The sequence below is a fragment of the Armigeres subalbatus genome, chromosome 1 (genome assembly GCF_024139115.2).
Source record: "Armigeres subalbatus isolate Guangzhou_Male chromosome 1, GZ_Asu_2, whole genome shotgun sequence".
Classification (NCBI taxonomy): domain Eukaryota; kingdom Metazoa; phylum Arthropoda; class Insecta; order Diptera; family Culicidae; genus Armigeres; species Armigeres subalbatus.
The window spans coordinates 62,519,607-62,663,785 of NC_085139.1; the positions used below are offsets into that span (position 1 = coordinate 62,519,607).

The 144,179-nt window shown below is 40.8% G+C and overlaps 2 protein-coding genes across 2 annotated transcripts; one reads left to right on the forward strand and one right to left on the reverse strand.

The window, feature by feature from the left end:
- The first annotated feature begins 11,590 nt into the window (after positions 1 to 11,590).
- On the forward strand, positions 11,591 to 81,096 carry LOC134226191 (alkyldihydroxyacetonephosphate synthase). The gene is made up of 5 exons (XM_062706805.1): positions 11,591 to 12,253; positions 55,743 to 55,835; positions 55,900 to 57,088; positions 57,411 to 57,515; positions 80,520 to 81,096. The coding sequence occupies exons 1-5, from the start codon at positions 12,174 to 12,176 to the stop codon at positions 80,916 to 80,918; spliced, it is 1,866 nt and encodes a 621-aa protein (XP_062562789.1). The 5' UTR covers positions 11,591 to 12,173; the 3' UTR covers positions 80,919 to 81,096.
- Positions 81,097 to 90,772: 9,676 nt separating this feature from the next.
- LOC134206200 (odorant receptor 94b-like) lies at positions 90,773 to 92,300 on the reverse strand. The gene is made up of 5 exons (XM_062681890.1): positions 91,721 to 92,300; positions 91,305 to 91,656; positions 91,139 to 91,243; positions 90,895 to 91,050; positions 90,773 to 90,832 (listed from the first exon to the last, which is right to left on the reverse strand). Exons 1-5 carry the CDS (start codon positions 92,203 to 92,205, stop codon positions 90,773 to 90,775), a joined length of 1,158 nt encoding a protein of 385 aa, XP_062537874.1. The 5' UTR covers positions 92,206 to 92,300.
- Positions 92,301 to 144,179: the final 51,879 nt, after the last annotated feature.

Below are 144,179 nucleotides of genomic sequence, written 5' to 3' on the forward strand. Positions count from 1 at the left end.
GCATTACATCATAGTCGAACAGAGAATTTTGAAAACCATTAGTTCAGCACATTGATAAACTTTCCTAATGTGCTGAAATGTGATAAAACTAAAACGTTAGTTCGACCTCAAATAAAGATGGTAAACAAATAAATAGGCCAAGCCTAATATTAGTTGTATCAAATGCTGAGATGAACTCTGTCTAGCAAATTATTCAGCATCCATTTTATTCAGCTATGAAGATTACAAATAAACAATAATTCAACTTAGATGCTGATTTGTAGCTTGTCGTTGTTTGTTGGGTAGACCGTTCCTATTGATACCCGGTTTTGACAAAACTCTATCCAGGGTCTCACATCCCTAAACTTAATTTAATATTCGCACTTCATCAAATGAAAATAAGATGGGTAAACAGCTTGCCAGTTCAATTTTAAAGAAACTGTTTTTGGCCATCGCCTTGTGTAAGTTGTTTGCATGGTGCAATGGCTCAGCTGTTATTGTTTTATTATATTGACATTTCTTCAGAAGATGATCGATTAAAATTAACAGTGTATTAGTTCGGTTTTTGTTCACTTGCGGCGCTGATCGTGTCTCCGTAAAATCATAGAAGTCGGGTATCTTGTTGCTTCTTGTCATCTTTGGTGCAATCAAAATTTAGAGAATATTTGTTCAAAACTTGGGCTTGAGTAGATGTAATTCTTCTTCTTTTTAGTTGGTATGATATCGCTCACTGAAATATTGCCGGTTCGTATGTCTTCTGACACGTAAGAAGAATAAGAAGAAGTCGAGAAGAAAAGGAGAAGAAGAGACGATCAGAATAACGCGATGATACTCTCATGCCTAGGGATGTGGGGAAAATTTCCAATTAAAAATTTCATATTCCGAATCGAGAACCAAACCCAGTCACCTTCAAAATATGACGAAATAAATATAAATAATATTACATAATATATTATTTATATTAAAATATATATATAAAATATAAAATAATAAATATGAAGCATTAAAGGACGTTAATGGTTTGATAAAACAATGTGGTGCTCGATTTTGAATACTTATGGTCGGGTGTTCCAAATAATGCTTAATTATAAATAATTTATGTTAAAAAAATACGTTAACGTCAAAATATCCTCAAACTACTGAATCAGTTTTGGGTAGACGTAAGTTTTAGGTGGCTGATGTACAAGAATTTTAAAGAAACTCTGAAAATAACCTGGAGCAAATCAAAAGATTTCTATTTCTATTTTATTTCTATTCTATTTCAAATGATGATGAGCGTAGAACCTTAAAATGGCATTGAAAATATAATTATTATGTCATCTTCAAAAATGTTATTCACATGATTTATATTTGGGTTTATTCTACGAGTAGAGTGACATAAGGTGAGTCAATTTTGGCAATTCTTACGTGAGTCGACCATGTATTCAAATGTGAGCAGCGTCACTTCGTTCGAAAGATGTGACGTCAATCTACTCGTAGAAGAAGACCAATTGCATGTTTTATTCCAGATACCCCGCCCTCAACTTCCCATATTCCTCCCTCTCCAGCAGAGAATGACACAGAAGGAATGCACAAGTCAATTGTCAATCATGCTCAACTATCACTTTTTAACATATATGCCGCAATCTCTTAAGGAAATAGCAGACGCTGTGAGTATTCCTAGCTTCTTGAAGCTCTCTAGACCTCCAAATTCTGGCAGTATGGCCTGCCCTAAGGCTGCTTTTCAGGCATCCTGGGGACACAAACTAGGGCAATAAGACCCGGCAGTTTCAGCGTTCAGAGTACCTCGCGAAATAAGTCCCATAAGTCTACCTACCAGCTTATCCCCCTCGGATATTTAGAATTCATTCCCTGGAGCTCAAAGATAGTCTACGACAGTGGGTTCTTCCTCTTATCCTACAGCGGCCTCACTGATTCATTCTCCGAGTTGTCCTCCCTCAAGCTCGAGAATCAGCAGAGCAGCCTCCCAGCCACTCATCCAACCCCAACCCTTCTCGCTTTGCCACCAGTTATCAGCGATACTGGGCACAACCTATCGGTTTTACAAAGCCCCCCAGCCTAGTGCAACATTTTTTCCGAGGCAGCAACTGTGGTGTTTAAAGCCACCCTATTCTTATCAGAAAACTGCTCGCAATAAAAGCAAAATCGTCGATTGACGTGACGATCATCACAGACTGGGGATACTTGCTACCATTTCAGGCTTCCGATTTGCAAGTCTTGCTCAACCGACCAAGGGAGGAAGCTTGACCGTTGCTCTTCAAAGAACGCCGTTCGTTTAACGCTCTAAATAAACTACGCCAAACTTAGTGGCTTATGCGCCACTCTCAACATTGAGAGACCACTGTTCGTGTTACAATAAGTCGCACGACTTAGCTTTGGGAAGCATGAACGCAATTTACTAGGGGATTTAGAACGGTTCTAAAGCTAGACAACAAAAATTAGAGGTAAACGCACCAAAGCTGTAAATAATGTCCCAAAGAACAGCCTATGACCTAAAGAAGGCAGAATTATGCCAAACGTCCATTATGCCTAACGTACTTATGCCTAACGTCTTCATGCCTAACGTCGCGGACCCGGTGAAAACGTACTATCACTGTAGCACATGAAAATGAACTCTACACATTCCCGGGCAGACAAACTAACCACAGTGCTTAGCGAGAAAAATTTATGAACACAAGAGAATTTAGATTGAATTCATTCATGTTTTATGTTTTCTTTTCCAAGATTCATTTTTAGTGAGTAGTGAGAGTTTAAGTGTTGTTGTTACATGGCCACGACATTATTTGATCAGGGTTTATGCTGGCGGCTGGGTAAACGGACAGGGCTGTGCCATCATCGAGCGATGATAACGACGGAGTCAGCTACAGGGGGAGTCCGATCAATGGTGCGACAAAACACTCGAGCTCTTCGACAGATGCATCGCATGGTCCGATACTCTGCCGTCTCCTCTCCTCAGGAAGCGTCATGGGTCTTCAACTGGCCTTCGTCTGTGGGACTACACTACCACCGGGACTGAGGGAAACTTTCTTTTGGAGATTCTCGGTAGGTCGGAACGCCTCACTCCTCGTATGACTACTTTAATGGCGGGCCCGCACGGCCGGGTTTTCACCGCTGGGACGAGACATATCCAGCGGGAACGGGAGAAAAAAAAACCTGTAGAAAAAGCGTCGTTCGACCTATTCCGGGTTCTCTACTAAATATTATCTTCGCTTGACGTTCTTCCGGCATACGAACAACGTGTCCAGCCCACCGTAGTCTGCCGTGTTGTATAAGCTTAATAATTTCCAGCCCTTTATATACCTGGTACAACTTGTGATTCATGCGACGTCGCCAGAGACCATTCTCCTGTTTACCGCCGAGTATTGTCCGCAGCACCTTATGCTCAAACACTCCGAAAGCTCTCCGATCAGCCTCCTTTAACGTCCAATGTTTCATGACCGTATAAAGCCACCGGGAGAATCAGAGTAGTATACAGCTCGAATTTTGTTTTCGTTTGGAAACTACGAGACTCAAGCTGGTTACGAAATCCGTAATAAGCCCTATTTGCAGCTGCAATACGCCTTTTCACCTCCCGGGCAACATCATTATCGCACGTCACTAATGTTCAAAGATACACAAATTATTCTACCACTTCAAATTTTTCATCATCCAGCACCATTTCATTACCACCTCCACTAATAAACCCACGTTAATTGCCAGCGACCATGTACTTAATTTTGCTGGTCTTGATCGTGAGTCCAATCCTCGCTGTCTCCCTATTAAAAGGCACAAAAACCTCTTCCACGGCACGGCGATCAATCCCAATAATATCTATATCGTCCGCAAATCCCAGTAGCATATGCGATCTTGTGATAATGCTGCCGCTTCTTTGCACACCAGCTCTTCTAATCGCTCCCTCGAGCGCTATATTGAACAGTAGATTCGAGAGTGCATCACCCTTCTTCAATCCATATAAGGCAACAAATGATGTTGATATTTCCTCCGCAACCCTTATACTTGTGACACATATATGATACCAATATCACTGTACAGCATCAAATCATATGTCTGTCACCCAGAATCACGCTGGTATCGCGATAGCACGATGATTTCCGTACCCTGCCCTGCGACCGTTGTATTGTACGAAACAGAACATAATTTGTTGTTTTGAAATGTCAAATACGCCGTTTGACATATGAAATAAAAACAAACATTTGCAAGCTGATTGAGTAAAATTCGTTTTTCTGCAATTCCGGATGATATTTTTCACAACATCGGCAAAATAATTATTCGTAAGCCCATTAGGCCGTTTTAAATATTTTATTGAAATTATGTCCTACTGGTCTCCGAATAGTCAAGAGGGGGATAATAAAAAATAAATATTAAAATGCAAAAAAAATCAAAAAACTCCTTGGATTTGTTAAAGAATGTTTTGAAAATCCTCAAAATTTATGGAATTTTAATTTGTTGCCCCCTCAAAATACGATTTTTGGTCAAAAAAAAACCGAGGGGGGGAGACATAATTGTTTTTAAATATTTGTATCGGCCGCTACAATTACGCGCTGAAGATGTCTTCCTATTGATTTTGGCAGTTCTTGGGTTGTTTCCGGGAAAGATCTACCGTCACTTTTGCATGATATTCAATGGTTTGAGTTCTGTATCGTGTGATTTCGGACATTTTGTTCAAGGATCCCATGGGTTTTAATTGGAATGATGTCTAAGGATTGGGAAGGATGCGGGCTCTTTGATTTGCCATTAGTCAGAATCTACTTTTTTAGATGGAAAGAATGTTTTTAACCGTCGTTTTGGACAAATTCAAAATTGGATCTGTAGTGTTTGGAGAGGGAGAGAGGAGAGGAGAGGAGGATCTCGTGGTGGTAAAAGTGGAGTGCAGAAATAAACGGTAGTCAGCGCGAAGTAAATAAGTGTTTGAAAAACCCGGAATTCCGTGTCCGAATAAACCTGTTAGGGGTCGTATACTAATTACGTAAGCACTTTGGGGGGGAGGGGGGTCTACCATTTTCTTACGTTCCACATAAATAAAAAGTTATTTGTATGGGAAAAATCTTACATGGGGGTAGGGAGGTTGTAAAACCCAGAAAAAATGCTTACGTGATTATTATACGGTCCCTTACAGGATCTATGACACAATTGAACAATGCTGACTTTATCCTTCAAAATGCTCAAAAGAATTAAACGATCAGTGCCATAGAATAGAATGAATAACGTCCGCAGAAATAATTGCCTTGTGGAATATTTGCAAGAACTCGCATATTTCTGCTAAAATACCTATACAAAGAATTGGAAAATAATGACGTGTTCATATCGATGAATGAACTGCTGACTTGAATTCACAATTTATTCAAAAAATATGGATAAATATTGTGCAATACTCATAAAAACTATAGTAACAGTTTATGATTTCTATATAGGGGGAATGACGGCTTTGGCTTTGTTCTACCGTGCACGCACCATACTTTGCGCAGTCAAGAAAATTCAATTTTTAATCAACTCGCACAACTTACAAAAAGTAGCTACCCGCCTGAAATAGTTTCCATGTTGTTGTATTATTATCATATTAATGTTCGAGAACTAAATTTGGTACAAAAGTTTGTAATAAATAGTACATTGAACTTCAAAGCAGACCCCTTATTATATGCCTAACTTTGCGCACATAGCTTGGAAAATTTCTAACACGAAGCAAGCGTCTATCATAGAATATTTCAACCAAATTTTATTTTTTCAACTAATACTACTATTACAAATCATGTTCATACCATTTGTAGGCATATATGATCATATTTAAGAAAATGAGGATGCCCGGCATCATTTTCTCATGATACGACATATTTAGTATGTTTTCACGTCTGTTGGTGTATGTACAGCCTCATTTATGTACATTGACCACAGCTAACAAAAGTACTTTTCTGTTCAAACCCTTTTCCGACGAGGTATATCATAAATGTTGAAAACATCGAAGAAATACGAGTTGTGCGCAAAATTAGGTACACTGTATTAAAAAACGGTTCCTAACATTGCGCATAACATATTTTAACGAAAAATATAAATAACAAACCAAATTCTCATTAGATGGCTTCAACAATATTATAATTATTCGATCCATGTGTAATAAGATGTCACCGAATGTAAAAATTTACAAAAAATACAATTTTTCGGGTAGACCGTCACTTGTCCAATTGTGCTAAGAACACGCCATTTTGATCATTTTCAATGTTTTCAGTGCAAATTTCAACTATTAAAATAAAAAATCTGTCTTTTAACAGCGGCAAAATGCATGCGCTGTTATAATACCATGTATATTGTGCTGACTAGTTGTAATTATATTTCGAAATTCAATTTAAACGCATTCTACACACTTAATTTTTTTCGCCGAGGCCGGCAAAATAAATTGCCGAGAATCCAACAGCTGATATCTCGGTAAAAATCTCGGTGAAAGTTTGAATTACCGATTGGTCGTAAAATGTTCGACACTACCCAGCTGTCAAAATTTACCGTGCTGTTCGGTAGTGCGTTGCCGATCAATTCGGTAAAGGAATTTGCCGAAACTCAGTGATAAATTATTTTTATTTATTTTCAGATGAATCAAAATAGAAATAAAAAGCGTTAATCAATACGAAAGTAGATTTTATTTTTGGTCATTTTTAAATGAAAAACGATACGAAAATGCTAAATGAAACCTATACTTTTTGGCAGCCATTTAAAGTTATTGTTCCACGATTCCATAAAGAACAGAACAAGTCAGTAGGTTCCTGATAATTCCAACGGTATTTAATGTGTTTATTTGTTGACTCCTTCATGTGGGGTAAGTAATTTCCATTCATCCATCCAGATACAGCAAGTATCTCTGTTTTTTTTGTTGGAATTACAACTGGAGCTGAAATAAATATGGACATGACTTTTATTATTTCCAATGTTAAAATCGACGTAAAATGTTGTGTGAATTTTTAACAGATTATAGTGCCCTGCCCGTACAGGAAAAATTGAAATCAGAATGAGCACTTACCAAAAACTCAAAGATGAAATTTCTATTTTTCCATTGCGTTTGCTTCTTCACGTGATTTTACAGAGCACGCTAGAGCTTAAATGTTTGACAGATGGGTTTGCTGAAACTCAGTCAAACTCTGAACTACCGAGACGATGGCAAACTTGACTGCCGAGTTACAGTAACGTCATATGTATTGACGAGATATCAGTTAAAATAAACTTTTACGATCATGTTCGTCAATTTATTTTACCGAGAAGAAAATAGTCTTTTAAGTGTGTATAACAAAAATAACCGCAAAATGCGCAAAGTTAGAGCTGCGCAAAGTTAGGTGCGTGCACGGTATTATTGTCAGGGGGTTTTTATGACTGCTCAAATTTGGCCTAAATATTCTTTGCATATCAAAGAATATTGTGGCCAAACTTCATAAAATTTGGTCATCAAAAACCCCCCTGCCAATAATAGAAGAAAACCTGCCAAAGCCGTCTTTACCCCTATTTTGATGAAAAATATAGTTTTGAAAAGCTGTAGAATCAGTTTCAAAACAAGCTGACAAATAGATACAACGGTGGAAAGAAAAGATGTGTGTCATCTTGCCACTGTACGCGTACAGCGTGAAACGAAAATCATTGTGCGGAAATCATATGTCTGTCGATAGTATTACACTTGATTTCGATCCGTCCAACGTTATACGAATCAACCGTATCAGTTTCGCCGGAAATCCATGTTCTAACATAATTTGCCATAATTCATTCCGCTTCACTGAATCGTACGCCGCCTTGAAATCAATAAACAGATGATGTGTCTGCAAGTTGTACTCCCGGAATTTATCAAGGATTTGTCTCAGGAAAAACATTTGACCCGTCGTTGATCGGCCCTCACGAAAACCAGCTTGATATTCGCCGACGAAAGACTCTACAAGCGGTCTCAATATGTTGAACAGAATACGGAACATAGCTTGTACGCTGATTTAAGGAGGGTTATTCCTCGGTAATTGGCGCACTCCAGCCTGTGCCATTCCTTAAGAGCGGGCAAATGAGGCCGTCCAACCAGCTAGCAGGCATTTCCTCGTCTTCCCATATTTTCGACATAACATGATGCAGAACTTCATAAAACTGTTCACTACCATGTTTAAGAAGTTCAGTCGGGAGCTGGTCCTTCCCCGCAGCCTTATTGTTTTTCAGCTCTTTAACAGCTTTTTTAACCTCATCTATTGTAGGCGACTCCACAGCTTGTCCATCTTCGCCAATATTTATTCTGCTCACCGATGCACCGTCACTTCCACTATTCAACAAAGTCTCGTAGTATTGGTTCCAACTGGCAGCCACTTCGGTTTTATCTGTCAGCAAATTCTCTTGTTGGTCGTTGCACATGACGATCTCCGCACGCCATTGACAGACTCATAGAACCTCCGCTGCTTCGTTCTGCTTGATTTTTACCTGCGCCTCGCTAATCACATGTTCCTCACATTCTTTTTTCTTCCTGTGGTGGGTTCGTTTTCGGCTGCTCTTGCTTCCTTGTACCGATCTCTATTCGATCGGGTACCTGACAGCAACATCCGACTTCTTGCAACGTTCTTCTCGTCTGACACTCTCTGGCACTCCACATCGAACCAACCCGTCCTGGGTCGCCTCTGTGCAGTGCCTACCACTTCTCGTGCTGTTGTGCTCACTGCTCCATGGGTCGACTCCCATAGATCGTTGATGTTGTCGCTAGTGTTGATTGCATTTATTCGTTCGTCTTGCTTCTGGCGGTACTCAGTCGATACTCTTTCCGACGACAATCGCTGGATATTGTAACGCATCGTTCGCTGTGGTCTTTCGTTAGATACAGTTAACAACCGTGGTCGAATTTTAATGACAACGAGGTAGAGTCAATGTTCAGACCTCTGAATGTCCGCACATCCATAACATCCGAGAAATGGTGCCCATCCACTAGAACATGGAAAAAATCCTCTTTGCCCAGGTCGGTAACGTCACCGATAACAATTTTCATGACATGCTTTGGGCACTCTCCATTGGTTTTATAAAGACATTCATAAAGCGTCTCCTTCACGTCGTCGGATTTATCGTTTGTCGGTGCGTAAACGTTCAAGATTTTGCCCCGTATCCTCAAAGCACAGATTCGTTCACTAATGGGTTTCCACCTCATTACTCGCTTCATCTGCTTGCCCATCACTACGAAACCAACTCCATGCTCATGCTTCACCGCCACTGTGATAGATGTTATACATGTGGGGTAGTGGGGTCCACGGTTCGGAATTCACGTTCTCCAGATCTAAGCCATCGGACTTCTTGAATAGCGGTCACGTTCACTCCAACCTTCTGCAGTTCACGAGCCAGAAGACTCACTCGTCCAGGTTCATTTAGGGTCCTGACATTACAGGTATCGAGTTTCCAATCATAGTCCTTATTTCGTTTCCGTGTCGGTTGCCAAAAATAACGTTCTCTTTTTCGATTTGAGAGGCTTCAGTATGCTACCTTACCGGGGTCGCGTTACCTACATCGCGTTATTGGGGCTGCCACTCTAGGTATAGCCGACGCGATACAGCATTTTGTTAATCAGCCGCTGGGTACTAGGCAGACGCTGTTTGAGCCGCACCTCTTGGTGAACAGACCCTCGAGGCGTATTTTCTCACTCTAGCTGATGTCAGAAGGACAACTGTGCCCAGGATGCACTACCAGCTAAGTACATAACCCTTAGCTGGCGGTATTTTGTCATCGGACGGCCCGTGGAAGCGTGAGATAGGAACTTGTGGGACCAGAGCAATGTTGGGCGCTCCTTCCTTTATGTCAACCCACTATTTTGCAGCCCTCTCACACTGTTCACTGCATTTTAAACTAACGTTTTTAGCATTTAATCATCTGACATTCAAAAATGGCCATATCCGGTACCATTCCCACCTTTTGGCATTTTATTTGCATTTGTTTTTGTCAAACATCATTCCATGTTGGAGATTTGGTAGCAGCATACACTTGCAGCGGCACAAACTCTTGCCCTTCTGCAGGGATTTTGCAGGAAGAAGGCCCCGGGCCGACATTTTTCGGGGCCCCTATATGTACGAAAAATGTTGATTTTGGTACATAAGGTTTTTGGGGGTCTGAGGCCACGGTCTCCCTGTACTCCCCAAAATCAGGCTCTGCGCTTCTGTGATAACAATCTACAATTATTGCACAAAAAACACAAAGTTTTCGGAAAAAAATTGATATGACCAAAATTGTCAATTTGTAACTAGGCAAATGCAACCTAATGAACCCTGGATTTGGTCAAGCTTATGACACAACATGAAACCAGCCATAATTTAGCAAAATATCTTGGACTGGACCCACTAAGGAACTTATCGTCTCAGGATTTGAAATCCGACTGCTTTGTAGTCGATGCAAAAGCTCAATGACCTTTTCGTGGAGAATTTATTTGTTTTTGTTATTATTAAATGTTTGTTATTATTTTGCTGAAAATCATCATTTTGACTAAATCACAGTATTCGATTTAGATGAGCGTGATTTTATAAAAGCATTAGTTTTGTGGGGAATACTGATTTTCAGAAGAACATTATCAAAATCTCTAACTGATCTTTCGTTTTCAAAGTTAAATCTTAATTTTGGTATCCTAGAGAAAACTTTTAATGCTTCAAAGAACGATACAACTTCGAGCATCACAAAAAAAAGTTTTATGAAGATTGACTTAGGATTTAAAAAAATATATACCTACCTATTCTAGAAATGCTGGAAACATTAAGACTGGAAAAATTATCTGGTAATATCAAAATATATTGAATTATAGTGAATTTAATGCTAATGCTATTCCAAAAATACTTCAAACATTCCAAGGAGAATTCTGGAAATCCGATATGTATCAGCTTCCTTGGAACTTTCATATATTTTGGATCCTGCATCCCCAAATGTTTTTTTTTTTTTTTTTTATTTTTTTTTTAATTCAACAACTTAATTCTGATCATGATTAAATCATAATGTGCACATGCTTTTGCGCTTTTATTTCAGTAATCCGTTCAATCTTTCCACCAATTAGCGAAGGGCCACGGCCCTGCCTTACCTCCTCTGGCTACCCTTTGGGAGGAAGGTCACGTCACGGCCATGAAACCGGACAAGTTGAACATTTGTTTTACAATTCATTTAGCACCATTTCTAATCATATCTTTATCTCATCGTGAAAAGAAATTCAACCCCAATTTCATCGCTTCTTTTCACTAACATGCGTGCTCACTGCTGAAAAAATCACAAAAATAAGAAACAAATCAAATTCGTTTTCATTGCTTTGTTTCTAATGCATGAACATAGAAACTATGAGATGAAGTCTGAGAGCAGTAACCTTAGTTATGCATTCCATTTTGGAAGAAAAAACTCATTTTAGGACATTGTATTCGCGATGAAAGAAAAACAAAACATCTACTTTAAAAAATATTGATGATTGAAACTTTTATTCAACCACAGTACGAGCAACTCTGAAAATAATCGTAAACTTCACACCGTGGGGTAAACTGGTACAATCTCGTCCTCTACATTTGTGAATTCGCGCCAGCTACATTGTCAAAGCACCCCACGGTGCAGCGCGAATTAGCCACCCTCTTTTTCCGCCAGAACAGTCTGTCGTTGGCTTCAGTCTGTCGCTTATAGGGATATCGTTCGGTTGGGATTGATTCGACTCCTGTCTTATCACCGGGTGGTTTGCACACGGACTCTGGAGTGTGCCGCAAGTTTGAAACGCGATTTTGTAGTGAAGTTTTGAAAGTCTAGTTCTGATATTAAATGTAGAACTTTGTAATATTCAGTTCGCAATCGATTGCATGAGAAAGTAGAGCGACAGTCGACTCCAGACAGAAATGTGCGATGTTCTTAATTATTTAATTAGATCACTGTCGTGTCGCCGGACATCTGTATAATCGAGCTGAACGGATAGTGAACCGAGCCCCAACCAAACAGTGCCATCCAACTTACATTTTAACAATAAGACCATTCAAGAAAGTGGCTTTGAACCGAGCCTGCAATCGAAAAAATCGGAATTTTCAATTTTCGGCGAAAGCGAAAGAAAAATCGGAAAGGCGGAAAAATCAATACTCTTTCTCGCATACAATCTAACCCAGTAGTGTGCTACGGCGGCCCGTGACGAGTTTTCGTGAGAGAGGGCCCACTTGTCGTCACTATAGAAGGGTGTCGTGCCGCCGAGAGGGTGAGGATACCAACAGCAGCGCACCATGACGAATCACGGGAAGAGGTCGGTCAAGATAGATCCGAAAGCGGGAAAGAAGATCGTTAGTGCCATTCCCAAGCAGCGGTAAGTGAAGAAGTTGCACGCACGAGAATTTAAATATCGCCACTAATTGCATGCTATTCGATAATACTGGAGGTGCGTGACGGAGAGTATAAAGTTTGGTCAGTGGTTCCCAATATGTGGTAGATTTGGGGTTGATGTGCGAACTGCAGAGTGAAATTGAAGTGTTCTACGCAACATCGCAAAAAATGGGTTATTGGTTTAAGTTACTCGCACACGATTAGAGTTTAGTGTTTGTTATATTATAGTTGCAGCGTTGCGTGAAATTTATGCCGCCAAGACGTCTCCGACCGTCATGCGTTTTTGTTTTTTTGTTCACCTTCATATTTCGTATTGGATCATTTTAAAAACGATTGTTTGGTACTAGATTTGCTGTGATTTACTGTTTGTCGCGCGTTTTGAAATTTGTAACCGAAAGCAAGTATTTCCTAAGACTATTTCTACGCGTTGAAAAATGGATGGGTGCTGTCATCCTGGAGGAGAAATAAATAAAGATTGTAAATGTTATTAATGAAGAAGATTCAAAAGCTACAGCGCCATTTAGTCTATTTTTTCCGTAGAAACTTCTAACACCTTAGAATTGGCGGATTTCGTCATATTTTCATAATAGAATCAGCGAGTTTTAATGTTATCAATACAGAATTAAAATAGAAAATATGTTTTTATAAGTGTGATCCACAATAATGATTATTTTCTGAAATTGTATTGCTCACGTGATCAATTTTTAGTACTGCAAATGTGAAATTTTAAAATTCAATGTGTTAACAAAACTATTAGAATTATTTTATTCCAACTTATATTATTTTAATTTTGCTTATGCAATTGATCAACCCAACATTTTTTAACAAACTTGATGTACGGGTCCTCCTTAGCCGTGCGGTAAGACGCGCGGCTACAAAGCAAGATCATGCTGAGATCAAGATCATGGGTTCGATTCCCGGTGCCGGTCTAGGCAATTTTCGGATTGGAAATTGTCTCGACTTCCCTGGGCATAAAAGTATCATCGTGTTAGCCTCATGATATACGAATGCAAAAATGGTAACCTGGCTTAGAAACCTCGCAGTTAATAACTGTGGAAGTGCTTAATGAACACTAAGCTGCGAGGCGGCTCTGTCCCAGTGGTGGGGATGTAATTTCAATAAGAAGAAGAAGAAGATGATGTACTATTTGATGGATATTATACGTACATTCAAATCTTCTCATTCAACTACAATACCTAAACTATACTTTCTCTGGCAGCTGCAACAGTCATAAAATTTTATCAGAACGAAAAAAAAATTGAACCACTTTACTCCATTCCAGCTAGTAGCATTAAATCAGAGCATAAAAATAATTTACGCTTGAAAGGTTTTTTTACCCAGCTAGGTGTTACCCCAAGTAGAAAATAACAAAAACAATCTTGTTTTTGTCGGGTATTAGGCTAGTACACCCGATTCTGTTTTTACACGGCCGTGTAAAAAAATCTTATACAAAATTTTCGCAATGTACTCCATTTTGCATGATTCGTCGAGAAATCATAAAACTTTTTTTTTACGGATTTTCAAATTTTGAACTGAAAACTTTTTTTTTACATGGAACGCAACCACCGTGTAAAAAAAAAGAATCGGGTGTAGTACCTATGGCAGATTTATCAGACATATTTGAACTAGCGGTCTAATGCGCATCCACTTTAATCAAGTTTTGCTCGACTCATCCAAGTACCCACATAGGATATGACAACCTGGTCGACCGAAAGTGGGACACGAGTGGAGAAATTTAGATTACATGTGTAATCTGCAAAGCTACAAGTCACTTTGATAAATCGAACGATAGATAAGAAGCTAAAAAATGTGCGTGTCGATGAAGTGCACACATATTACATCACCTCTAATCAAGAAACAAGTTTTGACCAATTTTTTTCTGCTGATACAACGATATGTGCTGGGGTACTCATCACAATCTAGTCAATCCATTTTTTTTTTCAAGAATATCATATAGAAGCAATAATTTTCATTAGCCACACAAGGTCATTTATTCTAAATCTCACTTCTAAGGCATGGAGACCAGTTATTTTATGACATTCATCAAATTCAATGTCTCAGTTTTTTGCCTGTTTTTTGTTTATAAATATTATATTTTTTTTTATTAATTACATATCATTCAGCAACTCGGCTGTACGAAAATATTTTTTAGATACCTGTCAGCGATCTAGGATTCCTCTCAAAGAATCAAAAAAAAATTAGGAAGAACATCGTAAAAGTATATTAGTTGTAATCCTAAAATGATGATTTATTATTAAAAATTCACAAAATCCTACCGAAATCCTCGAAGACATCCCAGCGGGATTGTAGACAAAATAGCAGTTGGTTCATTATGACACTGGACGGCAACCAATCAAGACCACCAGCAGGAAGGAAGCAAGCCTATTATAATCATATTATAACTATAATCAATTATTAAATAAATATAATACAAGTTTGAAACCCTGCCTTCTTCTGCTGGATTCGTTGTCCTGCCGTACCAATCCTCGGTCCAATACTCCGCCATCTTATTTTGGATTCACGGCCGAATACAAAACATTGGTCCTTCGAACCGGATCCTGGACTGGCGAGCTGTTGTTAAACGGATATTTCGCGCGTGTTTTCCACCGATTTAACTGCAGTTCGGCCGTATAACTTGTGAAGCGATTCTTGTGAAACGCCAAATGTTCCATTGAATAATTCCACCCAAGATGATGTTGTCCCGTACTACACCCCGTAGAAACCCGGAAAATCCGGAAGATGTGAAACTGTTAATCCAGAAACGTGGTCAAGTGAAAGCAAAGGTCACGCGAATTTTCAATTTCTTGGTCACAGCAGAAAATGAAGACAGAAGGCTGTCACTTCCTCTTCTGCGGGTTCATTCCAAGAGCCTGCAGGTGATTTATCAAGAATATAACGATATCCATGATGCCATTGTTGCCGTCGTTGAAGAAGAAAATGTTACTAGTCAGGAAGAGAAGTACATTGAATTTGAAACTCTTTACAACGAAACCCTTATCAAAATAGAAACGATGATCGAAGCATTCGAGAAAGAAACCCGAGCAACATTGCCCGTACCTATGCCTGCGACTTCAGCTTCAGTAAATCAATCCTCAAATCAACCTGTTATCATTCAAGCTCAATCGTTCCGTACGCCCTTGCCAACCTTTGATGGTCGTTACGAATCATGGCCACGTTTCAAGTCAATGTTTCAAGACATAATGCAACGATCAAACGATTCTGATGCAGTCAAGTTGTATCATTTGGAGAATTCATTGAAGTGTGATGCAGAAGGTGTAATAGATTTAGAAACAATTCAAAACAATAATTACGCTCGAGCTTGGGACATTTTGGAAGAACGTTTTGGAAACCAAAGGCTGATAATTGAATCACATATTCTTGCTCTACTGAATATGAAGAAGGTTTCAAGAAAGTCGTCGAAAGATCTCCGAAATCTCATCGATGAATGCACCCGTCATGTGGACAATCTTCAAAACTAAATCAACGTTTGACAGGAGTATCTCAACTGTTTGTGGTGACCCTACTAACACGTGCCTTGGACGACCAAACCCACGAACTTTGGGAAGCATCTATCAACCAAACCGAACTTCCAGAATATGAGCAGATGGTCGAATTCCTGAAGCAGCGGTGCGTGATTTTGGAACGTTGCGAACCCACGATTCTTGCTACAAAGACGTCAAATTTCAAAGCTTCGAACTTCAAATCTGGACCTTCTAGATCGTCACATGCTGCGACAGCAACATCCGAATATGCGTGCGATTTTGTTCCGGTAAACATCAGAATTTCAAATGTCCGACATTCCAGAAGATGACTGTAGAGCAGCGTCAAGATAAGCTGAAGGAGATACATCTTTGCTTCAACTGTTTAAGAAAGGGCCATCGTAGTGCAACATGTCCTAGTGACAAATCATGTGGAAAGTGTTCCAAGAAGCATCACACTTTAGTTCATTTCGAGCGACGCGACAAGCCGGAAGTAAGAACTAATATACCAGCAGCATCAACCGAAACAGATCTAGTGCAACCAGCACGGAGAGGCCTGTAACTGCATCTTGTTCCAGTATGTTCCGTCCACCAGTCAAGCAAGTTTTTCTGATGACAGCTATGGTGAATATTATGTCCAAGAGTGGCGAAGCATATCAAGTTCGAGCATTGTTAGATTCAGGATCTCAAATTAATCTGTTATCGGAATCTTTGATGAAGAAATTGAATATTCCGAAACAACCGGCTAACGTTCCCGTTATTGGTGTAGGAGGTGCGAAATCCCATATACGCCATCGAGTGGTGGTGAGAATGACGTCCAGCTATAACAATTTCTCTGCCTACGTTGATTGCCTCGTCACGCCAAAGGTAACTGGTTCCGTTCCATCAGCAAATGTTCAAGTAGATGCATGGAACATTCCCCCTGGTGTTATATTAGCTGATACATCATTCAATAAATCCCGTGAAGTTGAAATGCTGATTGGAGCCGAACATTTCTTCAATATTCTGAAACAAGGCCAGATCAAGCTTGCAGATAATCTACCTACCTTGTACGAAACAAAGTTCGGATGGGTTGTAGCTGGTTCACTCGAAGAAACAGAGGAAGATTTTCCAGTATGTGCAAATTTGGCTGTGACCGACGGACTAGAAGCGTGTTTACAGCGATTCTTTCATCAAGAAGATAGCACTGAACCAGACAATAATACTAATGAACAAGAACAATTTGAAGAACATTTCCAACGAACCTATCGTCGAAACAAAGATGGACGATTCGTAGTCCAGCTACCCTTTCGTGAAACAGTTCAACAATTAGGAAGTTCCAGATCGCTAGCATTGAAACGATTTCTGTTATTGGAGAAACGACTGGCGCGCAATCCAGATTTGATGACTCAATATGCTGAATTTATCAATGAATATCGACTATTAAACCATTGCCGAGAAGTGAGAGAAGAAGAAGATTCCCCTGGTCTTCAAACATATTATCTTCCACATCATTGTGTCCTCAAACCATCCAGTAGCAGCACCAAGTTGCGAGTAGTGTTTGACGCGACAGCAAAAACAAGTGAATTTTCTTTGAATGACGTATTGATGACAGGAACTAGCAGCCAAAGTGACCTGTTCAGCATCGTACTACGATTTAGGACTCATGTTTATGCCTTTTCTGTGGACGTTACAAAATGTACCGACAAATTCTCATCGATCCTTCCCAAACACGTTACCAGAGAATATTTTGGAGATGTTCCCCATCGGAAGAGTTAAAGGTATTGGAGCTTTCAACCGTTACTTATGGAACATCAGCAGCTTCGTTTCTAGCTGTAAGGGCACTTTTTCAGTTAGCCCACGACGAGAGAGAGAATTATCCGGAAACAGCAGAAGTGATCTTGACCGATTCTTATATGGATGATTTTTTAACCGGCTCAAATTCAATTGAAGCAACCAAAAAATTACGTTGTGACCTAGAAGCGCTAATGCTGAAGGGTGGATTTCCGATTCGAAAATGGTGTTCCAACTCCGGTGCTGTGCTTGAAGGAGTACCTGACGAAGATCGAGAATCTCTGGTTACTATACAAGACTTGAGCGCAAATGAAGTAATCAAGACTTTGGGACTGCTATGGGACCCGAAGAAAGATCTGTTTCTATTTAATAAGTCATTTGAGCCAACAGACGATAAAGACAACGTGACAAAGCGACGGGTACTGTCTCAAATAGCGAAGATATTCGATCCTTTGGGCCTAGTATCACCTGTGATCGTAGAAGCAAAAATAATCATGCAGAAAGTTTGGGCTACACAAATTGATTGGGATGATACTGTGGAAGGCGATTTATTGAAGCATTGGATGGAGTTCAAAGCAGCATTAAGTCAACTCAATAATTTCAAGATTCCAAGATGTGTCGTTTTTCTTGAAACAGAAACAATGGAGATTCACGGTTTTGCAGATGCCTCCAAATCTGCATATGGCGTCTGTATCTACCTTCGTTGCATTCGAAAGAACGGATCTGCAGAGTCTCATCTTTATGCAGTAAATCAAAAGTAGCTCCTCTTCATGAAATAACTATTCCAAGATTAGAACTGTGTGCCAATTTATTGCTAGCCAAGTTAGTAGACAAGGTAGTTCCTATTTTGAAATTAAATATCCATGAAATCAAGTTATGGTCCGACAGTCAAATAGCCCTGGCTTGGATGAAGAAACCTTTGGATCGACTGCAGGTATTCGTTCGAAATCGTGCAGGTATTAGCTGAAATCAATAAGTTGACCAAGCATTACCATTGGAACTATATTAAAACGGATCAAAACCCAGCGGACGTCGTATCCCGTGGAATGAGGCCAGCCTTATTAAGCAAAAACCAGCTGTGGTGGAACGGTCCAAACTTCCTTCGTGAAGCTAATTACAAAACAGAACCTATAGAAGATATACCCGAAAACATAATTCCTGAGCTGAAGGATGTTGTCATCGCAAATCCAATAATGAAGCTGCCTGAAACCAATTTCGACCGCTATGATTCATTTCATAAGTTGCAGCGTGTATATGCTCATATCGCACGTTTTGTTCGTCGAGTTAGAAAAACCAAAGAAGAGAGGAGCTCCTGTTTAAAGCTGACCGTACAAGATATGCGTGTGTCAATGAAGTACATCATCTATGTTCTTCAACAAAACGATTTTCATGAAGAACTTCAGTGCATCAAACGTGGTGACATTCCAAAGCGTCTGGCTGCACTACAGCCGTTCATCGATGAAAATGGTCTTCTACGAGTGGGTGGGCGTCTTCAAAACTCGAAATTGCCTTATGATGCCAAACACCAGCTGTTGCTTCCTCAGAAGCACCGAGTAACAGAATTACTGATCAAGAAAATCCACGAGGAACGTCTCCATGAAGGTCAATCCGGTGTATTAGCAGCCATTCGTCAACAATTCTGGATTCTAAATGCTCGTTCAATCATTCGCAAAATAATTCACAAGTGCATGAAATGTTTTCGTACCAAACCAAGAATGTATCAACCATTGATGGGAAATCTACCTGAGTTCCGAGTAAACATTGCTGCACCGTTCGAGCTAACCGGAGTAGATTATGCTGGACCAGTTTCAGTAAAAGAAGCTGTCCATTTGGAACTTGTGTCGGACCTGACATCAGAGGCATTCCTGGCCGCATTGGATCGGTTCGTCAATCGGAGAGGTGCAGTTCGAAAAATATTTTCAGACAACGGAACTAATTTCGTTGGTGCATTTAAGGAGTTGCGTCAGTTGCGTACTTTATTTACTGACAAGCTTGTGAAAAATCAAATTGACAATTTCCTGCTACCACGAGAAGTCGAATGGGAATTTATTCCTCCAAGATCACCAAACTTTGTAGGTTTGTGGGAAGCTGGAGTAAAGGTAGTGAAATTACATCTTGCAAGAACCTTGGGAACCGCAACATTAACTTTTGAAGAATTATTTACTGTGTTAACTCATATTGAGTCCATTGTCAATTCTCGGCCGTTATATTGCTCATCGGATGACCCAAATGACCTACAACCGATATCTCCTTCGCATCTTCTTCTTGGTAAACCAATGGAATCATTAACTAAGCCATCATATGAAGATGTTCCTGCTAATCGTTTGACCAGGTGGCAATATCTAAATCATCTGCGAGATCATTTTTGGAAAAGATGGTCAAAAGAGTATTTATCAACACTTCAATCAAGAGCAAAATGGACGAAGAAACAGCCAAATATTGAAGTCAACACAGTGGTTTTATTAGCAGAAGACAACCAACCAGCGCAAGTATGGAAATTGGGAAGAATCACTGCTGTTCATCCATGAAAGGATGGTATTGTTCGAGTTGTTGAGGTGCGAACTACAACCGGCGTTTATCGACGAGCAGTAAGCAAGTTAGCTCCTTTACCTTTGCAGAACAGCATCAAAAATTAAAACCAAATTTAAATGGGGGAGAATGTATGCGACACACGATCCCAAAATACTATTTTTTTGATCATAGTAGCTGTGTGGTCAAGAGCTCCAGTGACAACGGTCAAACAAATCGTCACGCGTCAGAAGCTTGCCGGTCGACTATAAATAGCAGGCGCATCAGCTGATTGGTTCATTATGACACTGGACGGCAACCAATCAAGACCACCAGCAGGAAGGAAGCAAGCCTATTATAATCATATTATAACTATAATCAATTATTAAATAAATATAATACAAGTTTGAAACCCTGCCTTCTTCTGCTGGATTCGTTGTCCTGCCGTACCAATCCCCGGTCCAATACTCCGCCATCTTATTTTGGATTCACGGCCGAATACAAAACAAACGGTATCTGCCCAAAGATCTCAGAACAGTCGATGTTCCCTTCGATGACGTCGAAGATGAATGAGCGTTGCAATTTTGTCCGTCTGGTGGATAGTGGTTCTAAGCCTATAAATTGGCACCGTTCAGAATACGCAAGAAGATTGTTTCGATCATTCCAGGGAAGCAGCCGCTGTGGAAATCTTACAAAAAAATTTTCTGGACGCATTCTATAGAAAGCATGTATGAGATATGGTGCGTATACCGAATCGATATGCTTTCTTCTTTCCATTTCTCTTGAAAGTGTTGACACATATCACATCAGGTTAGTTGTGTTGTGGTCTGCCCCAAGGCTGCCCCATGAATCCGTGTTGATTGCTCGAGATAATTGATGAGCCAATGGCATAAATGATGTTTTGCATCAACTTCTTAATACTTTACTCAAACAGCATAGTATGGAAATGCCCCGATAGTTCGCCACATTCCTGATGCTGCCAGTATTATGGAGTGGAATGATGTAAGCTTTTTTCCAAAGTACTGGGAATGTGGCCATGGGTGGTTGGAAGACCTCTTCACCGAAATCGTACACAAGACCGGGATGGCTGCTGGACGTTGACAGGAGGGGCTCGATATACGAATGCAGAAATGATTATTTGGCTTTGAAATTTCGCAGTTAGTGGAAGTGCTTAATGAACAGTACGTTGTGAGGCGACAATGCCAATGGTTTGTGGTCTGGAGTAGAGGTGTGCGCCGGTCCGAAAATCGGCGGCAGCGGCGTTTTCGGCGTCACGCCGAAAGCCATTTTAGCCGGCGGCGGCGTGAATCAGCGTGGAGTTTTTTTACGTCCGTTTCTTGAAGATTTTTTCTGCATTTTTTCAGGATGTTTTCAAGACTTCAACGCAAGAATCTTCTGAATTTCGACGGAAAAATCTGATGAACTTCTCCCGGAAATTCTTTGAGCTTCTCCAAAATATTCATTTGAAAATTATTTTCCATGGGTACTGCTTTGAAGTTTTGAGAATTTTTTGGAATTTCCAAGGAAGCACTTTGATATTTCTAAGGAAAATTGTTTCAAGTTTACACAGGGAAATGATCGGAAAATCATCGGAAAGTTTCTGTTAAGTGTTCTTCGAAATTTACACAGAAAATTCCTCAAATTTTCCATGGGAGATTGGTCAAAATGTGAACATTAACATAAAAATTGGATTTCAACTGCCGTTGAAATTGTTCAAAATTTTCAAAGGAAATTCATTGGAATTTACATGAGATTTTTTAAATTTTCTTTGAAAAAATATTCGGAAACGGTTATACAACGGATAACAGTGAGGCCAAAAATTTATTTTGACCAAAGCGACATACTGGCGAATTGGTAATTTGGCCGAAAAACACTCTTCTCTATCATGTCGTTTGGCTGAAACGGTCGTTTGGCCGAATAGGTTATAAGGCCGAAAATGTCGTTCGGTCGAAATGATTGTTTGACAGAAAGGGCCATTTGGTCGAAAATGTTATTTGGTCATTTGTTGATTACTGAACGGGTAATATGGTGAAAAATATCCACCGGTTTGGCCAAATAACATTTTTGGCTAAATGGCCTTTTTGACAAAGGACAATTTCAGCAAAACAACTTTTTGACCAAAAGACTTTTGGGGCCAAATGGCCAGTCGGCCGAACGATATTTTCGGCCGTATGTCAATTCAGCTAAATAAAATTGTTGGCCGAATGAGTGTTGGCCTAATGGTTTGTTCGGCCAAATGACATATTCGGCCAAACACCTTTCGGCCTTGTGTCTATCGGCCAAATGGCCCTACCTGTCGTTTGGCCGAAAGTCAAGAATAACAGGTTAGGCCAAAAGTCATCTAGCCAAATTCCATTAGGCCGAATTAAACGTTTGTCCGAAACGGTATTAGGTCGAAATAGTTTGATCGAAAATAACAATTGGCGGAGAGCGACAAACAGCCGAAAGGCTTATTCGGCCGAATTGGTAATTTGACCGAAAAAGTTGTTCGCCCTAACAGTTTATTTGGCTGCAATTGTAAATTGCCCGAAAATTCCGTTTGGTAGAAATGGTCCTTTGGCAAAAAAAAGTCATTTGGTTCTGCAAAACAAACATTGCAGCCAAACGGCTTTTTCTGCCAAATAGCCTATTCAGCTAAACGGCTTTTTTTTGGTAAAGTAACCAATTCAGCCGAGCGACACTTGCCAGATGACCAAATTGCCAAAAGGGGTGGGGGGCTGAAAAAAAATTAGCCCCCCCTAGGGTTTGAAAAGTAATTAGCAGTGATATAAATTTTCAACATATAGCATAATGAATTACTGAAAAAGTTTGAAGACATATTCAGCCTATCATAATGAAATGAGTGGAAGACAAATGATCTTTTTTTGCATTTCTGAGAAAGATCTCTGTGTGGCAGTGAAATTGCACTTGTTGATAATTATGAAAAGACAATATCTAATTGATTTGAAAGCATCAAAGTAAGCTTGATATGAACAACAACGGAGAGCTACTAAAATATCAATCAAAGCAATCGTGATACTAGGCCAGTAGTCAAAGACATGTGGTCAACCATCATGGACTGGAGTGACAGTTTTCCACTTGCCTAACAGCATGATAATTTCCACAGATCCAATCAGCATCCGAGAAAAATTCTCATAGCAATCTCTAAAGAATTCTAGATTCGAAATTAGATTAGATTCTAGATAGAAATTAGATTCATCGGAGTTTTCTAACCGGAATCCAGAAGAATTCAAACTGGATTCCGTTTAGAGATACTCTTGGGAATCTGTGGGAGATACCCTTCATAATCCATGGAAGATTTGTTTCATAATCTCTCGTTAATTTGCTTCGGAATTCCTCCGGAGTCGTTCGAAGATCTGTTTCGAAGTTGTTCAGAGATTTGCTTCGAAATTCCTTGACTATTTGCTTCAGAATTCCTTGAATATTTATTTTGGAGTCTCTCGACGTTTTGGCTAGTGATCTCTGAATGATTTGCTTCGACATCCCTCGACGATCGGAATTCCTCTGACGATTTGCTTCGATATCCCTCGACGGATTGCTTCGGAATCATTCGACAATTCGCTTCGGAATACTTCGACGGTTTGCATCGGAATTCCTAGAAGATTAATTTCGGACTCCCTCGACGATTTACTTCGGAATCCCTCGAAGATTTGCTTCGGAATCCCCCGAATATGGAGGATTCCCTTCGGAATCGCTGGAGAATTCTTTACGGAATCTCTGGAGGATTGATTCGATTATCTTCGGGATCCCTCTACAGATTGCTTCAGAATCATTGGCCGATTTGCTTCTACATCCCTGGAACATTGCCTACGGAATCCCTGAATATACTCGTCGGAATTCCTGGAGGATTCTGTTCAGAATCTCTGGAAGATTCATATTGGAATCCTTGAAACATTTCCGTCGGATTCACTAGAACATTCCCGTTCAAATTCCTAGAATATTCCTGGAAGTCGAAATTCCTAGATGTTGGAGGATGTTCATAAGATGCTCATTGGAAGCCCTGGAACATTCCTGTCGGAATCCCTGGTGAATTGCCTTCAGAATCCCTGAAGGAATGTCGCCTTTTTTCTTCATTTGAGATAGATAGTATATTTATGAAATATGTAATAATTTCCACTGCCTACCGGTGTGACATATTGTCCTTTCAGTGTGCGGGACAAACCGAGCGCTACTACACTTAGATGCATAGCAGTGCGCTATCAACTTGAGTCGTTGTAGCAATCATCGGCTGGTAAACAAACATACTTCGATACTATGGGCTACAGAAGAAAGCACCATCAAACTGGATGTCAAGGAAAACGAAAAGTGCTACGCCTGCAGCGGCATCGTTAATACCCGGATGGATGTCAGGGCCGCAACGGTAGCTAAATGGTAGGGGTAGTGGGACAGGTCGACCATGTGCAGGTGAATCCACCGCCTAGTCCCCAGTGTGGCCTGGATTGGCAGACTTAGTGGAGAGCTAAACTTTGGCTTGACTCAGTTATGCTCTTAACAGGGCACGAATGATTTAGGTGGGACCTGCACAGGTTTGGATATGCAGCTTCCTCTGTCTGTACTAGATGTTCAGTCGTGGCAGAAACTGCTGAGCACATTTGGTTCGAAGCGGAGGGGATTGCGATGTTGGGGATGTGCGGAATGGACACTAACACCCATGGTCGAAAGAATGTGCCGGTGCGCAGAGCAGTGGAGTGGAGTATGTCGAGAGGGCTAGCCGACAACCTACAACTGGATTGGAGTACGGATCAACAGCAGGCCACCATTGACACAGAGCGTGATACCAGCGTGGTCCGTTGTGGGAGAGCTACCGCTGTCGGGGTACTTCTCGTCGGAGTATAAAAGATCTGCCCTCTGGGACTATCCAATTTATTCGCGATTGTGAGAACAGGGGCCTCATTGCGCATCTCCTTTCGACAGCTCTTTCGTTTGACAGTTTGCATTGTTTGCTCGTTTCGAGTCGAGGTGCGCATTGCCACCTCAGAATAGCTCTACGACTAAGCTCATAGTTGAATGGATCAAGATCGCTTGAAATCAGTTATCGGAGTGCGTTAGATCCATCGCCAGGGACGTCCGAGTATGTCATCTCGCGGCGTCCCTGTGCTAGAGACGAAAGTTTTGAGTGCAGTGAACAGTGTAAGATCATCTCCCTCTTTTTCTCTCCTAGCAGTAGCTAGATCGAACCAAGCGAGTAATTTAACCCGAAGCACTGCGATACCCAATATGAACAACGGTCTGTCTTTTAGAATCTTTTTTTTTATCTATTAACTAAACTGTAAGGAATTCCGTTGTCTATCATCTTACAAATCCTCAGGCCGACGGCTTCAATCGTCCAGGTAGATTTCCCCTCGGTCATCCAAGAACACTGTACCTTCTTCGAGAAGGGACTGTCCGCTGAATTTCTGTACAAACTCCCATACACCGTGACCAACAACTTCAGATACACTTTCATAATGCAATGAAATAACGCAACAAAAATACCACAAGGTGGCTGATGCGTAACATTATCAACTGTTTTGAAAGTATACCTTCAAAGCACTGTTTTTGTAAAATAACTCCATCAAATATTTGAAGATCTTAAGCCATCGAGAAAGTAAGTACAGTGCGTGTTATACAACAAATGTGATATACAACAAATGTTTCATCAGTTCCTGATAAGACCAGAAGACCGGAAAGCTCAACGGTTCTTGTTCCGGAGCGACCCCTCCAAACACCGGATACGTACGTCATGGATGTCACAAAACGGCAATTACTGAGGGTGGTCATGAGCATTTTTGATCCCCTTGGACTGATGTCGCTTGTTGTGGTGCACGGGAAAATTCTCATACAAAACGTGTGGCGTGCAAAAATTGATTGGGACGGAGAAATATTAAGCGAAATGTTCCAGGAATGGCATCGGTGGATCCGTCTGTTAGGACAACTGGACGCAATTCGCATACCAAGATGCTACTTCCCTGGATATCTTCCAGAAAGCTTCAATACTCTGTTACTACATGTCTTTGTCGACGCTAGCGAGGAAGCATATGTGGCTGCGGCATACTTCCGGATCATAGATCAAAGCCAAGTGCGCTGTGCTCTGGTGTCTTCTAAAAAACCCCGTCTCGAGCTACAAGCGGCATTGCTAGGATCCAGATTGGCGAAGTCTGTGGCAGAGAACCATACTCTTTGCATTCATCAACGATTCTTCTGGAGTGATTCTTCCACAGTTCTATCCTGGCTGGATTCAGATCAACGCAAATACCGACAATTCGTAGCGTGTCGGGTGTCGGAAATTTTGGGCTCATCCAAAGGTAGAAGAATGGCATCACGTTCCCTCTCGCTTGAATGTCGCCGATGATGATACCAAGTAGAAAGAAGGCCTACAAATCAACATCCATCACCGTTGGTTTCGGGGTCCAAGCTTCTTGTACGAAACTTCAGATTCCTGGCCCCAATCTACAACATTTCCTTGTCATGCCACAGAGGAACTTCGCCCGGTTCACCTAACAAGCGTAAAAGAACAAATAGTGCAGTTCTCCAGATTTTATAGGTGGGAACGCTGCTTGCGAACGGTTGCATACGTTCACCGATTTGCCGAACAACTGAAGCGGAAGAGGCGCAATGAGATTACTAATACATCGCCAATACTTTCTCGAGACGAGCTTCAATATGCAGAGCGCACAATTTGCCGATTAGCCCAGGTCGAAACCTTTGGAGAAGATGATGATTGAAAATCAACAGCTACCTCCGCAGTAAACTGTAGTATAGTAGTAAAATTCTTCTTTATTTAATCATTTTCTGTTCTACAATTATTATTTTTCTACATGTACAGTGCTCGGCCGGCTTGGCCCTCCAACTTCAATTTTAAATTTTCATGCTTATATTGTTATTTAAGTGTTAATATGATATATCATGACGGCCTTTAGGAGGCGCTGGTGTGTTTTTTTAAATTTGATAACCTAACTACTATGTACACTAATGTTTACAATAAAAAATTTGATAACCTAGATTGGAACTAGCGCCCTAATTGGAGCCTGATCCGAATGCAAGCAACTTTACTAAACTTTTCTTTACACTCACCAAAGCGTTCATGTAAGGTCTTTATTCCGGCCAGACGGTGGACCTCGGATGTTCTTGTCCTGGGAGGGGTGTTGAGGATCATCCTCAGGAATTTGTTTTGGACCCGTTGAAGTTTGAGGTGGTGGGTTTTAGCGCAGCTCTCCCAGACCGGCATGCCATATTCGATCACAGAGAGGATGATTTGCTTGTAGACAGCAAGCTTATTTTTCAGGGACAATGACGACCGGCGGTTGATCAAAGGGTACAGTAGTTTCAACAAGACGTTACACTTTGTCACCGTTTTGTCAACCTGTTGCCTGAAAATAAGCTTGCTGTCGAGGGTCAAGCCAAGGTAGCCGGCCTCATTGGCCCATTCCACAGTCGTGCCATTGAGGATGATTTTACAGTCCCATGGCGGAACAAGTTTAGGGGATTTGGAGTGGGGGAAAATGATGACCTGGGTCTTCGCCGCGTTGATACAGATCTTCCAGCTGGTGAGGTACTCTGTCAGGGCATCCAGGCCTCGTTGGAGTTTTGCCACTAGCGCTCTGATCACTCTACCGTTGTAGACGATGGATGTGTCATCTGCGAACAGAGACAGAATGCCGCCTTCTGGAGGTTCTGGCATGTCGGAGGTGAACAGATTGAAAAGCAGGGGCCCGAGGATACTGCCCTGGGGGACGCCTGCGACGATGCTGTGCGCATTGGAACTCGCTCCGCTGATTGAGACCCGGAATGTCCTTGCCGACAGGTAATTGTTGATGATTTTCACCAGGTAGCTGGGAAGATTGTAGCGTTGTAGTTTGTACATCAGGCCATCATGCCATACATTGTCAAATGCCTTCTCGACATCGAGTTAGGCCATGGCGGATGTTTTCGAGACAAACTTGTTCCGTCTGAGGACGTTGGTAACTCGGGTCAGTTGGTGTACAGTTGACCGACCGCGTCGGAAACCAAACTGTTCCTCGAGCAAGATGTTGAGATTTTCGGCAGACTCAAGTAACCGATGATGAATAGCTTTTTCGAATAGCTTGGATAACCCTGAGAGTAGGCTGATGGGTCGATAACTTTTGGGGGAGGAAGGATCCTTCCCAGGCTTCCGGATGGGGATGACTTTCGCTGACTTCCAGGACGATGGGAAGTAGCTAAGCCGGAGACACTGATTAAAGATCAGCGAGAGGTGCTCAAAGAACGGAGCACTCATGTGTTTGAGCTCGAGATTCAGGATGCTGTCGAAGCCTGGGGCCTTCATGTTCTTCGACGATTTGATATAGGCCGTCAATTCGTCAGCTGAGATCTCCAACTCCTCCGAGAAGTCGTTGGGAATCAAATAAATGTTGTTAGCATGCTCGTTGACGGCAGCTTCGTGTGGACTGACGATGTTCTGCCCAAGATTGTGTGAGCTGACGAAGTGACGACCTATTTCAGCGACCTTCTCTGCAGGAGTTATCAAGCGATCCTTAGAGCCATTATTGTGTAGTGGGATCAAAGGTGGAATGGGCCGAGGCTTGGATTTTAGAATTTTGGTCATTTTCCAGAACGGCTTAGCATAATCTGGGAGAGTGCGGATCTTATTCGAGAAGTCGTTATTTCTGAGGTCCACCATTCTGGCCTTGATAATTTTGTGATTCGATTGCAGCGTGCCTTAAGCTCAGGCAGTCCAGTACGCTGAAACTGCCTGCGAGTGACATTCCGCAATCGAATCAAATCTTTGGTGAGTGTATCGATGTTTAAGGAGTTGCTTACCTGCCGAGCCGTCGGTACGTGTTGCTCTCGGGCCGCCGTGATCGCCTCCTCGATAGCGCACAGCTGGCGGTCGATACTTTCCGGCGTCTCCGGACGCACCTCGTAGTCGACGGTGTTATCGACGCACTGCTGGAAACGCTGCCAGTTCACTCGGTGGTAGTTCCGCCGTAACTGCTGGTGCCGATTGACCGAGGAGCCCAGTTCCGCCACCACCGGATAGTGATCCGAACTGAGCTCCTGGTATACAACCGGCTGCGAGACGTGGTCACTCAGGTTTGTTACGTAGAGGTCGAGCGTTGCGTGGGCACCGGACCGACTCAGCCGAGTGGGGGAATCCGGGCTCAGGCGCAGTAAACTGTACAAGTTATCGCCTTTTCTAGACGACCGCGGAGTTATTCGAATGGAGGGTCGGATTGCCGGCTATCCTGAAGCATCTTTCGAGTACAAGTATCCCGTAGTGCTGCCAAAGGACCATATTGTAACTTCATTGATTGTTGATTGGTACCATAGGCGGTTCAACCATATCAACTCAGAGACAGCGGTTAATGAAATGCGACAGAAATTCCACGTGTCGGAAATGAGGGCGGCATTTCGAAAGACTCGGAAGCGCTGTTATTGGTGCAGGGTGTACAAGGCGACTCCAGCAGCTCCAAGGATGGCACCTTTACCAGCTGCCCAAACTACTCCCTACGTGAGACCGTTCAGTTTCGTTGGAATTGACTACTTCGGTTCGCTGTTAATCGTACAAGGCAGACAGGAGGTCAAGTGGTGGGTCGCGCTTCACTTGCTTGGCGATCAGAGCAATACATCTCGAGCTTGTTACAAGCTTGACAACAGAATGTTGCAAAATGGCGATTCGGAGATACGTAGCACGGAGAGGGGCACCTTCGGAGATATTAGTGATCGGAGAACCAACTTTGTCGGAGTCAGCGGCGAATTAAGGGAGTAAATAAAAGGTATTAACAACGATTTGCCCTCAACGATCACCAATACTACGACTCAATAGCGGTTCAACCCACCAGCTCCACTGCATATGGGGGGGGTCTTGGGAACGTATGGTTCGGTCCGTAAAATGTGATTTAGCTACGCTGTCTGTTGAGCGTAAGCCAAACGAAGAAACTTTGGTTACATTGCTGGTCGAAGCAGAATCAGTGGTGAACTCGAGGCCATTGACCTACATGCCCCTCGAAACTGAGGAACACGAGTCGCTAACGCCAAACTGTTTCCTCTTGTTAAGCACTAGCGGAGTGAATCAACCTTCATCCGAACTAATCAACGATAAGCTATTATTGCGTTCCAGCTGGTTCTTATATCAGCGGCTCTTGGACCAGTTCTGGACGCGCTGGATAAGGGAATATCTCCCCACCATTACCAAACGAACCAAATGGTTCGCAGACACCAAACCGGTGGAGGCCGGAGATTTGGTGATGATCGTAGATGACCGACTTTGGAATGGGTGGATCAGAGGTCGAATTCTGCGAGTGTTCCCTGGCAGGGATGGCAGATGTCGAAGTGCCAACGTCAAAACATCTACAGGCATTCTACGGCGTCCAGTAGTGAAATTGTCCGTCCGGGAATAGGCGGATACTGCTCGTGAGGACACGGAGCAATACGGGTCGGGGAATGTTCAGGACGGTACCCTATCACCCAAAAATTTCTCTGTGGGGCCAGAAGTACCAATGATGAGTGTCGACAACCGTCGCCGCAGATATGAAGAATAGTAGAAACACGTAAACAGTATAGAATTCAGCATTGTTAGACAGCAGACGTAGAAAGACAAAACGGTGAAATTACTTTGTTGGACACAATTTGTGACAAAAATACACGGAAAACACTTGTTGGACAGGAATTGTGACGCAAAAAGACTAAAAACGTAAGACATAGATTTATACGCTAATTACTAATGTTTACGGCTAGTTGAATTTATTGAGCCTATGAACTATATGTTATACGCTAAACCTATGCAAAATGTAACCTAAAACTAATTAAAATAAATGAATTTACAGATAAAAGCAAACTCAACTCTACAAAAGAAGAGTTTTGCTAAACGGATGGTCCGAAATCTCATCACCTGTCGCAACAGCTGTAGTTGATCTGCCCAAACCAGTGTTGTAAAATGTCATTTGCATTCGTTTGTATAATTTTTCCAGAACTTTTTTCAGTAGTTAGCTATCAACTATCAAGTATGTCGAACTTATAGCGCTTAAATGTGGCTACAACTTTGTCTAACAAGACATTGCTGTAAATATGTAATCTGGGGCGTGGGAGGCAAAATGTCATTCAAATGACATTATGTCAAATGACACGTGACATTTTGGAGAGATTTCACTCTTTAGCCTTCTCAAGCGTTAGGCGTACATCTTAAATTTTGAAGTAAATTGAGATTCTGAGGAAAGTTATGAACAAATCAGTCAAATGACACGCAGATGACATTTTACAAGCCTGGCCCAAACAGTACTTCCAAAAATATCAGGCAGTTCAATTAATTGCATATTATTCGCCAACTCAGCCGTACGAAAATCATGTTTTTGCTAAACATCTTGGCTGCGCATATGCACAGCATATGTTTCGAAATGAACAAATTGATATGAAATTTACAAAAAAAGAATCCACGTGTCTTGGAGGGACTCGATCCCTCAAACGCCCACTCATTTTAATTTGCCCATTTCGAAACATGTACTGTGCATATGCGCGTCCCAGATATTTAATCAATGTCCCCAGTGTCATATTCGGATGTCATAATTGCACTTGTCTTGCAAAATGCTGAAGTTTGATTTCCATATTGTTAATATGGAACAAAATATTGAACAGGCCATTTTGGGGCCGGTTCCCAAAGGATCACTTCAAAGAAACCTGTTGATGGCCATTTCTGGAACAGGTGTCACCATGATTTTTGGTTCTGATATAATCCCTTTATACAAATCTACCGGAATGGTATAAATCGGTACGAAATAAACGTCATTTTATTAGACTTGTATCGGCAAAAAAAGAAGTTGTGGTCAAATTTACTGCATCTGACCCAGTGGCCCACCACAATAACTCTGGATAGGAGGATCACATCACAAGTCTCAATATGTATTCCTAATTCTGGGATCCGTACGAGCAGAACAGTGATTAAATCAGGCCAATACGACATAAAATGACGAAATGGAAGCAATTTGAAGTTTTTCCTTCACTCAGGCCGATATTTAATTGTTATTTAAGTGAAATTTATAGCTTCCATACCTTAGGCAACAGATAAACACATAAATTTGACAATTTGGTTGTAGCTATTTAACATAAGAAACTACCAAAAACTGCTTGCGCCACTAATGGGTATGCTGTTCGTTTAGAAGTTGCCTTAAAAAACTTATGTTTTGAAAACCAGAGGTCAAATATGAAAATAAAATAACAGATGGATCTTGCGGAGGTCACATATTCATATAACCTATTTCGTTCGATTTGTCATACTTATTTTAAATTTAAAATATCTTCCTAAAATTTGTATGCTTGCCACAAGCTATTTGCATATATTTTAAGAACATCTAATTATGCAAAGATGCTGAATTATACAATGTTTTATTGTGATCGCAGAGGTTGGATCAAACTTTTAATTTGTAATTTACGGCGAAAAGCTGATCGACACTACTTTAACGCTTGGTCTATATGCCCTATGACATAATACTTCTAATGACCGCAAAACTTGTATCCACGTGCAGCTTCTTCTACCAGTTGAGTGGGTTTTGTATACATTTAGGATTACACGTGTGCTGACCATCAAAATTTTACGATTTGTTTCGAACCCAAGGTCAACCGGGTGTCATTAATTAGGGTAGTTCTGGCGCGACCTGTTCCAACGAATCAGATACTACGAAAAACGTGATTTTGAACGGCTGATGGTGCCAAAAAAAAGCGAAATCTCGTTTCTATTTAATGGCAACAATCGAGAGGGGAAAAACAAACTGTCCATTAGCCGCTACTGCCGCCTCAATGAGTGAGCGGTGGTGCTTTCGAGCTTGTGTTTTAGTTTTTTTCTTCTTATAAACGATACCATCCAGTTCGCATTCGGATTGCGGTGTGGTATCACGCAGATTCGAAGTGTGTTTCAATTAACACCTGACCTACATTGTTTCCAGGTATGTTTGATTCGCAAATTACGTAACGCTAATTTGGCCCACCACTTGGTTGATATGTTTTATGGAAACGCTTGAGTGAACCCTTTGCCATTTTATTGAACGTTACGCTATTCGAAAACGTTCATATTAAACATAAAAAACAACAAAATTCTAACGTGTTTTGATTCAAAACGTGTTTAACGCGCTGAATTGTGCGAAATATCATGTTCTAACCAAATGCTGATGCAAAACAAAATGATCACACAGTCGCCTCTCCACATCTCGATATTGAAGGGATCATCGAGATAAGGAGAGCTCTAGGAATGAAAGGAAAATTGAAATGCGTACTAGACAGAAAAAAAAAACAAACCCGTTGCTATGGTTGCTATGAAAAACGACAACAGAACAAATGCCATCTCTTGTTTTTGAAGTATTTGTTATTGTCCAAAAATGGTCTAGTAGCCTAGAGAGAATTCTGAACAAAATATGACCAGAACACATCGAGATAGAGAGATATCGAGATAGGGAGGTTTTCGAGATGCAGAAAGCCCAAATGTATGTAGATTGAAGGGACCGAGAAAACCATCAGCATAGGCAGAGATATCGAGATATAGAACATCGAGATATAGAGAGCCAACTGTATCACTATAAATGGTTTAGCGATTGCTAACAAGTTACATATTGCGTATCTCAAATAGTGGAATCGAATCAATGAATCGCCTGCCTTGAGCGTGCTTACAGCAGCACACTTAGGAGTTAACTTTCTGAAATCAGTATGGCTAATGGCATCTAATGTTCGATTTTTCATAATCAAAAGGTCACTCCTGACGGAATCCAAGTTTCAAAGTGCTCGCGTTTTCGGGGGCACACCACTCGATACAGAGGTGGCGCACAACTGTCATTTTTGTTGATTTAGTTTTGCTGCGTCGCAGCATGCGTGAAACAATAAAAATGACAGTTGTGCGTTGCTTCCGTATCGAGTGGTGTGCACCTTAATTCAAAAAATATTTTGTAGGCGTAGTAGCGGACACCATCCTTCATAACCGGTACCAAATAGTTTTTCATGAAAAGTTCTTAATTTTGAGGAAACCCGCGTTAGATGTCTTTCGCCATACACATTTCTGGTGGTTTACTCATGCTGGCTATTTGCACATATACAATAGCACATGGATGTGGAAGCGACAAGTAAAAAATCAGCCACTGCCAATAATTCATTGGTCTACTCAGTTTACCTCATTGAAGAAAAAGTATTGAAGATAAATATTAAAAAAACCTTAATTAAAATTTGAATATGTTTCCTACAGCTGACACATAAGTAGTACGACATCAGATCAGTTGAAACAAACAGCATGCTTTACTCAATAAGTTATAGGTACACACGGTATAAAGGTAACTGAGATTTATTTGGGAAAGCTCAGTATTCAGGTTGGGAACCCCTTCTCCAGATACATAATCTATTCAGGGAGGAAAACGCTGGGAAGCAGGAAAAGCGTAGCAAAGAAAAATGAAACACCGGAGAATGTGAGAGCATAATCCTCTTCAAATTCTTCACGAGAATGAGAGTGAGTGCCATATTACGAGCGCAACCGCGCACATGGCGCACCGAGGGACATGGACGAAATCTCCTTCTGGTAGTTGTAAAGGAAATTGCGAAAGAGATCTGATGGTTTTTTTCGCATCAATGTATTTATTCACATACGTTGTTTACGCGTGAATCCACATGGCATTCGAGGTACGCTGATTGCGAGCGAGTTTCCGTGGTTCACAACCCATTCATTCATCGTTTCTAAATAGGTAGGTCAACTATCTTTAGACGTGCGCAATGATGGGCGTTGGTTTTATTTTATTTTGTTTACATGGATTATGAATAGAAATAGAACCTTGCTTATGGTTTGATAGCATTTGTTGCTAATTTATTCTAATGGCTATCTTTCTGCATCGGCCAACAGTAATTTTATGATAAATTTGAATTATTTTCATTAGATAATAACATAAAATAACTGTAACTGTATTTCCTCACAAAAATGAGAATCATGAAACGGAAGTCTTCCTCCTATCTAACAGTTGGTCAAACTGGTGACCTTATCTCAACAGAGCCAGTGGCAGCATTTGGTGATAAATCTTATTTGCATTGATATCGCACCGTGAACTACCGTCCTTATCTATGGGCATAGGATTCGCAGTGACAAGTCACAACAATGATTAGCGTCATCAAGCAGTGGCACATTTCGTTGCGGCTCTCCATTCAACCGGTTCCCACCGGCACTGACTAAATTTTGTCATCTCGTGTGAATGTGGGCGAACATAGTTAGACCTGTGCACCGAAGCGCTTTGCTGCTCACGATGATCTCCGGCCGCCACGCCACCCATTGATTGGAATGAATTGGCGCGCCGGCGTTATAAAATCATTCGCGCTGATGTGATTAAGGTTGGTTGCATTTAACAATGTTTGAATGAAATCCTAATAAGCGGGTAGGGGCGATATTTTATTAAATATGTGTCGGAATTTTTCGAACGTTTTTTTTTTAATTTAGGAGTGATCGTCATAAGAGTGTGAAGCGACTTTAACACTAACGAAAAAACATCGCTAGACGTGCACAGCACGAACGAACCTGCATGAGCGTTCCAGGTCCGTGCGCGGGCTTAACGTTTAATTAATGGCCCAACTATTCGTGTGTTTTTTTAAGTGTTTCACTGTTTTATTTTTATAGGGAAGTGGTAAATTATAAAAAAAAACTACTCAATCAACTTTAAACTGTTTCGATCCAGTATAGCACAAGATATGAATCTCCAAGTTCCACAGCGTTCATCAATTAGTAATAAGATCTCTGAATAAACACGATTTAAGACTCATGAAAAGAAACATGAATGAGTTGTGTATAATATCGATGCGATGTACGGTATTCATCACCTGTAGAACAAAACTGAAACTGTATAAGTGGCGCGCGTTTGAAAACCGGTGTGTTTCTTCCTGATGTGAGGCCACCACTATTTGAAATACCTTTCAAAAATACATATTTTCAAAATACACTAAAAGAAAGTAAAATAGAGAGATTGTTTCTTGAATTGTATAAATAGTGACTTGAATTGTATAAATAGTGACATCAGGTTCAAAAACTATTTGAATAAAAAACTACTGCTTCATTTCCTCGCAACACGTACCAGCAGTTGAATTTTATAAACGCAGTGGTGCATTCCATTCAAGAAAAAAATGCCACCTTTGAAACCAGTGGAAATGATACATTTTTAAGCAGCAGACATTTTCAATGGTTAAAATGAGTGCATCAAATGTTTTACAACATCAATTTCATCCGTTTCAAGTCGAACATGCAAGTACTGCAGGTGGTCAGTTCCGCTAAAGCAAAGCATTATCATATGATTGACACGCTTCAGTAAAAAGATTCCTTCGTTTTAAATTCATGAATGCATAACTCAAATGTGCATTTTTGGTGTACATACGTTCTTCGATTTTAGTGAGGGATACTTTGAAGCGCAACGCAGTGTAACGCTTACCTGTGCTGTATCAACCGGTGTTGCCTGATTTTATTGAAATTTCAGCTCGAATATTTTATTTTGCAAAAAGGAAACCAGTCACAAGGAAAAATTTACACTGAAAAGTATTTGTTTGTTTCAGTTTGGAAATAAAACAAATGTTTATGAGTAGAAAATAATAATATTCGCATCCAATAGAACTTAATCCAATGTAAAACACATCATTTTATAACTTGGTCAAACTCAAAACTGTTGTATTGAATTTTTTTTACGTTTCCCTCTTAACCGTCCGCAGGAGATAACTTGGCTTGCATACAAGTTTTTAAATGCGCCTTGCATAAAATATATTTTTATATAATATTAAATTTTATTTGACCATTATCGGCTCTTTCAGTCTTATAAAGCATCTAAAACGTTATTGCGTCTATTATCCGACGTTTCGGTGTATATTTGACCTTCTTCAGGGACTTAGAGGCTACGTTTTGTTGTGTATGTTTGTGTCCTGTCTGACATAACGTTGTCAATTAACAATGGCGTCTCACTATGGTTCATACGTCTCATTATTTTTGCACTGCACTGTGGTTTTCAAAATATTTCCTGTGGTATTTGAGCTTTATCCCACCTACACTCTCGATAAAAGCTTCTCTAGATTTATTGCCCGCACACTAGTGATGGCGTATGTATCTGTTTTACCAAGTATAATATTAAAAATAAAATTAAATTAAATAAAAAAATGTAGGCAAATCATTCTTGTCACGAATAAATCACCAAAAAATCGTCACATTTCGAAGGATAAGATGTGTGTGGGCCATTTTGGACATTGATTGACTATAAGCTCTTTGTATAGGGTTAATGGAGACCGTTCTAAATGGTCAAAATCATTGACTTTTGGACATTCATTAAAGGTGTTTTTCAAAATCTCGAAGTGTAAGAGCAAACCTGAAGACAGATTCAGATTCAGCTAGCCAGAATCTACAAGGGACACATTATTTGGTCTTGAGGACAAAACATTCGGAATTTTGGCGGAATTTCATTTGAAATCCTGGCGCGATTCCATTTGAAATCCTGGCGTGATTGCATTTGGGATGCTGGAGGGAGTCCATTTGGCGGGATTTCATTTGGAATCCTGGCGGGATTCCACTCGGAATCCTAGCGGGATTCCATTCGAAATCCTGGCAGGATTTCATTCTGTATCCTGGCAGGATTTCTTTCGGAATGCTGGCGGAATTCCATTCGAAATCCTGGCGGGATTCTATTCGGAATCCTGGCGGGATTCCGTTCGGAATTCTAGCGGTATTCCATTTGAAATCCTGGCGGGATTCCATTCTGAATCCTGGCGGGCTTCCATTTGGAATCCTAGCGGATTCTATTTGGAGCTATGGTGAGATTCTATTCGGAATCCTGACGAGATTCCATTCGGAGTCCTGACAAGATTCCATTCGGAATCCTGGTGGTATTTCATTTGGAATCCTATCGAGAATCCATTTGAAATCCTGGATGTATTCCATTCGGAATCCTGGCGGAATTCCATTCGGAAGTCTGGCGGGATTTCATTCAGAAGTCTGGCGGGATTTCATTCAGAATTTTGGTGGGATTTTATTTGGAATCCTGACGGGATTCCATTCGTAATCCTGACGGGATTCCATTCGTAATCCTGACGGGATTCCATTCGTAATCCTGACGGGATTCCATTCGTAATCCTGACGGGATTCCATTCGTAATCCTGACGGGATTCCATTCGTAATCCTGGCGGGATTCCATTCGGAATCTTGGCGGGATTCCATTCGTAATCCTGGCGGGATTCCATTCGGAATCCTGGCGGGATTCCATTCGGAATCCTGGCGGGATTCCATTCGGAATCCTGGCGGGATTCCATTCGGAATCCTGGCGGGATTCCATTCGGAATCCTGGCAGGATTCCATTCGAAATCCTGGCGGGATTCCATTCGGAATCCTGGCGAGATTCCATTCGGAGTCCTGGCGGGATTCCATTCGGATTCCTGGCGGGATTCCATTAGGAATCCTGATGGAATTCCATTAGGAATCCTAGTGGGATTCCATTCGAAATCATGGCGGGATTCCATTCGGAACCTTACAGGATTTCATCTGGAATCCTGGCATGAATCCATTTGAAATCTTGGCTGGATTCCATTCGGAATCCTGGTGGGATTCCATTCGGAATCCTGGTGGGATTCCATTCGGAATCCTGGTGGGATTCCATTCGGAATCCTGGTGGGATTCCATTCGAAATCCTGGTGGGATTCCATTCGAAATCCTGGTGGGATTCCATTCGAAATCCTGGTGGGATTCCATTCGGAATCCTGGTGGGATTCCATTCGGAATCCTGGTGGGATTCCATTCGGAATCCTGGTGGGATTCCATTCGGAATCCTGGTGGGATTCCGTTCGGAATCATGGCGGGATTCCATTCGGAACCCTGCGGGATTTCATCTAGAATCCTGGCGTGAATCCATTTCAAATGGCTGGTGGGACTTCATTCAGAATCCTGGTGGGATTCCATTCGAAATCCTGGCGGGATTCCATTCGGAATCATGGCGGGATTCCATTCGGAACCTTGCGGGATTTCATCTGGAATCCTAGCGTGAATCCTGGCGGGAATCCTGGTGGGATTCCATTCGGAATCCTGGTGGGATTCCATTCGGAATCCTGGTGGGATTCCATTCGGAATCCTAGTGAGATTCCATTCGGAATCCTAGTGGGATTCCATTCGGAATCATGGCGGGATTCCATTCGGAACCTTACAGGATTTCATCTGGAATCCTGGCATGAATCCATTTGAAATCTTGGCTGGATTCCATTCGGAATCCTGGTGGGATTCCATTCGGAACCCTGGCGGGATTCCATTCGAAATCCTGGTGGGGTTCCATTCGAAATCCTGGTGGGATTCCATTCGGAATCCTGGTGAGTTTCCATTCGGAATCCTGATGGGATTCCATTCGGAATTCTGGTGGGATTCCATTCGGAATCCTGGTGGGACTCCATTCGGAATCCTGGTGGGATTCCATTTGGAGTCCTGGTGGGATTCCATTCGGAGTTCTGGTGGCATTCCATTCGGAATCCTGGTGCGATTTCATTCGGAATCCTGGTGGGATTCCATTCGGAATCCTAGTGAAACTCCATTTGGACTCCTAGTGGGATTCCATTCGGAATCATGGTGGGAGTCCATTCGGAACCTTGCGGGATTGCATCTGGAATGAATTCATTTGAAATCTTGGCTGGATTCCATTCGGAACCCTGGTGGGATTTCATTCGGAATCCTGGTGAGATTTCATTCGGAATCCTGATGGGATTCCATTCGGAATCCTGGTAGGATTCCATTCGGAACCCTGGTGGGATTCTATTCGGAATCCTGGTGGGATTCCATTCGGAGTCCTGGTGGTATTCCATTCGGAATCCTGGTGGGATTCCATTCGGAATCCTAGTGGGATTCCATTCGGAATCATGGCGAGATTCCATTCGGAGCCTAACAGGATTTCATCTGGAATCCTGGCATGAATCCATTTGAAATCTTGGCTGGATTCCATTCGGAATCCTGGTGGGATTCCATTCGGAATCCTGGTGGGACTCGATTCGGAATCCTGGTGGGCATTCCATTCGGTGGCATTCCATTCTGAGTTCTGGTGGCATTCCATTCGGAATCCTGGTGCGATTTCATTCGGAATCCTGGTGGGATTCCATTCGGAATCCTAGTGAGACTCCATTTGGAATCCTAGTGGGATTCCATTCGGAATCATGGTGGGAGTCCATTCGGAACCTTGCGGGATTTCATCTGGAATCCTGGCGTGAATCCATTTGAAATCTTGGCTGGATTCCATTCGGAATCCTGGCGGGATTCCATTCGGAATCCTGGTGGGATTCCATTCGGAACCCTGGTGGGATTCCATTCGAAATCCTGGTGTGACTTCATTCGAAATCTTGGCTGGATTCCATTCGGAATCCTGGTGGGATTCCATTCGGAATCCTGGTGGGATTCCATTCGGAATCCTAGTGAGATTCCATTCGGAACCCTAGTGGGATTCCATTCGGAATCATGGCGGGATTCCATTCGGAACCTTGCGGGATTTCATCTGGAATCCTGGGGTGATTCCATACGAAATCTTGGCTGGATTCCATTTTAAATCCTGGTGGGATTCCATTCGAAATCCTGGTGGGATTCCATTCGGAATCCTGGCGGGATTCCATTCGGAGCCCTGGTGGGATCCCATTCGGAATCCTGGTGGGATTCTATTCGGAATCCTGGCGGGATTTCATTCGGAATACTGTCGGGATTCCCTTCGAAATCTTGGCGGGATTCCCTTCGAAAACCTGGCGGGATTCCATTCGGAATGCTGGCGAAATTCCATTAGGGGCCTTGGCGGGATTCCATTTGAAATCCTGGCGTGACTCCATTTGAAATCCTGTAGGGGTTGCATTCGTAATGCTGGTGGGATTCCATTCGGAATCCTGGAGGGATTGCATTCGAAATCCTGGCGAGATTCTATTAGAAATTCTGGTGGAATTTTATCCAGAATTCTGGTGGAGTTTCATTCGGAATCTTGGCAGGATTCCATCCGGAATGCTGGCGGAATTCAATTAGGAATCCTGGCGGGATTACATTCGGATTTTGTTCAAAATTCAGGTGGGATTCCATTCGTAATAATGGCGGGATTTCATTTGGAATCCTGGCGTGATTCCATTGGAAAGCCTGGTGGGAATCCATTCGGAATCCTGTGAGGATTGCATTCCAAATCCTGGCGGTATTTCATCAGAAATTCTGGAGCAATTGCATACGGAATCCTGACGGGATTCTATTCAGATTCCTGGCTAAATTCCATACGGAATCCTGGAGGAATTCTAATCGGAAGACTTCAATTTGCAATCCTGGCAATAGTGGGATTCCAGATATAATTCTGGCAGAATTCTATTCGGAATCCTGGTGGAATTCCATTCGGAAACCTGATGGGATTCCATTCGGAGCCTTGGCGGAATTTAATTTGAAATCCGGGCGTGACTTTATTTGGATTTACATTCGGAATTCTGGTAGAATTCCATTCGAAATCTTGGCAAGAATCCATTCGAAATGCTGGCGGAATTATAGTTGAAATCCTGGCTGGATTCGATTCGGAATCCAATTGGGATTACATTCGGATGTTATTCGAAATTCAGGTGGGATTCCATTCGGAACTCTAGCAGCATTCCATTCGGAATACTAGTGGGATTGCATTCGGAATCCTGGCGGTATTCCATTCGGAATCATGGCGGGATATTATTTGAAATTCTGGTTTGATTGCATTTGTATTACTGGTAGGAATACAATCGGAATCCTGGAGGGATTGCATTCAAAATCCTGGTGGTATTCCGTCAGAAATTGTGGTTGGTTTCCATACGGAATCCTGACGGGGTTTCATTCGGAATCCTGGTGGGATTCCATTCGTAAGACTGGTGGGAATCCATTCGGAATCCTGAAAGTATTTCATTCGAAATCCTGACGGGACTCCATTAGAAGTTCTGGTGGAATTCCATTCGGAATCTTGGTGGGATTTCATTCGGAATGCTGTCGGAATTCTAGTTGGAATCCAGGCTGGATTCAATTAGGTATCCTGGCAGGATTACATTCGGATTTTATTCGAATGGCGGAATTATATTAGCAATCTTGTTAGGATTCTATTAGCAATCCTAGTGGGTTTCCATTAGGAATCCTGTCGGGATTCCTTTAGGGCTCAGAATGGGATTGCATTTGAATGAAATCCGAATGGGATTCCATTTGAATGGAATCCGAATGTGATTCCATTTGAAATCTTGGCGAGATTCTTGATTTATTTGGAATTAAATCCACAATCCAGGCGGGATTCCAATCAAAATCCATACAGTATTTATTTCAAAATCCTGGTGAGACTCCATTCGGAATTAATTTGGCATTCAGGCGGTATTTGATTCCGAACACAGATAGGATTGCTGTGTATGTTGTGCAACAAACGGCTGATTATTTTCATTGAAATTGCTCGATTTGACCAAAGAATGTGTTATGGGGTGTGCTCGAGGGTGTACTTGAATATGGTTTACTTTTGCTTCGAGAAATGTCGTTTCCTACTCTGCTCATGATACCATAGGGGAAGGTGGGGAGACTTGATCCCCGGGGAGACTTGATCACCCCCTGTTTTATCGAGAACTAAAGTAGTTTTGTTCTAGCATATTTTTAGTATAGATCCTTTAAACAAATGACCTTTATGTGGTGAGTTATTTTTTGGATTGACAACCTTATTTATTCTGCAAGGCGGTTTGTATGTTTTGACCTTCCTAAAGTTATTGGACACGCAAAATTTGAACAACTTTTCATAACAAATGACCAAATGCTTTCGTTTTTTTCACAGCACAAAGCCATAAATATGCTTAATGATCTGTACTGATGAAAATGTCAAAATTCCATCAAAGTTTTAGGATATTTTGATTTGAAGTTTTTGCCTCAATATGGGGACACTTGATCCCTCATTAGTTACCCATACAAAAATTTGGCGGAAAAATAAAAAAAAAATAAATCTGTTCCCAGATTTCTAATTTTTTTTGTTGATTTGATGAAGGGTTGGCAGGAAAAATTATTTATTGCGTAGATATCATAAAAAGGGAATCAAGCTTCCCCAAATTTTAAAATTGCATGTGCTGTTGAATTCAATATAAAAAATCGTTCATGTACACGCACAGCAATTCAAAAATTAAGCGTATTTTGAAGGAAAAATATTTTAAAAATCTGAGGGCATCTTTCTAATTTTATCAAAGCAAGTTCTTGGAGAGGATTTCTCCAGAATTTTTAAAAAGTTGATTTTTGACAGCACTTCAAAAAATCGATTGTGTATCAATAACAACAATAATTTAAGGACTGTCATACATCAGTTAAGGTCAATACAATATTTCTTAGAGAGTCTGTGTGGAAATCGCGTATGTTTATTTATTTTTGGCTGTAATACATCGGAAATCAGCACGGTATACAGAAAACAAGGTAGGCTCGTTAGAAAAATGACACTTTGAATGTGACGCATATTTTATCGCCACATGTTGGAGTACAAAAGTAAGCATGCTGCGACCGTAGAGCATCGTCTCGGTCCAGCTTGTGCGAAGATAGCAGTGACGTCACATGTTTACATTCAAACTGAATGTTTACATACCTGATGAGCCTGCCTTGTTTTTTGTATGCCGTGGGAAATCAGAAAAGGGGATCTCCCCAGTTTCCCCTACTTATCGTAGCAACCATCCCACTTTCACAAGTATTTGAGATGATATTTTGACAAACATCGCAAAAAACATTTCAATCCGTCACACTTAAATGAGGTTTGAAACATGCAACCTATCTATATTACAGTTTCTAAATTACCTTAGTGAACCTTAGTGAAAATTCGCTGCAATTTTGAATGGCTGTTACGTCAACTAATGAAATCATGAGCAGGACTGTTCGAGGTCCTTGAAAATTACCAAAGGGCTTTACGAATGTTACTTGGGTATTATTTAATCAGCGCTCTCAAGTTCAAACATTCCAACTGAGGTACCTTATTTCAAATGTGTGTATTTTACCAACACTTCCCCTCACGTTTGGGTGCTCATCCATAGCGCATTTTATTTATGCGCATATATTCAAACAGGATCTTCTCCGTGATTAGGATTTAACCAAAAAATCCCCTATTTTTCGAACGCTTGATGAATCGATATACCAATGCACCCATTGACAAGATTGAAAGGCAACCTCCACAAAAAAAACTTGTTTTCATTAGATCACCAGTAAGATCCTCGTGCTTCCTAAAATTTTTTGAATGCTTGCAAAACTGGTTTGCCATTGTAACCATATGAAGGAGTAAACAAATTTTGAGTCAATTTCGAAAGCCCGATTAGTTTACGACCATCCCCTCAAACGGGTTTTTCTTCCCCGCCGCAGTAATCGCGAAACATAAGAATTTGGTTATATTAGATTTTTTATTGCTTCAGCGCGGCCGGCCGCGGTCAAGCGAAGGTCTCTTGTCTTGTCCGTAAGATGTAGCTTAGCAATGGTCTTTAATCTTATTGGAATATTTATGTACCAGAAAATGAATTGGTGTTCAGTACGTGGATTGATATTATCCGTGAAAAAGCTTTATCTAGACAATAAAAATGTTCATTTAGAGAGCCAACTAGTTTTGAGCTTCCTCATATTTTATTGAATACCCAATGGAAGTTTCCATTCGATGCTTAGTCTATGTGATTTTCAAAACGAATCAAGTCGTTTTTTTTAACCGATTTGTTTTTTTTTTTTGTTTGGAATGAACCACTGCGTCCATTTCATTGAACTTTTGTAGTATACCCGTGTCATTTGTTTAGTGCATGTCTTTCTGCTCCATTTCTGTTGAGAAGAAATGAAGTAGTCGCCATTTCATGAGTATGTATCTTGTGTGGCAAATACAATGGATACACTATGCCCAGGGTGTTGAGAAAGTTTCCAACCGGAAAACATTCTAAACCGGACCGAGAATCGTACTCGCCTGGTATTGGCAATCCTACGCCTTTGTTCTCAAGGCTACTAAAAACGATGCTAATTACTATAATTGTAAATAAGCAGGTTCGCTGACTAAGGGTAGATACATGTACGCCATGTCCAAAAATTATAATATTCAACTTCCCTCCCCAATTTGTCACACGGACGTCCTCTAAGTTGACTACGTTTGTCAGTTGCATCTAGCTAAACGGTCTGCTCCTTTAAGATTGGGACGCAAAAGAGTCTCCTTATTAATCAAAAATCTGAATAACATGGAGCTTTAAGAACTTATTGAAAAGCTTGAATCGATGAAAACTTTGCCTTAATTACATCATAAACTGCATAAATATTAAACTTCCAAAATAATTGGCAAACTCCCTTTGTCATGTTATTCGTGTACCCTAACTGCATCTACTTCAAGACTGGGGAACGAAAAAGTCCCATGACTACTCAAACGGCAGATTGACATGATCTTTCGCGACCTTATTGGAAATATCGATGTCGGCGAAAAAAACTTGTCGTCATAGAAGAATGAAATTCATCAGCGTATAGCAAAGCAAAAAAAAAAGTTGATGCAGTCGAAGATCGCTCTTCATCTTTACTGCATGGCATCATGAACACATATTCAATATTCGCCAATAATCTCCTCCAACCAGTTCGTCCACTCTATAACAATCGCAAAGAATTTGAATACATTTGACTTTTTTTTGCGGAAATACTGAGACTTTAGCACAGACCGTCTGCGCTTTTAATCTGTTGAAAGATATTTACACGCAAAAAAGCGTTCATGAGCTCGTAAACTAACAAGATCACGGCATATTTTGAGTCACGGTTTCGGGAACAACAGTCAAGTTTCCTGGAACGTTCTGGAAAACGTGAGTGATGTTTTCGAATCCATGACTTAAATCACGGTGTATTTTTGTCGGTTCACAAATTCGGGAACGGCGTTTTTTTTTTTGCCTGTACATCGGATGTTTCAATTTTTTTTTTTGCAGTTGTGAAACGAATCAAATTTATGCTCCTTAAACCAATAATTCAATTTGTTTCTCTTTTTTATTAAACATCAGACAAATCTAACCGATCTTGCTCAGGTCATTGTTTTTCGATCTGTCAATCGTTTAGTTGACTGCAGCGTTGCATTCAGATCGATTTTAGTTCGATTATTTATTTAGTTATTCAGACTAAGGCCGAAGTGGCCTGTGCGGTATATAAGAGTCTTCTCCATTCGGCTCGCACATCACCCGCTCCATCGTCGCTTTGATCAACCGTGTCAGTTTATCCGGAAATCCGTGTTCGTGCATTAGCTGCCATAGCTGGTCCCGATCGATTGTATCATATGCGGCTTTGAAGTCGATAAATAGATGATGTGTGGGAACGTTGTATTCCTGCTCCCAAATCTTGGTAATGACCCAGTGCAGCGCTCTAGCCAGTGCACTATGGTCCAGGATACAGATTTACGCGGAAACAAGCATCTTACGCCAAAACTATATTTTTTAGAAAAAAACTGTTGTTCTACAAAATTGTTCGAAATAGTAAGGCCATCATTGTGGTACTACCAAAAAATAGGATGGCCCATCATATAAATTAAACACTACTTTACCAAACCAATTTTATTTTTATACACTATAAAATCGTATTTATAGCATTAAGAAAATAAAGAGAAACATGTATATTGCATATGTACTAGTCTACGTCGATTGACGCAATAAATAAATAAATAAATAAATAAAAAGAATTAGAAAATATTTTTTTAATTGCTCAGAATATTGATGTTCTACAAAGTTGTGGCGCAGCTTATTCAAATCAATATTGACAAAAAAGCTTTTTTTTTGTGTCTTTATTAAAGAGACTTTCAGCCCGAGGCTGGCTCGTCTCCGGACAAAAAAGCTTTTTCTATAGCTCTTATGAAAAAAATGTAATTTTGACAGAAAAAAAATTATAACAATTATGAATTTTCGAGAAATCTAAAACAAAAAAAGGAGATCAAAAATACAGTTTATTTAGGTACAATTAAGTAAAATTGCTCTAAATCAGCCAACTTAAGAGCTACAACTTTGTAGAACATAACATGTCAATATTCCGGGAAATAAAAAAAAATGCTATTTTTTTTTATATGATTGGCCACCCTATTTTTTGATAGTACCATAATGATGGCCTTACTATTTCGAACAATTTTGTAGAACAACAGTTTTTTCTAAAAAATATAGTTTTGGCGTAAAATGCATGTTTACGCGTAAATCTGTATCCTGGACCATAGTGCAGTGCCTCACCACCGTGTTTAAATAGCTCTCCTGGTAGTTGGTCAACCCCGCTTTGTTGTTCTTCAGCTGGCCAATCTCCTCCTGGATTACCTGGAGATCCGGAGCTGGTAAAATTATGTCCTGCTCGCGTTCTCCCAGGTCAATCACCATACCGCCATCTTCGTCTGCCACATCGCCATTCAGTTCGAGCTAGATGGATTTCTTCAGAACTCATGAAAGCGCAGTATTTTTAAATTTGTCCTGCTTTCACAATGAAATGTTTTATCTTTCATAAACACAAACACAGCTGAGCCCAAGAGGAATCGATCGGTAAGAAAGCTTTGCAAATCGGTCATGACTTATGTTGCCTCAAAGGAAATGCAAACTCAGTTTCATATATAGAAAGAAGAATAAGAAGAAGATTAGGTACCTAGTTCTGATCACCTTCTTTGGAAGGCAAAGGCTGTCTGGCTTGGTGTCACAGGTACACACATCGCCTCACTACTTCATGATCTCCCCATGCACTTCCTGTGCACAATATTTTCCTAGCACGACCGGCAAAGCCACTCATACCGTGCAATACTTACTAGCTCTATATTTAACGTGGGAATGCAGGCACTGTAGTAGCACTCTAATGCCAAAGTAGGCCACCTACGTTCTCCGTGATCCACTTTAGAATTGGAACACACTGGCATACAGTCTTCAGTCTTGGCATAAATATGCCAGTAGTGGCTTCATTGGGTATTGTTACAGTTACTTCCGACCAAGTCCAACTATTTATACTATGCGGGAATAACTGAAGCAGACCACTTACTCTATGAGGGACACTCCCCATGCCCTACATGTGCAGCACCTTGGATGTGTGATTACCATCCACTGCCGCCGATGCTTAACTACTTGACAAGGATGCTCACACTTAATTTAACCACTTACTTTGTGGGGGGGCTTTACTGCTAATACCCCAAAACCTTTATAGCTATTCCCCCGCCTACGCAGAGACTACTCCCACTGAACTGCTGGTACATCATTTTCCACTGCCACCTTGTTGCAAATGAAATCTTTTACTTTACTCTGTGAAGAGATCCGTGAGCTCAGTTAACAACCTGGCAAATTATTTCACCTCCAGGCCATGCATCTCCTCGACACGGGTCGCCTGACACCTTGGGATCCAATGATATTGTCAGTTTCAGTGTTGAAAGGAGCCTGGCAAAATGATGTGATTTACTCCGTTACGTATCTCTATCCAGCGTACCTTCAATACCGATTGAGGTTTGGAATAAGCCAAGTCTTCAATTCGGTGCCTATTCGGTCTACGAGACAGGTTTGATACTTGTACCTACCAATGTGTTTTACTGAAGGGAAATGAAAATTAGTATTCTTATTACGGAGCTACTTCCCGCGCACACTTACGAAAATGATGCACAAAAGAAGCTTCTATTTATCCACATGTACGTGCGAAAAGACAACAAAGCTTGGATTTGTTTTGTAATCCTTCGGAATAGCAATGCAAACACCTTAAGTACGCGATCGCGCATTGAATTAACGGGATCAAACACTTGTCCTGTTTGTTGTTGTTCGTGATAATCCAGGAAACATAGTTTTGCGTTTTAACATACGTTTTTCTCGGAAATCGGTACTTGTCAGCGTGTGCCAATACAATTAAGGAACCGTACACTTATTACGTATTGGATTTTCAAGGGGTTTCGAACCCCCCCCTTTCCCAATAATGTAAGAATGTATTTATGCGAATGACTTTTTAGTTAAATTAAGAAAACGGCAAACTCCCTCCCCTTAAGCTCTTACGTAATTAATTAGTGAACGGCCCCATACTAATATTTGTACTAGTTGCTTAGTTAAACTTTCTTCTATCAGTCAGGGCTCGGCTGGTGGAATACATCGACTAAGACGGTGGCGACAATCGACAGTTTATTGCTGTTATACACAACACTTGGAAACACACTATCGACGGGTATACACCGTATACACGAACTTGTTGCCGATGAGCATAACTGTTCAAACATAATATAAGCTTTGGGTAAGACAGGGTGATTAGGGTTGCTTGTCAATGTTTGAAAACAATGAGCTTTTTAAACCCTTTCCTCTCCATGGTAGCTGTAGAGCTCCATCAAATTTTGCACCTTTCAACATTCATCGAATTATTTCAACAACAAAAAGCAGTATTTGGCACAACTTGATAGTTTAATTCATTGCCGTAACTACAGGGGGGGCTAGGGGGGCTATAGCCCCACCTAGAACTAAATTAGCCCCCCCCCCAAGAATTTTTGCCACTTTGCATGAATATTGTACTTATCTAGCTCACTAATCATATGGTCGGTGTTCAGCCAAAACGCACCAAGCGCCAACGAAAAATTGCCGATTTTTCTGCACAAACTTTCATTTAGTAGATTTAATTGATCGTAAATGGTATCGGATATCCCTCAACCCCATAACTGAGGATATCCTACTGCAAATGTACGTTTAAATCGATATGAAACTATTTTCGTTGTCCTTCTACGAACAAAATATCACAAGTCAGTCGAAAAGCCGCTTGGTGCGGTTTGGCTAAACCCTGACCATATATAGACGTGACTGCCAGGAATGAGTTCTCTTCATTCACATCTTTCTCTACGAAACATTCTATGGTAATATTCAGTTGTTGACTTCGACTGTAGTGATTGTTTTTGAGATTTCTTCACACTTAACAAAGAGCAATAAATTTTTTTTCCCTGAAGAAGACATCGAACCCGATGTCGAAACGTTGGACAAAATTTAAAAAATTGTTCTAATAAACCAGACTGCATAGCCGAAAAATCTCAAAAACATTGATTCTATTTTAACAAATTTTCGAACTTCGAACAATTGTTATATCTTACGATAGGAATGTTAAGCAAGAAAAATAGTACGCTCCCTTGCTTCTCCAACGCCAGATATCATTACTTTAGGAAATTGGAGTAGGAACAGTGATTCCATGCTGATGCAATGCTGATTGAATAAATAATAGAAGCAGCAGACTAAGAAAACAAACACAATTTCTAAAATTTTGATTGGATAAAGAAAGTTCTAGTGGCATACTGAACTATCTGTATGGTCCTAAAATTGACACTCTAGCCTGTCTGTCTTGGCACGGTGTTTTCCATACCACTAACCAAGCCGTCCACAACCAGGGCGTTAGGCAAGAAGATTCACGCTTCGATTGTGTGCTGTTCAATAGATGGTCTTCCTTTCTTCCTTTCACCCTCTATCGTTTCATACTTGTTCGCGCCCTAGCGAACGGCTTTCAATCTAATGATTTTCAATTATCTTTCGATTATCTACCCTCTCATACTTTGAGTAGAAATGACCGATAAAGCCGATAAACAAATCATACACCACAATTACGGTCGTAAAATCAATCAAAAACATCTTCACTCGCATAAGTGAATATGTGCAGTTCTAGTTACCCGATTTCAATCAATGAAAACCAAGAAAATACGGACGGTTGATTCGAATTTATGCAAGCTCCGCGAACTCAGAGATTCATCTTTTCCATTTTTCCTGAATAACAGCAGGCATTACTTCATCCCAGCCTGTCTCAAAACGTCATGAATGATGACTCGTCCGTACACATCCCAACAAGTTGCGTTTGGTCGGCGTCACTTCACCCAAGTCTGCATCTACCTCAAACGTGAATTGGTTTTCGCTCGGAAGCCATAACATCCCTAAAACTCGCTCTACCACTTTCTCTTTATTGGTTTTTATTTGCTTCAGAACTCGGGAACCAGAGTCCCCGACTGCTTCGCTACGACATCCCATACAAGACTATGTTCCCAGGCTTTCGGGGGTTCCGGAGGATCCCTTGCCGGATCTGCTGAGCGTAATTCTACTGGAGTCGCAAGGTGTATGTAGCCGCTTCGTCGATACTCTTCAATTTGTCACTGAACACTTTCTATATCAGCTTCCACACTGATATTCTTCCCTCCCCCTTCATACGGGAGCTTGGCAGAAGGAAGGTCGTGTGATATGTGCCATCACAAATATTGCCCTCCGCTCGCTTTCAAATCGACTTCTATAAAAACATTCTTCATGCCTGCCGTATCCTAACGGAACTATCAATTCTATACTTTCGCCTCTAATGCTATCATGAACATGTACGTCCAAGTTTGGAAGATGATATTAGCATTTCCATATCACTTTCTTGAAGTTCTGTATCGGCCTTCAATCGCCGCTCAAAGCACTCTAGACGTCGCTTCGCCATAGTAAAGCTATCGGAAGACTTAAAGTGGTCATAACGCCATAGAAGCCTAGTTTGGAACTTTTTCGAAACAGGCTTGGTCGTCCGGGTCGGAATTTAGTGCGCTCGCTTGTCATCATCCGATTCTGGGCCTGTGGTGGCTGCTACACCTACGCTTTCTACAGAGAAGATCTCCCTCACCATGCAGTGCAGCTCGCAATCTTTCATCCAAGATCGCGAAGGTTTCCACTGACTTTCTCTTCCAGTGCAAGCACACGGCCAGAAACTTGAAAAGAACCGATTGCTCCATGTTGTGGTGCGCGTTTACTCGATCCTGTGGATTCTCACTAGCAGACTATTTCCTTCCTTTCCTTGTCAGCCTTGGGAAGTACCGTCAACTGGGGGGAAGATGATCATTTTTAAGACAAAACATGCAATAACAATGTGTGTTTACATTTTAAATCGAAACAAATATTTTCAAAACATGTACTGCTATACGTTGCAATAATCAACAACTTTAGTTTTCTGAAATGCGTTCGCATTTATTAAAATAAATTAAATTATCCCACATTTTTTGAATAATCTGGTTTGGGGTGAAGTTGATCAAGACAGCTCTACTAAAACCATTATGACCTAGTAGTCAAAATACACTAGGTTATTTGAATAAATGTTGAATTTACTACGTAAAGAAGTCTAAGAAGTCAATATTTGAAACGAAAATAGCGCCATGTATGACTATCTCTCTCTTTCTTCCGAAAAATACATTTTCATGATTATAATCGAAAACCTCGGATTTCTACCAAGCGGTAACATTACTTGAATGGAGAATATTGTTGACTACCGTTTCATAAAAAAATTTTGGCACTTTTGACTGACACATCAAATGATCATCTTCACCTCAATGATCATCTTCCCTCCAGTTGACGGTACCGTGTGTAGAAGAAGGTGGTGGCGCATCTTGCATACGTCCGTACCGCAGCGCGATGACGATTTACACGGCCTACGACCATGCTTCCCTAAACACGCACGACACAGATGATTTTCTTGCACGACCTGCCAACGCCAAAACGGATCCATTTGTGCTGTGAATCTCCACACGCAAGACAAAAGACCGATGAACTAAATTCCTACTTCGAAGGCTGCGTCTTCTTTGTGAGTTCCAACGAATGGGCGTTTATGAAGTTTCCGTCTTTCCCTTTCTCACTTCTGCTTTCGCCTCTTGTTGATCTAGTCGGCTTGGTATCGGAGGCTACCGTGACTTCAGATACCGCCACTACGAGGGTAGACATGTACGTCGAGAAAGTACGGAGGAAAATTCCGCTTATACAAAGCCCAATCTAGCCGTAACTGTCCAGGTATTTTCTTCACCAATTCAAGCTCAGGGTACCCAAAGAGCATATACAGAGTCGACATTAACTGAGGCACCAGTCAACTTTTGACGGCTTCGTACGCCTAACCTTGTAGGGCTCTTTGGAATCTGGCAAGGTTTTCGACGTCGCTGTACCCGCACGCCGTCAAAGAGTTAACGTAGGTATTTACTCGCAACAAGTTACATTCGACGCAGGATACTCTACCATTGTTTCCTATTGAAAATTGGCCAGATCGGACTATGGGCTCGGAAGTTATGGCCAAAATACTAATTTTATCATGCTCGAGAAAGGCACCATCACCGCTACGTGGATTAATCGGTTTTTTTTTCTTAAAAATTAAAGTAATGGAATACTAAATTATTGATTTTTTATGAGTTTGCTTTTGATTTAACCAAAATAATGGTCGTTCAATCAAAGTGGTGAAAAAAAAACAGATTTGAATATTTTAGACCACATAAACACAAACTGTTAACATTTACACACTTAAAAATACACTGGATTTTGTTTTTACGCGATTTACATTTTCTAAATTTTCCACTCATCCTAAATGTTTAACGAATATTAATTAACATGTGATTTTTCTTTGATTTATTCTGGATTTTTTGAAACATGTTGCGAAGAGTTTGGTGGCAAATTGAAGTCACACGATCAAAAATACGAGCGAAAAAAAATCGTGTAAAAACAAAATCCTGTGTATAACATATTGGCAGTGTATTAAATATACTGGAGCTGTGAATCTCTAAATGTGATTAACGACAAATATGAAAGAAGTTATGTTGTAAAATATTATGAATTAGTATCGTGCGTGCCCCTCCTTTTTTTGTTTTAAAAAGTTTAAAGTTCCCTTCAGCCTTAAATTTATAAGTTATGATATATAAACTTTGATTAAATTCAAAGTTTGATCATTTTGAAGCTTGCGTTTCGATTTTATTTACATTTACTTTAGTGACAACCAACCCTAAATGTCCTGTACATGCGGAATACAAAATTCTAAATCAAACAATGATTTTGTGGTACTAAGCTTCACTGCATATTGGCTTATTATAATTATTGATGTTTTTTATAGTCTTGCATAACTACCTTCTTTTATTTTTGACTTAGAATTACGTCTTTCGGGTAGATAGGGGGGTCATTCAACAGATACAAATTTAAGACCGTCACGAAAAGTGGTCAGAAAGTATGCCATCTTTCAACCGTTTTTGGAGATTTTGGTCTCAATCGATCGACGAACTCTTCAAGATTTTGCCCAACTATCAAAAACAATGGGTTGAAAGCGCCAATTTATTAAAAAAATGAATTTCTCAAAGCACTGTTAAAAATCGGTAAACCAACCAATCCCGTATGTGCATCGCAAGCACAGACATCAAAATCGTGCAACCTATGGGCTGAGCTCTTCAGGTCAAAATTTAATTGACCTAAGATTTTTTTTTTTTTTTAATTAAGAAATCACGCAAATAAAGTAATTCAAAAAAAAAATCTTCAGGTCAATTAAATTTTCATGTAGAGCGGATACGAGAGCCACACAATTACTGTTGCAACGATGACGCTGATGGCAACAGTCCCAGCAGAAAGCGTCGCCAACAGCACCAGCACAGAAATGAAAATGAGAAGTGGAAATGAGGAGTGAGAAGTTAGTGGTGAGACGTCCCACTATTCACTTCTCACGCTTCATGTAAAAAATGAGGAGTTGGACGTCTCACTACCTATTAGGCCCTATTAGGACCTATTAGGCCGAAAGACCTATTCGGCCAAATGACCTACTTGGCCAAATAACCTATTCTGCATAATGGTCTGTTCGGCCTAGTGGCCGTCGACCTAACAACTTTTGGCCTAGTGCCCTTCGGCCAAAAGGCATTCGGCCGAACAGTATTCGGCCAAACGACCCTCCCCCCTGATTTTTCCCTAAGGGAAGATCCAGTAATTACGTAACGCAAAAATTGCCCATTTACAACCCCCCTTCCTCCTACATATGTCATACTTTTTGTATGGAGCATCTGAAAATTTTGTATGGATCGTCACACTTCAGACAAACCCCCTCCCCTCCTCTGAGCGTTACGTAATTTATGGATGCTCTGATTTTCTACAAAGAGAAATAATACAGAATCACCGTCTTCGACCAGAGGTCGTACATACTAAACACTTGAGGGGGAAGCGACCCAGCCAGCAAAAGTTGTTTCGGACAGCGACGACAACAATCTTTCTCAATAGTTTATAACCTCTTTTGTCTATACGATTGACGTCGCTAATCACACGGACACGAAGCCCAATATTAGTTCTCACGTATAATCAATTGTTCACATTTTTGTTCAAGCAATAAATTGAAACATGAAGTATAGTTGCAACTTGCAACTCTGAGTGTAAAGTGTAAAAGTGTTGAGTGTAAAACTGTCCAAATGGCAACGCAAGAAAATGCATGAAATCGTGATTATTTTCACAGCACTTGAAATATTTGCCTGCTTCTTATGGATGCAAATTTTTAACAAATCAAATTGGAACCGCTTTGACAGTTCGATTGGAAACATGATGGTGTCTTCGCTGATCTCTTATTTTAGTATTTCTAGTATAGTTGCAACCAGAACTTGAAAAAATGTCTATGACGCACCCGTTCTACGGTTTATCTAAACACAGGTGTAACTTCTGAAATGATTTCTTATCTATAGGGTTCATATATAGATTCAAACCATTTCACTTGTTCGAATTTTTTTGTAGTTCTTCAAAGCTTAACCCGTCAGCTCATCCTTATCAATTGCTAAACCAACTTTCGGTCGCCTTATCATTTAACTTGAAAAACTTATCTTTTCTATGTTAGCTCGTTTTGAAATATAACGTTAGTAGACCACTCATCGTGGGGCCGGACATTTTTTTCTTATCTTATACAGTCTACACGTCATACCGGTAATGAATAATAGGGTAGCTTCAATGTACCCGTCCGTCACCCACCCAGTCAATTAAAGAACCAATTGTAATACACATACATCCGAACTATGAATAATTAATAGACAAATGACCATTTTCCGTTCTCTTTCTATTTTTCAGCCAGCAACTGCTCAAATGGAATGGATGGGGCTACAGAGATTCTCGCTTTGAATATGAATATGAAAGTGACATCCTCCTCTTCACCGGCAATCGGTTAGTTTCGAAAACTGCTTACTACAAGACACAAATAATCCGCACATCTTGCATCCCTTTTCAGTTACCCCATCAGCGGTTCCATCTCTCTGCCTTACTTCAAAGAGTACGTCGTGAAGATACTGAATGTTGACTTAAGTCGAAAAAACCTGAGTATTCCGCTACCGACGACCTTCCCTGAGCCGGTTCCGTGCGAGGAGTTTTTGGAGAAACTTCGTCAGCACGGGATTGATTTCAACCAGAACGGTGAGGATCGTTTGATCCGAAGTCACGGTCAAGCTCTCCATGATATCCATGCTTTGCGAACGGGGCAAATTAAGAGGATCCCCGATACGGTAGTGTTCCCCGTAAACCATGATCAGGTCGTCCAAGTGGTGCGGGCTGCCGCTGAACACAACGTCGTGGTGATACCGTACGGAGGAGGAACTTCCGTTTCGGGATCGGCGTCCTGTCCGGAGAAAGAGCAGAGATCGATCGCCCTGCTGGACACGACTCAGATGAACCGGATGCTTTGGATCGACAGGGAAAATCTGGTTGCGTGCTTCGAGGCGGGCATCATCGGACAGGATCTGGAAAGGGAAATGCGAGAACTGGGATACACTGTAGGGCACGAACCGGATAGTTTTGAGTTCTCCAGTTTGGGAGGCTGGGTGGCAACAAGGGCGTCGGGCATGAAGAAAAATACCTACGGAAATATCGAGGACATCGTAACGAAAGTCAAAATGGTGACGACGAAGGGTGTTTTGGAGAAAAGCGTAGCCGTGCCACGATTATCCTGCGGACCGGATTTCAACCACATTATCCTGGGATCGGAAGGCACTCTGGGAGTGGTGACGGAAGTAGTTCTGAAGATTCGACCTCTACCAGAAATGAAAAAATATGGTTCACTTGTGTTTCCGAATTTCGAGTCAGGCATTCGCTGTTTGCGAGAGGTTGCCAAACACCGACTGCAACCCACCAGTATTAGACTGATCGACAACGAGCAGTTTGCGTTCGGTCAGGCACTCAAACCCGCCGGCGGAATTTTCTCCAGCCTAGCAAGTGCCCTTCAGAAGGCTTACATTACTCGAGTGAAAGGCATGGACATGGATCAAATCGCAATCGCCACTCTGGTATTCGAAGGAACGGCTAAGGACGTCAAACTCCACGAGCAGAAAATCATTGCCATAGCTGCCAAACACGGAGGATTCTCCGCTGGCAGCGCCAACGGGGAAAAGGGCTACATCTTGACCTTTGTGATCGCATACATCAGGGTGAGTAACTCTCATTACTTAAGGCGCGCGAATTCCGCCGCCTGTTCTAAGCTCTAAGTCTGTCACGTTTCAAGTGGTTTGCTTCACTCGGCAGCGGCGACGGCGCAATGAGCTCGGCTGTAAACAGCTCCAGCGGTTAGCTCATTATTTGCTCTCACTTGACCACGCGAAACCGACGGAGATCAATGATAGCAACTGACACGGTAATCGAAATGCACTCATTGATGATCGTTCGTTTTCGCGCGTGCACTTGAAAGTCGCACTAACTAAATGCTAATTGAATTTATATTTGTTCTGTTTGCTTGCTCGTTGTACCGTATAGGACTTGGCACTAGAGTTCAGCGTAGTTGCAGAATCGTTCGAAACCTCGGTCGCCTGGGATCGGTGCGAAACGTTGTGCACCAATGTGAAAAATCGAATAACGAAGGTAAGTTATCGAAGCGACGTCATCGGCTGTAAGAATGTTCTTCATTTGTGTATGACGTGAACTAAATGTTGTTTTTTAAAGGGTGGAATGATTCACGAACTGACGTAAAACTGAGATATCATGTTATTTATTTTCGTCTGCTGAGTGGCTTTTATTATTAGTTTGTAGTCAAAAAAGAACGGTTGGAAAATTTCGTGCTGCTAAATGTTATAGCCTACAAATTTGAAGAACAATAATGAAATGCCGTATCGTCATCTAAAAGCAAAAGTATTTTTAGATTCTATACTTCTGGATTCTGATGAATGTTGTTGAGGGCACTCTTTGGTTATAGAAAGATATTTGTGCAGAATAAACATTGTTCAAATATGAAGAGTTTCTAACAAAAATAATGGCGTCATATTAATAACAGCTGATGAATACGACAACCGGAACTTCCTTTAATGATTTTGGCTATTTTGGGAGTTTATTTTGGATTTTTTTTCCTCAACCCGAAACCTGGTACTCTTATTTAATTATCCACACAGAACCGCCTAAAACTGGATTCTCTCTGACGGTAAGTTTGCATACTTACAGCCCCACTCAATCAACCATCAACTGAAGTGAAAAACAAAAAATCGTAATGGAATAGTGTGATACTCGCAATATTATCTTTCGAACTCGCACTTAATATTACGTACCATTTTGTTTATATTACTGCCACCCCCAAGCGCAACGGAAATTCTTTGCCTGAATCATAATCTCATCTCTATTCGGTCCAATTTAAGCAGTGATCGAGCTCTCCAACAAAAAGACATCAATCTATATTGATAAAAATGTATTTTTGGTGTCATAGGGATAATTTGCTAATAACAATCCAAATCCAACCCAAATCCAATCCAAATCCAATCCACATCCAATCCAAATCCAATCCAAATCCAATCCAAATCCAATCCAAATCCAATCCAAATCCAATCCAATCCAAATCCAATCCAAATCCAATCCAAATCCAATCCAAATCCAATCCAAATCCAATCCAAATCCAATCCAAACCAATCCAAACCAATCCAAACCAATCCAACCAATCCAAACCAATCCAAACCAATCCAAACCAATCCAAACCAATCCAACCAATCCAACCAAACCCAATCCAAATTCAACCAAATCTCATCCAAACCAATCCAAACCAATCCAAACCAACCAATCCAAACCAATCCAAACCAACCAAACCAATCCAAACCAATCCAAACCAATCCAAACCAATCCAAACCAATCCAAACCAATCCCAAACCAATCCAAACCAATCCAAACCAATCCAAACCAATCCAAACCAATCCAAACCAATCCAAACCAATCCAAACCAATCCCAAACCAATCCAAACCAACCAAACCAATCCAAACCAACCAAACCAACCCAAACCAATCCAAACCAATCCAAACCAACCAAACCAATCCAAACCAATCCAAACCAACCAAACCAATCCAAACCAATCCAAACCAATCCAAACCAACCAAACCAATCCAAACCAACCAAACCAATCCAAACCAATCCAAACCAATCCAAACCAATCCAAACCAATCCAAACCAATCCAAACCAACCAAACCAATCCAAACCAATCCAAACCAATCCAAACCAATCCAAACCAACCAAACCAATCCAAACCAACCAAACCAATCCAAACCAATCCAAACCAACCAAACCAATCCAACCAACCAAACCAATCCAAACCAATCCAAACCAATCCAAACCAATCCAAACCAATCCAAACCAATCCAAACCAATCCAAACCAATCCAAACCAATCCAAACCAAACCAATCCAAACCAATCCAAACCAACCAAACCAACCAAACCAATCCAAACCAATCCAAACCAATCCAAACCAATCCAAACCAATCCAAACCAATCCAAACCAATCCAAACCAACCAAACCAATCCAAACCAATCCAAACCAATCCAAACCAATCCAAACCAATCCAAACCAATCCAAACCAACCAAACCAAACCAACCAAACCAATCCAAACCAATCCAAACCAACCAAACCAATCCAAACCAACCAAACCAACCAAACCAATCCAAACCAACCAATCCCAAACCAATCCAAACCAACCAAACCAATCCAAACCAACCAAACCAACCAAACCAATCCAACCAACCAAACCAATCCAAACCAATCCAAACCAATCCAAACCAACCAAACCAATCCAACCAAACCAATCCAAACCAATCCAAACCAATCCAAACCAACCAAACCAATCCAAATCCAATCCAAACCAATCCAAACCAATCCAAACCAATCCAAACCAAACCAATCCAAACCAATCCAACCAACCAAACCAATCCAAACCAATCCAAACCAATCCAAACCAATCCAAACCAATCCAAACCAATCCAAACCAATCCAAACCAATCCAAACCAATCCAAACCAATCCAAACCAATCCAAATCCAACCAAACCAATCCAAACCAATCCAAACCAACCAAACCAATCCAAACCAATCCAAACCAACCAAACCAATCCAAACCAATCCAAACCAATCCAAACCAACCAAACCAATCCAAACCAACCAAACCAATCCAAACCAATCCAAACCAATCCAAACCAATCCAAACCAACCAAACCAATCCAAACCAATCCAAACCAAACCAATCCAAACCAATCCAAACCAACCAAACCAATCCAAACCAACCAAACCAATCCAACCAACCAAACCAATCCAAACCAATCCAAACCAATCCAAACCAATCCAAACCAATCCAAACCAATCCAAACCAACCAAACCAACCAAACCAATCCAAACCAATCCAAACCAACCAAACCAATCCAACCAACCAATCCAAACCAATCCCAAACCAATCCAAACCAATCCAAACCAATCCAAACCAATCCAAACCAACCAATCCAAACCAACCAAACCAATCCAAACCAATCCAAACCAACCAAACCAATCCAAACCAATCCAAACCAATCCAAACCAACCAAACCAATCCAAACCAACCAAACCAATCCGAACCAACCAAACCAACCAAACCAACCAAACCAATCCAAACCAATCAAACCAATCCAAACCAATCCAAACCAATCCAAACCCCATCCAAACCAACCGAACCAACCGAAACCAATCCAAACCCAATCCAATCCAAACCAACCAAACGCAATCCAAACCAATCCAAACCAATCCAAACCAACCAATCCAAACCAATCCAAACCAATCCCAAACCAATCCAAACCAACCAAACCAATCCAAACCAATCCAAACCAATCCAAACCAACCAAACCAATCCAAACCAACCAAACCAATCCAAACCAATCCAAACCAATCCAAACCAACCAAACCAACCAAACCAATCCAAACCAATCCAAACCAACCAAACCAATCCAAACCAACCAAACCAATCCAAACCAACCAAACCAATCCAAACCAATCCAAACCAATCCAAACCAACCAAACCAATCCAAACCAATCCAAACCAATCCAAACCAACCGAAACCAACCAAACCAACCAAACCAATCCAATCCAACCAATCCAATCCAAACCAATCCAAACCAACCAAACCAACCGAACCAACCAATCCAAACCAACCAAACCAACCAAACCAATCCAAACCAATCCAAACCAATCCAAACCAACCAAACCAACCAAACCAATCCAAACCAATCCAAACCAATCCAAACCAATCCAAACCAACCAAACCAATCCAAACCAATCCAAACCAATCCAAACCAATCCAAACCAAACCAAACCAATCCAAACCAATCCAATCCAAACCAAACCAATCCAATCCAACCAATCCAAACCGATCCAAACCAATCCAAACCAATCCAAACCAATCCAAACCAATCCAAACCAATCCAAACCAATCCAAACCAATCCACATCCAATCCACATCCAATCCAAACCAATCCAAACCAATCCAAACCAATCCAAACCAATCCAAACCAATCCAAACCAAACCAATCCAAACCAATCCAAACCAATCCAAATCCAACCAATCCAAACCAACCAAACCAATCCACATCCAATCCAAACCAATCCACATCCAATCCAAACCAATCCAAACCAATCCAAACCAATCCAAACCAATCCAAACCAACCAAACCAAACCAAACCAATCCAAACCAACCAAACCAACCAAACCAATCCAAACCAATCCAAACCAACCAAACCAACCAAACCAACCAAACCAATCCAAACCAATCCAAACCAACCAAACCAATCCAAACCAATCCAAACCAATCCAAACCAAACCAAACCAATCCAAACCAATCCAAACCAATCCAAACCAATCCAAACCAAACCAAACGAACCAATCCAAACCCAATCCAATCCAATCCAAACCAATCCAACCAATCCAACCAAACCAAACCCAATCCAATCCAATCCAAACCAATGCAAACCAATCCAAACCAATCCAAACCAATCCAAACCAATCCAAACCAATCCAAACCAACAAACCAATCCAAACCAATCCAATCCAAACCAATCCAAACCAATCCGAACCAATCCAAACCAATCCAAACCAACAAAACCAATCCAAACCAACCAAACCAATCCAAACCAATCCAAACCAATCCAAACCAATCCAAACCAATCCAAACCAACCAAACCAATCCAAACCAATCCAAACCAATCCAAACCAACCAAACCAATCCAAACCAACCAAACCAATCCAAACCAATCCAAACCAATCCAAACCAATCCAAACCAATCCAAACCAACCAAACCAATCCAAACCAACCAAACCAACCAACCAAACCAACCAAACCAATCCAAACCAATCCAAACCAAACCAAACCAATCCAAACCAATCCAAACCAACCAAACCAATCCAAACCAACCAAACCAATCCAAACCAATCCAAACCAATCCAAACCAATCCAAACCAATCCAAACCAATCCAAACCAACCAAACCAATCCAAACCAATCCAAACCAATCCAAACCAATCCAAACCAACCAAACCAATCCAAACCAATCCAAACCAACCAACCAATCCAAACCAACCAAACCAATCCAAACCAATCCAAACCAATCCAAACCAATCCAAACCAACCAAACCAATCCAAACCAATCCAAACCAATCCAAACCAATCCAAACCAATCCAAACCAATCCAAACCAATCCAAACCAACCAATCCAACCAATCCAAACCAATCCAAACCAATCCAAACCAACCAACCAAACCAATCCAAACCAATCCAAACCAATCCAAACCAACCAAACCAATCCAAACCAACCAAACCAATCCAAACCAACCAAACCAATCCAAACCAATCCAAACCAATCCAAACCAACCAAACCAATCCAAACCAATCCAAACCAATCCAAACCAACCAAACCAATCCAAACCAATCCAAACCAATCCAAACCAATCCAAACCAATCCAAACCAACCAAACCAATCCAAACCAATCCAAACCAACCAAACCAATCCAAACCAATCCAAACCAACCAAACCAATCCAAACCAATCCAAACCAATCCAAACCAATCCAAACCAATCCAAACCAATCCAAACCAATCCAAACCAATCCAAACCAATCCAAACCAATCCAAACCAATCCAAACCAATCCAAACCAATCCAAACCAATCCAAACCAATCCAAACCAATCCAACCAACCAATCCAAACCAATCCAAACCAATCCAAACCAACCAAACCAATCCAAACCAATCCAAACCAACCAAACCAATCCAAACCAACCAAACCAATCCAAACCAATCCAAACCAATCCAAACCAATCCAAACCAATCCAAACCAATCCAAACCAACCAAACCAATCCAAACCAATCCAAACCAATCCAAACCAACCAAACCAATCCAAACCAATCCAAACCAACCAAACCAATCCAAACCAATCCAAACCAATCCAAACCAATCCAACCAATCCAAACCAACCAAACCAATCCAAACCAATCCAACCAAACCAATCCAAACCAACCAATCCAAACCAATCCAAACCAATCCAAACCAACCAAACCAATCCAAACCAATCCAAACCAATCCAAACCAATCCAAACCAATCCAAACCAATCCAAACCAATCCAAACCAACCAAACCAATCCAAACCAACCAAACCAATCCAAACCAATCCAAACCAACCAACCAAACCAATCCAAACCAATCCAAACCAACCAAACCAATCCAAACCAATCCAACCAATCCAAACCAACCAAACCAATCCAAACCAACCAACCAAACCAATCCAAACCAATCCAAACCAATCCAAACCAATCCAACCAATCCAACCAATCCAAACCAACCAACCAAACCAAACCAATCCAAACCAATCCAAACCAATCCAAACCCCATCCAAACCAATCCAACCAAACCGAAACCAATCCAAACCAACCAATCCAAACGCAATCCAAACGCAATCCAAACGCAATCCAAACGCAATCCAAACGCAATCCAAACGCAATCCAAACGCAATCCAAACGCAATCCAAACGCAATCCAAACGCAATCCAAACGCAATCCAAACGCAATCCAAACCAATCCAAACCAATCCAACCAATCCAAACCAATCCAACCAATCCAAACCAACCAAACCAATCCAAACCAATCCAAACCAACCTGAACCAACCAAACCAACCAATCCAAACCAACCAAACCAATCCAAACCAATCGAACCAACCAATCCAAACCAATCCAAACCAATTCAAACCAATCCAAACCAATCCAAACCAACCAAACCAACCAAACCAATCCAAACCAAACCAAACCAATCCAAACCAATCCAATCCAAATCCAAATCCAATCCAATCCAAATCCAATCCAAATCCGATCCAAATCCAATCCAAATCCAATCCAAATCCAATCCAAATCCAATCCAAATCCAATCCAAATCCAATAATCCAATTTAAATCCAATCCAAATCCAATTCAACTCCAATCCAAATCCAATCCAAATCCAATCCAAATCTAATCCAAATCCAATCCAAAATCCAATCCAAATCCAAATCCAATCCAAATCCAATTCAAATCCAATCCAAATCCAATCCAAATCCAATCCAAATCTAATCCAAATGCTATACAAATTCAATCCAGATCCAAATCCAAGTTCAAATCCAAATCCAATCCAAATTCAATCAAATCAAATCCAACTCCAATCCAAATTCAATCTTATAAATATTCATTTTGACTTTTCTATCTGTCGCGCCATTTCAATCCAATCCTAACGCATTCTCAAATTTATTTTTTAAAGCTGAACAATTCCCTAAAGCATCAGCTTCCATTATTTGCTGGGAATGCTATCCAAATCCAGCCCAATTGTTGATCAACCGATTATCCGAATGAATAATATTTATTGTCAATTTATTCTTGCATGTCATAAAGGTCACTATAAGCTTTTACATTGTGCCTATTAGACGCCAGCATTGTCAGATGGAACATTATCGGATAGAATATGCTATAACCAATATTTAACCATCCATCTGGTGATCGAAGTAAATCTGTGCATGACAAATTGCTTCCAAATATCAACTTCTGTTGAGTTGTCGCTGTGACGACATAAAAGTTCGAGGAAATCGGGCCAGCAAATGTAATAATTCAATATTTATTCGGAGCAAAATTCATCTGGAAGCAGAACCGGTGTAGCATTGTTTGAGTAGGTTTTATTGTTATTGGCGACTTAACATAGTGTGAAGAAAAGAAGAATCAGAAACGAAAAAATTGCACAAAAAACCAGCTATACTAAGGAATTGTTGGAATTTTTTTCAAAAGAAATTTAATTGAAAACGGTTTGGAGGATAGTAATACGTTGTTGGACGTTTGTACAACAGTACAGTATAATAGGTAAATATGATCTTCTGTTACTTCTTCGTGCACCATTAAATCGCCAATCATTATTTTCATCAGGAAAGTGATGCTATTTGTCCGTTGTGACGCGATACTCTCTGTTTGCTTGTTTGTTTTACAAATCTTCATGGGCTGCTGCTGGGTTCTATAGACCATTAGTGAACCACTCAGTTCTATTCCTGATAAAAGCTGATCAAACTGGTGCTCAACTTCAAAACAGACAATACCTAATTAACAGCTAAACAAACATAAAAAAGCGTATCAAAAGAGTATTGTAACATCGGTCATTCTGAAAAACAAAAATAAAACTTGAATCATCTGTTTCGAGTTTCGGCGGGCTATAACATGGAAATACCAACTGTTGAACTGGAATGCTAATAACGATAAAACAACTAAGGCCAGCGACATAATTTCGACACCTTTTTTGTGTTTCCCTTTCTAAACATAATTTATTGTTCGTGCAGGGGCAATGGTAGCGGACCGAGTCAATGTTAGCGCCACGAACGGTTTGGGCGTCGAAATATGGAAGAGCCGCCATGCATCGATCAAAACCTGTCGCTTTGTGCTTCAGGTGTGCCGAGCCGATTCGATGGGCTACCTACATAACTGGATGCTACTACGTGCGTATGGTCTTGTTCTTCGAAGCGGCGAAATCGCTTAATCGTTTTGTTTCTCGTGCGGGTGGGGACAAACCTTTTTGATAATTGATCTGAATTCCACAACCATAACAACCTTCGGAGCATTCAGATCGTCAGTCACCTCGGCACATCTTGATTTTGAAGGGATCATCGTGATAAGGAGCGATCGGGGTGTGTAAGATACGTTGAAATATGGATACCTACACTTAGATCAAAAAAGCTCGCTATGAAAAACGACAGCAAAACAAATGTCCTTTCTTGTGTTTGAAGTTTTTGTTATTGCCCAAAAAATTGTCTAGCAGACTAGAAATTTGAATATATCGACATAGGAAGAGTGAGTTCTGATCAAAACTGACGGATACCCAAATAGGAAGGTTATTGAGATGTGGTAAACAAAAATGTATATAGATTAAATCAAATTTGATATCATACAACGTATGACAAAGTAGGCATCGGTTGAATATTTTTTCTCCGGTGAGGGAATCTGACGGTAAAGATTCTTTACTAAAGAATATTCGCACGTGTTCAGAGCTTACTGCGATTCCTTCAATATTTGCCATACACACACCAGACTTGTGCAGCTTAAGCTACCAGTATACGTACTGTTTATCATAATGACAAATATTTGCCAGCTCAGCCGGATAAACTAGCCGAATTACCAGATGTCCGGATAAACTTGACAAATATTTGTCATTATGACAAACAGTGGACTGCGGGCATTGAACCTTAACTTTAAATTCTTTAAAAACAATTAGGGTCATTTGCCAATTATTGTATACTCGCCGTGACTAATTATTGCACAGTTTATTTCAATTTTTATAATCAGCTAGATCAGCTAGAATGTGACTTCTCAGTGCTTTCATAGAAATGTATGAAAAATAATTCCCTAAGGAATATCCACAGTCAATGATTCAAATAAAACTAAATAACAACAGTATTTATTTCAGTTCCTTTCAAACAAAACAAATTCATTCAAATTCATCATCATTTTTACATATTTTCTTCAGTCCTGTAAACTTTCTATTAATCCTTCACGTTTTCATCGCTTGGCGCAACGCGCTTCCGATTTTTCTTCGGTCGTTTTGGTTTCAGAGCTTTGGTGTTACCCTGAGCCACTTTCTTCGATTCCTTGAGGCGTTGTTGCTCCAATTCACGTTCTTTCTTTTTCTCTTCCCTTAGCTTCATACGATCCTGTTTCTGTTGCTCTCTCAACTCTTTCTTCAAAATTCGTTCTTTCTGCTTCAATTCTTTTTCAAGATTAAGCCGATCTCTCTCCTGTTGTTTTTCTCGAAATTCCTTCATTCGCTCCGCTGAAGTAAGAACAAAGTGTCGCTTGTTTGAGTAGTTTCGTTTAGCATTTTTGCGTTTCGGCGTTGGAGGCAGCTTGAAGAATGCCGAAATACTGGTCCTACGCTCCGGTTTCCCATTGTTAGTTATGTCTTTCAGGACTCCCTCTTCTGGGGTTTCTGATGGTTGCTCCGTGATAGGCGTACTTGTAGGATTCACAATCATGACATGCTGGATGATGGGAACAACATCATAAGATACCATAGATGCTTCAAATGAACTCCAGTCATTTACGGTTTCTACCGTAGCGTCCGCTGTCGGAGACCTTTTCTTTACAGTACCATTCGACTCAAAAGTCAACGGTTCCATAACTGTCTCGTCATTCGCGAACTCCATCGTGGCCTCATGGATAGTAGAAGATAATGGCACGATTGGTTCCAATTGAACTGCAGCTTCGATATCATCGCCACAGTCCTCATAAATTGAAGCGTTCATGCCGGATTCATTGGCACTATTGATTCTTCCATCTTCGTCATAGTCCATGAGAATCGACTTATAGATGTGCAGAAGTGCCTTCTCAGAATCTTCCAGGGTATTCTCTCCAGCTTGACCAATGAACGATTTGACTCTTGTGGTATTAAACATCCTTAAACATCCTTCGATGTTACTCATTTTGATAGGTACAGTTTCATCGGACGGTGAAGAGTCAGTGACGACGTCATCTCCTTGATTGCTTCTAGCTAGGCACCGAGAATAGTCTACAGCATCGGCGTCACAAGGATATAACCCACACTTTTGAAAACCAGATCGTACGATGGGTTGTGAAACTCCTTGATTAATTGCTTCTTTCAACACTCCTCCGAAATCCAGGATTGTGAGCATTCTGCCGTCATTTTGCATCAACGCACTTATTCCAGCTATTTTTCAACGGCTTAAAAATAGCAACGTCGGCTGGCTGCATAATATGAGTAGCATTTGGATATAACGCGATGAGAATGATACCAAGCTCGGCGCAAGCTTCCGCTGCTTCGAATCCGGTATGAGATGAATGGCCATCAACGAAATAGATCACGGGAAACGGTACATTGCGACGTACCAGGGAAGGATGCAATTTATTTTGAATGTGACCTACAAAGTTGTCACCGTCCATCCATCCTCTTTCCGATTTGCCGATGCCCCAATCAGGATCAAAGCTCAGACAAAGTTGCGGAGAAAGCCGTTTATATGGCAATATGACATCCGGGGCATACATGTGTCCATCCGCATCAAATGTGAACAGCACTGTAACATTTTTCTTGGCGTCAGCTTGTTGGACCAAATAAACGTTGCGATTGCCCTTTGAGGCAACAACAGATTTTGTACCCGGATCCAGAAGAAACATCGTTTCATCGCCGTTCAAAATACGCCGTGGATCTGTGAGCACGTCTTCCAAATTGTTGTCCCTCAAATACTGCCGGATTTTTTCAAACCAAGAGCGTATATCTGATTCAGCAACGGTGGCAGCAGCCATGGTGACGTTTTCCGGCTTACGAATAGATAGTTACTTGTGGCGGCCTATAAACAGCTGCAGCCATTTGAGCCCTGAAATAAACACATTGAATACCTAGTTATTCACTATCAATATTAACATCTTAATAAACAGATTGGCCTGTTGTTTTTAAATGGATTTTTGCGGGGATTCTTTTCGAGGAACGCTTTTACTCTAGAAATTAGAGCGTGTTTCGTGATAGGGAATCCACGGCGCTCCATGCCTTGGATCCGCTTCACCACATTTAGTTCTTCTTGCAGCGTTAGAATTGTATTTGGGCCTCTGCGGAACTTCTTTGTCCATTTAGATCCGAGGCGAAACTTTATCGTCGATTTTGGAACACCGTAGCACCTGGATGCCTGACCTAGAGTCATTCCTTTTGATCTTACAGCAGTAACGCTATTTTGCATTGCCTCTTGCGTGTATTTTTTCCGGATCTTGGATGGCAAAGCAACTGGCGCGGTGAGGCTAGAAACCGACGGTAAGGAGCTCTGAAATAGATGTTTTTCTCTCGAACATTGCTTAGGATAGTATGAAACGCATTTACTTTACCTGTGTATCCATGGTTCAACCCGGAATTCCGTAGGATCAGCAGAAAACTTTCATCCGCTGCCACACACCAATGATAAACAAAGCACTCTACCGCTGCTGGTGGAACTGTCAAATATTTTTGCACGGTGAGAAAATAAGGTTATGGTGTGTGCAATAAAATAGGATCGATGAATTTTATTTGGTCCAATTATTGAACAGTTTACTAAAATAAGTGGTTTTTTTTAATGAAAAGTCACTATTTATGTTACCAAATCGTGAGAACTTACTTTGTTTGTTGGATTTCAATCAAAATATACCGTTAAAAAGGTACACATGGTGAAATAAACCTCATTTCGTGATACAAAATTCTTAGCTTTTTGACTTAAGAAACCCATTCGTATTCACCGGTGCCGTAATAAATATTTTCTTTGGCATTTAAAAATTCGAAAAAGTGCCCTGATTTTGAAATAAATTAACGTATCTGAAACAGAAAGCCTCAATATTTTAGGAAAAAATGCTGCCTTTCATTAATGTTTTCTAAATCTGTGTAAATAAAGCAATGTATACACGGTGTGCAATAATTGGGCGGTGTGCAATAATTGGCAACTGACACTATAGAACACTTTTGCCAAAAAGTAATAATTTCGCAATCAAATTTGATATTTCCAATGGGGAATGAACACTGGCGGAGTTAAGCTGAGGCACGATGGGGCACGTAACGCACCACATTGTCTACTGCCCTGAAATTTAATTATATACGCCAAAATTGTCCTGAGAAAAATAACGGACCTTCCGCCATTTTTTATAATTACTAGCGAAATTAAGCTGGGGCACGATGGGGCACGTGATCCATCAAATCGATTAGTTTTGAGAATAACAATTGATTTTCGTAGAATTTTGATTAATCCTGGAAAACTGCCAAAGTTATTTTTGAAAGATTTTTAGAAGAAATTCTAGGAATTTCTTTGCAAAATCCAATCGAATTCCATTGCCAAATCTATCCGAAAATCTTCCAGTGCGGCAGCTGTCACTTTTGAATACACGGCAGCATATGGAACGGCACGCAATGATGCGGAACGGCAGATGCAGAATGTACTAAAACCGCATATTGTTTGAAAATTTTCAAAAAATGCGGCAGCGGTATTGCGGAAAGATTTGTTTACTTTTAGCATGAAAAGATTTTATTCAAATTTGTATTAATTTCAATATCAGAGAACTGCACTGTCGCTAACCACAAGTCAGACTCATCTGGATATGGCGTCCAAATACAGATAAGTCTGACTTGCGGTTAGTGGCAGGCTGCAGAGAAAGCAAAAAGAAAACTTGATTAAACTAGGTTGTTGAAAATGAAATAAATTATTTATGGAAATCAAGAAAACCTCGAAGAAACAATAATGATTACATTAATCATAAAACGTTCGTTTTACTTCCCAAGTAACCATAAGTAAGGGTATGCGATAACACACTTTTTCCTAACGAAACGAAACGAAACGAAATTTAAAATGTCTATATTGATTCGGATCGAAACGAAACGAAATATAGATTTACATTCGAGAATTCGAAACGATACGAAATCAAGGTTCATTTATTTCGAAATTTTTCGAAACGAAACGAAATTTTGATTTTTTTTTTCCGCGGAATTTTTATTAAAATGGTTTTACGCAATTCTGATTTCACTTTTTCGAAGTCAAATAACTATTTTTAGAGTTATAATAACAGAAGAGGCAGTCCGTGATAAATCGCCGCATTCTCGCCGCATATAACATTGGCGATAAGGCAATAATACCCTAGCATTTGTGCCGCTTTCAAAGAAATTCATCGTGGAGCGTGTGCTCCTGAATCTGATCATTTTTTTATTGGCAAGTACATAAAAATATAGAAATTGTGGGATTTTTCATATGGGGATTGAAATTTCGTTTAAAACCTTAGCTCACTTAAGGTTATGTACATAATTATGCTGAAGCATACTTCATATTTAGAGGTGTGTGCCGCCGCGGCCGACAGTTTTTGGCACACCGCCTCCGCCAACATTTTTGCATCAGCGCGCCACCGTTTAAAATTTGTCACACCGGTGGTCTAAAATTTTCCACTCCGATTCTAAATTGAAGAAATCCGCAGAGTTTTCCGTGGAAAATCCGAAGATTCAATGAAATACCAATGATATCCTTAAAAATTCCATACAATTTTTCGTTGAATTTTCGGAAATTCCACCATGAAAAGTAAGATAAACTTCGAATGTAAATTTCAAAGGATTTCTTGTTGAAATCCAAAAAATTATCGTTGAAATAGATTTTTTGAACGGAGAAGAGTCGTTTGGCAGGAAGCCATTTTGTCAAATGCTTTGCAAGAATGCCCAACAAACATTGGAGGAGAATAAAGGCTCCCCCAAACCTAAGCGATTTCATCGCTGCGACGGTGACAACTAGCGATTCTATCGTTGGGTCGCTGCAGCCAATATTCTGTTTATCCTTTCATACCAACGGCGATAGAATCGTTGTCGCCAAGCGATAGAATCGCTGTCGCCAAGCGATAGAATCGCGTCACGACTGTCGCGTCGCGTGTGTTTGGGGGAACCTTAAAACGCTTATGTGACTGTTATTGTTCAAAGATGGTCTGGTAGCCTAGAAATTCGCACGAGAAATTCGACATAGAGAGAGAGAGAGAAACTTGAACAAAAACTGACCAGAACACATCGCGATAGGGAGCGCTCCTTAGCCTAGCGGTAAGGCGCGCGGCTACAAAGTAAGACCATGCTGAGGGTGGCTGGGTTTGATTCCCGGTGGAAATTGTTTTGATTTCCCTGGGCATAAAAGTATCATCGTGTTAGCCTAATGATATACAAATGCAAAAATGGTACCTTGGCTTAGAAACCTCGCAGTTAATAACTATGGCTGCGAGGCGTCAATGCCCAGTGGGGGATGTGATGCCAATAAGAAGAAGAAGACATCGAGATATGTAGGTTATCGAAATGTAGAAGGCCCGAATGTATGTAGATTGGAGTGAGAAAACTATCGACATAGGGAGAGATATCTACATATAGAACATCGAGATGTAGAGAGTCGATTTTATAGCTAAAATTCAAGCTCTATCTGGCAAAAGAGGGAATGTCGCAAGAGAGAATTCTTTCCATCAACTACCCCTCTTTTAAATGAAAGTAACAAGCAGAAGATTTATTTGCGGTTTATAACCTCAGAATGCAAGTTCTCATTGTTTTCTAGTTTTCGGAGGTAATAAACTTCAAAAAATCCCCTGCTTGTCACTTTTATTCAAAAGAGGGGAAATCGGTGAAGAGAATCCTCTCTTGTGACATTCGCCCTTATTCCAGCTAGAGCTTGAGTGGTTTGTTGTTAAGTCCGAAAGTTGGTTGGCCTAATATACTACATTTGGCTGAACATCTAGTAACAGTTCCTTAGGCTGAAAAAACAGATGACCGAATAGCTCAATTGGCCGAAAGGGTCATTTGGCCGAAATAAGCATTCGACCGAAAGTGTCGCTCGACTGAATTGGCCATTTGGCAGAAAATGCTGCTTGGCTGAAATGTTTGTTTTGCAGAAAGGACATTTTCGGGCCAAAGGATTTTTTTCTTTTTTCCAAACGACCATTTTCACCAAATAACGTTTTCGGCCAAATGATCTAGTCGATCAAATGTCTTTTCCGGACAAACTACCATTTCGGCAAAATGACATTTCAGCTAAAAAAAACTGTTGGATATTTTTGACCATATTACCGTACAGTAAGCATCATTTTTGATCAATTGACCTTTTCTGTCAAACATCCATTTCGGCATAACGACATTTTCGGCCTTATCATCTATTCAGCCAAACGACCATATCAGCCAAATGACGTATTGGGGAAGAGTGCTTTGTCCAAATGAAATTTCTGGCCAAACTGGTTTTCGTTGTATAACCGTTTTGCCCAAACGTTCATTTCGAACAAATAACAATTCTGCTGGATGATTTTTGACTTAACGTATTATTCGGCTTAATGGCTTTCGCCAAATGATTTTCGGTCAAACGACCCTTCTTCTTTTTAATAATTTTGTTTTGAATTTTTCCGACGAATTTCTTCAATACAACAATTTCCTGTAGAAATCCAAAGAAATTCCTTCAAAAATCCGATTTTTTTCGTTGAAATACCAAACAGTTTCCCGTAAAAAAAAATTAAAAAAATCACGTTGGAGCTCTGAATAATTTTGGTTTAGATTCCATAAAATTCACCTCGGAAATTTCGAAGAATTTTCCAAAAAAAAAAATGAAAATAATCCTGTGTAAATTCCAATGATATTCTTATGAAAATTATGTTAAATTCGCTGTTGAAATCTAATTTTGTTTTGTTGATGTCCACATTTTTAACAATCTCCAGCGGAAAATCTGAAGAATTTCTGTGTATATTTTGAAGAATACTCAACAGAAACTTTCCGTGGATTTTCCGAACATTTTCCTGTAGCAACTCAAACAATTTTCCTTGGAAATTTCAAAGTGCTTCCTTGGAAATTCCGAAGAATTATCAAAACTTCAAAGTTGTTTCCATGGAAAGTCCGAAAATAATTTTCAAATTATATTTTGGAGAAGCTCAGAGAATTTTCGAAAGAAATTCATCAGATTTTTCCGACGAAATGCAAAAGATTCTCCCGTTGAAGTCTTAAAAACATCCTGTAAAAATGCAGAAAAAAAACTTAAAAAAAAACAAACGTTAAAAATCTCCACGCCGATTCACGCCGCCGCCGCTGACCAAAATTCTGACAAACGCCGCCGCCGACGATTTTCGGACCGGCGCACACCTCTATTCATATTGTCTTGTCAGCCTGGTTTTATAGTATCGTGGTCGAAATTAGGAAATTAATGCTTAGATTTATTTTTTTATTTAGTGGGATACTCAGTTATGTATCCACATCTGCTAAACGTATACGCAGATAGAGAATTTATATTACTCATATTACATATTGTGCAAATAGTTAAAAAAATATCACATAATTTGAATTTGAATCTTGGAAACACTGAAGACGTTTTATAGAAGAAAACTACATACGTATTTGTCTACTAAGAATGGGGTTATGTAGTAAGCGTTAATAGAAAAATGTGTGTAACCTAAAGTTTTGAAAACAATTTTACGATATAGTTCAGCGGCGCAGCCAAAATTTTTGATAATATAAAGTATGGTTTAAGTTTAAATTTGTTTCGAAATTCCGCGGAATTCCGTTAAATTTCGTTTGAAGCTAGTTTTTTCTAGCGAAATTTTTGTAATTTTTCGAAACGAAACGAAATCAAGAAATCAGATTTCGCCATGCTCAAATTCCGCGAAATTCCGCGGAATTTCGTTTCGAACCACCTGAAACGAAATTTTTCGAAATACCGCATATGCTTAACCATAAGCATTAGTTTTAGGCCTCAAATCAGCATTTAAGATGCTTCGAAGCATCATAACAGCCCTGCAAATGTTTTGAAGCCTTCATTTTGCAATATATCTGCATCGTTAATGCTACAAGAGCAAATTTTTGTTAACATTAAGCATTATAATGCTGCTTTAATTCAGCTCTTTAACTGCAATTAATGCTACCCGTTTAATGCCTATCAGCTTTGAGTCCACATATGTATAATGCTACTATAGTGCCGGAAAAGGCGAATTAGCATGCTACTATAATGCAAAAATGAAGGCTCAATAACTGCATTAGCGATGCCAATATAAGGTTGTGAAAGAAACTTCAGATCATTTTCGCCTTCTTCGGGCGAATTTTTCGCGCCATTTAAAGAGCTTTTGCTGCCAGCTGATCAGCTGCCATGATAAACAACTGACAAACGATTCGAATTAAAGAAATTTAAATAAAACAAAAGAATATTTTTATCCACCATTATTTGGTGGTATTTCAAGTAGTTAATTTTATTTATAAGTTATTTATAGTATAGGATATTGTTTTTACATATTTTTCTTTGTTGGTTAAATAATGTCCTTATATGGGTCTCGAACCTGGAAGCATGACAGAGCGATCCCAAAATTGTCCTCCCTTGCTCTTTCGGCCGCGGATGCTATTAACATTATGCTGCCGAAAGGCTTATTTAAACTTTCTATATTAATTGGTTCTTCTATATTAATAAGGTAATATCGGTGGTGACGCATTCATCCGAGAAAGTTCCAACCACTACATATGTACTAAAATCCACGTGGTTGTTACGTCAAAATATTCGGTGGGATTATAAGCACTGCTATTTATGCGTATATAATGCCAATGTGATGCTAATTTAATGTTACCAAAATTTTGCTCCTGTAGCATTAACGATGCAGATATAATGCAAAATGAAGGTTTCAAAACATTTGCAGGGCTGTTATGATGCTTCGAAGCTTCATAAATGCTGATTTGAGGCCAAAAACTAATGCTTACGGTTACTTGGGTCATCTGATTTTTAATGAAAAATTCCTATTAAATTCCAAACAAAATAGGTAGTAGGAGAATTCCTCTCAAATATTAAGAGAAAACCACCTGAAACTACGAAGGAAATTCCTCTGAATGGAAATGAAAATCCAAAATTACAAAAATTAATTTCCAAAAAATTAATTTGTAATAAATTAGGTAGTTCCACTAGGAATTCCCACTTCCTTCGGGAACTCCTCCAGGAATTCCTTTAAAAGATCCTACAGGAACCTTGGAAAATTCTTCGAGCAATTCTATCTAAAGTTCCTCTAGGGATTCCTTTGCAACTTCCTCCAGAGATTCCTTCGAAAAATAGTCCAGAAATTCCTTCAGAAGTTCCCCAGATTGCTCCGATGGTTGCTCCAGAAATTCCTTCGGAATTTCCATAAGGGATTCCTTTGAAAATTCTTCCAGGAAATCCTTTGAAAGATCCTCCAGGAATTCCTCCGGAAGTTCCTCCAGGAACTTCTTCGGTAGTAGGAAGTCCCGGAAATTCCTTCAAGAATTCGTTCGGAAGTTCCTTCAATAATTCTTTCGGAAGCTCCTCCAGAAATTCCCTCGGAAGTTCCTCCAGAAATTCCTCCGGAAGTTCTTTCAGGAATTCCTTCGGAAGTTCTTCCAGGAAGTTCCTCCAGGAATTCCTTCGGAAGTTCCTCCAGGAATTCCTTCGGAAGTTCCTCCAGGAATTCCTTCGGAAGTTCCTCCAGGAATTCCTTCGGAAGTTCCTCCAGGAATTCCTTCGGAAGTTCCTACAGGAATTCCTTCGGAAGTTCCTCCAGGAATTCCTTCGGAAGTTCCTCCAGGAATTCCTTCGGAAGTTCCTCCAGGAATTCCTTCGGAAGTTCCTCCAGGAATTCCTTCGGAAGTTCCTCCAGGAATTCCTTCGGAAGTTCCTCCAGGAATTCCTTCGGAAGTTCCTCCAGGAATTCCTTCGAAAGCTCCTCCAGGAATGCCTCCGGAAGTTCCTCCAAGAATTCCTTCGAAAGTTCCTCCAGGAATTCCTTCCGAAGTACCTCAAGGGATTTCTTCGGAAGTTCCTCCGGATTTTCCTCCAGGAATTCCTCCGGAAGTTCCTCCAGGAATTCCTCCGGAAGTTCCTCCAGGAATTCCTCCGGAAGTTCCTCCAGGAATTCCTCCGGAAGTTCCTCCAGGAATTCCTCCGGAAGTTCCTCCAGGAATTCCTCCGGAAGTTCCTCCAGGAATTCCTCCGGAAGTTCCTCCAGGAATTCCTCCGGAAGTTCCTCCAGGAATTCCTCCGGAAGTTCCTCCAGGAATTCCTCCGGAAGTTCCTCCAGGAATTCCTCCGGAAGTTCCTCCAGGAATTCCTCCGAAGTTCCTCCAGGAATTCCTCCGGAAGTTCCTCCAGGAATTCCTCCGGAAGTTCCTCCAGGAATTCCTCCGAAGTTCCTCCAGGAATTCCTCCGGAAGTTCCTCCAGGAATTCCTCCGGAAGTTCCTCCAGGAATTCCTCCGGAAGTTCCTCCAGGAATTCCTCGGAAGTTCCTCCAGGAATTCCTCCGGAAGTTCCTCCAGGAATTCCTCCGGAAGTTCCTCCAGGAATTCCTCCGGAAGTTCCTCCAGGAATTCCTCCGGAAGTTCCTCCAGGAATTCCTCCGAAGTTCCTCCAGGAATTCCTTCGGAAGTTCCTTCGGGAATTCCTTCAAAGTTTCTCCAGGAATTCCTCCGGAAGTTCCTCCAGGAATTCCTCCGGAAGTTCCTCCAGGAATTCCTCCGGAAGTTCCTCCAGGAATTCCTCCAGAAGTTCCTCCAGGAATTCCTCCGGAAGTTCCTCCAGGAATTCCTCCGGAAGTTCCTCCAGGAATTCCTCCGGAAGTTCCTCCAGGAATTCCTCCGGAAGTTCCTCCAGGAATTCCTCCGGAAGTTCCTCCAGGAATTCCTCCGGAAGTTCCTCCAGGAATTCCTCCGGAAGTTCCTCCAGGAATTCCTCCGGAAGTTCCTCCAGGAATTCCTCCGGAAGTTCCTCCAGGAATTCCTCCGGAAGTTCCTCCAGGAATTCCTCCGGAAGTTCCTCCAGGAATTCCTTCGGAAGTTCCTCCAGAAGTTCCTCCAGGAATTCCTCCGGAAGTTCCTCCAGGAATTCCTTCGGAAGTTCCTCCAGGAATTCCTTCGGAAGTTCCTCCAGGAATTCCTTCGGAAGTTCCTCCAAAAATTCCTTCAGCAGTTCCTCCAGGAATTCCTTCCGGAGTTCCTCCAGGAATTCCTTCGGCAGTTCCTCTAGGAATTCCCCCGGAAGTTCTTCCAGTAATTCCTTCGGAAGTTCCTCCAGGAACTCCCCCAGAAGTTAATCCAGGAATTTCCCCGGAAGTTCCTCCAGAAATTCTCCCGAAAGTTCCTCCAGAAATTCATGCGGAAGTTCCTCCAGGATAACTTCCGGGGAACTCCTGGAGCAACTTCCGGGGAAACTCCTGGAGGAACTCTCGGAAAAATTCCTGTAGGAATTACCGGAAGAATTCTTGTAGGTATTTCCGAAAAAAATACTGGAGGAACTTCCGAAAGAATCTTGAAGAACTTTCGGTGGAATTTCTTGAGGAGCTTACGGAGGAACTCTTGGAAGAACTTTAGAAGGAACTCTTGGGGAAACTTACGAAGGAACTTCCTAAGGAATTTTTGCAGGAACTTTCGAAGGAATCTAGAGGAACTTCTGGGGGAACTCTTGGAGGAAGTTTCGAAGGAATTTCTGGAGGAACTTCCGAAGGAATCTTGAGGAAGAACTCCTGGAAGAATTTGTGGAGAAGCATTCGGAGGAATTCCTGAAGCAACACCATTAGGAATTTCTTGAGAATATCTTTCACGAAATTCCAGAGGAACTTCCGGAGGATCTTTTGGAGGAACTTTCGGAGGAACTCTTGGGAGAAATTACGAAGAAACTTCTGGAGGATTTTTTGCAGGAACTTCCGGAGGAATTCCTGAAGGAACTTGCGGAGGAACTTCTGGAGGAACTTCCGGAGAAACTCCTGGAGGAACTTTCGAAGGAACTCCTGGAGGAATTTTCGGAAGAATTTCTGTAGGAATTTCCGGAGGAACTCTTGGAGGAATTTCCGAAGGAATTTCAGAAGGAATTACTGGAGGAACTTTCGAAACAATCTTAAAGAACATCCTGTGGAATTCATGGAGGAATTCGTGGAGGATCTTTCGGAGGAATTCCTGGTGGAACTCTATGAGGAATTTCTTGAGGAACTTCCGGAGAAACTCTTGGAGGAACTTCCAGAGGAACTCTTGGGGTAACTTACGGAGGAATTCTTGGAGCAACTTCTGAAGGAATTTTTGCAGGAGCTTCTGAAGTAATTCCTGAAGGAACTTCTTAAGGAATTCCTGGTGGATTTTCTGAAGGAATTACTGAAGAAACTTCCAAAGGAATCTAGGAGACCTTATGGAGGAATTTCTGGAAGAAATTCCGCAAGAATTCATGGAACAAATTCTGGAGCCACTCCTAAAAAAAACTTTCGAAAAAAGCGCTGGAGGAACCCCGAAGGAATTTGTGAAGGTGCTTTCGAACGAATTGCTGGAGAAACTTCCAAATGAATTCCTGGAGGAACTTTCTGTAGAATATGTGGAGGACCTTCCGGAGCATTTAATTAGTGTTTTTTATCGCAATTAAGTACAACAAAATGGAGCTTCCTGTGAACTTTTTGGAGGATTTTCCGGTGGAATTCCTAGACATACCTTCTGGGGAATTCCTGAAGGGACTTCCGAAGAAATTCCTGCAGCTCTCTCCGGATGAACATTTCTGAAGGAACTTTCGAAGGAATTTGTGGTGGATCTTCTGGAGAAATTGGTGTTGGAGTTTCCTTATCGGAATTATGTACAACACTACTGAGCCTCCCAAAGAATTCCTGCAGGAACTTCCGGTGGCTCAAGACATCAAAAAAGAGTATTCCAACTGTTCTGATCGATGTTCTGATATATTTAAAGCAGTCACTGAATCAACTTCCTTTAAAAAAATAAGAATATCTTTAAAACTTGAAACGTCATATGAAACCTGTCCGGCAAATCTGCATGCATTGCGTTTTGCAACTGCGGCAATGATGCGGAATTTGTTAGTACAAACCGTCGACGAACCGCTTTCCGTTGCCGTTCCGTTGCCGCACTCCATTCCGTTTCCCCCTTAATTCATCCAGAAATTCCTTCATTCCTTATTTTAGTAAAGCCATACAAAATTCATGCAGGAATTATTCCGGGAGTTTTGTTGGTAATTTTTTTCCTAAAATTGATTAAAGAATGAAATAGGCAATCCTGAAGGAATTTGTGGAAGAATATATAACGAAAATATTGACAGTATTTCCAGATGATGTTTTCGAGAAGCTCTTGAAGTAGGAGAAAAGACGGCTTTGGCAGGTTTTGTTCTATTATTGTCAGGGGGGTTTTTGTTGACAATATTTTATGAAATTCGGCCACAATATTCTTTGATATGCAAAGAATGTTTAGGCCAAATTTGAGCATAATCAGTAATAAAAAAACCCCCTGACAATAATAGAACAAAACCTGCCAAAGCCGTCATTCCCCTTTAATTTCTGAATGATTCATAATAGGTTTTATAAATGAATTTTTGAAATAATTACCGAGAGAATTTCTGAAGGTATTCCTAAATGAAGTTTTGAAAGAAATCATGGATGAAATTCTGAATACATTCCTAACTGAAATTTCAAATGAATTCCAAGAGTTTTTTCCTAGAGTAGAAAACGTTATTTGACAAAAGCCTGAAACTCTGTTGACCATCCGACTAACAAGCCCGTTACCTTGAATTGATACACAATGATAAAAGTAATATGAATTAGGTAAACTAACACCCCGTTTCGCACTTCTTCTATTTTCCCCGCAGGAGTGCACCAAATTCAACATCTCCCACTACTTCGCGTCCTGCCGGGTAACGCAGTCGTACGACGCTGGAGCGGCCGTGTACTTCTACTTCGGGTTCAACCATTCCAACTTTTCCGACCCGGTTCACGTGTACGAGACCATCGAGAGCCATGCGCGCGACGAAATCCTCGCCTCCGGTGGATCGGTTTCGCACCATCACGGCGTGGGGAAGATCCGGGCCCGGTGGTACCCGCAAACGGTCTCGGAAGTGGGCGTCAATCTGTACCGAGCCACCAAGAACGAACTGGACCCGAAGAATATTTTCGCCGTGGGAAATTTTTTGCCGGAGCTGCAGACCGACCTGTACGGTGACACGGACTATAGTCAAAAGTCGACGGATAATCTGATTTCCAAGCTGTAGAATTTGCAATAGGTTAACTTATTTTAAGTTTATTTCATTAGAAGAGGAGTTTATAAGTTGCGTTTTGGTGTGATTGAGGACATTCCAGTTATCGTACTATCTATGTGTAGCTAGTTTATGTTACCCAGTGACTCAGTGTGCTCAAAACAATAAAGTTATTGTTTGCAGGAGGACATAATGTTTGATTCAGTATGCAATATCACAGGGAAAAATGAAAAGATCAATTAGGTAAATGACTTTTTTCATATATATCGGTGGAAAGCTTAGCCAAAACGCTTACAAACAATCTTTTTCCAAATCTTTTCCCCTTAAAGCGACCACTAATTAATTTCCATGATAAATATTCATATCAATTTCCACACAGTAGGGCTCATTTTGAAAACTTGCAACTCATCGTTATTTTATTTCCGGTCATGAATTGCCTTAGCCCGTTGAACGTTACTCGTTTTCGTGGGCGATAGTGTTCATTAAATTCAAGATGCCACAGTAGTGAGATAAAGAAATCCGATTGATCGATATAGTCATCGATTCTGATCTTGTGAACAGACCATGAAATTGAATGCGACCTTTAGCTGGACCTTGACGTTAATTGGATCGGCATGATTGAAATTAAGAAAACGTCGGATGATTTCAAGCCATGGTACAGCAATCCGAAGGAAACATGATCAGTGGGTAGAAATGATCACTAATGGATCGAACAAGTAATAATGTAATAATTAAATATCATTGGCAACACTTAATTTTGTCAACTATGACCATTGAATGGCAATGGAACTTAACAACAGTACCAACGCTTTTCAATCATTTGAGTATATAGTGGTCGAAACGATTTTTCATGAAAAGTTTGTGTTTCGTTCCATTTATTCATAAGATTGGAGCTAGCTCAAATTTACAATGAAGTTCAGTTTATGTGCTAACTTTCAAGTTTCAACTAAAATCTATGACATTTGAAAAACAATCTGGCTTAGTGCCTTGATGCAATTTGTTTGAATTTCACGGGATTCTTCTTCCTGGCTTTTAATTTAGTAGTTCAGACATTTTCTATTCTAAACATTTATCCAGTATCAGATCAATTTCACCTCTAAAGTGATTTCAAATCATTGGATGTAAAATTAAAGTGTTTTGCTTTCCGGTACAGGACAAGACTGGCTGTAAAAGTTCAAAACACGCTTTCGGAGCGCATCATGCTTAAAAAAAATAAAGAAGAAGAAGAAGAAGAAAGCCGTTTGGTGGCATAATTTCGTTTAGATCTTCAATATATGAATATTTAAATCGATAAATGTGCTCAACCACAGCATAATAGGCTAAGGTTTGAGCCATATACCCTACGTTGAACGAACTATAGCCAAACACAATCTCATCTTAATCCAAGCAACTGCATGAACGTCAAATTCCAACCTAAGGTCGCAATTAATTTCAGGGCTTGGCAGCTATATCGTTCAGTCGTTCAGTAGTAAACAGAACCCGAAATGCCGTGCTCTTTTTCTTTGTTGTATATTCATTAAATTTCATGGTCATCATCGCCCATGCAATCGACAATAAAAAAACAACATCGCTCACCCTTTTGGCAAATCAATCGATGTGATGACCAGGAAGATGAAGATTATCATAGGCGTAAACCATGAGCGCTAGATTTTTTTTTGGGTTTTTGCATCGTTATAATGCATCGAAAATGAAAACACCGCCTTTGAAATTAATAAATTTACAGAACAAATTTAGATATTGTTGTTGTTGTTGAAACTTTATTAAAGTGTTTTTCAAATTTGTATAGAGTTCATCATTGAAAATTTGGAAATTGTCAAGATTTCCAACTCCACCGAGAAGTTGTTGGGAGTCAGATGAATGTTGTGTGTATACTCGTTAACGGCTGCTTCATGTGGACTGATGATATTGTCGGCGTAGCACCAACTTAGAATTCGGAAGTCGGGACTTCCGAACCGAACTTTCTTCCGAAGTTTTATCTGTCAAAATAATTGATGCGTTGTTTAGCGCATCTTTAGGTGAATCCAGCGCACTATTTCCGAAGTTGGGAAAGTTGCCTGTTTCTGGAAAAAAATCCAACTTCGGTATAAAAAGCGTTCTAACTTTGTTCCGGATAAACAATATTCTGCCCAAGATTGTGTGAGCTGCCAAAGTGACGACCTATTTCAGCGACCTTCTCTGCAGGAGTTATCAAGCGTTTCCTTAGAGCCATTATTGTCTACTGGGATAAGGGTGGAATGGGCCGAGGCTTAGATTTTAGAATTTTGCTTAGCTTCCAGAACGGTTTTGCATAGTTTGGATCATATTCGACATATCGTAAATATTTTTTATGATTCGATTGCAGCGTGCCTCAAGCTCAGGCAGTCCAGTACGTTAAAACTGCCTGCGAGTGAAATTCCGCAATCGAATCAAATCTTTGGTAAGTGCAACGTCTCCTCGACGGAACGCAGCTGCCGATCAATTGCTTCAGGCGTTACCAGCCGCACCTCATAGTCGACGTTGGCGTCCACGCACCTTTGGAACTGGCCCCAGTCGACTCGATGATAGTTTCGCCAGGACAGCTGATGCCGATTAACCGAGGAGCCAACTTCCGCCACACCGGATAGTGATCCAAGCTGAACTCCTGATAGACGACCGGCTGCGAGATGCGGTCGTTCATGTTGGTGATGTACAAGTCGATTGTCGAATGAACGCCGGGCCGACTCAGCCGAGTGGGGGAATCCGGGCTCAGGATCTTGTAGTGGTCTTCCTCCATATCGTTGCTCCAGATATGGTGCCGTTTCGATTGCCGCGACTGTTGCCCCAGGCTTGATGTTTGGCATTCAGGTCGCTGGCAATTATGTACGATGTCCCTCCGAAAGGCGGCCGATGGCTTTGCTAAACCCATTGGCGTAGCTACTTCGAACTAAATGCTAATACTAAATAATAATGCTAAACACGAAGGATTTTACGTTCCTTTAATTCTCAACCCCAGGAAGTTGGAGTAGGAACAATGAATGCTGATTCAATGCTGTTTGAATAAATAATAGTAACAATCTATCAGAATGAACACAACATCTGAGATTTTGAGAAGGAGAAGAAAATTTAAGTAAAACACTTAACGCCTTATATGGTCTTATTATTGAGACAATATAATTTTTTTTAAAATATTCAAGATTTACAGGGACACAGAATGTTTAGGTTACTGAAAAAAATCTAGCAAATCCAATAAATCTAATCTTTAATCCATCATTAAATGAGAGAAAACTTAGAGTTCTTTCGGATGGATTTCCAAAACATAATAGATTTTTTTCTTTGTTATTTTCGAGAATCCTAGATTTTGTATGTCATGAGGGCTGACCGTCGATGAACATCATTTGTAATATTCAAGTCGTATATAGATGTGTTGAAAGAGCTGCTTGATAAGCCAACAAAGCGAAAATAGTAGCTTCTCTGTGTTTTGACTGTAAAATAGAAATTCTCTCGTTAATAAAGTTTAAAAAAAAAATAAAAAGAGAAATTTAAAAAAAGTTAGCCTCCCCTTGAATTTTTGCTTAGGTACTAAGCATGTCCGTGTAGTGTTAGTGTGAGCATTCAAGTAAGTCTCAAATGGTGTGAGTGCCTGTGTGAATGTGTACATTAAGTACAGCCTATCCTCCACAAGTAATGCTGGGAAGTTGTCCCGGGGGGAAATTAGGGTTGGAGCCCTAGAAGGGTTTAGTGGATGAGAGTCCCACACTCTGGTACACTGCAATGTGATAGCTTGACAACTACTACGCGTCGGCCGGTCGAGTCGCACGATACGGAAGTCCGGCATGTGGACGCTCACCTCCGGTTTTAGGTGCCATTCGGTGATGAACGCCATCTCCTTCTCCTGGAGGAAATCAGCCAGTTCGATATTATTGATTTTCAGCGAGCAAGCGTTTCAGTTGACCAGACCCATCCTAGCAGCCATTTTGAATCACGAACATGCCAAGAGTAAAGACACATAACATATATCTCGCGTTATTTTTGAAAACGTCGTAAGTCCAAATGAGAGACTCTCTTTCATTACGCTCTCTTTCACTAATATCTAAGCTAGTTTTGCATTTATTGCAATGTTTTCACCTCAACACGCTAGACAAAGCAATTCTCTTCAGATCTCTGTTAAAAAATCCGATGTAAATGTTAGTATGGCTTCGTAATAATCGAAAGAGAAAGTAAACAAAGAGAGCCTCTCTTTTGGACTTACGACGTTTTCAAAAATCACGCGAGATATGCATCATTGCTTGAAAAATCGATTTTGGAACACTAGCGAGCCGACTGGTGGAAGTTAAGCTTTGCTGAACAACGTGCATGAGACAGAACAGCAACGCATGCTATTCTGTCGTTTTCTTGCATCCTGGGTATACAGGCCTTCCCGTTCGTCAGTTGTTAGTACTGTTGATACACAGTGAGTTGATTTTGAAAACGGTAATTTGTTCTATGTTGTCTATCTGTTTTGTGGTAAAGACCTGGTCTAAACAGGTCTAAACAGGCAGCCGAGTGTCGAACGCGAAGATCTGCATCAGTTGCTCCGGAGTGTAGGGCAGACCAGATTTTTTGGGTGAAACAGCAGCCGACGGAACCCAGGAGGAGGGAGCGGGAGTCATTCGCTGGTGGATGGTGCCGATGGTACTGGAGCTTGATCCGACGCAGCTGCCGCTGCCAGTCGCTTGTGCGGTTGTAGCGGTGGTGGGAGGATTGGAATCGCTCGACGGGGAGCTGGGATGGCGGGAAAGTTCACCTCGTTGAAAGCAGGAACACGGTTCTTCTTGGGCAGGGTCCTGGTGGAAGCCTTCTTCCGGATTTCCAAAAACGCCGCCCGCTTAGGACAGTCCTTGGTTATAGCCCGATGTTTGTCGCCGCACTAGGCGCACTTGGGATCAGCCACCTCCATATTGTCGCACTCTTTGGTCGGATGGGCTTCGCCACACTCGGACCTCGAGGAACTACACGACGCACGGTGGAGTAGCTAGAACAAATGGCTGGCCAAAAACCCTTTCTCGTTTTTCGAACTTTTGCATAGTACTATATTTTTAGAATATTCTTCAATATTATCTCCATTATGTGTCATTGAAATTTTTACGTTTGTTCCTTATTAGTATTAATGACAACCTATCAAAAATCATGTTAATTTGATGGTTTTTAGCGTGCCGTAAGACAAAGATCAGTTACCACTGCTGACTAATCTAAACAACACATATAATGTTAGGTTTATAGTACACAAAACATCATTTATAGACTGCCCTAGGACCTCCATGAGTTGAAATGAATTATATTTAACATTAAGATATTATTTCATAAACATAAATAACATGGAGTTTTTGACATTTTTTAACAAACTTCATTATTAAAAAAGTAGAAGTACTCCCTCGTATTCCGCTACGAGATTGTACACACATGAAAATATAGGCTTTCATCTTTCCATTGCGGGTTAAAGATCATCCGCACTCGTCCGCAAACGAATTTGCGAGTAACTTCAAAATAGGTTTGTTTTCATATTTTCCCCCATTGTTTCAACAGTATATAGGCAGAAACATTCCGCAGATAACTTTTTCTGGTTTTCGAGGCGTTTGACACATAGACATGATTGAATACAACAGTAACATACTCTGTTTTTTGTTATTCATTCGTTCATTTGGCAGGCTCAAATGCTGTAGGGCGTTACGGAGCCGATTGAAAAAAAACTTTTTTATACAATTTTGTAACCTAACCCTCAAATAATAAAGTTAGTTTGGGGCATCTGCTGCTCATTTAAATCTCTACAAAACATAGCGCATGCTCTATTATCTTTCATCTCCTTCCCACTAACCAATCTTATGAAAAATCTAAATATCAATTATATTGAATTTGACGATTGCATTGACAACAGATATGTAAATCTCGATATAATTTGAATACATCATAGTTGATATTATGTAGACAAGTTGAAGCAAAGAAATAATATGGGGTAGGGGATAAAACGGACAAGTGCCACTTCAAGCTAAATAGAAACAATTCGAATAAGCAGTCTACTTGGTCTTAAGTGAAGTAACCACATGAGGCAACCTTGTACATAGGACCAAAACAGGAAATAGAAAGAAACATTTCCTCTCCAAAAATAATCGATCCTATGTTATTGTAAGATGAAGATGTTTTAAGCAAAAAGTTTATGAACGACCCATAAGGGTGCAAAAACAATAGCCAGACTTTTGTTTAATCAATTTCAAATTTTTCGATGCAACTGATGTTATGCGTGAGTAATCAGTGTTGATTGTACACACTTAATTTTTTTTACCGGGATCTCAGCAAAATGTTAAACTTTTACCGAGAATCGCACAGCCGTGCAAACAAGTTTTTTGCCGAAATTTCTGTCAAAATTGCTGATAATCAGCAAATAATTTGCCGAAAATCAGCTAACAAACGTTATTTTTGGCGGAATATCAGTTATTTATTTTGCTGGCGCACGGCTGTGCGGATTTTTGCCGAGCTGCAGAAATAAAAACTGAGTGTGTACGTTCTAGGTAGCTTTCGCTGCTAAAAATATAATAAACTTGTGAAATGGGAGCTGAAAATCTAATGTTTTGTTTTGAATCGATTAATGTTTACCTTTCTGTAATAGGCCCTTATCAAATGCTACGCGAGATTTTTTATTTTCCACGTTTCCCACGCGAATTAAGGACAAAAGTGTGTGAAAAAAAGTGTGTGTCGCTTCTGTATCAGTTTATAGTTTCATTTTTGAACATATCAAGAAAGGTCATTTCTCACTGGTAGGTGAATTTGCATCTGTAAAAATGTTCGAAAATCGATTGTTACTATGTTTTTGCATCATAAATGCAAAACCTACCAGAAAACGCCTAAATATAATTTTGGCCAGGATTTTGGTCCAGTTACCCCTTAGTGCGACGGACTGATGATGGTCCTTGTTTTCCGGCATCACTTTCACGCCCTCGCTGCAAAACCGAAAAGTTAATTTCAGTCCCTTAGTGATCAGCTGGAGAATTTTCGGGCGCAAATCCGGCGGATCGCCCTTCACAAACACGAGCGGACACTTCTCCTTCCGCTCCGATTGCACCTGCACTGCCGTGATCTGAAAAAGTGACATATGCGCCAAATTACAATATACTAGTTTTGCATTTTTCTGTTAACGAGCACGAGCAATTTTCGGAAAATGGATAAAACGTCACTTTTTGAGATTACGGCAGTGCGGCAGTTGCGATTGCTGTTTCCTTCTCTTCGGCGGTATGCCGTCATCGTCGACGAATATACGTTGCTCTACAAAAGTTGCATGGAGGGGTTACTCGCACCTCCAAGAGCAGTGCGCTTCGGCCCCTCCTGTGACCGAGCCGGCCACCGATTATTATTATTGTTTATATAAGAGGCTTTCAGCCGATGTCTGGCTCACCTCTGAAACCACCGGGTCTTCCATAACGTGTCCGGGAGAAAATAACGCCAACGCGACGAAGCGAAAACGTAAACGCAGGCTTGAGCACTTCGAAAAGCAGCTATCTTGTATTCTATAAAGTAAGCCCAATTGTCCCTGCCCTTTTGTGGTCTGTTATGGGTGTCCACCAAATATTCCAAATTCAAATATTCATTCTGGATTTCAACGGCAAGGCAAGTCACGTCCAATGTAAACAAAAATGGACTGCGAACTAAGGAATCATGCATCTTCTTGAGCCAGCGCAGGAACTTATGGTTCAAACTATTGCTTCAGTGAGTCAAGATGAGCAGTAATTTCCAATTTGAGATCTGCAACTAAATTAGTTAATCTTTTTTCAATAAAAATGCACAGCTCATCGAAAATTGTTAAATTTCCGACACTTACTTTGCGTTGTCAGTTTTTAATCTTTGATTGCAAATTGTCTCTGAACTGAATCAGACTGGTTTTCTTGCCCTATAACTTCAAGTTCAGCGAGTTTAGCTAATGTCTGAAAGGTGTGTGAGACGTTTCTGCCATTCTTCTTCATTAAGCTTGACAAGCAAAAAATGTCTATCCAAGCTTTCCAAGAAAAAAAAAATTATGCCTCAATTCAAAATCGTTAAGTATATTGCCTTTTGATAACTAACAAAACGGTAGTGTAGAAAAGAAGTTCCTCGTGATCTGCATTCATTTATTCCACAAGTAACAGTAGCCAGCTCTTTTTGCAATTGTTGCGTGTCTTACGAGTAAGAACATATCGGCGAATCATGCAACGAACACCTTTGGCATGTCGAGCAAGCTATTTTCCCTTCTCTGAAATCCTAATTTTGATCTAAGCATAGTACACCATTAGTACGAACTTCCCCAACTTTTTTCCCACGGTTTCCACCAGATTCAAAAAGGTTTTTTATTGCAGCAAGGATGTCGTAGCTTTTGGTAGTAGTTTTCGAAAAATAGTTACAGAAAATAAACTCTACTTTCAAATCTCCTGATTCTGAATAAACCTAATAAATAGTTTATTTGTACAAAACAAATTATATAATTATACCATGAAAACGTGCTCATGATAGTCAAACCACAAAAAGGGTGAATTCTTTGCAAAGGTCTCACGGCCCCCTGGTACGGTCTCGCGGCCCCCTAGGGGGTCGCGGATCACCGGTTGGGAAACACTGCTGTAGATATTTTCCACTAAGGTGGAGTCTTCAACGATACGCTGTCGTTGGCAGAAAGTGAACTTTTCTGGCAAGATTATTTGGTTTTGTTTCTATGAGTCATTGGAAAAATGTCGAAATCGATGTTGCCGATTAATTTCCTTAAAAGTGCAAAAGTTAGTAGTTTGGCGACTAGGTACAGAAAGTTGCCCTTCAGTAGCAGAATCGCAAGCGCGCGTCGAAGGGAGATATGGTTATAAATTTGTTCGAATGGATAAAATCACTAACAGCAACCAAGCTACCACGCCAAATACCGACGCCACCGAAACAGTCCAGTTTTGCATTCAACCCTTCCTGTTCAGAAAATGCTGGTCCTGAGAAGAACCAATTTTCTTTACCCAATGCGCCTTTCCAACAACTAACTGCAACCAAATGCTTGTCGGAGCTTTGCCTAGAAATTTCACTTCCGACGGCCACTCGATGACTTTTCGCTACCGCCACCATTTGAAATAAATTTTCAGCATCGCCATTGATGGCGCGGAATCGTAACAGACGCCATTTTTGTACTCTAGTTTTGTCTGCGACTACAGGCATCTCAAAAATGGTTTGGAACGAATATACAGCCTTTACAGGCAGGCAAAAAATGCTGTAGAGCATGATGCTTTTGTTGAACAAGTGGTCGGTTTCTGGTCACGCTACGCTTACGCTTACACAGTTCATGAATATTTAATTCGGAAATTGGTGAAATTAGGTTTTGATTCGGTGATATTCATTTATTGCTCAGTAGGATCAATCATTTTTTTAAATTTAGATTATATATTCAATGCATTATTGATCTTTCAGCGCATTTAGTTTTCCGACACTAATCGTTTTTCCGGGAAAATTTACTGCCTTTGATGCTTTTTAGTGCAAAACCGTCATCACGGCATAGCAGAATCTCTGTTATTTCTTAATAATATTTTGTGATTTATTCCTGACGTACACATTATTTTGACTTGTAGATTAAAGTGACTCATATTCAAAACACTCACTTCGTAATGGACAAGTGTAATCTTGATCTGAAAACTTTTTAATATTTTGGTTACACCTTCTTCTTCGGCTCTACATTATTCGTGCTGGAGCTTGGTCTGCTTTTCAAATTAGTGTTCTATTAGCATTTTCACAGTTATTGATATTCCCGAACCGGACCGAGAATCGAACCCACCATCTCCGGATAGTCAATCCCACGCATTTGCTCACTGGATTAACTGAAGATCGTTCGCATAAAAGTGCTATATCGTCAGTGTTTGAAATATAAGCTTAGTTGCACTAATACAATTTTATTTGTTACTATAAACTTGTCGTAAAACGGCGAAATAGGACATGGAAGTCTGCAGTGCCTGTAAAATAAATATGTTTCCATTAAAAAAGAATGCTTCACGCAAGCGGTAGAAAATCTTACCATGCCAAATGTGTTCCTTCCAACTTCGAAATATTTCCCAGTTGTCAGTGTTGCCATCTTTTGCGATCTTGCCAGTGCAAACAAAATGAGACGCTGCTCGTTCACAGAACGCATATACCAATGTGTTGCGTAGAATGCGTCCGCCGTTGCTGCACTCTGAAAGTGAATAAAAGCGAAGACCACATTATCAAGTGGTCTTCGATAAAAGTTAGGTCTTCATTAAAGGTCCATACGTTTAACTCACCGTTGACATTAGTTCCGTGCCAAGCATGGAATAAACAAATATGTGAAACAATAAATACACCAGAAGAAGTAGCATTTTGAACAGCAAATCTTGGTCGCTGTTTGGCTGCAAAAAATAAATCCATTTCAGAATTTAGTTTCAAAGAAGAACCTTCAATAATACTTACGAATGACAATATAACCATAGTCATGCACACGTTGAAGATGCACATACCGTACAATATCAGCACAAACACGTTTAGTGACTTTTCCAGAGCTCGTGCACTTCTGTACGCCACCTCTTGCACCTCAATAATCTCGGCAAGTCTTTTACGATGCAGCGATTCTTCAGTAATTTCATTTAAACAATGTATCTTCAAGCTTATGATTTCAAACAATCCAGAAACGTTATTTAGTAAGCTCCAGTAGAAGCTATGGCTTGAGATGAAGAATGATACGCAATATATGATGACTATGGAATTCAACACGGTGACTATTGACCACACCCTTATGTTCGCTTGATAATCAAACAGGAAGTAACTAAAATTAGAAATTAATTTACAAGTTCCCCAGTGTTTCACTGTTTTAAAACCAGTCTACTTACTCAGACTCCAATATCCCTCGCAATGCTGGCAATACTCCAGTGTACAAATATTTAAAAACAACAGTAAAGGGTACGGACAGAAAATAAGGAATAGCCACAAATGCTTCACCACCGATGTATCCTTTGAAAATTCGGTCGGAAAACTTGTTCAATCCTTTGAGTATTCTTTGAACATCTTTGTTCGAATCCATTGCAATGGTGTCCAGTGTGGACTGTACCTCGGTGTACGTACATTCGAGTAAAACACGATGAGAAAGGAAAATCGAGGCCTGTGGTACGACAATGCCGAAGGTGAAGATTTCAGCCAAATTTCTCATAATGGTGAAAAAATTGGTCTCTTGACGTAAAATAAAAATCACTTCAGGCATCACAAGCCACACAATGGCCACCACAATAAGCCCGACGGCTTGAGCTCCACTGTAAGTGGTGTGGTCTGGGCGTTTCCAAAACCCTTGCCTCTGGAGTGTTTTGATCACTGGATTCATGGTGAGATTTTTGGAAACTGTGATGTTCACATTTTTCAACGGATATTTATAAATGGTTTAAGGTATCAATATTACTTGAAGCAAACTATTAAATCGCAGCTTCTAAAATATAATTAAGTCCATTTTCTGATTGTGAATCTTATTCATATTCAATAATTGAATCTTGTTCGTCATCCGATGATACAGTCCGAATACAGTTATTCGTTAGTGGACTTTTATGTTTCTACCAAAAATGTTTCAATCGAGCAAACAAGGTTGAATTAAATTGCTGCATTTCAAGACAATGTCAGTTCATCGGAGCTATGTGGCGCTATTTTTGAGAAATTGATTATTAAAGATTAATGACACCGATGACATTATTCAATTTAAATTTCGTGATTTAAAGGTTCTTATACATTTTAATTTCGTGATCATGTTTGTGTTTAAAAATTCATGCATAAATTTGTCAGTCACGACGAAAGTTAGACGAAATAGTGAAAGCCAAAGATAAGGTAGTGAACTAACTGAAAACGGTTGATTGTCCCAGTTGAATTGCAAGGTTTTGTATAGTTCTAACTTTTTAGACTTTAACTTTACATAGTGCTCTTTCGTCAGGTCAATAAAAAATGCCATTGACCTTTCGCATTTTTTCAATGTTTTCTATTCGACTTAACTTTACTTATGTCGTGCGCCTATGTCGATTTCGACACCGCCGTCTGTCGCCATTTGGCTACCAAGATATTGGAAGTTTCAACATTCTCCACTGATTGCCCGGATACTGTGAAACTGGAAGAGGTCGCCGTGCTTACATCCAATAATTTGGTTTTGTGACTAAACCTACCGAAGAAGAACGCTCGGCAAGGTCTTTAAGCTTACTCTGCATATCAGAGCGCCATTGAGCGAGGAGTGCAGCGTTATTAACCTACTCGAAGTTGTTTAGACGCTCAGGAACTCCCGTGCATCTCAGGGCGCTTCACATATTCTCGTGATTAAGGCAGTCGAAAGCTTTCTCGTAGTCAATGAATAACAAGTAAACGTACTCTTGGAATTCTTTGACCTGCTCCAGAATGATACGGAGCGTGACAATATGGCACACACAGGATCTTCCGGCACGAAATCCGGCCTGATGCCGCCGATCTTCTCCTGAATCCGGGCTAGGATGGCACTGCATTACTAAGAAAACGGTACGTAATGACATAATACCTCGCCAGTTATCGCATATATCCAGCCAACACAAGATTGTATATGATGTCACATAAGATGCTAAAGTGAAGGCCATATAGATATTCCCCATACAATATGTACGTATATGTCATCTCCACTTTAGCATCTTATGATGCATCATATACGATTTTGTGTTGACTGGGTAGTCAGGTCACCCTTTTAGAGCACCTTGATTAAGATACCTTGCATCTACTCGACCGCGAAAGTAGTGGTGTCTCAGATACGAAATAAACGATGCAGTAGTTGAACGGATGTCTTGGGGTCAGCTTTGAACATCTTGACTGATAAGCGATCGATCCCTAAGGCTTTGTTTCGATTTCATTCTTTGGGTGGCTGCTAGCATTGATAGAGTTTTTTTACGTAGATTCAGCGTACTAATTTCGTTTTTTTTTTCACTGGATCCTGCCAAAACTAGTATAGAAAGAAATGAAAAAAAATATTGAAATTTTTTTTTCGTATTTCTTAGGCCGCCCAAACTGTGCTGGAGTAGATATCCTCGAATGTATCAGAACATATGTTTAGAAATAAAATATCCCAAGCTGAGATGTATGTCCAAAAATAACCACGTGATAATACATAAATTAATCTAGTTATGAAAAAATGTAAACTATTTCAGGGTCTCCAAAAAGTTCTGGAGTTCAGAGCATGCAATCTACTCGATCATCCAAGTCCTGGACGATGTATCCGTACATCGCTAAACATCCCAGCAGGTCCATTGAGCCGATAGGATTTCATTGATAACTTTTGCAAGCTACTATAGACCTTTTTGGTTCTCCAAAACGCTCTGGAGTTAGGAACATATGATCTACCCGGTCAACCAATCATGAAATATGTATCTGTTCAGCACAGAATATCGCAGCAGGTCCATTGAGCCAACAGGATGGAATATCACTGATTACTTTTACAAGCTACTTCAGGCCTTTTTGGCTCTCCAAAACATCCTGGAGCTCAGAACATGTGATCTACCCGATCAACCAAGTCCTGAAAGATGTATCCATTCATTGCTAAACATCCCAGCAGGTCTATTGAGCCGATAGTATTGCACTTATTACTTTTACAAGCTACTGTAGGCCTTATGACGTAAAGTACGACTAAGGGGAAGCCTCGGATATAGGATGCAACATGAAAAATTTCCAAATTGGGGACCGTCACGGAATCATGAGAAACGACTGGTATGACGGCGAATGTGAGCAGTTAGTTGAGGAGAAGAATGCAGCATGGGCGAGATTGCTGCAACACCGCACGAGGGCGAATGAGGCACGATACAAACGGGCGCGGAACAGACAAAACTCGATTTTCCGGAGGAAAAAGCGCCAGCCGGAAGATCGAGACCGTGAAGAGACGGAGGAACTGTACCGCGCTAATAACGCATGAAAGTTCTATGAGAAGTTGAACTGTTCACGTAAGGGCCACGTGCCACAGCCCGATATGTGTAAGGACATAAACGGGAACCTTCTTACGAACGAGCGTGAGGTGATCCAAAGGTGGCGGCAGCACTACGAAGAGCACCTGAATGGCGATATGGCAGACAACGGTGGCGGTGCGCAGGACATGCGACTTCCGGCTCCGAATCTCCAGGAAATCCAGGAGGAGATCGGCCGGCTGAAAAACAACAAAGCCCCTGGAGTGGACCAACTACCAGGAGAGCTGTTTAAACACGGTGGTGAAGCACTGGCTAGAGCGCTGCACTGGGTGATTATCAAGGTTTGGGAGGATGAGGTTCTGCCGCAGGAGTGGATGGAAGGTGTCGTGTGTCCCATCTACAAAAAGGGCGATAAGCTGGATTGTAGCAACTACCGCGCAATCACATTGCTGAACGCCGCCTACAAGGTACTCTCCCAAATTTTATGCCGTCGACTAACACCAATTGCAAGGGAGTTCGTGGGGCAGTACCAGGCGGGTTTTATGGGCGAACGCTCCACCACGGACCAGGTGTTCGCCATTCGCCAAGTACTGCAGAAATGCCACGAATACAACGTGCCTACACATCATCTATTCATCGACTTCAAAGCTGCATATGATACAATCGATCGGGACCAGCTATGGCAGCTAATGCACGAAAACGGATTTCCGGATAAACTGATACGGTTGATCAAGGCGACGATGGATCAAGTGTTGTGCGTAGTTCGAGTTTCAGGGGCATTCTCGAGTCCCTTCGAAACGCGTAGAGGGTTACGGCAAGGTGATGGTCTTTCGTGTCTGCTATTCAACATCGCTTTGGAGGGAGTAATACGAAGGGCAGGGATTAATACGAGTGGTACGATTTTCACGAAGTCCGTCCAGTTATTTGGTTTCGCCGACGACATTGATATCATGGCACGTAACTTTGAGAGGATGGAGGAAGCCTACATCAGACTGAAAAGCGAAGCTAAACGGATTGGACTAGTCATCAACACGTCGAAGACGAAGTACATGATAGGAAGAGGCTCAAGAGAGGTCATTGTGAGCCACCCATCACGAGTTTCTATCGGTGGTGACGAAATCGAGGTGGTTGAAGAATTCGTGTACTTGGGCTCACTGGTGACCGCCGATAACGATACCAGCAGAGAAATTCGGAGACGCATAGTGGCTGGAAATCGTACGTACTTTGGACTCCGCAAGGCGCTCCGATCGAATAGAGTTCGCCGCCGTACCAAACTGACTATCTACAAAACGCTTATAAGACCGGTAGTTCTCTACGGACACGAGACCTGGACGATGCTCGTGGAGGACCAACGCGCACTGGGAGTTTTCGAAAGGAAAGTGTTGCGTACCATCTATGGTGGGGTGCAGATGGCGGACGGTACGTGGAGGAGGCGAATGAACCACGAGTTGCATCAGCTGTTGGGAGAACCATCCATCGTTCACACCGCGAAAATCGGAAGACTGCGGTGGGCCGGGCACGTAGCCAGAATGTCGGACAGTAATCCGGTGAAAATGGTTCTCGACAACGATCCGACGGGAACAAGAAGGCGAGGTGCACAGCGGGCAAGGTGGATCGATCAGGTGGAGGACGACTTGCGGACCCTCCGCAGACTGCGTGGTTGGCGAAGTGCAGCCATGAACCGAGCTGAATGGAGAAGTCTTTTATGTGCAGCACAGGCCACTCCGGCCTTAGTCTGATGATAAATAAATAAACACGGCATCATGTAAGATTTCAAACGTTAATAGCGACTTTATCTTTTAATGGATTTTTAAGATTTATATATCAATCAATTCGAAACCTTTCCACCAATTTGCCAATTGTATTAAAACTATTGATTATCAACGTCAAATTATTGAAAATGTTAGTTCTTCCACGTCTGGTAAAATTTCAGAACCAACCAATTCCGTGCATGCACCCCGAACACAGACATCAGATTGATGTAAGTACGCACCTTTTGGCCCACCGCTTAATTTTCTCTGTGCATAAAAAGAGCCATGTCTTGCGCGTGTGCGTCATTACCATTCGAGATTTCACGACGAGCAGACTGCTCCGCTGGAGCGTGAACCGTGTGGTAGCGGCCACAACGGCTCGGTGGCCTTGGCGTTCGGTGGTATCTGTGGCAATCGTGGCAGCAGCAGCAGTGCGTCATTTACGGTAGGGATTTCACGGAGCGTGAACCAGCCGGCGTCCGTAGCAACGAAACATCGGCTGGTGGTCGTGGTACAATTAAAATCAATCGGTCCTTTATAAGGACCACTATTATACACAGAAAACAATTTGTTTTACCGAAAATGTCCAGCCAAGAGAAAATTTATCCGACAATGAAACTGTTGTTTATTGTTGTTATAATAATCATCCGACAGTGTAGGTCTTTTTCTTCTTTTTCCTCTTTTTCTTCTTCTTCTCATTGACATTACATCCCCACACTGGGACAGAGCCGCCTCGCAGCTTAGTGTTCATTAGGACTTCCACAGTTATTAACTGCGAGGTTTCTAAGCCAGATGATCAACATGATAAACACGATGATACTTTTGTGCCCAGGGAAGTCGAGACAGTGAGATCGTTGCTCGCATGCTGCTAGTAATTGCAACGGTGCACAATTTAAAAAATCGGTCCTGTATCAGGACCGAGATCGGTTTGATTTGCCGTGTTTGAATTTTTTACAGAAACCACCGCCGACGGACAGCTCTGATGCTGCTGCGACCACATAATAGCCATTTTTAATTTTAAGATATAATTCGTCTTAAATCAACTATCTTCCGATCAAAATGGGGATTATGAAAGGACGCGATATACGCGTCTTGATGGGCCTCTACAACCACTGACAGCAACCAAAAAATATCCGAATCTGAAAAGAAAATTTCACTTCTTACCGCTAAATGCAGCAGTTACCACGGCAAATAAATTTCCTGTAGCAACTTTCGCCGACGGCCATCTTTGATGCCGTTGGGATCGGCAACGGGGCAATCATAGCCATTTAGTTTCATTTCACTTTAAAGAAAGAACCGATTTACGCTTCTTGAAACATTGTTGAGAATTTACAACATTGCGAGAAACTTTCACTTTCAATTATTAACTGAGTGACTCGCGTTCGGGAAAGCAGCTTTCAGTGTTAGTAAAATCATGCTCAAATCTCACTCACCGAAGCATCATGCGCGAGCTAACTCGCTTGCGATTCTGCATGGAGAGCATCGCGCATGAGTTTTTCACGCCGAATCGCATCGTTTCGCTCATTCGCCGAAAAATGTTTTCGCCCCAAAAATGTCAAAACTCAATCGAAGCGTATTTTATGTTTACGTATGGATTTACTATCTATTGAAAAAGAAAGTTATTCTGATGAATTTAACGAAGAAGAAACGCAAAAATTGCGCAATGATGCAAATCGCGAGTCGAATCATGGACAATTCTTTGGGCCATGAGTCGGGTGAGGTTTGCCTCGCGTTTGATTTGAATCGTGGATGAGATTTGAGAATTTGAGTTTTTACCAACACTGGCAGCTTTCTCATATCCAATAAAGTAGATTGATCAGAAAATGTTTGTTATATTTTATTTGATTTTGAGTTATGCATCTTTACAATTAATATCAGCAACCAAACGATTATCCGAGTCTAGCGAGAAAGTTTAACTTTCTACCGTTGAATGGCTATAGACGCTACCGCGGCAAATAAAATGTCTGCAGCAACCACCGCCGACGCCCATTACTGATGCTGTTGGGATCGATAACGACGCAATCATTGCCATTTAATTGTATGTCTCTTTGCAGAAAATACAGTCAACTCTTCCGTTTCAAATGGGTGTTCTGAGAAGAACTGATCTATGCTTCTTGAGACCTTGTTGAGCATTTACAACTACCAACCACCATCCGATTGTCCGAATCTTATGAGAATATTACACTTTTCGTATCAGTTTTTTGTTAATCCACTATTACATACAAGAGCAAGTTTAATATTGAGAGACTGTCAAAAATTGGATGGCGTCGTTCTTGAACTCTGTGGTGACAGACTCCGAGGACTGCAGGGACCGCTCTTCAAGGAATCTTGAAAAAGAAGGCTCGCTCGCGCGGGAAAGCTGCTTCCTTGTATTCAACATAGTGAGCCCGATACCCAGCCCCTTTGTTATTATTTTTGGGGGAAAATTTAATGTGCACTCATTACGAATGACGAAGGGGCGGAGCTAATGAGTTTACTTCATTAGATACAAGAAAGCTGCTAATCGCGCGCGCGAGCCAATTCCAACGCGGTTCAGCATCGCAACCAGGAATCAGTTAGTTCGAGATTCTTCGGAGAGCGTTCCCAGTAGGGTTCTACATCAGTTGTGTTCGCTCGTGTAATTGACGGATGCTGCAGATCCGGTTTGATTTAAATAATCGTGTGGCCGTCGCCAGCAACATCATCAAGATTTCGAAATTCATCCAATCATCCATCCATTGATGACTGTCGACAGTGATTGCTGCAGAAATCTCGTGGTCGGTGGGAGCAGTACTAAAGCGTAATTTTCTCGCATACTAATAGTGAATGGCGCACTTAATAGGGGCCCTCCTTAGCCGTGCGGTAAGATGCGCGGCTACAAAGCAACACCATGCTGAGGGTGGCTGGGTTCGATTCCCAGTGCCGGTCTAGGCAATTTTCGTATTGGAAATTGTCTCGACTTCCCTGGGCATAAAAGTATCATCGTGTTAGCCTCATGATATACGAATGCAAAAATTGTAATCTGGCTTAGAAACCTCGCAGTTAATAACTGTGGAAGAGCTTAATGAACACTAAGCTGCGAGGCGGCTCTGTCCCAGTGTGGGGATGTAATGCCAATAAGAAGATAAGAAGAAGCACTTAATCGGTCCTTTTTTCAGGACCATTATTTTATAAAGAAGAAGGTTTTGTTTGCTGTATTGGAAATTGTCCCACAACTGAAATTTTCTCGCAATGTTCTTGCTTTCGTTTTGCTGCTGTTAGTGACTAAGGCGAAGACTAAGACTAAAAGGCATTAAGAGGTTTTTTTTGCCAGTGGCGGCCGTCAACGGGTAGTTGATGCAGAAAATTATCACTCGCTGTCGTCAAACCTGTTCTACTAAAAAATCAAACAAATTCTTAAACAAAAAATGGCAGCATTTCATCATATGATCCACAGGATGCAGACGATGACCCTAAGCGAAGAGGGAAAAACGAAGGAGCTTCAGCACATTTTGGAAACAGCAAAGATCAACGGATATAAGGAGAGGACAATACAGGCAATCATCAACAAGCAGAAAAGGAACCTAAGTAGAAACGTACAAACAACACTAACACCGATCGACGAACCGCTAAAGAGAGTGTCAGTCCCCTATGATCAACACACCACCAAACAGCTAAGCCATCGACTAAGGAAATTCGGCATCGATTTAGTATTCTCCAGCAGAAGCAATCAACTTAAGACTTTGTTAGGCTTCACAAAAGACAAAGTACAAATGTTAAATAAGGCGGCGGTTTATGAAATCAATTGTTCACAGTGCGATAAAGTAGATGTAGGTCAAACAAAAAGATCTTTAGATATAAGGTTCTGAGAACATGCTACAGAAATAAGTAAGGCTAAAAGGGATTAAATTATGAATTTAGATCTAAGGTAGCTGAACATGTATATCAGGAAAATCATTCAATTACGACATCAAACATTAAAATTTTAAGAAACGTCTCTTCCCCGTGGAAACTTGATGTTGCTGAGAGCCTGGAAATTTACCGACAGGTACAAACGCGGTTGTTGACTAAAGATCAAGGAAATGGGAGCTCCGGGCTCTTCAAGTTTATACCTAAGCATTAAACGCAACAAGCGAGTAGAAGTAAGCACCGTAGTAAAATTAGTTAATGTACCAACAACGCCTAGTATAAATAGTGTAAGCTGCGATTATTTGCTTCAAATCGAGTCAAGTACGAGACACTGAAGACGGCCTTACTATTGAGGCCGAAATACGTATCTATCAAAGATACAATAAAGTAGTGGAATTAAATGGAATACTACATACTCGTCTTATGACAAGTAAATTCTATTGAACGCTACCGATGCTGATGACAACCGCACGCTGATTTCAAGTAAAAACGCAAACGTGCGCGAGAGAGTAGCTTTTTGAATTGACTTGAGAGACTTGAGAGGATATCTGCGAAGGTAGCGGTCCAAGTAACATCTGTGATTTTTCTTCGTGTATTTTGAAATGGATAAGATCAAATCAAAATATATCGGGAAAGCTTCCAAAAATGTTAAGCTTTTCTTAATATATTTTTTGACATGATAATTTTCTCCTACACTATTGGATCTTTATGATAATCGATGGATTTTTGTTAATTAAAACTTATTTCTGAGAGAAAAAAATCTATAATTGCTTGTGGATTGTGCTAAAAAGTCTCTGATAACAATCTCACACATTTATTTATGGGCTAATATACAGCTGAGATACAAAATATAATACAACTAGGATCAAATCGTTTGTCAGAATATGCAATGCATGTGATATAGGCAAGTGCTCTGCTACAACCTAAAAAATTAATATGTATATTTAAATATTTAATTACAGGGGTTAGACAAAAAGGTTGAGATAGGGAGAATTTTCTGGAAATTCAAATCAGCATAACTTTGCTTAGAATAACCCGATTATGATAAAACCGATATAACCGGCTTTTCCGAGGGTATGTGTAAGAAGCATTTTTTTTTCTGCCGCTTGTCATTGTATGTGACGTTTACTTTTATCATGATAAAGCGGTTCCGGGAACATGATGAAATGATAACAGATCGGAATAACAATAAATTGCATATTATTCGGCAACTCGGCCGTACGAAAATCTTTTTTTTTTGTTAAATATATTGTATATGCACAGCACATATTTCGAAATTGACAAATTGATATGAAATTTGCGGAAAAGAATCCACGTGTCTTGGAGGTGCTCGAACCTCAACCTCCTACTCTCTAGATAGGCGTGATAGCCCCTACAGAACAATACCACTTAAAGGTCACGTTTGCGGAAAAGTCATCAGAATCCGAGTACCAACCTCCACCGCGGTTAGCTCTTTTTTGCAAATTGAATATCTTTCGGATGCTTGATTTGTCCAATCGTCACATGTGCTTTACTGTTGTATATCCACAGTCAAGCAAGCCCACCTTTTTTATTATCGCCTATCTAGAGAGTAGGAGGTTGAGGGTTCGAGTCCCTCCAAGACACGTGGATTCTTTTTCGCAAATTTCATATCAATTTGTCCATTTCGAAGCATGTGCTGTGCATATGCACAGCCAAGATATTTAACAAAAAGGATCGGAATAATGCGAATATGAGTATCTAACTTCATGGCTTTGCGAGACGATGATTATGATTACATGATAGTGTCTACCGCTACACTTATAGCAGGTTCCTAGAGTCTTCGAGGGGCCGGTTTTGGAACCATCTGGTACCGTGCATACATGGGTGTCAAATTTCATGTTTTTTTCAAGACGATAAATATATAATCGATATGAAAGATTCATTTTGAGGTCTGTAAGATTCACAAGCCAACTTGTAACAGATTTCGGGTGTACTGCGAAAGTGACATCTGTTCAGGGTGTATTAAGTGTTAAGTGGTGGAATTCAATGGGATTGTATAAACTCGTCTTATGACAAGTGAAAAAGGGCAGGGTGTATGGCCAATCCCGTACCGTTTTCACGGAAATATCCATAATTCTGCGAATAGCTGACGGATTTTTGATCTGCGGCCAGCATTAGACAGAATACTAGAAGCGAGTCCGCGTTCAGCAGTCCCGGTTTTATCAAAATCGGATTGTTTTATGGAAAGTTATGCTAATTTGAATTTCCAGAAATTCTTTGCCTATCATAACCTTTTTTCCTACACCTTGTATCATAATAGAGTCATTATACTTATTAATTAAAATTATTCATAAATAAAAGATCCATAATCAATCCTGAACATTCAAATCTAGTCTGTTCCATAAACTTGTCGCATAACAGTAAAATACGACACAGCACTTTGCAATGTCTGCAAGAACAATTAAAAATTATCAAAGCATAATTTGAATGTAAATGAACATACCTTTCCAAACGTTGCTCGACTGACATCAACGTATTTTCCAGCTGTCAATGCAGCCATCGTCTGCGATCGCACTAATGCAAATAAAATGATTCGTTGTTCATCGATCGGGGTCATGTACCAGCTTGTGGCGTAGAACGCCCTTGCAGTTTTCTCACTCTGAAAGCAGATCTATTAAAAAAGATATTCCCTTAAGTGAACTATCAGTTCTCACCGTTGTCATTAATCGCGTCCCAAGCATGGAGTATACGAAAATGTGAAACAACAAATATATCAGAAGAAAAACCATTTTAAGGAACAAATCGTGGTCACTGGTTGGCTGTAAAATGTTGTAGATTTAAAGTAATTTAGAAAATATCGATTTCAAAAATATTTACCAACGATAAAACTACCATCGTCATACAGAGATTAAAAATACACATTCCGTACAGTATCAGCATGAAGACGTTCAACGACTTTTCCATTGCTCGTGAGCTTCTGTATCCAACTTCATGAAGTATGATTATCTTTGTAAGCTCTGCGCGACGTTCCGAGTCGTCACTAATCCCATCCAGTTGGTCCATTTTGATGCAGACTATTTTGAACAACCCCGATATGTTATTCAGCAAACTCCAGTAGAAACAGTGACTCGAGACGAGAAATATTACTACATATGTCATGATAAAAATTGTTATCACAATGGTTATGAACCAAACCCATACATTCGAGTGGTAGTTGAATATAAAATAACTAGAACGAAAATATGAAGACTAATTGGGAAACCTACAGTTTTGAAACACCACAACTTACTCAGTGTCAAAAACCCCTCGCAATGATGGCAGTGTACCAGTTGTGCAATATTTAAGAATGACTGTAGTAGGTACAGAAATGAAGTAGGGTCCTGCCAGTAACGCTTCGCCTCCGAAATATCCTTTCAGTATCCAACTGGAGAACTTTTTCAGACTCAAGAGCACTTTGTGAACCTCGTTGTGGGAGTTATTTGAAACATAATCTAAATTTGCTTGAAGCTCGCCGTAAGTTTGCTCAAGTAAATCACGATGCATCAGGAAAATCGTTGCTTGTGGAATGGCCATGCCGGTGATAAGAATTTCGCCCAGATTTTTTATTATGGTGCTGAAGCTGGGCTCCTGTCGTACAATGAATAGCAATTCGGGGATAAGGATCCATATCATTACCGCACTGATGAAAGCAACCGCTTGAATAGGATAGTAAGTACGGTTAGGACGGCTCCAAAATCCCGCAAAACGCAAAACTTTGATGGTTGAATCCATTGGAGCAGCTTTCTGAAACTGGTTTGATTGAATGACAAAGTGAATTCAGTTCATCGTGTGCATATTATTTGCTCCTGTTCGAGGAAAAGCATTTCAAAGGTTATTTTGCGAAGGGATACAAATCTATTAAAGGTACGTGAGGTCGTGAATATGGAAAAGCCAAAGGAAATTCTGAACGTTATTTCGATGGAATAAGATCTTTTGGTTCAGATTTATATGTGTTTTTGGTTTGGCACACTCAGAGCCTCTATTTGTCACCTTTTCGTCCGCCTAGGGTTCAATTGAATACATCCAATGTGCAGGTTTCAACAATTATTGGAATCCGAATCGTTTTTCTTTGTCTTGAAAATCTGATTCAATTGATCTTAATTGATTATCTTACAGATAAATCAGCTAAATCAAACCATTATGGTCACCTCCACTCATTGAAAAATGCATTTGAGGATGTTTTCAAACTAACGATTTATATTCACTGGAAATAATAAAAGTAATTATACCGATTATGATTAAATATGTATCATCATGAGGATTGATAAATTTATGCAACATTAAATTTTTAATTTGTTTTACTGTAAGCCCGTTGAGGCTGTGTTTTACCAAGAAAACTACAATTATTATTGATTAACTAATTTATTTGTGGATGCAGTAGCGCCCGCGGCAAGTGTTTTTTTAATATAACTAATATAATAGCATTATAAAAAATCAAAATTTTCAACGTCTGATGTCTGTGATTTTTTTCATTGTTCATTGTTTTCTGCATTTGACAGTAAAAAAGAATTGAAGTGTAAAATATTTTATTTTTTTTGTGAGAATTTCCCCGCGTGCTGCGTCTGGTTGGCTAGTCACCGGACAGAAAAACAGGGCTATTATATTTATGAAAATGCTGTGTCTGGTTGTCTAAGGTTGTCACTGGTTTTGTTTTCTGCATCTGATAGTAAAATGATGATTATATTAGGCCAGTTCACGAAAATTCACGAATTAATAAGGTAAAAGATGCCAAGTCGTCAGCCATTCTAATTCAAGTTTTGTAATTGATACCGAATTGCCTATTTGATTGAGTGATGAGCGTTAGTTTAGAAGGCTAGGCATGGAGCTGATCATGTCATGCTGGGGTGAATCTATTGATGTTGGATACTGAAACTACCTTTGCATCTGCAGGGATGGCCGACAGGGCTCCCGTGTACCCATAAATTGATATTTTCATAACTTTAACAATTTTCAACTGATTTAGACAACTTTTACCGTTTTGGAAGCAGAAACTCTTACACTTTTTGTTCACTGTCAAGGTTTACAGCTTTTGTCCACGGTTACACATACATGGTTACAAATCTTTGAACTAAGGCTTAAGAGTCTACACACGTAACCAAAGGACTATCAACCAGTTTCAAATATTTTACATGCTCATTGCGCTTCTTAGAATAGTCGGTGTTCACAGTATATGTTATGGGTCTCCAAAAAAATCCCTAGAGTGAGCCCTCCGTCATAAAAAAAATCCTTGGAATAAGATCTTAAGGTCTGCTAGCGTAACCATGGGTTTATCGTCCAAATTCAAAAACGGTACATCCTCTTTATGGTATTCAGCATATAATGCGTTCACAGTATATGTATCGGGTCATCCCATAAATTTCTGGAATAAGGCCTTAAGGTCTACTTGCGTAACCAGAAGTCTATCGACTTGTTTCAAAATTGGTACATGCCCTTTCTGGTCCTTAGAATATAATGTTATTACTAGATATGTTCAACGTTTTCCAAAAAAATCAGAAGTAAGGTTTTACAATTTACAATCGTAACCAAACGTTTATCGACTAGGTACAAAAGTTGTTCAAGCAATTTGTGATCCTTGGAATAAAATGTGATTATAAAATTTGTGTTGCATTATTCAAGAAATCTCTTGAGAAAGACTTCAGTCATGTGGTCTGCCTGCGTAACCAAAGGTCTATCGTCCAAATTCAAATACGGTACATGCTCTTTGTGGTACTCAGCATAGAATGCGTTCATAGTATAGGTTCCAGATCATCCAAGAAATCTCTGGAGTAAGGCCTTAAGGTCTATCTATACGCGTAACGAAAGGACTGTGGACATTTTTCAAAATTGGTACATGCATTTTGTGATCATCAGAATAGAATGTGATCATCCTATCCCTCCCAACATTACTTCTGAGGGATAGGCAGTACTTAATGTACTCGCTCATTCACGCTCACACAGGCACTCATGCTCTCTCTAACATACCCTCTCACACACCCTGACACCCCCTCTGACGCACCATGTGAGTCTAACTTGGATGCTCACCCTGCCACCTGATTCACGCTCTAGCACACCTATTTGAGATTTATAGAATGCGTTTGGATTTGGGTTCTGATGAAGGCTTGTTGCGAGGTGCGAGTCGCCCTTTGCCGAAGGGAAGGTCTCTCTCCGTCAATTTTTGTGGACCGGAGCCGTCCGAGAGCGCGTGTCGTCCATTGCACGCAGTGAACCCGATCGAAATCGAAAGATAGAGGTTGCACCGATCCCCGCTCGGTGGAACGGAAAGGTACGCCAAGCCGGGTCGCTTTGGGTACGTGTGTCTCTATCCGTATATGTGGATCGCCCCGAGGGACGTAACCAGAATGCCGCCATTGCTCTCGCGGAACAAAACGGATGCCTCCATTCCAGCCGCCACTGCCTCCGCAACTCTATTTCGGCCATGACACACACGCGGGACATCTGTTTGTTGAGTCGCAGAGTGAACATCTCGGTGGCAGCCATCGCATCATCACCATCAACGAGGTTTCCTCGAGCTCGAAACTGCAGATTCGTCGACGATCGACGAGCCCCATCGGTCAACAAAAAAACTGCGTAGGGACGTTTAGAGTTAAGTTACATGACCAAGAGTAAACGGGGAAGGCCGAATGCCACTAGGCCGAACAAACCACTAGGCCGAAACCCATCTGGCCAAAAGTCTTTGGCTGAAAGGGTTATTTGGCCGAAAGGGTCGTTTGGCCGAAAGGGTCATTAAGTCGAAAGGATCATTTGGCCGAAATGTTCGTTTCGTCGAAAGGGTCATTTGACCGAAAGCGTCGTTTGGCCGAAAGGGTCATTTGGCCGAAAGGGGCATTAGGCCGAAAGGGTCTTAGGCCGAAAGGGTCATTTGGCCGAAAGGGTTATTGGGCCGAAAGGGTTATTTAGCTGAAAGGATCATTTGGCCGAAACGGTCGTTTGGCCGACTGGGTCATTTGTCCAAATAGGACATTTGGTCAAATAGGTCATTTGGCCGAATAGGTCATTTGAAAAGTGAGGAATTAGGAAAGAAAAAATAGACTTTTCAATTCTCACTCTTCTTTTTTCTGTTCTCACTGTAAAAAGTGAGAAGCGCGAAGTGAGTAGTGAGACGTCTCAGTACTCAATACGCGCTTCTCACTTTTGACAGCGAGAAGTAAGAAATGAAGAGTGAGAAGTGAGACGTCTCACTTACTGACGACTAGGTCATTTGGCCGAATAGGACATTTTTCCGAAAAGGTCATTTGGCCGAATAGGTCATTTGAAAAGTGAGAAATAAGGAATAAGAAAAGAGACGTCTCAGTTCTCACTAATCAGTTTTCTCTTCTTACTGCAAAAAGTGAGAAGCGCGAAGTAAGTAGTGAGACGTCTCACTACTCACTCCTCATTTCTTACTTCTCGCTGTCAAAAGTGAGAAGCGCGAATTCTCACTTCGCGCTTCTCACTTTTTAGAGTGAGAAGAGAAAAATGAAGAGTTGGAATTAAGACGTCTTTTTTTCTTTCCTAAATTCTCACTTTTCAAATGACGTCTCACTACTTATTTCGCGCTTCTCACTGTTTACACTCACTGAGACGTCTCACTACTCAATTCACGCTTCTCATTGTTTACAGCGAGAAGTAAGAAATGAGGAGTGAGAAATGAGACGTCTCAGTTACTGACGACTAGGTCATTTGGCCGAATAGGATATTTGGCCGAATTGGTCATTTGAAAAGTGAGAAATTAGGAATAAGAAAAGAAACGTCTCTCTTCTTACTGTAGAAAATGAGAAGCGCAAAATGAGAAGTGAGACGTCTCACTACACCCTTCGCACTACTCAATTTCACAGGGAGAAGTGAGAAGTGAGACGTCTCACTTCTCACACCACATTTCTCACTTCACGCTGTTAAAAGTAAAAAGCACTAAGTGAGTAGTGAGACGTCTCATCCATCAGTTTTCTCTTCTTACTGCAAAAAAGAGAAGCGCGAAGTAAGTAGTGAGACGTCTCACTACTCACTCCTCATTTCTTACTTCTTGCTGTCAAAAGTGAGAAGCGCGAATTCTCACTTCGCGCTTCTCACTTTTTAGTGTGAGAAGAGAAAAATGAAGAGTTGGAATTAAGACGTCTTTTTTTCTTTCCTAATTTCTCACTTTTCAAATGACGTCTCACTACTTACTTCGCGCTTCTCACTGTTTACACTCACTGAGACGCCTCACTACTCAATTCACGCTTCTCACTGTTTACAGCGAGAAGTAAGAAATGAGGAGTGAGAAATAAGACGTCTCAGTTCTCACTCTTCATTTTTCTTTCTTACTGTAGAAAGTGAGAAGCGCAAAATGAGAAGTGAGACGTCTCACTACACTCTTCGCACTACTCAATTTCACAGGGAGAAGTGAGAAATGAGGAGTGAGAAGTGAGACGTCTCACTTCTCACACCACATTTCTCACTTCTTGCTGTCAAAAGTAAGAAGCACGAAGTGAGTAGTGAGACGTCTCATCCATCAGATTTCTCTTCTTACTGCAAAAAAGAGAAGCGCGAAGTAAGTAGTGAGACGTCTCACTACTCACTCCTCATTTCTTACTTCTCGCTGCCAAAAAAAAGAAGCGCGAATTCTCACTTCGCGCTTTTCATTTTTTAGAGTGAGAAGAGAAAAATGAAGAGTGAGAATTGAGACGTCTCTATTTTCTTTCCTAATTTCTCACTTTTTAAACGACGTCTCACCACTTACTTCGCCAAATTATCCTTTTGGCTAAATGATCTATTCGGCCTAATCTCCCTTTCGGCCTAATGACCCTTTCGGCTAAATGATCTATTCGGCCTAATCTCCCTTTCGGCTAAATGACCCTTTCGTCCAAATAACCCTTCCGGCCAAATGACCCTTTCGGCCAAATGACTCTTCGGCCAAATTACCCTTTCGGCCATATGACCCTTTCAGCCTTACGACCCTTTCAGCCTTACGAACCATTCGGCCAAATATCCCTTTCGGCCAAATGACCCTTTCGACCGAAGAGCCCTTTCAGCCAAACGACCCTTTCAGCCGAATGACCCTTTCGGCCAAATGTCTTTCGGCCTAATGGTCTGTTAGGCCAAATGGTATATTCGGCAAAACAACTTTCGGCCAAATGGCTTTCAGTCGAATGGGTTTCGGCCAAATGACCCTTCCCCTTGCTCTTGTGTTTCCATTCCCGTAGAAAACGTCCAGCTCGAATAAAATATTCTAGACATGATAAATGATATTTGCGTTTAACGTCAGTTTCTTGAATAAACGACTCACTAATTTCGGGAACTTGACATGTTATTTTCCTAGTTGAGTAGAAACTTTTTGCGGTCCCTAAGATCTTGCAGTGAATGAATGGGAGGAGATTAAGCTTGCGTTTGAGAGATTTTTCTTAATAACCGTTCTAAGGTTTCCCCTGAGTCAAACAGTCTCAAAAGGTCGGACAATTAAAACGTGACCGGTGGTCTCTCTTTCATAGTGACGCTAAAGCCGCCGATTAAATAAACTCGGTAAACGTTAACGGTTATAGTCAATGAGCGCATTCACTTTTACCCATAGTTCAGCGGCGGATTGAGTCAGGTTAATAGATTTGAGGAAGTCTTCCCATTGTTTCCCATTGGCCTCTTGAAAGACTGACTTGCATCCGTAATGTTTTTTTCTTTGTACAACTGTAACGCACTTAAATTGCCTGGATGACCAGCGGAAAGCCTCCTGAGTGCACGGGAGACTTTTCTTCTTGCTTTTACCATCAGACGCGTTTCATCAGACCTACAGCAGGAAGCCTTCCACCCTGGCCGGATACTGGTTTGTGGGATTGATAGCACCTAAGATGGTTTGGGTGAGGTCAGGTAGAGTTGATGGTTTGTTTTGCTCTAGCGTGCGTCGATATAAGTCCTATAAGTATGAAAAAGGGACTTAGAACTAACGAGATATACCACTCCTAAAACCTGTCTGGAAGGAGGCTTCCGAGCCTCTTGAAAGGAGGCTTCCGAGCTTCTTGAAAGGAGGCTTCCGAGCCTCTTGAAAGGAGGCTTCCGAGCCTCTTAAAAGGAGGCTTCCGAGCCTCTTGAAAGGAGGCTTCCGAGCCTCTTGAAAGGAGGCTTCCGAGCCTCTTGAAAGGAGGCTTCCGAGCCTCTTGAAAGGAGGCTTCCGAGCCTCTTGAAAGGAGGCTTCCGAACCTCTTGAAAGGAGGCCTGAGCCTCTTGAAAGGAGGCTTCTGAGCCTCTTGAAAGGAGGCTTCTGAGCTCTTGAAAGGAGGCTTCTGAGCCTCTTGAAAGGAGGCTTCTGAGGCCTCTTGAAAGGAGGCTTGAGCCTCTTGAAAGGAGGCTTCCTGAGCCTCTTGAAAGGAGGCACTGAGCCTCTTGAAAGGAGGCTTGAGGCCTCTTGAAAGGAGGCTTCTGAGGCCTCTTGAAAGGAGGCTTCTGAGCCTCTTGAAAGGAGGCTTGAGCCTCTTGAAAGGAGGCTTGAGCCTCTTGAAAGGAGGCTTGAGCCTCTTGAAAGGAGGCTTGAGCCTCTTGAAAGGAGGCTCTGAGGCCTCTTGAAAGGAGGCTTCTGAGGCCTCTTGAAAGGAGGCTTCTGAGCCTCTTGAAAGGAGGCTTCTGAGCCTCTTGAAAGGAGGCTCTGAGCCTCTTGAAAGGAGGCTTCTGAGCCTCTTGAAAGGAGGCTTCTGAGGCCTCTTGAAAGGAGGCCTGAGCCTCTTGAAAGGAGGCTCTGAGCCTCTTGAAAGGAGGCTTCCTGAGCCTCTTGAAAGGAGGCCTGAGCCTCTTGAAAGGAGGCCTGAGCCTCTTGAAAGGAGGCTTCTGAGCCTCTTGAAAGGAGGCTTCTGAGCCTCTTGAAAGGAGGCTTCTGAGCCTCTTGAAAGGAGGCTTCTGAGCCTCTTGAAAGGAGGCTTCTGAGCCTCTTGAAAGGAGGCTTCTGAGCCTCTTGAAAGGAGGCTTGAGCCTCTTGAAAGGAGGCTTCTGAGCCTCTTGAAAGGAGGCTCTGAGCCTCTTGAAAGGAGGCTTCTGAGCCTCTTGAAAGGAGGCTTCCTGAGCCTCTTGAAAGGAGGCTTCTGAGCCTCTTGAAAGGAGGCTCTGAGCTCTTGAAAGGAGGCTTCTGAGCCTCTTGAAAGGAGGCTTGAGCCTCTTGAAAGGAGGCCCTTAGCCTCTTGAAAGGAGGCTTCTGAGCCTCTTGAAAGGAGGCTTCTGAGCCTCTTGAAAGGAGGCTTCTGAGCCTCTTGAAAGGAGGCTCCTGAGCCTCTTGAAAGGAGGCTCTGAGGCCTCTTGAAAGGAGGCTTCCTGAGCCTCTTGAAAGGAGGCTCTGAGCCTCTTGAAAGGAGGCTTCTGAGCCTCTTGAAAGGAGGCTTCTGAGCCTCTTGAAAGGAGGCTTCTGAGCCTCTTGAAAGGAGGCTTCTGAGCCTCTTGAAAGGAGGCTTCCTGAGCCTCTTGAAAGGAGGCTTCCTGAGGCCTCTTGAAAGGAGGCTTCTGAGCCTCTTGAAAGGAGGCTTCTGAGCCTCTTGAAAGGAGGCGAGCCTCTTCAAAGGAGGCTCTGAGCCTCTTCAAAGGAGGCTTCCTGAGCCTCTTCAAAGGAGGCTTCTGAGGCCTCTTCAAAGGAGGCTTCCTGAGCCTCTTGAAAGGAGGCTTCTGAGCCTCTTGAAAGGAGGCTTCCTGAGCCTCTTGAAAGGAGGCTCTGAGCCTCTTGAAAGGAGGCTTCTGAGCTCTTGAAAGGAGGCTTCTGAGCCTCTTGAAAGGAGGCTTCCTGAGCCTCTTGAAAGGAGGCTTCTGAGCCTCTTGAAAGGAGGCTCTGAGCCTCTTGAAAGGAGGCTTCTGAGCCTCTTGAAAGGAGGCCTGAGCCTCTTGAAAGGAGGCTTCTGAGCCTCTTGAAAGGAGGCTCTGAGCCTCTTGAAAGGAGGCTTCTGAGCCTCTTGAAAGGAGGCTTCTGAGCCTCTTGAAAGGAGGCTCTGAGCCTCTTGAAAGGAGGCTTCTGAGGCCTCTTGAAAGGAGGCTTCTGAGCCTCTTGAAAGGAGGCTTCTGAGCCTCTTGAAAGGAGGCTTCTGAGCCTCTTGAAAGGAGGCTTCCTGAGCCTCTTGAAAGGAGGCTTCTGAGCCTCTTGAAAGGAGGCTCTGAGCCTCTTGAAAGGAGGCCTGAGCCTCTTGAAAGGAGGCTTCTGAGCCTCTTGAAAGGAGGCCTGAGCTCTTGAAAGGAGGCTCTGAGCCTCTTGAAAGGAGGCCTGAGCCTCTTGAAAGGAGGCTTCTGAGCCTCTTGAAAGGAGGCTTCCTGAGCCTCTTGAAAGGAGGCTTCTGAGCCTCTTGAAAGGAGGCTTCTGAGCCTCTTGAAAGGAGGCTTCTGAGCCTCTTGAAAGGAGGCTTCTGAGCCTCTTGAAAGGAGGCTTCTGAGCCTCTTGAAAGGAGGCTTCTGAGCCTCTTGAAAGGAGGCTTGAGCCTCTTGAAAGGAGGCTTCTGAGCCTCTTGAAAGGAGGCTTCTGAGCCTCTTGAAAGGAGGCTTCTGAGCCTCTTGAAAGGAGGCTTCCTGAGCCTCTTGAAAGGAGGCTTCTGAGCCTCTTGAAAGGAGGCTTCTGAGCCTCTTGAAAGGAGGCTTCTGAGGCCTCTTGAAAGGAGGCTTCTGAGCCTCTTGAAAGGAGGCTTCTGAGGCCTCTTGAAAGGAGGCTCTGAGGCCTCTTGAAAGGAGGCTTCTGAGCCTCTTGAAAGGAGGCCTGAGCCTCTTGAAAGGGAGGCTTCTGAGCCTCTTGAAAGGAGGCTTCTGAGCCTCTTGAAAGGAGGCTTCTGAGCCTCTTGAAAGGAGGCTTCTGAGCCTCTTGAAAGGAGGCTTCCTGAGCCTCTTGAAAGGAGGCCTGAGCCTCTTGAAAGGAGGCTTCTGAGCCTCTTGAAAGGAGGCTTCTGAGCCTCTTGAAAGGAGGCTTCTGAGCTCTTGAAAGGAGGCTCTGAGCCTCTTGAAAGGAGGCTTCTGAGCCTCTTGAAAGGAGGCCTGAGCCTCTTGAAAGGAGGCTTGAGCCTCTTGAAAGGAGGCTTTGAGCCTCTTGAAAGGAGGCTTCTGAGCCTCTTGAAAGGAGGCTTCTGAGCCTTTGAAAGGAGGCTTCTGAGCTCTTGAAAGGAGGCTCTGAGCCTCTGAAAGGAGGCTCTGAGCCTCTTGAAAGGAGGCTTCTGAGCCTCTTGAAAGGAGGCTTCCTGAGCCTCTTGAAAGGAGGCTTCTGAGGCCTCTTGAAAGGAGGCCTGAGCCTCTTGAAAGGAGGCTTCTGAGCCTCTTGAAAGGAGGCTTGAGCCTCTTGAAAGGAGGCCTGAGCCTCTTGAAAGGAGGCTTCTGAGCCTCTTGAAAGGAGGCTTCTGAGGCCTCTTGAAAGGAGGCTTCTGAGCCTCTTGAAAGGAGGCTTGAGGCTCTCTTGAAAGGAGGAGGCCTGAGCCTCTTGAAAGGAGGCTTCTGAGCCTCTTGAAAGGAGGCTTCTGAGCCTCTTGAAAGGAGGCTTCTGAGCCTCTTGAAAGGAGGCTTCTGAGCCTCTTGAAAGGAGGCCTGAGCCTCTTGAAAGGAGGCTTCTGAGCCTCTTGAAAGGAGGCTTCTGAGCTCTTGAAAGGAGGCCCGAGCCTCTTGAAAGGAGGCTTCCGAGCCTCTTGAAAGGAGGCTTCCGAGCCTCTTGAAAGGAGGCTTCCGAGCCTCTTGAAAGGAGGCTTCCGAGCCTCTTGAAAGGAGGCTTCCGAGCCTCTTGAGAGGAGGCTTCCGAGCCTCTTCAAAGGAGGCTTCCGAGCCTCTTCAAAGGAGGCTTCCGAGCCTCTTGAAAGGATGCTTCCGAGCCTCTTCAAAGGAGGCTTCCGAGCCTCTTGAAAGGAGGCTTCCGAGCCTCTTGAAAGGAGGCTTCCGAGCCACTTGAAAGGAGGCTTCCTTGCAATACAAAATCTTGGAATAAAAAAATATACAATTTTAACATTTTTGTCAATAAGTGTGGAATTGTATTACATCCGCCATTACGCATTTTTGTCCTAGGTACCCCCTGGGGCCAACAAAGGTATCCCCAAGGGAACATGTACCCCAGATTGAGAACCGCTGGATTATAGTAATGTTTTGTACCCGTATTCTAATTCTGGCAACTGGCAATATTTCCATGTATAGGTTTTCACTTCATAAGCGCAGAGTGTGCCTTGGCGCATACCTTGGCAACCGGCAATTTTTTCATGTATAGGTTTTCACTTCATAAGCGCAGAGTGTGCCTTGGCGCATAACTCCACGATGCCGGGGAGCGTGCTCACCTCGTAGACCAGAGTATAGCAGAATTTATCCCGACGGCATTCTGTGTTCTCTAAAGTTTGGCCAACGGACTTCATTCAGCCCCAGGATCTCAAACTTCATGCGGCCCTGCCAGACTAGGGCTAAAACGTTTCATGTTCATATTCGTTCAAATTGTTTCGCCGTAAGTTGCCGTAAATCAGTCCGTATTCTTTTGTTTTCGGATTGTCGTACAAATTTGATGTTTCTGGAACAGCAGGTTCCCTGTTCACCGGCATGGGGCTGCTATCTTAGATATAGCTTAATGCTAGAACAGATGCTGTTGGAGTCGCACCACCTTGCTGAACAGACGCTCGATTAGTCGGGTCAAATTTGTTTGAAGTCCCACCAAACACCAGGACTAGGCTAGTGCGCTTTGAGCGGCACACCGTTGATTTGACAGGGTCTGGTTTACCTGCGGATACATGCAGCTTTTTATAGAAGTTTTTAAAGAGAGAGAGATCGACTGGAAGATTTGTTCTGGATTTTTTTGGCTTTCTCAGTCTTATGTATTCAAAACGATGATTTTTGTTTTGCCCGACGTTTTTGCCTTTATTAAAAAAATAAAAGGTCAAAATATTGGGCAAAACAAAACTCATCGTTTTGAATAAACAAGACTGAGAAAGCCAGAAAAATCCAGAATTTTTTTAAAAGTTCCTCTCACTCTAGCTGATGTCAGAAGGACAGCAGTACCAAGGCTACACTACTAAGTACGTAACCCTTAGCTGACGGTCAATTGTCATTGGAAGACCCGTGGAAGCGTGTGTATTGGAATTTGTGAGAACCAGAGCTACGTTAGGCGCTTGTTCTCGGATGTGAGCAAAAGATATGAAATTGCTTTTAGCGTTTCTTAGCGTCGCCTTTTAATTTGATAACAGTTGGCCGTTGCGTTCAAAAGGTATGAAGAAAATAGTGCATCGAGCCATATAAAGTTAGTGTCTTGGCTAAGGGCGAGAAAGGCAGTATCACCAATCGGAGAATTAAGTTGGGTTTTTGTAAGGTACAATGCATGCACGAAGTGCATTTTCACCATATTGTCTCTACTCTTCATTTCACAACAAAGTTTACAACAATAGATTACATAGTAAGTAGCATCTGTGCACGTTCCGATGCCCCTGTTGAATTGACCAAGTCGAATTTGATTGGTAATTATTTTAATGTGCTACACCGTTTTCTTAACATGTACCGATGTATACCCAGTTGCAATTTTGCCGAATATATATCTCTGAATGTCAGCGAATCGCCCAACTCAGAAGGGTTCCGTAGCTCGCCACGATGGAACGCATCATCGAGACACTTCAGATGGTTGGCTTCTGGAGTCCACCAGACGGCAACTTCAAACCCTATAAAGCAATGTACTTGTTTGGTTCGGTTTTATTTACGATCGTAATACCGGAATTGGTGTTTATGTTGCGGCAGACGCTCACCTACAGTACTGTTACGCGAAATATATTCGAGTTTTTCATCCTGGGCGGAACCATCCCACAAGCATCAATGTTCTTGATGAACCGTACTTTGATTGAAAAAACCTACACTGAAATTATGGCTGCTTTGGACAATGTCTCCACTGATCCGCATAGAGATGTACAGGCATTGCTGTATCGGTTGAAAAAGTTTTCGAAAGTGGTCTTCAACGTGTACATACTGTTCCAGACATTCATTGCAATTCCTTATTTTTGTTCTTTACCGTTAATAGTCATTTTTAAATTAGTTATAACAGGATCGATACCAGAGCTGCGAGGGATGTTGAATGCCGAGTAAGTTCTTTAAGCTGGAACCAGCACTTTCGACTGCAATAAAAAGTGGAATTTATTTCAGTTATTATTTATTCGATTATCGCGCTAACCTATGGGTGTGGTTCATCGTTTTCGCGATGAACTTCAGCGTTGTTCTGCACATAATATTAGTTCTCGTCCCAATCCATACTATTTACTGGAGTCTCATGTATTGCGTTTCCGGTCTTTATAAAGTCGTGAGCATGAAGATAGTTCATTTGGATGAGATTGATGATTATAAAAAGCGCCGTCAGGAACTAGTTGACATTGTGGTGCTTCATGAACTTGCTTTTACGTGCACTCACGCTTTGGAAAAGTCTCTGAACAAATTCATGTTGTTGAAATACGGCGAGTGCATCTTTGAAGTTTGCATGGCGATGACAACTTTATCTTTGGTGAGAATTTTTAGTTCTTCAATATTTACACAACTATAAGCATTTATAATCAATTATAGCCTAACATTGAACGTGATTTACTGATGAAAATGGGAATGGTCCTGGCGTATATGATGTTCCACATACTTTTCTACTCTTTGCTTGGAACCGACATAACATACGCTGTAAGTGCTGTTTGTGTCTAATTATGAAGTAAAAATTACACAACTGTACCGAAATTCGGCTTTGCAGAGCGCGGCAGTTTCAGACGCATTCTATTCATGGCAGTGGTACATGCATTCGATTGATGAACAACGAACAACCATGTTTGGTATGGTCAGAGCGCAAAAGTTTGTAGCACTGACTGTTGGAAAATACTTTGACGTTAGCAGGATCACTCTTGGAAGGGTATGATTATATCGCATACTTTACTATGATTATGAAAATTGTTAATTTTTTAAATTCCAGGCACTGAGAACAGCAGTTTCGTATTTTGCAGTAGCACGGCAGATGTATAATAATTAACCGAAAATGATGACCTTTATATCCAATGACGCTACGAAATTCTATGTGCTTTAAATCTAGTCATATTTCTTCACCGATGTGCAAATAACTAGTACAGTTTCAAGTTTATTTTAGAAAACATGTTTTCACTTTTGCACATTATTACTTACTTGATACTTGATGGGCTACAGCTCTTCGATGAACCTACGCCGAATGGAGTATCCTTCTCCACTGGACTCGATCCAATCGCTTCGATTGGAACACTCCGAACACGCTGAAAGCTCTCCGATCAGCCTCCTTTAACGTCCATGTTTCTTGACCGTATAAAGCCACCGAAAGAATCAGAGTAATAAAAAGCGCGAGTTTTGTTTTCGTTTGCAGACTACGGGACTTAAGCTGGTTACGAAGTCCGTAATAAGCCCTATTTGCAGCTGCAATACGCCTTTTCACCTCGCGGGTAACATCATTATTGCACGTCACTAATGTTCCAAGATACACAAATTCTTCTACAACTTCAGATTTTCCACCATCCAGCACCATTTCGCTACCACCAACATTAATGAACCCACGTTGATTGCCAACGACCATGTACTTCGTATTGCTGGTATTGATCGTGAGTCCAATCCTCGCTGTCTCCCTCTTAAAAGGAACAAAAGCCTCTTCCCCGGCACAGCATATGCGATTTTGTGATAATGGTACCGCTTCTTTGCACACCAGCTATTGAATAGTAGATTGGAGAGTGCATCACCCTGGTTTAATCCATCTAAAGTAACAAATGACGTCGATATTTAATCCGCAATCCTTACACTTGATTTCGATCCGCCCAACGTTGTACGAATCAGCCGTATCAGTTTCGCCGGAAAACCATGTTCAAGCATAATTTGCCATAATTCATTCCGTTTCACTGAATCGTACGCCGCCTTGAAATCAATAAACAGATTATGAGTCTGCAAGTTGTACCCCCGGAATTTATCAAGGATTTGTCTTAGGGTAAACATCTGATCCGTCGTTGTTCGGCCCACACGAAAACCTGCTTGGTATTCACTGACGAAGGACTCTTCAAGCGGCCTCTATCTGTTGAACAGAATACGGGGAATACACTGCCATGTTTGAGAAGTTCAGCCGGGAGCTGGTCCTTCCCCGCAGCCTTATTGTGTTTCAGCTCTTTAACAGCTTTTTTAACCTCATCTAGTGTAGGCGATTCCACAGCTTGTCCATCGTCGCCAATATTTATTCTGTTCACCGACGCACCGTCACTTCCACAAAGTCTCGAAGTGTTGCTTCCACCTGGCAGCCACTTCGGTTTTATCTGTCAGCAAATTCCCTTGTTGGTCGTTGCACATGACGGGAGATGGCGCTGTCTTACTCCGCCCGCCATTGACGAACTCATAGAACCTCCGCATATCGTTCTGCTCCATTTTTTTTAATTGATAATACCCTAAAAGTAGGCAATTACAAAAGATTGAAACGCGCTGTATTGAAGATGCATGATACATGAAAGAACTAAATTTTTCAATAGTTTAGCGTTGAAAATCAAAAGTTTCAATACTACTGGCAAATTGGTGGAGAGTTTGCGAATTGATTGATATATAAATCTTTAAAATCCATTGAAAGATAAAGGACCTATTAATGATACAAATCTTACATGACTTCGTGACGGTCCCCAATTTTGAAATTTTCATTTTACACCCTGTATCCGAGTCTTCCCCTTAGACGTAGTTTACGTCAAAATCTCAATCAAATTGATAATATTTACATTTCAAAAAAGTGGTGATATTTCGTTGCCGGAAAACTCATGAGGCAAAACGCCTTTTAGCCGGCAGCTCTTAGGGAACAACGTACCATGCGTCGGCACATCAGCATTCTGGTATGGATCTGGGAGCTGCGGACTCGATCGATTTGAATTTTCAAGATATTTTGCTTGAAGCCCGCAAATTTCCTCTCAGTGTTTAATGTACACGCTACGATTTTCTCACATTGAATTATCATTATGTTTATCTTTTAAAAATTAATTTCGTAGATTTCGTCGATTTACTGCATTGCATAAATTAATGTGCAGATCGTAAAATTAAATCATGTTGTTCACTTATTAAAATTCCTCTATAGATTTGAAACGACACCAAATAACTAAGTTTTGTTATAAATGAACTATAATTAGTATGACTTGATTTACACGTGTACTCTCTCAGCTGCGGTCAGAATGCTCAGAAACTCTATCGATGCGATGGATACTTTTTGACAAATTGCTTTGGAGATTTTTTGACAATCGTTTTGACTCTATCCGCAGCTCCCAGGTATGGATAGTCCGTGGAGACGCGAGTACAGTGTAGGATAGTGTTGAGTTCGGAATAATGAATCACACGCGTTAGTACATTCGAATCAAATCTTTATTCTCCGCCGATCCAAGTCTACGCACTTCTCTGTCGCACTGCTCAATACTAACTAACTTATCGGAACCACTTTCTCTACCATCTACCCATCTACAATGTTGCCAACTGTTTCTATACTCTACATAATGTATCTTACAGGGTCGGAGCAAGACTGGACCTTACACCCCTCCCATACACAATAGAAATCTTTAAAATTCATAGTCTTCAAAATACTTGGGTGCGCGATGAGACCGGGTAGGCCGGTCAACCGATCCCTTCTGAACTGTTGGATTTGGATGATGTTCATTTAACGCCACGGCCGATGTTTCTTTATCCTCTCCTTCATCTGCGTCAGCTTCTGCATATGGTACAAACTTCATTAGGGATTTCAGATGAGCTACGTTGCGATGAACCACTCGATTAGTTTCAGTAGACTTCAGCGTAGCGTCCGCTCCATTTATTTCGATAATCTCGAACTCCTCAGGTGCAAACGTTGATGACAATTTATTCGTTTTGTTTGTTCATTTAACGACTACTATTTCCCCTTCTTTCAAATTGCTTTGTTTTGCATGTCGGCGTTCATTGCTATACTCTGCTTCATGTAGCTTTTTCGACCCGTCTCTGTCGAGGTACTCCTCCTCTTCCAATCGAACCTTTCTATTTTCAAAGCTGGGGAGTTTGTCGCGTAGTATTCGCCCAAACATTAAAACTGATGGTGCAGCACCGGTTGTGACATGGGGTGTAGAGTTATACATTAACAGAAATGTACGTAAGTCCCATATCCAATCAACGCTTCCTGACTCTTGACTTATTTTCAAATGTTTGAGTATGGTCTTATTTGCTCGTTCTACCTCACCATTCGCCTGCGGCCAATATGGTGTTACCCTCCGTAGCTGAATACCATACTCTCTGCAATAAGTTGATAGCTCTTCACTAATAAACTGTGGACCGTTATCAGCTTTGACACTTTCAGGGATACCAAATCGACAAAATGACTCATGTAATGCTTGAATAGTGTGTTTAGCCGTAATTTGCTTCATCACCACTACCTCAGTAAATCTACTAAAATAGTCAACTATGACTAAAAGATTGTGTCCCGAAGGTAATGGCCCCATGAAATCTACGGCAAGATCGGTCCATGGTCTTGTTGGCATTTTTGTCCGTGTCATAGGTTCTGGAGCTCCTAGTGCCGACACCAAAGTACATTGCTTACATCGTTTAACACAAGCCTCTGCTGCTTTATCTATCAATGGCCACCAGACCTTTTGGCGGAGCCGCCGTTTCATTGCTGCTATTCCTGGATGTGCTTCATGTGCGAGTTCGATTACACGGTCCCTTAGTGAAGATGGAATGACCAATCTGTTTCCTCTCAGCAATACATCATCTACGCTGCACAGTTCGGTAGTAAACGGTTTGTATTCTTTAGGAAGATTTTCTTTCAATTCAGCATCAAGTGCTTTTATCACCGTTTGGATGGTATCATCTGTCTTTGTTTTCTGAACAATTTCCGAAAACGTCAGTGCTACCGGTACTGCTTTTTCGGCGACGTTTCGGATATAATGCTGAGTGTCGATATCAAATTCTTCGGCCGGTTGAACGGTAAGTCGAGATAAGGCATCTGCAATGTTAGATGACCCTGCTATGTGTTCGATGTCATAATTGTATGCCTGCAGCTTCAAAACCCAACGTTCAATGCGGGCACATGGTCTTGATCTGGGATTGAATAAAAACTGCAAGGCCTTGCAGTCTGTCAGCAAAGTGAATTTCGTCCCTTGAAGATAAAGTTTGAATTTCTCCACACTCCATACGAGTGCCAGGGCTTCTCTTTCTGTCTGAAAATATTTCTTCTCGACCTCTATTAAAGCTTTACTGGCATATGCTATGACTCGGGTCCCTTCATTCAAATCTTCCTGTAACAAGACCGCTCCGAGGCCTGTTGGGCTGGCGTCTGCAATAAGCTTTGTTTTATTACGAGGATTAAAGAACCCCAGATGTTCAATTTTGCAGATATCTGCTTTGATCGTTTGAAAATCTGCCTTCATTTTGTCAGTCCATTGAAACTGTACTCCATTACGGAGCAAGTATCTTAAAGAATCAGTTTTTGTAGCAAGGTCTGGAATAAAACGCCCAACGTAGCAGACCAGACCCAAAAAACTTCTTAGCTCTGAAACATTCTGAGGTTCCCTGAAGTTTTGAATTGCCTTAATTCTGTCTTCCGTAGGACGCACGCCATCGACAGATACTTCGTGGCCAAGAAACTCTAAAGTAGTTACATTAAAGACACACTTCTTGTCGTTCAACAGTACCTCATACTCCGACAACCTTTGCAGCACTGCTGACAATCTTTCGTCATGCTCCTTTTGAGTATTTCCATAGACGAAAACATCATCAATGTAGACGATAATTCCCTTCAGTCCAGAAACCACGGATTCCATTACCTTCTGGAACAATTCAGGAGCACAACTCACTCCAAACATTAGGCGTTTGTACCTATTCATAGATTTGTTAAAAAAAAGAAATTGAAGATGCAAATAAAACCCTAAGTTATATGTCAACTTTTAATAATTAACAATTTATTGCATAAAAATCAATCAACAAAATCTACCTGAACAGGCCATGTTTAGTTATGAAAGTAGTTATCGGTCTGGACTTTTCGGAGATCTCCAATTGGTGATACGCGTCCTTAATATCAATCTTGGAGAAACGAACTGCTCCATTGACCGAACTCAATAGCTCATCCACCAGAGGAAATGGGTGAGTCTCCCTCAGAACAGCCTTGTTTGCCTGTCGCATATCTATGCAAAGTCGTATTTCTCCAGAATCCTTGGTGACTGGCACCATTGGCGAAACCCAAGGTGAAGGCCCATTTACTCGCTCGATTATATCTTGTTGAAGCAGAGATTCCAATTTCTCCTCAATCTTCTGCTCCAATGCTATTGGAGGTCGCCTGTAAGGTTGTTGCACGGGTTGTACTTCGGGGTTGATTGGTATTTCAACAATGACCTTTCGAAATTTCGGAAACGGTTTAACCTGCTGTTTTTTCACAGCTCCCACATTGAAGCCAACCTTCAATACCTTCAAGTTTTTAGCCGCCCGATCTCCAAGCAAACATTGCTGTCCCTTGTCGACGATGTAGAATCTTGCTTCGCTTTTATTTCCTCCAGCCGAAATGTTCGCATCGAACATTCCAATGGTTTTCATTGGCTCCTCTGACGCATAACCAATCAGATTTCGATCGATATCAGTGGTCATGTTGGTAGCTTCTACCCCTGCCTCTTTCAGTTGTTCCCATACGTCCCGACTAATAATATTAGCATCTGCCCCTGAATCAATTGTCATCGGCACTTCTACCCCACCTACGTTGAAAATAAAAACGTTCCGTCCCATTGCAAAGAAAATGTATCCTTCCTGCTCTTTCGCTGATTCCTCCATGACTGCTCGTACACGTTTAGGTTTCGGTTCTTCGGCCGCAGGGCCCTGCCCATCCTGACGGATGCCTCGCTTGACTGCATACCCTCTGGCGTGAAAACACCGTTTTGCCCAATGCCCGAGTTTCCCACAAACCGCGCATTTGGTTCTTTTCGCCGGACACTCGTTACTGCCTTTGAGGTGACCCCGTTTGCTAAAACTGTAGCAAATGAATCTCACACTTGTTGATCCTCGCTGGCATCCTGATTGGGTTTCTCTTTGATAACCTTGTCGCATGTTACGATTCTCGGAAAGCCGTCGGAAAGATGATTGATGGATGACATTCACTCCCTGATAATCGCTTCTGGTGAGCGTTTGCTTGGTCAAATCTTTCGATTGCTGAGACGACTCTGCCATACTAGTTCCAAGTGCAATAACTTCCTCCAGGGTTCTGTCCTTCTGAAGCAATTTAATCCGCAATTCTTCAGAATTGCAACCCTGCGTAATACGATCTGCTATCAGTTCTTCGATTACCGATGGATCGTAATTACATCTGGCTATTTGTTTCCTCAGACGCATTACAAAATCTGTGAACCGTTCACCAGAGTGTTGACTTATCTGATGGAACAAGTGTCGCTCGAATGTTTTGCGGCGCAATGGTTCAAAATAATCGTTTAGGCATTTTACCGCCACATCGTAATATGGAGGATCCATTGTAACATGGGGTACATTTTCCACTCCTGGCAGATGTCTCAACAGGTCCTGCAAACCTGGTCCTCCTAGATAAGCCAGTTGCGCGCGTTTTTCGTATTGCGTTTCAATGCGTTGAGCTACAAAAAACGCTTCAAGATCGTATTTCCAGGTTTCCCATTCCGTAGGCAACCGACTGGCTTCTACAGTCACATCGAATGGTTTGATTCGGCTAGAACCACTCATGCTGTTGAAAATTAAATTATAAAATGTGATTCTTTTACGTTTTAAAATATATAAATAATGTACTACTAGCTTAATTTGTCTTGAACCATCATTTTGGTGAAATTTATCATTTATTTTGCATTTGTCCCCGATTATGAAGTAATTGAAACAAAATATAATTCACTTACCTTGTATTAATCGAATAGGACTCACATATTCTCATGCGCCAAAAAAAATAGATTCCGATACCATTTGATCTAAACCTTATTTCTGGGTACACAACCCTGAGTATCATATTTCTGTGAATAACATATGATTCACAAAGTTTTATTTTCCTCGCATATTTAAAAATAATACCATTACATTTGATTCTTGGGTACACAACCCTTCCATTGCTGGGTACATAACCCTAATTCTCATTTTATTAACAACCAACATATATGATGCACAACTCATATGCATCGGCTTACCTCTTGGTACTCAACCAATAATTTTGCCTTCTTCACTTATTTTCCACTGGGTACATAACCCAAACATCTTGGTACATAACCATTCATCACATTTTCTAGTTTATGTGTGTTTCTTTCGCTCAATTATTTCGTAACTTCCTATTGCATGATGACTCAAAGGTCTCAACCATTTTACTCGTATCACCACTACATGTGTTACACAGAGAAGTAACGGTTTTCTTTTCGGCTGCTCAACTTTTTCGTTAACAAGCAAAAATACACACACATTATTGTAAACAGACAGCTTCACATCCAAATATGTTTTTGTACGATCCTATTTATTCATTTTTTTTTGTGTTGCTACACAATCACACATCCCATTCACTGTACACCTTTTTTCTGAGATGGTACATAACCAGAGGTACATAACCCCGACACACATTTCTTGACTTTGCTTGGCACATTTTAATAGCACTGAACTATTACCAATACGTACTCAACGTATGTAACCAACACCGATCTTCGGATCAGAAGCCGCCATTTTTCACTAAAACCTCGTGGAATCATTCGGGGAAAAATGCAATTCAATAACAATTCCATGGTTGTCGACACAAATTATAGAGCGGGAATAAACATTTTCTTTACTTACATTCCACTTCCTTTTTTTTAATGCCCGAATGCACAAGCAAACTTTTTGCTAGCTCAAATATGCCCTACCACTTCAGCCTCAAAACAAGAGCAAAAGTATAACACTTTCCACGATCAAAACGTTTTTTTCTAATTCTCCTTTTTAATTTAGTAAAATTTCATCCTGCGTCGCCAAAATGTTGAGTTCGGAATAATGAATCACACGCGTTAGTACATTCGAATCAAATCTTTATTCTCCGCCGATCCAAGTCTACGCACTTCTCTGTCGCACTGCTCAATACTAACTAACTTATCGGAACCACTTTCTCTACCATCTACCCATCTACAATGTTGCCAACTGTTTCTATACTCTACATAATGTATCTTACAGGGTCGGAGCAAGACTGGACCTTACAGATAGTTCCACTAGGGCGTTTTACCTCGCCGAAATGTTTGATGTTTCATCAAAATGTGTAAAATTTCAGTTTTTCCTGCATTCCTAACTATGATTTTGACGGCTAGTTTTATTAAGACTATCTCAAACATGGTAAATATAAGTGAATACCCGTTTTGTCCCGGGGGGCGTTTTGGGGCCTCTTCCCCTAATTGCCTACGTCTAGGGTATCATCAATTGTTGAATTGGGGTGGCCCAGCTGCTAGACAGTGGAGTCCCTACACCCTCACAGAGTTGGTGATGCTGCTAAAGCTGAGTAGTAGTGTCGGAAGGATAGTTCCTTTTCTTCTATAGATTTTCTTCTAGAGCGGAATAATTGGTTTAGTGTACTATATTTGGTTTTACGTAGTTTACGTCGAACGGTAGTGTCTTGTATACAACCCCAAATTTTTTAGATCGATGGATACCTGGTTATCATGTTACGAAAATCTGTTGTTGTTTTATCGAATTTTATGGATATTTTATATAGCGGTTCTGGTTTTCGTAACAACGAGCAATGCACGCTGAAAAGGGGTGAGATTGGGCCAAGCCTTTGGTTGATTTTCCTTACATAGTTGGTAAGAGCCGTAATGTAGGCAATTATTTTCAATGAACGATTGAAACGAGGCAACGTCACCGCTGAACTTTATTTTACTTAGCCCAATGTCACCCCCTGTGAGGGGTGAGAATGGGCCAATTTTGAACAACATATAACTTTGATGAATTTCCCTTATTTATTATTTTTTTCCCCACACAGTGGTAAATTTATTATTCAAGCTTGTTCCAAACTAATAAAAACTTAATTCCAATGTTATCTACTAGAGCTTTGTAACATTTACTTAGAACACACAACATTTTGGCCCAATGACACCCCCGTTGACGGTTGACGGAATGATGCGTATCCTAAGGGCGGAAAAGCAATCAGTTTTTCTTTTGAAAATTGTGTATTTTTGTATGACGTTGAAACTAGATGATGTATGAAAAGTGTATGAATCAATTGTTTTTTTTTTTTGTTTCAATCAAAACATTGCCGCTATCTCGGTACACAACTTGTGGAATTCCTCGGTAATTGATTTTTTTTATTGGGTTTGATCTGAAAATAAACAGGTGCAAATAACTTTACTGTACTTTGTTATCATCATCCTGTTACCTTCATCGGTTAAACTTGTCGTTTTGATTTTCTTCGAGATTCGTTTTGTGTTTCTGAATTCTATTTTCCGCAACTGATTCATCTGGATTTTTTTTAGTTTTTAAGTTCAGTTTCGATTGTCTATCACACATTGTCATTACGTACCAGATTTTTGTTCGCATTCGGTGGATTTTTGGCTTTTACTTTTCGTTGTATTCTTGAGCGCCTCACGCTGGATAAAATTGGTTTTGTTGCTGTAGAATTCCATGGAATCCAGTATGAAGTGTTGATATATCATTTACACCTGGCGGGTTGGTTTTCCCTGGAAATTTCGCGGTTCTTAAAAAACAGCAAATAGTTATGCAAATATAGACTTTGTCGGAAAAGCTAAGCTTGATCGATTATGTACACATCGCCGCTGCAAGCTAAAAGTTCCATATTTGTATGGATAACATACCAATATGGGACAGTTACGCGTGAGATAGCAGTGTAGTACGTGAATGGCTTAAAGAAAATTTCGGAAAAAATATTTGGTCTATACCTTCAGCTCTTCGACTATGCTGCCTTGCTGTTGGACTGCAGTAACCAACTTTCCAAACTCTGATAGTAGTTTACTATACGAATAAAAAATTCAAAATTTTTCTGTTTCCAGGATGGCTCTAGGGGGATGAAATTGTGAAATGTTAGAAATGTACTTTCATAAATGAGTTGAAATCCATATCAATACACAGATATTGATTCGCTCCATTTTTCTAAGCATCTTTTGGGGTCTGTGTGTTGGGAGTAAAATGTGGGAAATGTTTTGAGGAAAGAACTGTGAAGGTATCAGAACATTGTCGGGTCATGTGGCACACACTCGCCCAAAAGGGAGATCATTGCCATTAGTGAAGCGCAATTTTTTTTTTTCATCATTTACCCCACAAATATTTTGAAGGAATAAAACACAGAAATGCGCACATAGTTATGATATTTAGGGAAACGCAAAAGAATGTCCAACAGTGAATGATGCGTATACTAAGGGCGGAAGAGCAATCAGTTTTTCTTTTGAAAATTGTGTATTTTGTATGACGTTGAAACTTGATGATGTATGTAAAGTGTATGAATCAATTGGCTTTTTTGCCGCTATCTCGATACACAACTTGTGGAATCCTCGGTTATTGATTTTTGCCTTTCTCGTACAAGAAAGTTGAACCAGAACCAGTGTGTGTGTGTGTGTGTGTGTGTGTGTGTGTGTGTGTGTGTGTGTGTGTGTGTGTGTGTGTGTGTGTGTGTGTGTGTGTGTGTGTGTGTGTGTGTGTGTGTGTGTGTGTGTGTGTGTGTGTGTGTGTGTGTGTGTGTGTGTGTGTGTGTGTGTGTGTGTGTGTGTGTGTGTGTGTGTGTGTGTGTGTGTGTGTGTGTGTGTGTGTGTGTGTGTGTGTGTGTGTGTGTGTGTGTGTGTGTGTGTGGATGTGTGTAGCCCCTGGGAATTTTTTAATGTTAAACACGTTTCATATAGAAGGATTTGACCGATTCGAGTGCAACTAGTTTCATTCGACGGAGAAACTTTCCTAGTTGAACACTATTGTTTTTGTTTGTTAATAACTCATTCGGTTTGAATAATATTTCTATTTTTCTTTAAACAAATACGCTGTTTACATGCACACTTTAAGTCATTAATCAATTTAGCCGTGACGCAATCCATTACTCTCATAGTTGAGTAATTCTTAAGTAGCGTGATATAATCGCATCAAAGCTTTTAACCGCCAAAATGTCGGCAATTTACGTTGCATTTACCATACTAATTCGAATTCAACACATTGAAAGGCATAATCACCACTGGTGGATAAATTTGGGTTTTTCAATTGGGTTCGATCTGAAAATAAAGAGGTGCAAATAACTATACTGTACTTTGTTATTATCATCCTGTTACCTTCATCGGTTAAACTTGTCGTTTTGATTTTCTTCGAGAGCGTTTCAACCATTCGTTTTGTGTTTCTGTTTCTGAATTCTATTTTCCGCAACTGATTCATCTGGATTTTTTTTTAGTTTTTAAGTTCAGTTTCGATTGTCTATCACACATTGTCATTACGTACCAGATTTTTTTTCGCGTTCGGTGGATTTTTGGCTTTTACTTTCGTTGCATTCTTGAGCGCCTCACGCTGGAGCTCAAGTTGGCTAAGATAAAATTGGTTTTTATTCCCCCCCCCCCCCCCCGTTTACTCAAAAACAATTCCCTCACTTTTCTTCTTTTTTTACAGACCCTTTTTTTAAAACCCACCCCCTCTTCACTTCTCCTAAAATCTTCTTTGTACTTTCTTCTTTTTTTATTTTTTTCCCCCACCTTTGCCTTACAAAATCCACTCAATTTTCTTCTCTTTTTACAAACCTTTTTTTCGAAACCCACCCCCACTTCACTTCTCGCAAAATATTCTTTGAATTTTCTTCTTTTTTATCCCCTCACTTTTTTCCTTTTTGACGTAAACTACATCTAAGGGGAAGGCTCGGATACAGGGTGTAAAATGAAAATTTTGAAATTGGAAACCGTCACGAAATCATGTAAGATTTGTAACATTAATAGGTCGTTTATCTTTCATTGGATTTTAAAGATTTATTTATTATCTAGACTCCGTACAGGACACATGATGGTCTCACATGATTACTTCGGAGGCTCATCGTTCCGTAAAACTTGTGAAATATGTAAGGTCCTTAATACGGTGGAGCACTTTATTTGCGAATGTCCCGCACTGGAGAATTTAAGGGAACACTATGATATAGGCAGCATCCGCAATGCTCTTAGCAACGACAAAGCAGGTGAGTCCGTTCTGATTTCTTATTTGAAAGACGCAGGGTTATTCACAAAAATCTAATTTCTATTTTTCATATGAACTGCCCTTCTAATTTGGGAACTATTCTCGGTGGAACTTTGGGGAGACATCAAAATCACCCAGTGCTGTAACACACAGGATGAACGAAACGAACAAGAAATAAAGATATTCGACGTGCATCAGAATACCATTTCCGCCATCATGATAAACAAAAATTCCAAATCTGTAAAATAATTGAAACCATAAGGTTGAGCCCCTACGGTTCTCCTCTTTCTTTTTTTCAATATCTGTCTGAGGTGAACCAGCCAAGGGCTGAAAGCCTCTAAAATAAAGAAAAAAAAAAATATATCAATCGATTCGCAAACTCTCTACTAATTTGCCAGTAGTATTGAAACTTTTGATTATCAACGCTAAACTATTGAAAATTTTCGTTCTTTCATTCATCATGCATCCTCTATACAGCACGTTCCAATCCTTGGTAAATTGCCTACTTTTGTGGTATTATCAATTATTCAACTGGGGTGGCCCAGACAGTGGGGTCCCTACTAACTCACAGAATGGGAGATGCTGATAAAGCTGGGTAGTGGTTTCGGTGGGATGATTCCTTCTCTTCTATATAGAGGAGAATAACTGATTCAGAGTACTATATATTTGGTGTTACGAAGTTTACGTCGAGCGGTCGTGTCTTGTATACAACCCCAACATTTTTTGACGTAGGACTACGTCTGTGTTTTCTATATTGGGGTACACTTTACGATTGCAAAAATCTGGGACCGTCACGAAAATATGATAGACTTTAAACATTAATATCTAAGCCGTTTCTCGATGGATTTTCAATTTTTTTGGACCATTCGATCAAGGATGAGTCAACGCTTCTTTGTATTTATTTGAAAATACTGAGTTTTAACTATTAATTATCAATAATTGATAAAAAGTTTAGAAATAGGTAAACTAACCAATCACGTACATGCATCACTAGCACAGACATCAAAAATCAAAATTCAACTGAGGATCTAATCCTCAGTTTGAACAAGATTTTACGCATAGCAGACGCATCAAAGCGATCTTAGCGGAGAGAACACAGCATCACGAAGACGCTAATAACATTTTTAATGAAAATCCATCGCATTGGTGGTGGTGCTCGATGTGTAGCTGCAGATCATTCAACCTCAACGAACCTGAATTTCACATGAAGAAAAGGTTGACCATAAAAATAGCACTGTGGCGATCCCGCACCGCCAGTGCCGATGCTGAAAATTGATTACAAATTGTGGTGTCAGTTAGTTGGAAAGGAACATTGGAAAAAGAAAATTGGTTCTTCTCAGGACCAACATTTTATAAAAAGAAAGAGTTAATTGCGAAAATGGACTGTTTCGGTGGCATCGGGTTTGGCGTGGTAGCTTGGTTGCTGTTAGTGATCCCATCCATTAAAATTTTCTACATCATCTACCTCCAACGCGCTATCAAATTCGCTATTTACGATTGAGTTCTGAACTTTGAAGAAAGTTTATTTCGGATCTACTTTCTTTTGTATAAAATCCATGAAGACGCCACCTTTGTGAAAACTTTCTACCTACAGCAACTACCCATAAGTGAACGTCGCTTGGACAGACAGATGTCAAGAGATAATGTTTGGTAATATGAAGAAACTTCGTCTTGAGTCAAATTTCTGTTGTCATTCTTCGCAACAATACTTACTTACTTTACTCATGGATTCTGTACACCTCCGGTGGTGCAACAATACGCATCTTAGATAAACAACATCTCATAACCAAATTCAGAATCTTTCGAGAAAGTTTCATTGGATTCTTAGAATTCATAATTCTCCGAACGGTCCGTTGGCTGTGGAAACCCGATCGAAATGGCATGCGCGCGCGGAAAAGCGGCTTTCTTATATCTAATGAAGTAATCCCATTAGCCCCGCCCCTTCATTAATCGTTATGAGTGCACATTATATTTACACCATATCAGCTCACAAAGGGGCGGGACTTACGGTTTTAATTTATTAAATACAAGAAAGCTGCTGTTCGACGCGCGCGCGAGCCATTTAGATCGGAATTCCACAGAAGGCGGTTCGACATTCGATGCAGCGAAGCGGACACAGCAGCACGAGGTGGGTGGCAGTATGGCAATGCTGCAAAATTGCACAAGCGATTGGATGCAGTTAGTTATTGGAATGGGAATTGGAAAAAGAAAATAGGTTTTTCTCAGGACCAACATTTTACGAAAAGGAAGAGTTAATTGCGAAAATGGACTGTTTCGGTGGCATCGGGTTTGACGTGGTAGCTTGGTTGCTGTTAGTGATCCCATCCATTAAAATTCACTTCATCATTTCCCTCCGACGCGCTATCAAATTCGCTATTTACGATTGATCTCATAACCAAGTTCAGAATCTTGCGAGAAAATTTCATAGGATTCTTAGAATTTGTCATTTTCCGAACGATCCGTTGTCTATGGAATCCCGATCGAAAGGGCTCGCGCGTGCCGAAAGCAGCTTTCTTATATCTAATGAAGTAATTTCATTAGCCCCGCCCCTTCATTAATCGTTATGAGTGCACATTATATTTACACCCATATCAGCTCACAAAGGGGTGGGGCTTACGGGTTTAATTAATTAAATTCAAAAAAGCTGCTGTTCGGTGCGCGCGAGCTATTTTGATTGGGATTCCACAGAGAGCAGTTCGACATTTGATGCAGCGGAGCGGACACAGCAGCACGAAGGAGTGGGTGGCAGTGTGGCAATGCTGAAAAATTATGTCAACCTTTGGAAGCTTAGCGAAAAATCATCAAGTGGCGGTCGGACAGTTGCAACGCAAAGTGTCGACAAGCGATTGGATGCAGTTAGTTATTGGAATGGGAAGTGGGAAAAGAAAATTGGTTCTTCTCAGGACCAACATTTTATGAAAAGAAAGGGTTAATTGCGAAAATGGACTGTTTCGGTGGCATCGGGTTTTGCGTGGTGGCTTGGTCGCTGTGTTTATTTCGGAAAGTCGGATCAACCTTCTTTTGTATAAAATGGTGGGTTTTGTATAAATTCAATGTAGACGCCACCTCAGTGGAAACTGAACGTGAACGTCGCTCGGACAGACAGATGCCGAAAGATAAGTTTTGTAGTATGGAGAAACTTCGCCTTGAGTCAAATTTCTGTTGTCATTCCTCGCAACAATACGCATCTTAGATAAACAACATTCCATAACAAAATTCAGAATCTTGCGAGAAAATTTCATAGGATTCTTAGAATTTGTCATCCTCCGAACGGTCCGTTGTCTGCGGAATCCAGATCAAAATGGCTCTCGCGCGTCGATAACCAGCTTTCTTATATCTAATGAAGTAATTCCATAAGTCCCGCCCCTTCATTAATCGTTATGAGTGCACATTATATTTACACCTATATCAGACCACAAAGGGGTGGAGCTAACGGGCTTAATTTATTGAATACAAGAAAGCTGCTTTCCAGCGCGTGCGAGCCATTTTGATCGGGATTTCGCAGAGAGCGGTTAAATAAGATTTTACGCAGAGCCGACGCAGCGGAGCGAACACAGCAGCACGAAGGGGCTCTGGTAGCATTTTCAAAGGAAAATCATCGAATTGGTGGTGGAAGTCTGCGTTGGTGGTCGTCATTCAACCTCAACAAACCAGCATTTTATGTGAAGAAAGGGTTGATTACAAAAATGACGTCTGTTTCGATCTCGTGCGATGCAGTGGCGATGCTGAAAATTTATTCCTAATGGTGGCGTCTTGGCGAAAACTTATCGAGTGGTCGTCGAACAATAACAGCACGAAGTGGAATTCTAACCATAACGCTTCGACAAGCATTGGGTTGCAGTTAGTTATTGGAAAGATGCATTGGGGACACAAAATTGGTCCTTTTCAGGACCAGAATCTTCTGAACAGAAAGGGTTGATTGCAAAATGGACTGTTTAGGTGGAATCGGCGTTTGGCGTGATAGTTCGGTTGCTGTGAGCGATTCCATTCATTCGAACAAATTTGTTGCGTAGTCACTCACCGACGCGCGCTTATGATTCTGCTATCGAAGGGTAACTTTCTGTCAACGCCAAACTATTAATTTTGGACTTTGATGAACATTCTTGCATCCCGGATTAAACTACCCTTGTGTAAAATAATGGTACTGTAAAGAACCGATATTTTTCCAATAATGGAGCTTTTCAATCCTCAACTACAACAAAACATAATCAAAATCTTATGAGGAAATTCCATTTGACTGCTACTGACGCCATCCATTTGAACAAACTCATTGCATCAGCTTCCTCCGACGCGCGCTTGTGGCTGTGCTACCAAAGGGCAACTTTCTGTCGTCGCTAAACGATGGTAACCCGGAAAAAAATCGATATCATTTCTAATGACTAACGAAACAATACCAAAGAATCTTGCCAGAAAATTTCACTTTCCCGTCGACGACGGCCAAATCGATGAAGACGCCACCTTAGTGAAAAATGTCGTTTAGCTGCCTTAGTTCTTCAAATGGCGCATTATTAAAAACAATAAATCTAGAGTGCTTTGAGAATAGGTCGTATGTGCAAAAGAGAGTCTCTCTTTGGATCCATTCTCTTTCGATTATTACGAAACTATACAAAAATTTACTTCGAATTTCTTGGTAGATATCCAAAGACAATAGCTTTATTTATCATGCTGAAGTGGAAATGTAGCAAAACATGCAAAACTAGCCGATATATTAGCGAAAGAGAGCGTGATCAAAGAGAATCTCTCGTTTGCACATACGACCTATTCTCAAAGCAATCTAGAAATCTTTCCAAAATCGTCATTGTCGTTTAAACAGCCGAACAGTCTGTTTGTTTGGGTAAACAATTTTCCTAACGGTCAAAACCTCTTCTTGGATAAATAGTTTAAGTCCTGAAAAGGACTGTTTGTAATTTATTCTTGAAGTCCTGCTCACTTTGCCACCAGCGCTATAGAAAACGATGCATGTACGCTTCCATCGCGGGCGTAAGTCGAATGCTGCAAATTAATATATTTGTGTTTGGTTTCGCGCCACCTCCGATTCTGCTTATATTTTACCTTTATTCCGGACATTTTTGAGCATAATGTCTTCTAGGATTTTGGTGATATCCACTGAAAGATAGACGAATGGCTTCAGTGGTGATACGGCCGATGAGTCGTTCCTTTTCCACGGCTGGTTCATCCAACTGGGCGCTACTTTCAGTTTCTTGATTCGGTTGATCTCCGAGCTGTTTGCACAATGCTAATAAATTGACACAAATTATGATGAAAAATACCCTCCATTTCGTATAGCTACGTAGTCCTACGTCACCTTTGCGTACAATCCGATAGACTAACGCAAAATGAACTCCCCCAAGAAATTATGACGTTTGATCGGGTCGCATAATGAACGCAAAATGAACTTTTGTTCGAGAAGACGACCCGCTCAAATGTCAAAATCCATCGGGTGAGTGAATTTGATGAACTCCTGCACGGGTCTATTGGGCTGCACCTTTGAGTTTTTAAAAAAAAAACTCAATAATTTTATGTTTCTGCTTCCACTAGAACCCAATCAAATTACCTTCCGATCTCGACCGGTTCACTGCTGGAAATGAGGGCGAAAAATGATTGTTGCAATGGCAAACAATGCGATAATGGGAACAATTGTATGCAATATGAATTCTATTTCATATCAATGCAAACAATACAATATAGGGAAGAATGGTATGGAACGCACTCAACACAATAAAATCATTCTTAATGCAGTGTTTTGTCTAAGTACATTTTATTCATTTCTGAGTTTAATTACTAATTTTTCAATTCGTCTTTGATTTAGATTTTTTATCAATTTATATAAGACTTTTGCTGTTTATTTATAATTGCTATATTTACCCTTTGTACCATGGTAAACAAGAACTATTTCTGGAAAGTAATCAACCGATTAATTAGTAATCTTTTATTGACTTTATTGACTACACATCTATTTATACACAATCTAATGGCTTTGAAAAAAACAAAGAGAATAAAAATAAAAATTGCTCTTCAAATAATCAGTCTATCCCCTATTTCGCTTGTTGATAGAATAACTATCAAGTAATGTATAATCATGAATTTTAAAATTTTATAAGTTTCATATTGGTTATAATTGATATGGCGAAAAACCATGAAAAAGCTAAACGAAACTTTTAAGACCATTTTCCCACATAATTTAGTAGTTTGAGAATATCTTGTCTTGCGTATATATATAAGGTAAGGAATAGCTTAGATTAATAATACATAGATACACCACTCAAGGTGAACATCGGGCAACAAAATAGCAGCGCTGTTCACACAACTACCGGTCATTGGGTGAACTAGTTGCTCCCTGCTCATTTCACGCTAACAAGAAACAAATCGAGAGTACTTTTTCAATTGAGACTATTTGTTGAAAGGATGTATTATATTTTTCTATTGTCGATTTTTTTAATTCCCATTGCAAACGTAGATTAGCAGCAGTTCCAGCATAACTTCTATTGATTTTTTATTCACACAGGTTGAATTTAGTTTAGCACTAGTCTTAACCCCAAAACACGTAGTTTTACACTGTGTTATTTTAAAGTTTTGCACTTTGCATCAATACAACTTTGTTGGAGTTGCCAAAACCATATGGGTGAAATAAACAAGTAGAAGGGGAAACAATCCACAAAAAAAAACAATCGTTCTATGGCTAGTACAAAATACCTAAGAAATTTGTTTGGCAAATTTCAGAAATTTCAAAAGGAATTCTTTCTGGAATGGTCTCAAAGTTCTTCTGGAATTCGTTCGAAAATTCTTCCATTGATTGTTTTGAGAGTTCCTTAAGAAATTATTTTGGGAGAAGTTCCAGGAATTCATTCAAGAATTTTTCCAGAAAATCATAAAATTCGTATAGATTTTTTTTCGTGAATTCTTTCATGAATTCTTTCAGAATTTTTCATGAAATTTCTTCGAAAATTCTTCCAGGATTCTTTTCTTGAATTATTCTATGTATCCCATGTATCCTTGTTGAATTCTTCCAGGAACTCATTGGAGAATTCTTTCAGGCATTCATTCATAAATTCTTCAAGAATATTCCAGGCTATGTTATAAATGTCATTGGCATGTCATTTATGTTATTTATTATGTTATTTATTCAGAGCTTTTGTAGAAGCCTGACTCACTTCATAATTTTTATGAAGCCATAATCCTTAAGTAGCCCAATATTTTTGTCCAAAAGTACAAGGCTCTAATACTAAATCTGTGGTTAGAGAGTGGAATCTCTCAAAAATGTCACCTGTCATTTGACATAATGTAATTTGAATTACATTTTGCCTCGCGCCTCAGATTACACACTCAGTTTTTGTTTCTCGAACTCGGCAAAATCGGGCACTGCTGTAGCTCAGTAAATTTCAGAACTGAACGTCGACAGAAAATTTGGTTCATTACTGATTTCCGGCAAAATATTTACCGTATCTCGGCAAATGAAACGTCACTTTTACCACAGATAACAGACATTGAAGCTAGAACAAATTTTATTGAAAATCCTGTGTAAACTTTTGAATTGATATACGTTGGCCCACTACTGCCATCTACTCAACTGATTGCGGCAGTACATAAGGATGCAGCTGAATTACAACCGTCGAACGCAGCCAATGCATTTGACAGCCGCAATCGGGCTGCGTTTTCAATAACAATGATTCTTGCGCCATCTCCAATCGATTGCCAAACGCGGTCCCAATTTAAAATACATTTGAATTAACGGTTGCGGATGTTTACACACGTATGGGATGCTAGCCTCAACATCTGTTATCTGTGCTTTTACTGAGATCTCGGCAAAAATCGTGTTTGCTGAAACTCGGTGGTGCCCACCTCGGAAAAATAAATAAAAAATGCTGAGATCTCGGCGAAAATTTTTAAGTGTGTACGATTTAATTGCTACTGAACTGTTGTCTATATACTTTTGAAAAACTATAGCTTAAAAAAAGTTCTAGGAAAATTATACAAATGAATGAAAAAGACATTTTACAAGGAATTGATGGTTGATTTTCAAAAGTAATTTGCAGAAACAGCTCCTGTAAGATTTTCAGGAAAACACCATTTAGACATCTCAGGAATATCTGCAATATTTTAAGAAAAAAAAAAATGTATGAACAGGAATATCAATTAACCACTTGAGCTAAACATTTTACCTCGTTTTATTGTCTCAGTCAACTCTTTGACCTATTTGAGGTTAACTTCTCAAAGAACTCAAAGTTTATGAAGCCTCTAATAATTTAAAAATTCGAAAAAGAAAAACGAAAAATGGGTTAATTTGTGAACTAGCCTGATGTTGGTTCAAAATCGAACGAATGTTCAGCCAAACCTAAAAAACAACATTTTGACGATTTTTAGTTTTAAATTTTGAAAATAGTAAGAGACGTCAAAAACATGGGTTCTTTGGGATAATTGACCTTAAACATATCATCGGTTGAGCGAATAAAAACAAGAAGGGTCAATTAGAAATTCGGGAGAAATCTTAGGTACATTTTGCTGATTGGAAGCCAAAATACATGTGATAGGCCGTTTGGCCCGAACTCACAATGAATCGACTGCTTTGAGCGTGCTTACAGCGGCACACTTGGAGTTAACTTTCTGAAATCAGTATGGCGAAAGGCATCTAAGGTTCGATTTCTCAAAATTAAGCACTTTAAACAAAAAAATATTTGGTAGGCGTAGTAGCGGACGCCATCCCTCATAACCGGTACCAAATAGTTTTTCATGAAAAGTTCCTAATTTTGAGAAAACCAGCGTTAGATGTCTTTCGCCATACAAATTTCTGGCGGTTAACTCTTGCTGGCTATTTGTTCATATACTATAGCGCCTGGATGTGGCTGCGGCGGGTTGAAAATCAGCCACTGCCAATAATTCATTGTAACCAACCAGGATGAATGAAGACTGCATTCCTTCTCGAATACAACCTGTTGTGAAGAAATCGGATAATGCTAAGTACCCAAAAGTGTGTCTCAATATGTTTTTATATATGGAAATTTTGAACTATTGTATTTTTTACTACATGCGAGTTGTCATGTTATGAAATCTGATGTGAGTCCTGGAGGTTTAAGTAAATTTTATTATATTTTGAGTAGCTTTAACTTCAATTAGGGTAAATGGGTTTGACCGTGCAAGTGTTAAATGTCAATTTGAATTGTCAAACCAAAATGCGCCCGACTGTTCTGTTTCTGAATGCGCACCCCACTGTGTTTAGTTCACCCAATGACCGATAGAGTGTTGTTTCCTGTGGATTACAAGCAGGGATGCCCCAGTGAGCAATCTATGTATTAATTATCTAAGGGAATAGGTAGACTACACTGAGTATTGTTCTTCACAGAACACTTGCAAATAAAATGCGCATGTATAACAATTAGAGCAGTACTAGATGGAGGCGCACTTTATTTTATTCTACGATACCGAAACGACCCATTTCGGGGAAATTTCTCAAAAAACAATGTGTTCAACGATCTTTCAGTACCGCATCCCACCGATAATTGGAAATCGTTCCAGATCCAGTGCATTTGTTTAAAAATGCCGTCCATGGATGGATTAATAATCATTATTTAACATTGCCAGATTGGTACGTTCAACAAAAAGGCTTGAAATCTAATATTGTTCATCGCGACCATTTGAAGATGTTAGTAGCATATGAGAGTGGTAATCAACTGCGAATGTCCTATAAATTATCTTCCGCCGATGTTTGTTTTGAAACCAGAGTTTCGTCGGTGGACAAAATGAAAGTTAGTAATGCTACAAAATACTGTAATCTGGCAGTATCTGCAGCACTGTGTGTGTTCGCTGCAGAAACGGGACATTCCGAAGTTCTTGCCACTGCTCACTTTGTTGAAGATTTGTCACGATGGTTCGACTACATCACCAATCGTAGCGAAGAAAAGGCGTTGAAAGCAAATGATGAAACCGCCACCCAAGAAATCATAAACCATTTGAATCATTGTACACAACTTATTTATGATGTGAAGGTGGGAGACACCGGTAGATGGAAACCGTGGAAATCCGGAATAGTCATGAGTAACAATGCGATAATTCGCTTGAGTTAACGCTTCCTCCAGCTCGGACATAATAACGTACCGACATCTCGATATATCCAGGACTGCCTTGAGAGCCTGTTCTCAGTAGTTCGCTCCAAGCAGAGACGCCTCACGCCCTTGGAGTTTAGGCGAATTTTGAAGAACGTTACCCTTTCACAATACATGACTGCAATACCGAACGCTTCTTACCTCACCGATGACCAAGAGCATCTAATTGGTATGATCAACTTATTAGCCAAACGTCGATCAGTGGATCCAGTGGTTGAGTTGTCTCCAGTAAGGGAAACGGAACCGACTTTTGAAGATGATATGATCGAAATTGATTATGATGCCTTGATTGTGGAAGCCGATAAAACCTTCGATCACAGACAAACAGACGTAACAGCTAGAACAATTTGTTTCAAAATCCATCGCCCAGTTATTTTACCGCCACCTAACGTGCATGTTGTACGAAACACAGTTTAGTACGACAATGTCAACAGAAGGCGCTAGTGTGAGATGTCAAATACAAAGGTATACGATGCGCGCGCCCCTGGATGTGAAACTCGCAAGCAGTTGAATTTAAAACGACCGTCGAGCTCATGGTCGATGGGAATTTTCTCAGTGTTACGTCTGTTTGTCTGTGCTTCGATAGAGCTGAGCAGAACACACTTCATCACATTGCAGGATACATTTTGGGAAAAATTATTAAGAGACCATCATCTTGCAAGCAATGCTTGAAGTTGTGTATCAGTCGTAATCCCCAGCAAACGGGAAATACGCGATTTATAGTTCTGCGCTCTGTCACATCACATGGAGGATACCATAATATTACCACCGACAAACCGACGGGCCTCTCTGATTCCAAAATTGGCAAAAAAAAATTACAATCGTTTTACTCCGAGTGTAGTAACTCGTTCTGTCATTACTGACATTAACGTTCTTTTGATAGAAAAAGTCAAGAAAAAGAAAAAGCAAAATGCGCGCAATCCACCAGCTGGTCGACGTAAACATTATATGCACGTTTCAAACAATCTACACAGCGATGAAGATAAAAATAACCAAGTAATAGAAAATCTTTTTCGATGCTTAAATCGACATTTAAGTCTTTACGATCATTACACACATTTTTGAAAATCGAATGTTTTTCATTTGGCTAACGAATCCTATCATAAAACCAAATATATTATATTAACAATATGGTTCACTTCGAGTTTTTCCATACAACGAAATGGCGAACAATTTGCCGGTGATAACAACATCATCTAGCGAGCAAAGAGGAATCTAAACATGTTTTTTTCTAGCTTGTGCTGGAAAACCCTCCTGCCATCTTCCGGTGAGTAGTCATACAGTTGTTCGATGACATTTTACAGTGTGGGGATGTCCATACATTTTTCAATAAATCGATTACCGGAATATCGACTTTGTTAAATGCAAACACTACTGTAAATATTTCGATGAAGCAGTGCAAAGCAGACAAACTACACCTTTGCTTCAATCGTTCAAACTGTGAAAGCCGTTCCGCAAACATTAAAATGATTGTTCCACTGTAAACATTTCTATCATTTTCTTCAGCAAGAAATTTGATTAATTCTTTCTGAATATGATCGATATTATTCCAATGCATCATTCTTCTTCCTCTTCGGTGTCCTAAATTCCTACTGGAACTTAACACTTGCGTTGCAACTTATTATGAATTGAAAACTTTTTGCTGCCCACCATTGATTGAATGAATATGTATCTTGAGTGGAAAGCCATGAAGATGACACTCATCCGATTGCGTTTTGTTATGTTGCGCTTATCATAATGGGTATGATTATTTTGTTACATTTAGACATGGAAAGTGAATTGAACAAGTCGCTTGGATTAAACGCGTCCAAACACCTTCGCTCAACTCACTTGAACGGACAGTAAGTTGAACATGTTCAACTCTTGGCAAGTAAATTGCATTAAACTAAGCTGTTCAATTCACTTGTCCTTTCAAAACGTAGCATTACGGTGAGATATTTCGGCTAAACTCAATTACGCCTATTTTATTGTGCTTTCTCGATTTCGTATCCAATATCAGATATTTTTTGGGATTTAATAGATTGTTTTTCGATACTTTCGCAATAAGAACTAGTTGAACGTACCCGACCTTGCTCGGGATTATACTACAGTCGCTCTCCACATCTCGATATTGAAGGGACCATCGAGATAGGGAGAGATCGAGGAATGGAAGGAAAATTTAAATGGGTACTAGATCCAAAACAGCTTGTTGCCATGAAAAACGACAACAAAACAAATATCATTGCTTATTGTTGATTGATATCGTTCAAATACGGTCTAGTAGCCTAAAAATTTAAACATATCGACATAAGGAGAGTGAATCCATAACAAAATACGATTACAACACATCGGGATAGAAAGATTTCAAGATAGGGAAGTTATCGAGATGTAGAAAGCCAAAATGTATGTAGATTGAAGGGACCGAGGTAACCATCGATATAGGGAGAGATATCGAGATATAGAACATCGAGATTTACAGAGTCAACTATATTTTGCATTCTTACTGTCAATTGTTGAGTTCATTCAGCACCGCACTCTAGATCATTTTTAGTGCGATCGTATTGGGTTTCCTTACAACTCGCATCAAAATTGTATTTTCACAATTTCTCAACTTTCTCCTCAAAATTTAGTGAAATTTTATAACACAGCAGTCCTCAAGACGAATCGATTAATGAGAAACCCGTACAAATCGGTCAACCCGTTCGTGAGTTATATTGCCTCAAAGGAAATGCATACTCATTTTTATATAGAGAGATTATACCACAAACGTAATTATGTTTGAATTTTATTTATATCAGACTCTCATATCGGGCAGTTTGTTCACAAAAGTACGTTTCTCTCTGTCAAATCATATTCACAAATTGATAACAATTTGGAAATTCTCAAAAATGGGATTATGCATGCGAGTTAATTTGAAAAGAAATCATCATTGATTTTTTTAAAATCAAGATAATTCAACGCGGTGTGTGATAAAAAAAAATGAGCATCGCTAATACTTTCACTACGTGAAAATATAGCTCTTATAGGCCAAACAAATGGGAAAACTGTCAAAACGCACGCAAACGTGTCCATTGTGTTTGACTCTTTAAACTTTCATTTCGTGACTATTTTAAAAAAATCTACCGAGGGGTCCCAAACAACTTTTTTTTCTCCCTGAAACGGAACCTTTTAGTTGTAAAACAGTCAATTATTTACCACGTCACTACTAAATGAGTGTACTCGATTTTTTCTTCCAATCATCATATAAAAAATTAAGGAGGAATCGATTATTACCAAGTTATAGTCTAAATAACTTGTTTATTGAAGCTCAAGCGTCAAAGAGCATAACGAAGCCAAACTCGATAAATGTATGTAATCCTCTGAAAATAGCTGAGAAACGCTTGGATGGAGATTATGCACTGGTTCGATATCTTTTTCACATATATAATATATACCCAATTCTTTCTCAACACCTGCCGAAATTGAAACTTGTCATGCGAATGAATAAGTTTAACTGGTGTCATAAAATTATTCAAAACGATTGATCATGCTAAACAATAATCTACCATAGTAATATAAAAGCCTTCCTTAGCCATGCGGTGATATCCTAAGCAACATTACAAGTTTTATTCCGTTCTAGGGATGGTTTTCAAATATCAATTTAAAATAATTGTAACAGCAATATCCCTGATCTCCCTTGAAAATATTGATATTTCTCCCTAATATATTTATAATGCAAATCAACTACCAAAAAAGTGTTTTACGTGGTGAAAACATTTTCTAATCATGAGTTATTGGAACGATTAATTGAGATGCGGTTTACACTGAGTGAAAGCTGTTGAGTATTTCTTTTAGCAATGTAGGTTTTCTTTTAACCTGCGCTTGATGGGGAAACGTCAGTAACAGTACAACGAAAAAATAATTTTCCCCATACTAATTTGCCTGCAAACTTGAAACGGCTTGTGCTAAATCAGTTTTAATCCAAATGAGCTCAAATTTTCAGGGGAAACTCACAATCAGATGAGCACTGTGGATCAAAATCAATTTTTTGAACCACCCTAATGCTCATATCACAAGTAGGTAAAATATTTTGATCATATCATCCTTGAAAATGTGATAAAAATCGTTACGTTTTCAAAAATCCTTAAGTCTTGAATGTCGGAATTTCATCGTTTTTCGAGCTCAAACAATCATTTTGTAAACTCTTATGCATCTATATATCTATAAATCATAAATCTATAAATCTCTACGAATTTTGTTAATTTACATTTAAATTCAAAAAGTGTAACAAAACATAAGTAAATTGATCAGGGTCACTTCCTTGCTGTTAAAAAATACCAGTGAGTTTAACCATTGCCTAGCGGTAATGTTTGCTAGCCAAATGTTGAATCCAATAAATTCGGCTCCGTAAGTGCGTGTGTATAACGATCGTCATATGTTGGGTAGATTAATTATAACGTGTATCGTGTATCGTGGCGCCACATGTGGGGTCGCCAGAATTTCGTGAGAGTGAATCATATTGTTAATGTATTATGCATCTCGAGATAAAATAGAATACTGCGGCTTCCTGCTGGTTGCTTCTCAGGTAATCGCAACGGTCACTAAACACAACAGTGTCAATGAAAATCTCACCCACTGTATGCACTTGCCATGATAAACACTCTCCATGTACTCAGTGACTCCGGTTGCCTCTCACTAATACAATCGAACACTGTTGTCATTTCGCGAAAAGCACGTGGTTTTGTTTTG

Bases quoted from the DNA above. Each gene is read 5' to 3' on its own strand.
- LOC134226191 (XM_062706805.1), top strand. From the start codon at position 12,174: ATGACGAATCACGGGAAGAGGTCGGTCAAGATAGATCCGAAAGCGGGA. The intron at 12,254-55,742 runs GTAAGTGAAGAA...TCTATTTTTCAG, and splicing joins AGTGCCATTCCCAAGCAGCG to CCAGCAACTGCTCAAATGGA. The intron at 57,516-80,519 runs GTAAGTTATCGA...TTTTCCCCGCAG, and splicing joins TGAAAAATCGAATAACGAAG to GAGTGCACCAAATTCAACAT.
- LOC134206200 (XM_062681890.1), bottom strand. From the start codon at position 92,205: ATGAATCCAGTGATCAAAACACTCCAGAGGCAAGGGTTTTGGAAACGC. The intron at 91,657-91,720 runs GTAAGTAGACTG...TTCTAATTTTAG, and splicing joins CGAGGGATATTGGAGTCTGA to TTACTTCCTGTTTGATTATC. The intron at 91,051-91,138 runs GTGAGTTAAACG...ATTCACTTTCAG, and splicing joins GCACGGAACTAATGTCAACG to AGTGCAGCAACGGCGGACGC.